Source organism: Cololabis saira, chromosome 23 (genome assembly GCF_033807715.1).
Source record: "Cololabis saira isolate AMF1-May2022 chromosome 23, fColSai1.1, whole genome shotgun sequence".
NCBI classification, from domain to species: Eukaryota; Metazoa; Chordata; class Actinopteri; order Beloniformes; family Belonidae; genus Cololabis; species Cololabis saira.
The window spans coordinates 31,603,850-31,721,563 of NC_084609.1; the positions used below are offsets into that span (position 1 = coordinate 31,603,850).

At 44.4% G+C, this 117,714-nt stretch overlaps 5 protein-coding genes and 2 long non-coding RNA genes across 8 annotated transcripts in view; 3 read left to right on the plus strand and 4 right to left on the minus strand.

Annotated features, from left to right (window-relative positions):
• Nucleotides 1–3,002, minus strand: part of LOC133424178 (class I histocompatibility antigen, F10 alpha chain-like) — a 12,662-nt gene extending 9,660 nt beyond the window's left edge. Inside the window, exons 1-2 of the mRNA XM_061714626.1 lie at nucleotides 2,951–3,002; nucleotides 225–485 (exon numbers count right to left, since the gene is read on the minus strand). Of these exons, the coding sequence (XP_061570610.1) occupies nucleotides 225–485; nucleotides 2,951–3,002 (313 nt within the window). The remainder of the gene's footprint in view (nucleotides 1–224; nucleotides 486–2,950) is intronic.
• A 4,983-nt stretch (nucleotides 3,003–7,985) lies between these two features.
• On the minus strand, nucleotides 7,986–11,251 carry LOC133424077 (toll-like receptor 1). Its single transcript, XM_061714474.1, has one exon. It carries the CDS (start codon nucleotides 11,222–11,224, stop codon nucleotides 8,789–8,791), a length of 2,436 nt encoding a protein of 811 aa, XP_061570458.1. The 5' UTR covers nucleotides 11,225–11,251; the 3' UTR covers nucleotides 7,986–8,788.
• Nucleotides 11,252–34,556: 23,305 nt separating this feature from the next.
• mkrn1 (makorin, ring finger protein, 1) lies at nucleotides 34,557–66,889 on the plus strand. Its single transcript, XM_061714714.1, has 8 exons — nucleotides 34,557–34,700; nucleotides 38,349–38,480; nucleotides 49,506–49,687; nucleotides 55,851–56,074; nucleotides 59,875–60,089; nucleotides 61,912–62,022; nucleotides 63,202–63,346; nucleotides 66,152–66,889. Exons 1-8 carry the CDS (start codon nucleotides 34,624–34,626, stop codon nucleotides 66,362–66,364), a joined length of 1,299 nt encoding a protein of 432 aa, XP_061570698.1. The 5' UTR covers nucleotides 34,557–34,623; the 3' UTR covers nucleotides 66,365–66,889.
• Nucleotides 66,741–70,487, plus strand: tmem121b (transmembrane protein 121B). The gene is made up of 4 exons (XM_061714627.1): nucleotides 66,741–66,789; nucleotides 67,811–67,862; nucleotides 68,915–69,182; nucleotides 69,237–70,487. The coding sequence occupies exons 1-4, from the start codon at nucleotides 66,741–66,743 to the stop codon at nucleotides 70,485–70,487; spliced, it is 1,620 nt and encodes a 539-aa protein (XP_061570611.1).
• Nucleotides 70,488–86,193: 15,706 nt separating this feature from the next.
• il17ra1a (interleukin 17 receptor A1a) lies at nucleotides 86,194–115,217 on the minus strand. Its single transcript, XM_061714779.1, has 11 exons — nucleotides 115,021–115,217; nucleotides 105,721–105,745; nucleotides 94,354–94,500; nucleotides 94,148–94,269; nucleotides 91,921–92,047; nucleotides 91,784–91,831; nucleotides 91,572–91,711; nucleotides 88,664–88,744; nucleotides 88,461–88,545; nucleotides 88,079–88,183; nucleotides 86,194–87,998 (listed from the first exon to the last, which is right to left on the minus strand). Exons 1-11 carry the CDS (start codon nucleotides 115,117–115,119, stop codon nucleotides 86,629–86,631), a joined length of 2,349 nt encoding a protein of 782 aa, XP_061570763.1. The 5' UTR covers nucleotides 115,120–115,217; the 3' UTR covers nucleotides 86,194–86,628.
• On the plus strand, nucleotides 100,466–102,801 carry LOC133424072 (uncharacterized). Of its 2 annotated transcripts, XR_009770850.1 has the most exons (5): nucleotides 100,466–100,499; nucleotides 100,747–100,781; nucleotides 101,763–101,969; nucleotides 102,115–102,193; nucleotides 102,277–102,801. It is a non-coding gene; the product is annotated as an uncharacterized LOC133424072 (long non-coding RNA). The 2 variants fall into 2 exon arrangements; XR_009770851.1 differs by having other exon boundaries at nucleotides 102,115–102,801.
• Nucleotides 101,889–103,694, minus strand: LOC133424073 (uncharacterized). The gene is made up of 3 exons (XR_009770852.1): nucleotides 103,303–103,694; nucleotides 102,106–102,661; nucleotides 101,889–101,951 (listed from the first exon to the last, which is right to left on the minus strand). It is a non-coding gene; the product is annotated as an uncharacterized LOC133424073 (long non-coding RNA).
• Nucleotides 115,218–117,714: the final 2,497 nt, after the last annotated feature.

The following is a 117,714-nucleotide window of genomic DNA, read 5'->3' on the forward strand; positions in this document are numbered from 1 at the left end:
TCTTCTCGTTACACTGCCCCCTGTAGGTTTGGCTGCTCATAGCACCTTAACAGATATTTATACTGGTTTGTGGAAATTATGGTATTTTTCAAAACATGGATGGGGAAATATCCGTTTTTTTAAATACCCAGCTATGTGTAAACGTGGCCTAAGTGTGCATGATACTTCATAACACATGGTGATACAAAAACACATTTCCAATAAACCGAGAAACAGAAACTAACCTCCAATTTTGTTGAAGCGCTGCTTTGCAATTTCAATGTTGGCTTTGTGGGTCTGGTGGGCAATTGCAAGGCCCTCAGTCTGTCTCTCCCAGTACTGTGGATCTGCTGCTTCGTTCATCCAGTCCTGTTTAGGTTCTGCCTTCTTGGTGTTGCTGTCATAGCGAACCATCTGAACATCATCAACTAATCCAACAACCACAAACTCTGGGAAGTTTGGGAATCCCGAGGACGCAGTGTAGAAATACTTCAGAGAGTGAGTCACTGCAAGAAGAAACAAATGTTGACATTTTGGTTTTCAGGGTATCAGCCTCATAATTTCCTTTCAGGGGTGAATTAAATAGCTGATGTAGATTACAATAAAGACCTTTTTATCATTTAATTTTGAGTAATTTAATTTGATAATTTAAATTTAATCTGTCTTTAATCTTAGTCTGTCTAGAACTAACAGTAAATATAAAAATCCACTTACAGATTAAATACACACATGCACATATACATATACGGATATGTCTATTTGTACGTGTGTGTGTGTGTGTGTGAGTGTTAAAAGACTCAAATATCCAAAGTAGTTTCCAGCTAATATAAACACATTATTTATAAGATCTTTTGTTAATATATATGTTAGAACAACAATCTTCGTGTGAAAACATTTTATTGTCAAAGTTTAACAAATTTAAGAAAACTTTCGGAATTTGTTTTCAGTTGTTAAATAACATTTAATATTAATATTACTGACGTAGGTATATCGTAATAATGATTATCTATACTTTATTCAGATCTCTTTTTTTAATCTAGGTTAATTTGTATGTTTACAAAATACTATTAAAAAAAAAGAAGTTTATTTGTGACCAATTTGGTCCAGTTACATGAAACGTGTTGTGACTTTAGTGGGTATTGGATCCAGAAGTCCTAATTCAATAAATGATGGTAGTGGATGTTTTTAATAAAGTGGCTATATACGCATGATCCCTGTTTAATAAATTCAGTTTTTAGAGACTTTTACTGTAAACTATATTCATCACAAATCGAACCATCCGACCAATCCATCGATCAGTTTCTCAGAAAAATTAATCTGCCAAAGATCAGGAGCAGGTTACGAATTTAGATTCGCCACTCTCAGTAGGAGAACTTCATGAAGCTCTTCAACATATGCCTAATAATAAAGCTCCTGGCCCAGATGGTTTTCCAGCGAATTCTATAAGGAATTCTGGAGCATATTAGCACCAACATTTTATAAAAAATGATCCTAAATGTTAAGGAGAATAAAAGCTTACCCTTAAATATGAACTCTGCTAATATTAGTCTCTTATTAAAACCGGATAAGAATCCTTTGCTCCCATCGAGCTACCGCCCAATATCATTGATAAATGTGGACCTTAAAATAATCAGCAAAGCTCTTTCCAAACGTCTGAAAAGAGTCACCCCTTCTATTATACATCCGGATCAAACAGGTTTCAAATGGAGTCTAACTCGTTCTCACTGCCTTATGTATCGCAAAGAAAACCATTTTAATGAATTGGAAACAAAAGTCCAGTTTATGTATCAACCATTTTAGGAATCTTTTATCAGATCATATTAGTAGTGAGATAATGTCTGCCTCCACTGAACAACACTCGGCTGAATTGCACTCTCTCTGGTCCCCGATTATTGGCTTCGTTACCTAGTGGGGGCGGGGGGGTGGTGATCTCGTAGCCCTTGGGGTTGGGGGTCGGCTTGGGGGGTCTGGGGCGCGGGCCTCTGGTGGCCCCTGGTGGGGGGGGTGGGTGGGGCCCTGTCCCTGGCCGGTGGGGGCCTTGGGGGCCTATGGGGGGGGTACCTCATGTCAGTGGGGGGGCCCGGGTGGGGGGCCGTTGACCTGGATGGCCGGCGGGGGACTTTTCAGAGTATTCTAATAAAATATATGCTCATATTCTCACGAGGGGGGGTAAAAGGAGCTTGTGTTCCACTGTAAGACATTTAAGACATTTTGTAGCCCCACCTTTGTTCTACTGTCCTAATGCTGGAATACAATCTCTGTTAAATAAAATTGTTCTTCTGTAATGCCAAACATATTTTTCTGTAATTTAAGAGCTTTCATACATTGTCTTTTAATTATTTTACTTGTTCTGACAGACATACACTTGCTCTTATTGTCACATTCATCATTTAAATACATCAGACTGTATTTGTGTCTGATTCCTCCCAAGCAGATGCAGCATAAAACACACTGACCACAGACTGATAAACATCTGCAGCACCGTACTACAGATAAATAGATCTGGATCATAAAATATTTAACTGAAAACCATAATTTATCATTGTTCAACGTAAGGGAGTATTAATAAATTGCTTACATTAATCTCATGTAGCTACACAAGAGATACATTGCACCAGATTACAGTTCAATTGCTAATTTATCTGCAATCCAAGAAGCAAAGTTTTCCCTCCCCCCAAAAAACACAGAAAAGCTTGTCTAATTACGCTTTTAGTTGTGATCCAGCCATTCAATACACGTAACTGACATTGATGTATTCACAGTGATTCATTATCAGCTGTAAATGTACCTCTGTACGGTTTATTTTAATATTTACCGTTCAAAAACGACCCCACTGCTGTCTGTCCCATAGACTAATGACAGCAGCTTTGTTTTTGAACTTGCGGGGCCTCCATGAACCACATGACCGCCCTGGCGGCGAGAACAAAAGTTGTGGCCACTCTGTTTTATCCACTGTTCTGGTTTAACTCACCTGCCGTGACAGCTGGAAATCCGAAGAGAAGCAAAAACACAAGTTTCAGCATCGTGATCGCAGATTATTTCACTTTTTTGGAAATAAAAAGCAATGTTTTCAGCGTTGGGCAGTTGATGGCCTCTCTGTTGGAGAAGGAAAGAGGATCTGACAGAAATCAGGGAGGAGAGAGAGGAGGTAAAGCTGCCAGCTTCCTTCTGATCCAATGAGAACAAACTGAGCGTCGTCTTCACCTGTATCCAGGTTAAACTGAGACCTCCTTTCAGACAAAAGACAGTTTCGGCAGAACTTCCGCCTTCTTCAGAGTGACACATGATGGAATGCTACACTTCTTATCAGCTGTTGTTACTATGAGGGCAGGTCAGGTTTTTCAGGTCGGCCACGCCCTCCCCGTCCTCCCGCCGCTCCAAGATGCTGGTCCATGTGTGAGAGAGCATGTACGCTCCCTCATCCCTGTTCATAGTGTGTTGTCCTTGTTTCCTGATCTCTATGGCCTCCATGATCCAGCGCTGGTGTCTGTTATCTTCTGACAGGTTGGTCACGGCCTCATTGTAACAACAGCTGATAAGACGCATCACTGATAAGGCGGAAGTTCTGCCAAAACTGTAAGAAAAGTTTGAAGGTAAGACCTATGATCCTTGTCTGAACAAAAGAAAAACACAAAGATATCAACACGTGAAGACATAATGAACAAAATACAACAACAATTAAATCTGTTCGTTTTAACCGATTATACACAATGGGAACACAAAGGGGTTTCATTTTTCTGAAATTAGAAGCCAAAATAAATTGGATTGCTTGTCAAATTGAAAATATATGAATACAATTAAAACAATGAGCAAATAAATGTGACGAAAATTATGAAAATACAGCTTATTTCTCTTCAGAGAATAAAGTCATATGTTTAAGTGAAGACCTTAAAAAGGTGTCCCGAACCACTGATAAAACAACACTTTGTTTGTTTGGGTCTTTGTCCTGCAGCTGATGTAAGATTGAATATTTCAGGAAAGAAACAAAACAAATATACAGTGCGCCATCTAGTGGTTTAATGGTCCATGTGCGTGTGTGGAGAATAAAAGAAAACATTTACTTACATTTTTGAGTCAGAACTGTGTTCAGTAGTATTTAAAAAAAAATTTGATCAAAGTAAGGAGTAAATAAATATTTTAACTGTCTTCCCTGAAGAGCTTCTCAAACACAACTATAGTTTGACATTTCTAGAGCGTGTAGCGGCCATCAAACTTAAAGGGGACCTATTATGGAATCTAATACCTATTTTAAACAGGCCTTGAACGTCTTAAAAACAAGCTTTTGATTGTTTTTGCTAAATAAATTAGAAATTCAGCCTCTGATCCATGTCTTTATCTTCCCATTCTCTAACCTCATTATCTATGCAGGATTCTGAGTGGGCGGGGCTATGATAATGAGACTCTGTGCTGATTGGCTGCCTGAATGACGCGATACACCGCTACGGAAAAATTGGCGTGAGCTCCGGCCGGCAGAGTTTTGGGTGTGGTTTCACGCATCGAGGCCAACCGAAGAGACTCCGAGGCGTGAGCAATATTTTTGTTTTCCTCGTGAGATCATTTTTTTCTTCTGCAGCTACAAATAGAGTTAATATCTTTTCCTCAACAAACTAGTTTTATCTGAAGATTGGGGTTAATCGCAGCGCAGAGAGCTGGCCAGCAACTGCGTTTAGCTGGCGAAGTGGGGAATAAAACCCGTGTTTTGATCCGACCCGGTCTGTGTGAGTGTTTGTTTGTGGTTTACTGAGGAAGGTTATGTTTGGTCGTTACAGCCGCGATCCAACCGAGCTGACGACTCTTTGTTATCTCAGATACTTGGCCTCCGTGGTTCTGCCTCCGAGCAGGGAAGCGGTGAAAAGTTAAACCATTATTGATCTTTTCCCCACGTCTGTTGTGTGTGGAGCTGTTGCAGCTACAACACAGCAACGGGTTACCATGGTTACAGAATAACGGAAAGTAACGATTACAAGTACCGGTAGCCGGTAGGTTAAGACAAAACGAAGAGGGAGCACGTCTGTACACAGTGCAGTGGTCTGAAGAGCTGCTAAGGTAGCTTCCAAAATGGCGGCTCTGCCAGGTGATGACGTCAAGACGACCAAGCCCTATTGGAGTCGCCAGGTGGACAGAGCACGCCGACTGTGTATCAACCATTAGGTAGCATTTTTCGATAGGGTAGCAAAAATCGACAGATAGACGCTATCGGTTATCGGTAAAATCGACAGAATACAGATGTTCTGTCGATTTTTGCTGCTTCGTCGAAAAATGCTACCGCCGCATAAACCAATAGCGTCTATTTGTCGATTTTTATTACCCTATCGGAAAATGCTACCTAATGGTTTTCTACCTTTTGCAGAGCTACAATTTTACTGTTTTACTCCCTAGTCCACGTCCTTTCCCCCAAGTGGTCCTTGTCTCTTGCCAGGCCGTTATTGTAAATAAGAATGTTCTTAATGACCTGCCTGGTTAATTAAAGGCCAATGACTGAATGAATATCAAATAAAGCGATATAATTGTTTTTTTTTCTCTTTATCGTATAATGTTCACAAAGTGTAATACATTCATGTCATGGGTCGTGTATTTTGAAGGATCAAATACTCAACATCCCATATTATCCATTTTAAATCAATATTTCAGGGGTAGCATCATTTGATAGTCCAGTAACATCCTATCAAATAATGCTCCCGTCACTTAATGCATTCAGGTAAGATACTAATTAACTCACTGCCACTGCAGGATGAATGTCAGCATACTTACACCTCAATTTATTCATTTTAAATCAATATTTCAGGGGTAGCATAATGCTCCCATCACTTAATGCCTTCAGGGCACAGGAAGCATCTAAAATTATCTCTGCTGGCCTGATACTGCGCCGCGAAAAATCTAAAATGATCTAAAATGATCTAAATATCTTAAAATATCTTAGGGATTTTGAGGATGTTTCTCGCCGTTAACCGCAGCGTGGACTGAAGCATAAAATTATGGGCATGGCAATCAAACTTTGAAAATCGACTGTGCACAGAACCACAAAGTAGCAGATCTGGACGTGTAGCAGGGATCGACAGAACACCGGCTGATGATTTATTATTTGATTTGATTAGCATCACTTGACTGCTACTCATAATTCAGCTTAATCAAACTCAAGAATACTTTACTAATCACTGAAGGTGACTGATATTTGCATCTGTGAATGAGCGTGATCTTTGGGATCATCTTGTAGCTTTGACTTCCAGACAGTAGATGGAGACATTTTCTCAAATGTAAAAGTCTGACCAAACACATGCAGAACTAAGGATTCCTGTAAGTCTTAAAAAAGGTATTCAGTACTTCAGATTTTTGATACTCTTGAAATATTAAGGTTTCAGTTTGTATTTTATTTACAAATTGCATTTACACATATTTTACTTATGTACTGTAACAATTCAACAAATTTTCATCAATCAGCTTTTTTCCATAAATGTTCCCCAGTAAACCATACACATACATGTAACATCGATTAGTTGTTTGCTTAAACAAGTGAAAATGATCCATTTCTTCATCTGAACCTTCTCCGGTTGGGCATGAGGTCCAGGAGGCATCGGTACCTAGGGGTGAAACGATACACTAATCTCACGATACGGTACGATACACGATATTGAGGTCACGATAACGATACGATACTATAGCAGTATTTTTTAACAACCTCGAATGAGGAACATGTGACTGGAAAAAAATGTCTTTTATTTGAAAGACACAAAATACAAAACAATGCTGTGCGTTTGACCTATTGTTACAGTTTGTAATGCTTTATAACTGTTTAAGTTAAGAGAAAGCCAGGCCAACCATTTTCCACAAACTGAACTAAAAGTCAATGTCAGGTTTGCATTATACAAGTAAAAATATTTTGCCACAAACTGAATAGTTTCTCTCATGTATGACTTGACTTTTTTCTTTTCCAGAAATTTAACAACTAAAATTGAATAAATAAGTGAAAGTAAATAAATAAACTATGAAAAGTCCCAAACTCCAAATGCAACATGACTGTTATTGATCTTGTGCCAGAGCTCAGAGCTTCACCTGCTCCAGCCTGAGGCCGTAAGGTGAACCCTGTTATTGTTTCATCCTCCCACCTTTGGGGACGATACAATCTTTACATCATAAAAAACATTGATTCATGCTCACCTTAGAAGTAAAAGTTCAGAGTTCAAAACCCTGTAAGAGTCCCGTGATCGGGACCAAAACGGTACTAGTTTCTTCTGAGCGTAGTCAGATTTTGGTCCGTGGGTCGAGGTCGTCAGGTGATCCCGCTGCACCAATAGGATGTTACTAGTAAACACAATATATAATATATTTTTTTTTTTTAACAATTTTTTATTAATTTTATGTCAACTTTTAAAAAAAGGGCAGACAGTCACAGGAACAGCTCTATACATTTTGTTGTAGCAGCATGTCCACTATACATTTGAAAAGAACAAACGCAAAAAACAGGGGCAAAAATGTATTACAACAGTTAGAACAAAACAAAAACATTTCATATGCTGTACATATTTACGCTTGTCTGTCTCCTCCTTGACCCACATACATGCTCTCACACAGACACACATTCACATCCACACGCACACCATCGCATACATGTCCCAATACTAGCAATTAATCAACAAAAACAAAAAGAAAAACCCTCCCACCCCAGTGAGTGGTCTGCACCATCCTCTCCCCCTTTATCCCCCTTTTTTTTACCCCCTTTATAGACAAGACTTCACAGCTCTGATGCTTCTGACCAGGATTTTAAAGTCTTTTCTTTTGCTCCATGAGACCGTGCAACAGAGAGCTCAAGGGTTAAAATATCCATCAGAAGATAATAATAATAATAATAATAATACCTTTATTTATAAAGCGCTTTTCAAAAACAAGTCACAAAGTGCTTTACATGCAATTAAAAACAGGAAACAAACAATTACGGTAGTACAATATTAAGATAAGAGAGAATTGAGAGATAATAAAAACACAAATAATACAGTCAGTTAAACGCAAGTCTAAAATAGTGAGTTTTTAAAAGTGACTTAAAAGAAGACAATGTGTTAGCTACCATGATCTCCTCCGGCAGGTCGTTCCATAAGCGAGGGGCTAAAACAGAAAAGGCCCGGTCACCCTTGGTCTTTGATGCCACCAGTGATCCAGTGATAGAGTATGTGGTGGTTTCCACCGTACTACCAATATGTTTTTAGCAGCAGTTAGGCCGGAAAGCCAAATTCTCATGTCATGTATTGACATCGAGAATGGAGAATTATCATTCAGCAAACAAAGTACGGGGCAGCATGCAACCTCCTTATTTAAGATTTTAGACAAAGATTCGATGACTTGTAACCAAAACAACTGTACTCCAGGGCATTCCCAAAACATATAAAAAGTAAGCAACATTGTGTACGTAATTGGCAGAAGGGAGATGAATCCAGCTTCATTGAATGTCTAAGTCTGGGAGTAAAGTAAGCTCTGTGAACTTGAACTATTTAGGTGTATAGTTTGATGGTTAAGATTTTTTGAAGCTTGAATGATATTATTCCACACTACTTTCCATGTTATTTCAGAAGCAATAGAATAAAATTCACTTTGCCAATACGTTTGAATTGACATTAGTTTATAAGATGCCTGCAGTATTTGTACATACAGAACTGATACTGTTCCCCTGGTATTGGTGGTATTGTACAGTTGTTTTGCCAGTTCATGTTTAGGAAGCTCAGAGTTCCATGGAACACTGTAGGTCTTAGCGGAGCAGAGCTGAAAATAAATATAGCGAGAAAGATGATCTATACCTGACAAACTCTTGTCTTTGACATTGTCACACTTGGTCAGTAACCAGAGGCAGTAAATCTGAGATGTCTTCCGCTACATCCTTAAGAACAGATTTGTCCGCCGTGTGCAGCACGGACCTCAGACTGGCCCAGAAGAGCCGCTGCTTCTGTTCGCCCTTCGGCCACTCCAGGTACGTCTGCTGCCTCAGCAAACTCCTGAGCCTCAGGAACCTCTTGGGAAGAGAGTCTAATGGGATTGGCTCCAGCAATATGAAGACCAGCGAGTCCCGCTGGACGTCGACAGCCCTGTGTTGAGCAAAGAAGAGCTCGTAGTTGCACCATTCGCTCTGCACAAAGTGCTTGGAGAGCACGAACAGCGTCTTGTAGCTGGACTCCACGCAGTTGATGATGTTGCCTATTATCCACTCACCGGGGACAAAGTCTCGTTCGTGGACGCAGAGTGAAAAGCCGGCACCTTCCAGAGAAGGGACCAGCTGGTCGTCCACCCAGCCGGAGTCCTGGTGGCTGTACGAGATGAACGCGTGATACGAGAAGGATGCATTGTTCAGCATGTTGGAGCGTTTGTTGCCTCTCCGCTTCATCCTGATCCAGGTCCACAGCATCTTTGTGTACCAGACTCCATCACATTTATAGAAAACCAGAGCCGTGGCTGCAGATACGACTATCACCACAGGCAAAGCAATGGCGGCCTGAAGCCACGTCTCACAGGACAGCTCGCTGGGTTTGTACTCTGAAAGCGGCAGGCCTGAAAGGGACGGCGGCGTGTTGCACGTATAATCTAAAGGCCAGTCCACAAGCAAAGACTTGTTGAAAACAGTCACAAACCAGTAGGAGTCACATGAACAGAAAAAGGGATTGTTTCCAGCTTTGAGGCTCTGAAGCCTGGGCAGCTGCGCCAACACCTCCTTGGATATGGACGTGAGGGCATTCTGGTCCACGTGGAGGCTGACCAGGGTGGAGAAGGTCAGAGTTCCTGGGAGGACCTGGATGCTGTTGGAGCTGAGGATGAGATGCGTCAGGTCTGGAAAGCGGGACAGATCGTCTTGCGTTATGGCTGTTATCCCCGTCTTTGACAAGTCAATCTTCTGAAAGTGTGGTGACAGATATCTAAAGACGTTGTTTCCCAGGTTGTTGTTGTTTCCCAGGTTGAGCTGGACTATATGAACAGGCCAAGAACAGTCCTCGTCCAAGGAGATGAAGTTGAAGCTGAGATCTAGTGATTCTAATGCCTTCATGTGATGCACTCTCTGAGAGATGAAGGACAGACTGACGAAGCGGTTCTGGCTCAATGAAAGTGTCTGTAGTTTGGGGAAAGCAGAGGTGTATGAGCACTGAGGCCACCAGAAGCCTGTTTCTGATAGAAGGTTGTCAGACAGATCCAGCGTATTCAGGGACGGAAGGGCGGATATTACTTTGCAGGGTAAAATGTTCATTCCAGTCCCAGAAAACTTGAGATACGTCAGGTTGGAGACGGCATCAAAGCTCATGTTGAAAGTGGGGTATTTGTACTGATAGTGATGAATCCCCTTGAAGGTAACAGAGTTGATGTTGATTGTATGATTGATGGTGCGAAACTGAAATCCATCAGGGGTATCTTCGTTGTAGGTGATGTTAACGAACGATAGGTCGTAAAGCGGGGAGAGCCACACGTTCTTCAGTAACGACTCCATAAACGAGCTGTTGATCCAAGTGTTCTCTATGGTGAGATTCCTTACAAACCGCATTGTTCTCAGGTTTTGGAAGGGGTTGCCCCTCACAACGCAATTGTCTGGGAACACAGAGATGAATCGCAGATATTTAACTTGCGTTCTATTCAGGTCCATGAGAAGGTTTTCAAACATGGTGAAGTTCTCACAGAAAGATGCACGAAGGGAAAGTTTTTGGAGATGCTTGAGCTTCACCAGAGAACCAGAATCGTACTTTTGCCACTGAAAGCCTGCTCCCAAAACTAGGTGTCGCAGAGACACATTCATGAATGGATCAAAGTCATTGAGGTGGATTGCCTTGGCAGCTGTGCTACCCAGCGACAGCAGATCCAGACTCGTTAAATCCTGAAAGGATTCCGGTATCCGGTAGCTGGGGTACAGATTGCTATCCAGATCAAGAATTTTCAGCTGTTTCAGTGGAAGTTCTGGAATGAAGGATAAGTCATTGTGAGATATGTTGAGAACCTTGAGAGCTGGTGTGTGATTGAACACACCGGGTGAAATCTCCCTCAGGCCACAGTGGGTCACCTTCAGGCAACAGAGCTGAGATAATCCAAAAAACGGAGCTGCGTTAAGTTTGCGGATGAAGTTGTAGGAAATATCCAGGTACTGCGTGTCGCTGGAGAGATTGTTGGGAACATCCGTCAGGTTTTGGTCGGAGTAGTCCTTCATCCCTCGCCTCACGGTGACGCACATTTTAAAGCCCTTGTCATTTTCCACTGGAGCTGTGCAGTCAGCTGCCATGAGGGACACCATAACAATGATCCCAACTAACAAAGCTCCACTGGTCCTGAAACACCAGAATGAAGAAAAGTCAGCCATTAAATACATACATGATAACATTTGAAACATGAACTGTGTAAATACATCTACTGATGCCTATCTGGACGCATCCTGACGTCATAGGGCGTTTTGGGTCTTTCGAAATCCATCTAGCTGGAATTTGATTTCTAGATTTCTGAAATGTAGACTGGTATGACTTGTATGAAGACTTGATGCAACGAAGATACTGACGACACACTGTCATTTATCTACATGCTAAAAATAAGAAGGAAGCTGCAGAGGAACTATCAGCCTCAATGATCAATATCTCTAATTGGTTGACAAATTCTTGTTTACTCCTCAACATTGATAAAACTGTATGTATGTTTTTTTCAAAGTCTGCAAATAGAGATCAGATCTGGATGTTTTTGTAGCAGGGAAAATACTATCAGTAGCCCATGAGATTAAGTATTTAGGCATAGTAATAGATTCACAACTCACATTTAAAACACAAGTTAAAAAAGTTGTGAATAGAATTAAATTTAATCAGGCAAATTTTAAACACATTAGGAATAATCTAACAACTGAGGCTGCAAAATTATACATCAACGCTATGATTCTCTCGCACATGAACTACTGTCTTACCAGCTGGTCCAGACAGGTAGGACCGCATTACAATCAATGGAAAAACTCTATAGGCAGGCTTTGAAAACATTGGATAAAAAGTCAAATTTATATAATCATTGTAATATTCTAACTAAATATGATTTCTTAAACTGGGGAAATATGATCAGGTTTGCAGACATTTTACTTGTATATAAAATCCTTCATGGTCTGGCCCCCCCTCCACTCAATGAGTTTATTAAACTAAATCAAAACTCATCTACCAGAGCTGCCACCAGAGGGGATTGTAAAACAGCACATAGAAAAAGTGCCTTTGGGCCGTCAGCCTTTTCCTATTGAGCAGCTCATACCTGGAAACACTAAACCCATACAACTAAGGAACATCTCTTTATTCCTTCTCTAAAAACACAAAACAGTGGTTACTTGATAATCAAACATGCAACCTAATCTGGTATAGGGCTCAGGTTATTGTTTTTACTACCTGTTTGTGCTTATGTGCTTTTGTGTGAGCTAATGTGTTTGTGTGCTCTTGTTCTTCATTTACAGGACTGTCTCAGAAAATTAGAATATTGTGATGGAGTTCTTTATTTTCTGTAATGCAATTAAAAAAAACAAAAATGTCATACATTCTGGATTCATTACAAATCAACTGAAATATTGCAAGCCTTTATTATTTTAATATTGCTAGGTGTAGCAGTGTGAGTGCCACGGGGGCCCGACCGACAGGATGGAGAGACACAGAGTTTCGTGCAGACCCTTTATTCAAACACAAAACACCCAGGACACGTGCAGAAGCACCTTCACACCCAGCATCTCAGAGGACCGCTTGCTGCTGTGCAGCTATGCCTTATGAAGGCTGACAGGGTGGAGAGGCTGATTGGGCCCACCTGTGCCCTAATCAGCCTAAGTGGCTGCAGCTCCTCCACCCTGCCACATACCCCCAACGCCAAACTCGCGCCGGGGTCCGTCCGGCCGAGCCTACTCCCCCCCCGTCCATCTCGGAGCGGGAGAGGAAGCCCGGAACCGCCGTCTGCGCCCCCGGGCCCTCCCTGGTCGGACGGACGTCGAGACCGGTCTGGAGGCCGCCCTCGGCGTCGGGCTGACCAGCGGCAACTGTCGGGAGGCCGCCCTCGGCGTCGGGCCGACTGCTGAGAAAGCTGCTTTCGGGACCGGGCCCATGGTGGCCTCGGGCCAGACGGCATCCGCGGCCGTGGCCGGGGTGTGTCCAGGACCACCTCCTCCATCACGCTGCCCTGCTGGTCCGTCCCCGGGACCGCCTCCTCCACGGCGCAGCCCTTCTCTGGAGCTGGTGTGTCCAGGACCGCGTCCTCCGTCACGCCAACCTGCTGGTCCGCCTCCACCTCTGCAGCCGACTCCGCCTCCGACTCCACCTCCGACTCCGTCCCAGGAGCCGTCGCCTGGCAGCCTGCAGCGACTGCCTCACGGCCGGTCGGCTGCAGCGCCGCCAGCGCTGCCGCGGCGAACCTCAGGCTTGGAGCCGGGGTGGGCCGCTCCGTTGGCCCCGCCGTCTCGGGAGCCGTCGCTTGGCGGCCCGCAGCTTCTGCCTCCCGGCCTCTCAGCTGCGGCGCCGCCAGCTCCTCCCACGCTGCTGCGGCAACCCTCCGGCGTGGCGCAGGGATTGGTCGCTCCGCGGGCATCAAAGCCGCCAGCACAGCGAGCTGATGCCCGCCCTGGTCCCGGCGCAGGGCGGCCAGGTCCGCTATGGCCTGGGCGAGCGCGTCCAGGGCCCGCTCCATGCCTCTCCTCCCATCTGGCCCCACGTTGGGCGCCAGTGTAGCAGGGTGGATGCTACGGGGGCCCGCCCGAAGGATGGAGAGACACGGAGTTTCGTGCAGAACCCTGTTTTATTCCAGTTCACCAACACCACACACAGTGCCGAAGCACACACAGCTCCTCAGCAGCAGCTCCATCGGCCCCTTTGCTGCTGTCCAGCTCTGCCTTATGAAGGCTGGCCGGGTGGAGAGGCTGATTGGGCTCACCTGTGCCCTAATCAGCCTGAGTGGCTGCAGCTCCTCCACCCGGCCACACACCCCCAACGCCAAACTCGTGCCGGGGTCTGTCCGGCCGAGCCTACTCCCCCCCCGCCCCCCTCGGAGCGGGAGAGGAAGCCCGGAACCCTCTGGGCCTTCCTGGTCGGGGGGTCGTCCCCGGCGTCGGCCTGACCAGCGGAACGGTCGCGGGGGTCGGCCCCGGCGTCGGCCCGCCCGCCGCGGAAGACGCTCTCGGGGCCGGGCCCATGGTGGCCTCGGGCCAGACAGCATCCGCGGCCGTGGCCGTGGTGCGTCCAGGACCACCTCCTCCATCACGCCGCCCTGCTGGTCCGTCCCCGGGACCGCCTCCTCCACGGCGCAGCCCTTCTCTGGAGCTGGTGTGTCCAGGACCGCGTCCTCCGTCACGCCAACCTGCTGGTCCGCCTCCACCTCTGCAGCCGACTCCGCCTCCGACTCCACCTCCGACTCCGTCCCAGGAGCCGTCGCCTGGCAGCCTGCAGCGACTGCCTCACGGCCGGTCGGCTGCAGCGCCGCCAGCGCTGCCGCGGCGAACCTCAGGCTTGGAGCCGGGGTGGGCCGCTCCGTTGGCCCCGCCGTCTCGGGAGCCGTCGCTTGGCGGCCCGCAGCTTCTGCCTCCCGGCCTCTCAGCTGCGGCGCCGCCAGCTCCTCCCACGCTGCTGCGGCAACCCTCCGGCGTGGCGCAGGGATTGGTCGCTCCGCGGGCATCAAAGCCGCCAGCACAGCGAGCTGATGCCCGCCCTGGTCCCGGCGCAGGGCGGCCAGGTCCGCTATGGCCTGGGCGAGCGCGTCCAGGGCCCGCTCCATGCCTCTCCTCCCATCTGGCCCCACGTTGGGCGCCAGTGTAGCAGGGTGGATGCTACGGGGGCCCGCCCGAAGGATGGAGAGACACGGAGTTTCGTGCAGAACCCTGTTTTATTCCAGTTCACCAACACCACACACAGTGCCGAAGCACACACAGCTCCTCAGCAGCAGCTCCATCGGCCCCTTTGCTGCTGTCCAGCTCTGCCTTATGAAGGCTGGCCGGGTGGAGAGGCTGATTGGGCTCACCTGTGCCCTAATCAGCCTGAGTGGCTGCAGCTCCTCCACCCGGCCACACTAGGTGAATGGATGAATGAATGGGATGCCTGGGTCTGGGCGGGTGTCGCCTTGTTGGGGGGTTCCCTCTCTCCGGGCCCGTCTCCGGTCCCCCCCGCTGCCTCTACGGCGGGGCGCCCCGCTGGTCTTGGAGGGCCACTATCGTGGGGGACGGGTGCGCCTGCCCGCGTCGGCGGCCGGGGAGGCTCTGTCTCTCCGGGCAGGCTGGCCCCCTGCCGGGTGGGGGTCGTTGGCCTGAAGGGTGAGGGCCTCCTGGCCGCGTTTCCGGCCCGGACCGGGTGGCGGGGGATTGCCTGGGTCGCGGTCCGCCGCCGCGGGATCCCTGGCTGCTTCTTTCCGCGCCGTGGGGGCCCCGCCCGCGGGCCCCCTCGGCCGCCGCCGGGTGGGGGGGGGGCCTCGCAGGCGGTGGGTTGCCTCCCTCCTACTTCTCTCCTCTGTGGGGTTGCCGGTGGCCTGGGTTCCGGGATCTTCCTTGTCGGCCTCTGGTCTCGCGGGTGGCGGGGTTGCTCCCCCTCCTCCCCCACTATAGATACACTTCAGGTGGAGCTTTGTTTGGTTTATTACACACACACACACACACACACACACACACACACACACACACACACACACACACACACACACACACACATACACACACATACACACATATAGTCATTTAGTCACATGCATACACACACACACACACACACACACACACACACACACGCATGATCATATACATACACACACACACACACATAGACATACACACTGGCTTGTTCACCTGCATGCTGGCTCTCTAGTTTTTGGGTTTAGGTAGCGGTAGCGATAGCTTAGCTCAGACTGCGATCAGATCTCAAGATTTAGGTCGATTGCTGTTCGTGTTTTGGTTGGCTCCGTGCCGGTTTCGTGCTTTGTTTGTGGTTTTTTGTTGCAGATTTCCAGTGCTTGACGTGTGTCTCCGTGTGTTCCTGCTTCCTGGATTGGCAGTAGATGTCGTCACCCCCCCCCCCCCACCCCCTCCCCCCCCCCCAAAAAAACAAAAAAAACAAAAAAAAAAAAAACACTGGGTTTGTATGTGTATATTTATGTATGTGTACGCATATGTGTGCGTATATATATGTATATATTAAATATAGTAATAATGCACATATATACACTTGTGGTTTCTACCGTCATGGTATCAATCAATAATATGTGTGCAGACAAGGTAAAAAAAATAAAATAAAAAAAAAATAAAAATAATATTGCTGATTATGGCTTACAGTTTAAGATTAAGATTCCCAGAATATTCAAATTTTTTTTTTGAGATAGGCTATTTGAGTTTTCTTAAACTATAAGCCATGATCAGCAATATTAAAATAATAAAAGGCTTGCAATATTTCAGTTGATTTGTAATGCATCCAGAATGTATGACATTTTTGATTTTGTAATTGCATTACAGAAAATCACAATATTCTAATTTTCTGAGACAGTCCTGCATGTTGTTTGTCATTGTTATGTACAGTTATGTCATGGTTTTACTAATTGTTTGTACTCTGTGCTCTAGTGTTTTAGTGTGTTCTCTTTCAATGTTTCTTATATATGCCATCAACCTGCCAGGGACTGCAGATGTAAATTAGCCTGTATGGCTAAATCTGGCACATTTACATGATGGACTCAAGTGCTCATGTTAATTAATGTGCGTTGTCCCTTTCTAAGTAAATAAATGAAATGAAAACATGTGTACGTTTTAGCCCTCTATTGGCAAAATATCATGTATAGTCCAAACTTGTTGTCTTACTAATTGCCAGAACCACGCTTCAGTTATTTGGGACTAGTAAACGACAGTAACACGCACGGTTGGCGTGTAACCTGTCCAACCAAGGTCTTTAAACAACTTCCATCAGCACGGTCAGCAGAAGAAGTATCCATTACTTCATAAAGATTGGTTAATGGCTTCATCAGTAAATTTTTACTAGAGTATTACTTCCAGATTTATTTTTATATAATGGCGTAAAAGTCTGAAATTGACTGATTTTCGGTTCTGGATTTTTGATCTAGACTAATCAGTTCTCAAGATCCATCCATCCATTTTCTATACCCGCTTTATCCTTTGCAGGGTCACGGAGGTCTGCTGGAACCTGTCCCAGGTCTTAACAGGCAAGAGGCAGGTCCAGTTCTCAAGATATGAGCCAAAATGGAAATCTCCTTATCATCATAATAATAAAAACAACTAGATCGTAGGGTTGCTTTGTTGGGTTCTGCAGCTGCACAGAGACAGAGAGGACGGACCGTGGAGTCCCCAGTCCCCTCATGAAGGGTGGGGAGTCACAAGAACAGACGGAAGATGAGTTTGTTCCAGGGCGGTGGACGGACCGCTACACACACAACAGAGGTGTATAGTAACGAAGTAGATGTACTTCGTTACACTACTTAAGTAGTTTTTTTGAGGATTTTTACTTTACTTGCTTTTTTTTTTAATCAGGACTTTTACTTTCACTACATTTAAAAGTTAAAAAATATACTTTTACTTCGTTACTTTGACATTTGCCACCTTGTTACAAATGAAAATAATCAAAGAATTAAATTTTGCAAGAAAGACAGTTTAATTTTGGTGTTGTATTCTATACCACATTTCATTCACCTGAAAGTGAAATAAAAAAAAAACAAGGGAAGGATCATTTTGCTGCGTTGCTTCTTCACAAGATACTTTTGATACTCAAGTGCATTTAATGTGAGCTACTTTAAGACTTTTACTCAAGTCATTTTCTTATGGGTACACTTTAACTTTTACCAAAGTCTTTTTCAGTTACGGTATTTCTACTTTTACTTTACTTTTTTCAAGTACTTTACACACCTCTGACACACAACAACCCCTCCAAACACACATCACTTCACCTGCTTTGCTCCTAAAACTCTTCACTCTTCACCATTTCAACTGCATATCCATCCATCCATCCATTATCTATACCGGCTTTATCCTCTGCAGGGTCACGGGGGTCTGCTGGAGTCTATCCCAGCTCATTACAGGCGAGAGGCAGGGTTACACCCTGGACAGGTCACCAGTCCATCGCAGGGCCAGATATATACACACAACCAGACATACCCACACTCACACCTACGGGAAATTTAGAATCATCAATTAACCTAATACACATGTTTTTTGGACTGTGGAAGGAAACCGGAGTAACCGTAGGAAACCCACGCAAGCGTGAGGCAACAGTGCTAAACACCAAGCCACCAGTGCTGCCCTCAACTGCATATTTATTTACCTATTTGCGATTTGGTAAATATGCCAAATAAATGTTTAATTTTTCACAATAATAAAAACAGAAGAAGAAGAAGAAATGATAGAGAGATAAGAAGAAGAAGAAAATGTAGTTTACCTTTGAGTAGGCATGGCGGCACACGCTGAGGAGAGCTCAGGTGTGAGCTGTGCGCTCTGAGGGTTGACGTTTCTGCCCAGTGATCCGAAAAGCAATCTGTCAAAAAGCTGAAGGCAACTTCCTCTTTTTCCTCGGATGAATTTCTCTATTCTCTCATTTGCCTTCCTTTCACATGATGGGAAATGATTAAAGGGGAAGTTGTGATGGATGGTTGTGGTTTGAGGAAAAACACAGACTGAGATTCAGACACTTTTGGAAGCACCTGTACCGAGTTGAGACGGTGCATAAGAGTATTAGGGCCAGGCAGGAGAAAAAATATATAAATATTTTTTTTTTATTGTGCGCTTCGAGAAAAAAGTCGAAATATCGAGAAAAAAGTCGAAATTTCGAGATTAATGTTGACCCAGACATTTTAGTTAATTATCAGTTTTCTTTGGACATATTGGACGAATATATATTGACAAGGATTTGCAAGTCATTACATACAGTAATTACATTACAGTACAAAATCTATCTATCTATCTATCTATCTATCTATCTATCTATCTATCTATCTATCTATCTATCTATCTATCTATCTATCTATCTATCTATCTATCTATCTATCTATCTATCTATCTATCTATCTATCTATCTATCTATCTTTTTTTTGTTTCTGTTGTTGTTTTTTACATAACACCCCATGTGGAGTTCCCATGTGGACGGATGTTGGCAGTGCCCCACTTTCAGTTTCAAATTCACTTCCTTCTTTTTAACAAATAAACAACAGTTTTTCAGCATAAAGATTTTGGGGGATTTTCTCAAAATAATTGTTTATCATGATATGAAATCTCCATTAAAATGTTTTTATTCAACCTATTTAGAAATTTAAAAAACAACAACAAACAAATCTATTCGATCATAAATGATTTAGATTACAATCTTGTGATTATATTGTTCATTTTCCAAACACCATCCGTCCGTCCGTCCGTCCGTCCGTCCGTCCGTCCGTCCGTCCGTCCGTCCATCCATCGATCCATCCATCCATCCATCCTGGGACGCTCCACAGAGGCCCACATTTGCAGCGTGAGGAAGACGTTCCGGAGGCTGGACAAAGGCAAGGCTGCAGGTCCGGACAACATCTTGTCTGCCTCCCTGTGTCACTGCTCTGACCAACTGGCACCGGTCTACACGGGCATCTACAACTCCTCACTCGAACAACTGAAGATCCCAGCACAGTACAAAAAAGCCATCATTATTCCCATACCTAAGCAAGGCAAAACATCCAGCCTAAATGATGATAGACCTGTGGCCTTGACAGCAGTAGACATGAAGGTTCTGGAGCGTATTGCACTGTCTCATCTCAAAACAATCACATCCCCTCTGATGGACCCTCTACAATTCGCCTATCGTTCAAACCGATCTACAGATGATGCAGTCATTCTGGCACTGCACTTCACCCTTGAACACCTCGAGTCAAAAAACACAAGGATAGTTTTCATTGATTTTAGCTGTGCTTTCAACACCATCAATCCCCTCAAACTGTTCCATTTCCTGACCAACATGAACATTGGCCCCTCCCTCTGTTTCTGGCTGCTGGACACACTGAAGGGTCGCACTCAGGTAGTCCGCTACAATGACCACACCTCTCTCCCTCTGACCACCAGCATCGGGGTGCCACAGGGGTGTGTCTTATCCCCGTGGCTCTTCTCCCTCTACACCAATGACCTCCGATCAGCCTCCCCTTTTGTCAAGCTGCTGAAATATGCAGATGACACCACCATCGTGGGGCTGATCAAAGACGGCAGGGAGGACGACTACAGGTCAGAGGTGGAGAGAACAGTGAAACAAGTGCAGGGACTACGACCTCATCCTCAATGAAGCTAAAACTGTTGAACTGGTCATTGACTTCCGTAAAGACACTCCCATCAAGGCTCCCATCATCATCAACAACCAACCCATCTCTGCCACAGACTCATTCAAATTCCTTGGCACACACATCAACACTAAACTGAACTGGGACCCCCACACCACTCATCTTCTCAAAACAGCAAACCAGAGACTATTTCACCTCAGACAACTAAGAAAATACAGAATCAGGAAGAAATTAATGGTCCAATTCTACACTGCCATAATCCAAAACATTCTGTGTTTATCAATCACCATATGGTACGGCAATACATCCAAACATACACTACACAGACTGGACAGGCTCATTACATGTAAAAGGGCTTCCAAAATCACTAAACATGAACTCCCCACCACTGGACTCCCTTTACAAACACCACACCATCACACGGGCAACTAAAATAATTGAGGACCCCTCACACCCTGCTAACTATCTGTTTAAGCGCCTCCGCTCCCAGAGGAGGATTATTTATAAGTCACTGGGTAAAAGGAACAAGAGATACAATGACTCTTTCTTTCCCTCGGCCGTACGACTACTAAGTGCTTAACTCCTTGTCCTATTTCGGTGGTCCTGTCTGATATGTGCTGTTGTGTGCCTTGTCCAGTTTTGTCTGCAGTGTTATGTCTCTGTTTTTTTCCTCTGGAAAATGTTCTGTCTTTTGTATTGCTGTGGTGTTTTGTTGCAGCTACCACCTGCACTGTGAAACTAATTCCATCGTCCTAGCCGTGTGGCAAAATAAAAGGAACTTGACTTTACTTGACAGTTCCCAGGTGAGGGTTCGTGACCACAGATGAACTTTGGAACATAGATCAACTGGTAAACTGAAAGCTCCCTGTTCCTCCCCCAACCGTGAACCCTGAGATACCAGACCTGTTCTACTGGATGCAGCAACTCGTTTCCAACTCTGGTCATGAGAGTTTATCGATCTCATGACCAAATCCTCAACTCCCAGCCTGAGGCTCTGGTTCAAAGATGGATAAAACCACCCAACCAGCCCCACGGGCTGGGAGTCCATGATTTGTTTCTCAGATCCCCGCTCCAGGAAAGGAAAAGAACTGCATCAAGTAGAAGCTAACCAAACTGGAAACCCTCAACCCCATGGTGATGCACAGGCATTATGTTCACAAAGGTTATGAACAGAATCATACCTGCAGAAGTCCAACACCCAGCAGAAATGGGTCTAACTTTCAATTTAATTCAATTTTATTTGTATAGCGTCTAATACAACAAAAGTTGACTCACTGCTGCCAATCTGAGCCAAGCTCTCACTGCAGCTTGACAAGAACCAAGTGGTCTGTAACAACACGTTTAAAGCATTCAACAAATTACTACCAAGTAATATACAAGATTTTTTCACAATTCGGGAGAGAACTCATGATTTGAGAGGATATGGAGATTTTAAAATACCTAAAGTTCGAACCACTGGTAAACGTTTTTGTGTGTCTGTATGTGGTGTGAGACTTTGGAAGATTCTGGATATCCAATACAAGCAATGGCAAAATATCCACAGATTTAAATTGCTATATAAACATATGGTCTGGTCAAAGTATAAAGAGAGTGGGTTGTAACACTGTGTTAAATCAACTTCGGTCTTGAAATGTTGATGTGTACTTGTTCCTCATTAAGTTGGTATGTATTGTCCATTACCTTCTGGTATTGTTGTCCTTAACATTGCTGGTATGTATTATAAATGTAAGTTCACTAGCAAGGACCACGCCATCAACAGGATACGTTTAAATGATTTATTGATACGAAGATGATGACGATGACGATGGTGATGATGATGGCGATGATGATGATCTATGGATCGGTCGATGCGTTGTGGGGAAGCTGGTAGGGAATCCGCCGCAGCGCCCGGGCAACGACGAACCCCCTAGGAATCTATGAGGTAGAGAAAGAGAGGGAAGAAGGAGAAGAGAAAAGGGGTGGGGGGGAGGGGTGCAGAGACGAGAGCGAAGATGATCTGAGGGTTAGGCTGGTATTTGAAGGTTTGCCGGAAGAGGCGTGGTGCCGGAGGAGGCGTGGTTGAGGCGTGGTCCTGCTCCCGAAATTCGCTTGTTAAGCTCCAATTCACTAGCAAGGACCACGCCATCAACAGGATACGTTTAAATGATTTATTGATACGAAGATGATGACGATGACGATGGTGATGATGATGGCGATGATGATGATCTATGGATCGGTCGATGCGTTGTGGGGAAGCTGGTAGGGAATCCGCCGCAGCGCCCGGGCAACGACGAACCCCCAAAACCGTGGATTATTTAAGGAGATGAGACTGAGCGGATCTGAGGTCGCTAAGATCTGAGCGAATGTAGCGATGATAGTTGGGAGGACCATCGGCCCACGGCTGTATGAGGTGCTTTGGGATACGTAGCGGGAGGCTGAAGTGGCGGCTCCGATCCTAAGGAGTGACCGGAGTAGTGCGTTGGGGAGATGCCAGATAAGGAGAGTATATGGCGGAAGCGATGGTGAAACCAGAATAGTGGAGCAGATTAAGGCCAAAAATAGCAAGGATCGTTCAGTTGCGGATACAAGCATGAAAATTGGTACACATACTCTTCGAACCCCACTCTATTCAAAAGTACCGCGTGCCACGCAAAATTCAAAGGGGACGGCCTCCAAAATCCAAGATGTCCGCCCAGAAATGTGGTTTTTCCTTTATAACTCGAAATGCATCGATTTTAAGCCCCATAAATATATTGAGTGCGACTATAAATATGGGCATTGCGGACATTTTGGTACCAAATACATGTCTGTATCTACTACGGTTCTCGTAATACAGCATATAGCATATAGGTACTTTTACAGACTCGCGGGAGAAATAGACATTTGAACATTGATTGTTGTTCAGTGAATATTGTAGGCTAATATGAAAATGTTTTTTTCCTAACCTTTTTAAGTAGGGTTATTAAAGTTGGGTTTTAAGTAGGATTATAAAATTCTAAGTCCAGTGTTCAAGATGGCTGCCATGAACTTGAAATAATCATTTTAGCAACTACGAAACATTTTTTTGGCATGCATGTTTTTGTTCTTTGCATCCAATGGGGCCATTGCAGAATTTAAAGTGAATGTCAGCACACAACCAGGGCACACTGGTGGCATCACTGCTGTGTAACTCAGCATGGGGTTCAGTGTCAGCTAATCTAGATATACTAATGCATTATTATCCTTGTTTATGTAGTATAGTTATAGTTTAGTGTCCCAAATGCTGTCTGACAGCCCCATATCCATTAACTAGAAAACTGTAGTTGTTAGTTAGTAGATATAATTAGATAGCCGCACCTGAATTGACAGGGTGTGCCAGCGCGGGAGAGCCGAGCCAAGGGTAACGGGGCTTCAGTTACCCGGATGGTGTACAGATCACACGGGACTTAAATGGCACTGGATGAATGATCGGGCTAGGTGTAGGTTGAATGAAAACTGAACCTAGTTGTATCCCATACAGGAATGTGTGACTTTCTTTTGGTTAATTTGGTGGTAAAAGGATAACCCCTCGGCCTTAATCAAAACCCAAAATGGCAGATTCAAACCCCATGGTTGTAAAAATAAAAACTGACTGGTCTAAATGTTGTCTTTGTCAGAAAGACAGAAAAGACACAGTCCTAATATCACCTCGAACTAGTTACAATGTTGAACATGATGGCTATGCTATGATGGCTACCAACATACCGTTGTTTCATGAAATCAAGCAAATGCCATTGATCCTGGACCCAGAAAGGCTGGATGAAAGTGATGGTATTAATGCTACTTTAAGAAAAAATCAGGCTAAATACCACCACAGCTGCCGCGTGATGTTTAACAACACCAAATTGGATCGGGCGAGGAAAAGCCAGTCTGCTGGTCCCAGCAATGAGCCTGAGGATGTTTATCCAAAGCAGAGACGAAAAAGTGTGATGTTCAAGCATGCATTTTATGTGAGGAAATAGAACCTGCATCTGATATCAGGAGGGTTGAAACGATACAGGTGCACCAGAGGTTGCACGAGTGTGCAAAGACACTTAACGATGGTAAGCTCCTAGACAGACAAGACAGACAAGACAAAAAACATAAAAAAGTAAAAAAAGAAAAAAAAGAAAAAAAAAGTAAAAAAAAGTAAAAAAACAAACAAACAAAAAAAAAGATTAATGCAGCCTCAACAGGGCAGGCGTCCTATTTGTGCCGGTCCCAAGCCCGGGTAAATGCAGAGGGTAGTGTCAGATAGGGCATCCAACATATAAAACCAATAAGAAATATAAAATATGGATATAAGATGAAATGATGACAGCATAGAGCATCTTTTTCTATGCATTTTGGGGACTTGGGGACCTAGTCAGCCAGGCTAAATGCGGCCCTGCTCCCGAGTCTGTAAAAGTACCTATATGCTATATGCTGTATTACAAGAACCGTAATAGATACAGACATGTACTTGGTACCAATATTTCCGCAATGCCCACATTTATAATCACATTCAATATATTTATGGGGCTTAAAATCGATGGATCTCGAGTTATAAAGGAAAAACCACATTTATGGGCGGACATCTTGGATTTTAGGGGCCGTCCCCTTAAAATTTTGCGTGGCACGCGGTACTTTTGAATAGAGTGGGGTTTGACGAGTATGTGTACCAATTTTCATGCTTGTATCCGCAACTGAACGATCCGGGTCATAATCTGCTCCACTAGAACTGGTGACGACTGTCCTGACTCGGATGCAAGGATCTGTCGAAGATGTGCTCTGTGTTTCCCAGGAAGACAAGTAGTTGGCCAGGGTCTTGAAGTATTCAGGGGCGTCTTCGGGGATGAGAAACGAGAAAGAGAGTCGGTGATGGTGGTGGAGTGACCGGGGACATGTGCTGCATGGAGGATAAATAGATGTATGGCTGAGTGCCAGACTAGACGGCGCATGAACGGCATGATGGATGTGGAGTTGGAGCGTCCTTTATTAATTATGTCGATACTTATTGATATGAAGATGATGGCGATGATGGTGGTGAAGAGATGACGATGATGATGATGGCGATGAATGATGATGGCGATGATGATGGCGATGATGATAGCGATGACGATGATGACGATGATGATGATGATGAAGGCGATGACGAAGGCGAAGACGAAGGCGATAACGATGACGATGACGATGACGATGACGAAGGCGATGACGATGGCGATGACGAAGGCGATAACGATGACGATGGCGAAGATGATGGCGAAGATGATGATGGCGATGACGAAGGCGATGACGAAGGCGATGACGATGACGAAAGCGATAACGATGAAGATGGCGATGACGAAGGCGATGACGAAAGCGATACGATGACGATGAAGATGGCGATAACGATGACGATGCCAATGATGGCAAAGATGATGGCGATGACGAAGGCGATGAAGATGATGGCGATGACGAAGGCGATGAAGATGATGGCGATGACGAAGGCGATGACGAAGGCGATAACGATGACGATAACGATGATGATGCCAATGACGATGCAAATGACGATGGCAATGACGATGGCAATGACGATGATGATCTATGGTTCGGTCGATACGTTGTGGTATTCGTTTGCATGCTCTGAGGGCCATCCTGCTGCGAACCATCTGCCATCGTAAGCCCCCAAAACCGATTGAAGGAGCAGCATCAGTGTATGGATTGATGTCGTGGGGGTGAGCCAGTTGGTCATCATGAAGAAAGTGATCCCCTTCCAGGTGGCAAGGAGGTTGAGCCACAACGAAGCTCGGCACGGCTCGAGTTGTCTGGGGAGATGGGAGACAGAGATGGAACAGCGGAAGCGATGGATGGCAAGTGGGAGGTGAAGGCCCGCCCTTGGGGAATAATGCGCATGGCAAAATTGAGGTGGCCCGGGAGGGAGAGGAGTTGGCGTTTGGTGCAGCCTGGGGCTAAGAGGAAATAAGAAGACCGATAAATAAGAAGACCGATTCGGTTGAGCTTTTCGGTTGGAAGAGAAGCCTGAAACAGATCCGTATCGAGAGTGATACCAAGGAATTTGAGGTAGGTGGAGGGGCCCGCCGTTTTCTCAGCGGACAATGGAACCCCGAGTTCGGAGAAAACGGAAGTTAGGGTGACCAGGCCAGAAGCGGGTGGCGATGAGAGAGGGGTAACGATGAGGAATCATTCAAGAGATGGACGAGGAAGGAATGCCGTGGTTGTTGGAGAGGATCCAGCAGAGGGCCTCTGAAGGTGTCAAAAAGTTAGGGGCTGCTCTTGTGGCCGAAGGTGAGCCTGACTGCAAGTAGTATGCACTTCGCCAGTGAACGCTGAAGTACACCAGCCCGGAAGCGGGTGGCGATGAGAGAGGGTGCCAGAAACCCTGGCCGGATCTAGCGGCTGTAGTTGGTGGAGGTGGGCTGGGGGGGGCAGTGGCATCCCGGTGCCAGTAACCCCGGCTGAAGTTAGCTGTTGTAGGTGCTGGAGGTGGATTAGGTGCTGGAGGTGGGCTGAGGGGGGCAGTGGCATCCCGGTGCCAGAACCCCGGCCTGATCTAGCTGCTGTAGTTGGTGGAGGTGGGCTGAGGGGGGCAGTGGCATCCCGGTGCCAGAAACCCCAGCCGGATCTAGCTGCTGTAGTGGCATCCCGGTGCCAGAAACCCCAGCCGGATCTAGCTGCTGTAGTGGCATCCCGGTGCCAGAAACCCCAGCCGGATCTAGCTGCTGTAGTGGCATCCCGGTGCCAGAAACCCCAGCCGGATCTAGCTGCTGTAGTGGCATCCCGGTGCCAAGGACCTTGGGGAGGGAGGGAGGAGATTGCTGGTGTGGGTGGAAATCCGACCTGCGACGACGGCTATGGGCTGATCCGGATTGTCCGCGTCCTCTTCCCTCCGATGGCGGAGGTGTGCTGGAAAGGCTGGAAGACGGTGAGCTGCAGTGATGCCGGATGTTCAGAAACCCCGGCTGAAGTTAGCTGTTGTAGGTGCTGGAGGTGGATTAGGTGCTGGAGGTGGGCTGAGGGGGGCAGTGGCATCCCGGTGCCAGAACCCCGGCCTGATCTAGCTGCTGTAGTTGGTGGAGGTGGGCTGAGGGGGGCAGTGGCATCCCGGTGCCAGAAACCCCAGCCGGATTTAGCTGCTGTAGTGGCATCCCGGTGCCAGAAACCCCAGCCGGATCTAGCTGCTGTAGTGGCATCCCGGTGCCAGAAACCCCAGCCGGATCTAGCTGCTGTAGTGGCATCCCGGTGCCAAGGACCTTGGGGAGGGAGGGAGGAGATTGCTGGTGTGGGTGGAAATCCGACCTGCGACGACGGCTATGGGCTGATCCGGATTGTCCGCGTCCTCTTCCCTCCGATGGCGGAGGTGGGCTGGAAAGGCTGGAAGACGGTGAGCTGCAGTGATGCCGGATGTTCAGAAGGGATGAACCGGTTGGAATGTGGACGACTGAAGAGACAGAAGTTTCTGGGCGGCTGTCGGGCTCGGGAGAGCGGTGTTTCGGGCACGGCGGCGGCTGAGGCCCCGGCTGAGTTAGCTGTTGTAGGTGCTGGGGGTGGGCTGGGGGGGGCTAGCAACCCGGTGCTAGTTACCCCGGCCCCGAAGTTAACTGTTGTAGGTTTGTTTGCGCAGGTTTGGCCGGAACCAGAGAAGTGCGGGAAGCGAAAGCGTTGGGATGACGGGTGGCGGGACCAGCCGCGGACAGGGCGAAACGAGCAGCTGCCCGCGGGGCTGGAACGAGTCGAGGAAGAAAACCGGGCCGAAATGCGGTGGGAGGGAGGCCAGGCACGGGCCGGAACTGGGGAACGGCGGGAAGCGAAAGCGTTGGGATGACGGACGGCGGGATTAGCTGTGGACGGGGTGAAATGAGTAGTTGCCTGCGGGGCCGGAACGGGTTGAGGAAGGAAACTGGGTTGAAATGCGGTGGGAGGGATGCCGGGTACCGACGTCGCGATGCCGGTGGCCCCCAACCGAGGTAACCTGTTGGGACTGATGGAGCTGGGAAGCAGAGGATCCTGGCAACCCGGTGCCAAGAGCCCCTTCTAGCGCTGGCGGTTGAGGCTGCTGAATGAGCATAGCGGGGGTTTCTAGCATCCCGGTGCTAATAACCCCGGCTGAGTTAGCTTTTGTAGGTGCCGGGGGTGGACTGGGGGGGGGGGGGGGGCTAGCATCCCGGTGCTAGCAACCCCGGCCGGATCGCTGCTGTACTTGCTGGAGGTGGGCGCTAGCAACCCGGTGCTAGCAACCCCGGCCGGATCGCTGCTGTACTTGCTGGAGGTGGGCTGAGGTGGGAGCTAGCAACCCTGTGCTAGCAACCCCGGCCGAAGTTAGCTGTTGTACTTGCTGGGGGTGGGCTGAGGTGGGAGATAGCAACCCCGGCCGAAGTTAGCTGTTGTACTTGCTGGGTGTGGGCTGAGGTGGGAGCTAGCAACCCGGTGCTAGCAACCCCGGCCGAAGTTTGCTGTTGTACTTGCTGGAGGTGGGCAGTGTAACGATGGAATCGTTTATGTTTCCACGCGGACGGCTTAAGGTGAAAGACCGCTCATGTGTAGGTGAGGTTCCTGCAATGAGGCAACGTTGTTCGGAGATTATGTTTAACGAAAATGTTAATGAAAGACCTTGTGAGTAAAGGTAATGCTCAATGTCCAGTTTGTACGATCACTTCTCTTTTACTATTGCGGTCTATGGGAAAAGCTTTCGGGGCCCCATGGGATGAATTTTTTTATTTTTTATTTTTTTGCGCGTGCAGTACCGCGGCTGGCCACTGGAAATCTTCTGAGTGCGAGACCTGGGGGTCGACGTCACGGCGCGCCGTCGGAGTTGGCGTGATGACGTCATCCGGAAGAGAGCAGGTGTCGGCGGGGCTGATGGCGTGGCAGGCTGATGAGATGGTTGAGAAGAACAGGCGGTGGCCCTATGGAGGGTGGCGACAGTCCAGCCCGAAACACCTGTAGAAGGCGGGCCGTCGGGGCCCCCGCCGGGCGTGGCGAGACCGCGGGCGGATTGCGCAGCCTGCGCTGTTGGATCAACGGCGAGGGATTATCCGCGGCGCGTCCCCTTCCCGCCGAGGACCGAGGCGGGCCAGGAGACAGGGAGGACGCCATGGCGGGCTGCCGCAATACCGGATGAGAGATGGATCGGACGGGATGGACAGCTCGTTTCTGAGTGTGTGTCGCTGGAGCCGCGTTAACCGCGGGCTCCGCGCGAGGCTGAGAGAGAGAGAAAAAAAGGGTTAGAGAAACACGTGCACGGCGGAAGAATAAACCGCCGCCAGCGCGGCAGTCGACGGCGCAACCTGCGCTCTCGGGTTGGCGGCGAGGAGACACAGGAGATGAGTCGGGGAATCCACGGCGACGATCCGGATGTTGAGGAGAGATGGAGCGGACCCGGACCGCTGAGGAGACGGGGCTGGGCCGGCCCCGCGGCCGCCGGGGAGAGCGGCGCTTCGGGCGACGGCTGAAAGTTTTTCTCCTCGGGATCTCGATCAGCTTGTGTTTGCTGGTGATCCCGTGCAAGCTGATCGTTGTCCGATGGTGATCGACACGAGATCCATGCCGGCCGTCGGACCCCGCCGGAGCGTGGCGACGCCGGGGTCGGTGGATTGCGCACCTGCGGCGCTTCCGGCATGGCTGAAAGTTTTTTCTCCTCCGGATCTGGATCAGCTGGTGTTTGCTGATGATCCCCTGCAAACAAGTCGTCATCGATGGCGATAATGACACGAGACCCATGCCTGAACGGGTGAGTAACGATCTGAGATACGAGCTGTAGTAGTGTTGTCATGCTTGCGGTTCTGGTTCGGAGAACGAGAGCGAACGTGCTGCAGAGACGAGAGCGAAGATGATCTGAGGGTTAGGCTGGTATTTGAAGGTTTGCCGGAAGAGGCGTGGTGCCGGAGGAGGCGTGGTTGAGGCGTGGTCCTGCTCCCGAAATTCGCTTGTTAAGCTCCAATTAACAGTTAACTGAAAATATACATTGTTCCTAATTTTACACACATTAAGGTTATGAAATGCAAATACTTAATTTTATTATAATTTGATATAGGTCTTTTGTTAATTGTTCTGGTTTAAATGTTAAGACAAGAGGAAGCCTTAAAAAGTTATTGATGAGAAACAGGGGTAGGATTAAATACGTTTTCTTCTTCCCACTCCCTTTCGAGTGTTAATTAATTAATTTGAATATTGAACCTGCACATCTACTGTTAAAGGTATTTGCTTAATTTTCTGTTGTAACGCTCGAAATAAATATGAACTGAACTGAACACGTCTGACAACCCACACTGCAAAAACTCAAAATCTTAACAAGAATATTTGTCTTATTTCTAGTTAAAATGTCTCATAGTCAAAAAATCTCATTACACTTAAAACAAGAGACATCACCGGAAAAATAACTTGTTATTTGACAATTTTCACCTGTTTCAAGTAGATTTTCACTTAAAATAAGTAGAAAAATCTGCCAGTGGAACAAGATTTATTTTGGTTGTAATAAGAAGATAAATCTTGTCCCACTGGCAGATTTTTCTACTTATTTCAAAATTTACTTGAAACAGGTGAACATTGTCTGGTAATGAGTCTTGTTTTAAGTGTAATGAGATTTTTTGACTAAAAATGAAACATTTAAACTAGAAATAAGACAAATATTCTTGTTAAGATCTTGAGTTTTTGCAGTGCATGCTCCTGCAACACCATCAAGATCTTCACATCCACAGATCATAAGACAGGTGTCGCTCCCCCCCACACACCATCCAGGATCCATGTGTGGGTAAACACCTGCCAGCGTGTAAACACCTGCCGGCGTGTAAACACCTGCAGGCGTGTAAACACCTGCAGGCGTGTAAACACCTGCAGGCGTTCCACCACAACACCAAAGCCATTGGTTCATGGTCAGAGCAAACTGAGTAGAAGAGAAACGTTTTGATCTCTCAGCCCAAAACCCAGCTAGCGTTGATGACAGCCAGATGAAGGCTTTGCGCATGTGTCCATCTTACTGTAGGGAAGCACAGAGCAACAGCCCAGCATTGCATCAGGGAGATGTTTCTCACGGTGTTGGACAACACGCTGGAAACTCCCTCACCATGCTGCGGTTGCATAACCTCGCAGATTAAAGTTTCACCAGTTTTACACTGAATGTTTCCGACCGCAGCTGATGGGGAAATAACCCAGCCAGCATTCATGTGTGCTAAAATAATAATAATAATAAGTAATAATAATACATTTCATTTGTTAGGCGCCTTTCATGACACTCAATGTCGCCGTACAACAATCAAAATACAAAAACACAATTTAAACAATAGAGAACAGCAGAGTTTGCAGCAGAACATAAAATACCATGTATATTGTAAGTGTACTTAGTTGATTAAAATCTCATTTGGGAAACAAACTTCACCAGTAAAGTCAAACATTACACAGACATGTAATGACAACCAAAAATATTTGTGAGTGGGGCTGGATTCTGAATGGCTGAAGCTAGAATAATATGGTAGTTTCATATTTCTTTGATGACAAAAGCAAATTTATCACCAATGTCACACTGCATAGACTTTACAACAACATACAGGACTGTCTCAGAAAATTAGAATATTGTGATAAAGTCCTTTATTTTCTGTAATGCAAAAATGTCATACATTCTGGATTCATTACAAATCAACTGAAATATTGCAAGCCTTTTATTATTTTAATATTGCTGATCATGGCTTACAGCTTAAGAAAACTCAAATATCCTATCTCAAACAATTAGAATATTCTGGGAATCTTAATCTTAAACTGTCACTTAATCTTACACAGGTTTCTTAACGCCAGAACAAACTCTATGGATAGAATCTCCCAGCTGCTTGAGATCACAGTCCGTGTAATAATAAAAATGTGATGTATTTTCCTGGGCAGAACTGAAATGTTGCTGGTGGAGCGGCGTGGGAACCAGAGCATCCATTTCTGTGGCCTCAGTTAAACTCTGTCTGTGTTTAGTTCCAGCCCAAGAGGATCTGAAACTGAAACTCTTCTTTAAAGCTGGAATTTCTCTGTGTGGAAAGTTTAGAAATTAGACAACCGTCTCCTGGACCACATCATGGATGAGATAGATAGATAGATAGATAGATAGATAGATAGATAGATAGATAGATAGATAGATAGATGGATGGATGGATGGATGGATGGATGGATGGATGGATGGATGGATGGATGGACGGACGGACGGACGGACGGACGGACGGACGGACGGACGGACGGACGGACGGACGGACATATACTGTATATATATACTGTATATATATATACAGTATATGTATATACACACATACATACACATACACAAATGTTATATGAAGACCAAAATATAATTTTACTGGAAACGGCCTTTAGATGTCACTGTGGGGTTAGTGTGATGTCGGATTGGAAGAGGTTTATGAACAATGTTATTTTTTTTTGTTATTTTTTTTTTAAACTTTATTTAACATTCCAATTTATAAAATTCCTTTGAGGAAACATTAGCTGCATCTGAAACATTACAAGCTCTCAACACATAAGCAAATATGTAAACCTATACATTTGTCTTCTACGTGTAGATACATTGTATACATCTTAACAACAGTATTTGTAATTGGTAACAAGACAAGAAAACAGGATAAAAAAAAGATTAAATAAAATAAAAATAAAATAATCATAGGGGTTGACCTTTCAACAAAAGTGCTTAACATATAAATATATAAATATATAAAAACATAAGATTGTAACTTAAAGAGCAAGAGACTCTGACATGGTTTCATATAAATCATGTATAGACTGATTTTCTTCTGATAGTACCTTTATGGATGTTATATCATTTTATATTTCATTTTTAAAACAGACTAGGGAGGGTTTGCTGTTTTTCCATTTATTTTTATGTATATGATATTTTCCCATAATGAGAATTATGTTCACCCTCTTGGATACCTTCTTTGACAGACCATCCATATAAATTATGACCTGAAACTTGTTAAACAAAGAGTTGTTGATCCCAATATTTAACCAGAGATAAACATCTTGCCAAAAAAGCAAAAGCACCGAACAAGAAAAGAATAAGTGTTAAATTTTTTCGTGTTCTTCTGTCATACAAAATACACAAGGATTTACTTCGAAATTGAACCTTCTGCTTAGGGTTTCAGCAGCTTTATGAACAATGTTATGCACATGGTGGCTTTTCCTCCGCCGTCGACCGCTGGCCGCCTTGCCCCTCCCAAGATTTTTTTTTTTTTCATCTTTGAAGTAACTTTTTTTTTTTTTATTTAACATTTGCAAAAAGTACAATTATTACAAATCTTCACATTATGCAATTTTAAGTTGAATTATAACATATAAAGAGTATAAATCAAATAAAAAACAAAACAAAAAGCACAACACATTATACATTTTAACAGAAAGCCAAAACATACTGATTGAATTACAAACTGAAAATTAAAAAAAATGTTTTTTTTTTGTGTAAGAATTTGGATTTGTGGATGTGGAATTTTGCAAGGATAATCAACAAATTAATAATAAATGTTTCTTTTGGTTTTGTTCTAATGGTTACATGGTCAAAAACACCAAACAACACATCCTTCCAAAACAATTAGAAATCAGTTTCAATGCTTTCAGACGCAAAATTACACATATCACTCCAAAAACTTTGAACAATGGGGCACAGCCAGAATAGGTGAGTCATTGTTTCCGAATTTGCAGAACAAAAAATTCAGGGGGGATGGTGGATTTGATCATATGGGGACAGATAATTTGTGCTGATTACAAATAATATAATATATTACAAATAATAGCAGTGACCAAAACACCTGCAGAAATACTGCATGAATGACATAGCAGCAGTTAAATGCAGCCTTCTGTAAGCTTTAAATATCCACTGGACTTACATCAAATACATCAAAACACAACAATAAAAAACACTTTTCTGAACTTATCAATATGACTCTGTCCTTCACAGGATAAGTAGAATGGATCACTGTAAAAACTCAAAATATGAACAAGACTATTTGTCTTATTTCTAGTTAAAATGTCTCATTTTAGTAAAAAAAAATCTCATTACACTTAAAACAAGACTCATCACTAGAAAACAATTTTCACCGTCATCCCCCCTCAACTCCAGTACTGTATATATGTATATATACACATACACATACTACATATACACAAATGTTATATGAAGACCAAAATATCATTTTACTGGAAATGGCCTTTAGATGTCACTGTGGGGTTAGTGTGATGTCGGATTGTAAGAGGTTTATGAACAATGTTAGGCACATGGTGGCTTTTCCTCCTTGCCCCTCCCAAGATGGCGGCCTGGTGCGCTTTCAGGGTGACGTGTGGGTCACGTGGGTGGGGGTGGGCGGGGCTACATTGCTTACGTTTTCTCGGTTTGAATCGCCCTGCTCCGGAAAAAGCCGAGTCGTGCCGAAGCCGTCCGGAACCTCCCGGAACCGTCCGGAACCGCCCGGAACATCCGGCTGTAGCTGCTCAACATAAACAGAAATGGCGGAGGCAGCAGCAGCAGCGTCTACGGCGCCCACAGCAGGATCAGGAGGCTGGACCAAACACGTAACCTGCCGGTAAGACAGCTCGGTCGAGCGGTGACCGCGTCGACGACGGTTTACACGGTGGTTCTACTTTGTCCTGACGATGTCACACCGCCGATTCCGATCAGAAACACGCTGTACTTTCACTTTAAGAAACGATCGAACAATAAAAACAGCGACTTTTCTCACTTTCAAGCTCAAAATGTCATGTTAGTGTCACAAACCGCTGATTCCCCCCCTGACCACGGTGGTGTCGGTCACACAGTCCGTGTGTCCATTCAGAGATGTTATGTTGGGGCCTTAAGGCTGATTTATGCTTCTGCGTTACACCGACGCAGATCCTACGGCGTAAGGTACGCGGCGACGCGTACCTTACGCCGTAAGATCTGCGTCGGTGTAACGCAGAACCATAAATCAGGCTGTAATGGTTCACACGGAGGCGTACCTGAACTCAACAAACCCACGACGTTTGTTTGGAACTCCCATTTCTCTGACATTCACTGGAAATGAAAACAGCGTGCCTCCTTTCCTATAAATTGGCAATCTCAAACAAATTAAAAGAAGTCCAGTATAAAATTTTACATCATATTTACCCCACCAACCAATTTATATCCAAATTTGTAAACATTGATAGCAGATTTGTTTTATGAATGTGAACATACTTTAAGTTTCTGGAAAAAAATTGAAGAATTTTTTGACATACAAACTAAACATGTAATTAAATTAGAGGCTAAAGATACCTTACTATATTACGAAAACCATAAGTATTACTGCTATTTCAACATTTAGAGTCATCGCCAGAAAAATAATACCAGAAAAATAACTTATTTGACAAATTTCACCTGTTTCAAGTAATATTTTCACTTGAAATAAGGAGGAAAATCTGCCAGTGGCAAGCAAAAAAAATCTTGTTCCACTGGCAGATTTTTAGATTATCATACATTTGTTTTATGAATGTGAACATACTTTAAGTTTCTGGAAAAAAATTGAAGAATCTTTTGACATACAAACTAAAAATGTAATTGAATTAGAGGCTAAAGATACCTTACTATATTACGAAAACCAAAATAAAAAAATTCAACAATTGGTCAACTTAATGATTCTTATTGCTAAGTTTCACATTCATAAGGTAAAATTCTCCAAATCCTGTCCATCCTTAGTTCCCTTTTAAAGTTGATTTCAAAATGTATTTTGAGACGATACAATTGATTAATAACAAGAAATGTAATACCACTGTCAACCTCATAAAATAAATGTTTACTGATATTTGAATGTATTGCCTTCCTATTATGTTTAGTGTAAGAGAATAATTTTATATTTTTTGGACTATGATGATGCCTGTGTATGTTTGGGTTTTTTATATTATTGAATGATGTCTGCCATTTAATTTAATGTTATTGTATTTTCTGAAATTGAAATAGTTTCATACAACAAACCCACAACGTTACTTTATCTGGAATAATAGAACACATTATTTAAAAAAAGATCTGTCCTGGTCCAAAACTATAATGCTGGTTTAAAAGCCATCGATTTTGACTGTTTGAATGGAACCATAAAGTTGAAATGGCTCAAATCATATTTAAAACACCCTGATAGTTTATAGCATATTTTTCCAGATAAGATATTTACCGTATTTTATGGACTATAAGCCGCTACTTTTTTCATAGGTTTTCAACCATGCAGTTTATACAAAGGTGCAGCTTTTCTGTGGATTTTTCTTCCACCGCTCGGGGCGCTCTAACCGGAATTAGAATCAACACTAAGACAAAATAAATGCAAAGAAGAATACGCTACTACTTCTTTAGCAGATAGAAGTAGGTAGAAGCAGATTTCAAATAGATAAATAGATAAATAAATAGCGGTTATTTTCTCTTGGTTCTGTCCCGTTTTAATCAGCAAAGTTGCTGCCATGTTAAAAGACACTGTTAGGAAAGATCTATTTAGGTACAAACATGTACATCATTTACAGTTCAGAATCCTTCTGTACATGTAGTAAATATCTAATCTAACAACATAAATATCTGCGGCTGAAAGATCTTTTTTTTTTTTTTTTTAAATAGAGCGGATGTGGCTTGTATGCAGGTGCAGTTTATAGTCCAGAAAATACGTTAATTCTGTTGGAGGTAGGGCTGCACGATTCTGGACAAAATGAGAATCACGATTTTTTTGCTTAGAATTGAGATCACGATTCTCTCACGATTTTTTTCCAATATAAAATGTATTGCACTTATTACTTTAACTTTGCAACAGCTGAACAAAAATATAATAACAATAAACATCTCTTGTCTTCTTCACACAAACCTTTGAATAATTTAAACAATAATAACAATTTTGAACAATATTTGTTCCTCCCTGAGTTGAACACCCTTTCAGAAAGGGGACTTGTAACAGATCCTGTAGTTCTGAGGCAACAAATTATTCCTCTGGCTGGGATGAACCCCCCATTGCCTTTTGCTGCTATTAAGAAGCTGCCGATACAAAAGGTAAACGTTACAAAAAATATGATGGTGCCTGATAAAAGACTGGCATCAACTTTGTAACAGCTGACATTGAACATAAAAACAATAAACATCTCTCTTGTCTTTAAATAATTTTAACAATAACAATTTTAACAATATTTATGTGCAATATGTGTCAGGTGATGAGAAAGGTAGAGGTTTCTCCAAATGTAATCCACAATCATTAACAAAATATAACAAACATGACAACATGATAGTTGACCATGACAGGACTACAACAACCTAGAACATAATCCTTTTTTTATGCAGCCATCTTTAGAAAAAAAAAAAAATTTTTTTTTTTTTTTTTTTAAATCGTCGTCATTTGGAAATGAGATCGCGTTCAAGCATGAATCGAGATCGCGATTTTTTTTAACGATTAATCGTGCAGCCCTAGTTGGAGGATTACATTTTCTTCTGAAATGTGATCATGACATTAAGAAGCTACCTATTAATCTATCCAGCTTTCACAAGCAAGTTCTGTTTTACTGGCGAATGCTTTACAAACACAACAAACAAAGAGTGGATGGATAGAAATATCTGGTCAGTGGTTGACATTCTACAGGACTGTCTCAGAAAATTAGAATATTGTGATAAAGTCCTTTATTTTCTGTAATGCAAAAATGTCATACATTCTGGATTCATTACAAATCAACTGAAATATTGCAAGCCTTTTATTATTTTAATATTGCTGATCATGGTTTACAGCTTAAGAAAACTCAAATATCCTATCTCAAAAAATTAGAATATTCTGGGAATCTTATATTAATATATTTAATCAACCTTCTCTTAATTATTTCTAAATATCATATTCACTGTACTAAATTTGCTAGCCCACATCTAAATATAATTGTTCTCAGAGCTATATTAATATCATATTCAGTCTTAAACAGAAATAAACCCCAAAGCGGTTAAAACGAGAAGCTTATGTGAAAAATATAATATTTCCTGAGCTTTTGTTTTTATTTATTTTTTCTTCCTTAAACCTCAACCCTTTCTATTTTATTTTGATATATAATTTACTGTCCTTAATTTGTAACTGCATTTTATCCGGAAGTTTTGTTCCTTTTCTGTATATATCTGTGAATTAGAGAAAAGAAAAAGAAACCCAGGACGTTCAGTTTCTGAGTGTGTCCTCCTCAGAGCAGAGATTAAGGACCGTTGTTTTCCTTATCGTTTCCAGATACTTCCTGCACGGTCTTTGCAAAGAAGGAGAGAACTGTCGGTATTCTCATGACCTGACCAGCAGCAACCCTGCAGGCATGATGTGCAAGTTCTTCCAGAAGGGCAACTGCGTGTTCGGGGACCGTTGCAGGTAAAACCGGGAACTACAAGAACTATATTTATCAGGGAGTCTGCAGTCCAGGTCTTTCTGTGATCAATGATGATATTTTTAGTAGGGCTGGGGTTCGATTCAAATGTCAAGAATCGTTTCCGATTCTTAAGATTCAGAATCGATTATCACGCTTTGATTCAATCCGGTTCGATTCCGATATTGATTTGGGTTAGTGTTATTAAAACTGTTTTTTTCGGCTGTTGCATGAATTATATGACTGTGTAGTTATGCAACATATGGATACTGGTATTACAGGACTGTCTCAGAAAATTAGAATATTGTGATAAAGTTCTTTATTTTCTGTAATGCAATTTATAAAAAAAAAAAAAAAATATATATATATATATATATATATATATATATAATGTCATACATTCTGGATTCATTACAAATCGACTGAAATATTGCAAGCCTTTTATTATTTTAATATTGCTGATTATGGTTTACAGTTTAAGATTAAGATTCCCAGAATATTCTAATTTTTTGAGATAGGATATTTGAGTTTTTCTTAAGCTGTAAGCCATGATCAGCAATATTAAAATAATAAAAGACTTGCAATATTTCAGTTGATTTGTAATGAATCCAGAATGTATGAGGTTTTTGTAATTGCATTACAGAAAATCACAATATTCCAATTTTCTGAGACAGTCCTGTAACTGCTTTCAGACACATCGTGTGGGTCAGAATTATCAAACAGATCCAGGGCAGCAAACAGAGACGGATGAAATCAGTTTTATTTTTCATTTTTCAGAGTGACTATTTGCACCAGGGTACAAATATCAGCCCCCACCAGCTGAGCTATTCACACCCTGTTGACATGTGAAAACAAATGCGTTGCATGTGCACCAACGTGTCTGCAACAGAATGTGCTTTTTCACTTGCCCATGCACATGTGCAGCACTCTGAAACTGGAACCATGTCAAACAACAGAGCCAGGCAAACGTCTGCTCTCACACTTTTGTAAGTTTTGTATGAACAATTTTTGCTCTTATGTCATTGTAAGATATTTTGAAGAGATTAAATGAAGTTTATCAAGTGGTGTGAATACCTGTCAATCACTGTTGAGCTGATGGATTTTTTTTTTGTATAAATAATTTAAAAAACATTTTTTTCTAATTATACATGGGTGCAATTGCATACATTGATATTGGTAGCCTACGCCTTTAGTTTTTCCAATTTATGAGAATTTGGTTTTTAGCATTTTATGCAAATGTAACCTCAAGGCAGTATATAAAGCAAAGGAATATAGACAATTTATGCAATTATAACTGAAAACTTTAATGTTTTCATACCTTTAAACATAAGTAAAGGCAAAACCATGGCACTAGTTATGCTCGTGTCCAACAAATCCTTCCTTTTTAGGGCATAAACACAAAAATACCCAAATTTGTAATGTAATGATGCGGGGAAAAAATCTATCTGTAGACATACAAATGGATTTTTAGGAATTAATATGAGAATCGATTTAGAATCGGAAAATCAGTCTTTTCAACACAGGCCTAGTTTTTAGGCCACGTGAAGCTGAAGGAGCTTACAATAAGATGTCAACACAATTTCTTGACTCAAATATATATTTATAAATAAAGCAAATTAGGGGGGGTGTTGTGTATAGCATAAAAAGCAGCATTTTTGTTTTTGTGGTCTGAATGATGCGTGAATAAAAACCGTTGTTACATAAAAACTAAATGGAGCGTTGACCGGCTGGAAATCAGAACCGGAGGATTTTTCTCTGACTGGTATCAGCCGGATTGTTTGTTGGCTGGTGTTTTTTTTCTATCAGTGCATGCATCATATACTCAGCCCTGACAGTGTTATTAATGAAGGAATTGATTGAGTTCAGTTGCCAGTCAGTGTATGAGCTCGTTTTGGAAGAGTGAGAAATCCAGATTTCCTCTCCTGTCTTTGAACGCATCACGATGAGTCACTGTGGAATGTTGTGGGTGTTTGTCACCAAGTGTAGAATAGTAAAGGAAGTCGTTGGTACAGCCTGTAAGGCAAAACAGAAGAGAGGACAATAAGCAGTGTTTAATGTAGATGTAACACAGCCCCACGCTACTGAGCATGCTCAGTGTCTGAAGCTAAAAACAAAGCCAGTAACACAACCAGATTCTCTGCTAACCGGGGCTGGGGATCCATTCAAATGTCAAGAATCCATTCAGAATCCTCCATTCAGAATCCATTCCTGGGCATTGATTGCAAACAGCAATGTTTCCTTCTCAGCCACTTTGAAATACTTCCACATTGCTGACATGTTTTTCCTGCATTTAACACTGCACGCACCTCACTACACGCTGTTCACTGTTTGATTGTGTCATCTAAACACGCCGTTATAAATTGTTAGTTTTTTTCCCCCCCACTTATTCCACCGAACACCGAAAGTGTTTTTTTTGCTATTTTCGTGTAATTGTAACCCCAAGACAATATATAAAGTAATAAAATATAGGCAATTTATGCAATTATTAGGGATGGGCAGTATGGACTAAAAAATGTATCACGATAATTTCTGGAATTTATCCCAATAACGATAAAAATGATGATAAATAAATACTTACTTTCTTTCTTTCTTTCAGGCTCATTTCTTTATTTCCTTCCTTCCTTCCTTCCTTCCTTCCTTCCTTCCTTCCTTCCCTTCCTTCCTTCCTTCCTTCCTTCCTTCCTTCCTTCCTTCCTTCCTTCCTTCCTTCCTTCCTTCAGGCTCCTTTCTTTCTTTCTTTCTTTCTTTCTTTCTTTCTTTCTTTCTTTCTTTCTTTCTTTCTTTCTTTCTTTCTTTCTTTCTTTCTTTCTTTCTTTCTTTCTTTCTTTCAGGCTCATTTCTTTCTTTCTTTCTTTCTTTCTTTCTTTCTTTCTTTCAGGCTCATTTCTTTCTTTCTTTCTTTCTTTCTTTCTTTCAGGCTCATTTCTTTCCTTCCTTCCTTCCTTCAGGCTCATTTCTTTCTTTCTTTCTTTCAGGCTCATTTCTTTCCTTCCTTCCTTCCTTCAGGCTCATTTCTTTCTTTCTTTCTTTCTTTCTTTCTTTCTTTCTTTCTTTCTTTCTTTCTTTCTTTCTTTCTTTCTTTCTTTCTTTCTTTCTTTCTTTCTTTCTTTCTTTCTTTCTTTCTTTCTTTCTTTCTTTCTTTCTTTCTTTCTTTCTTTCTGGCTCATTTCCTCAATTTATCATTTTTACCGTGAGATGATAAATTCTTACCGTGGGGAATATTTTTGACGGTTTATCGTGAACGGTAAAATATCACCCATTCCTAGCAATTGTAACTGAAAACTTTAATGTTTTCATACCTTTAAACATATTTAAAGGCAAAAACATGGCACCAGTTATTCTCGTGTCCAACAAATCCTTCCTTTTTTGGGCATAAACAATAAAATGCCAAAAGTAGTAATGTAATGATAGAAAAAAATATCGATCTTTAGACATATGAATTGATTTTTAGGAATTAATAGGCGAATAGGAGAATCGATTTTTTTTTTTTTTTCTTCTTCCTTCTCCTTCTTCCTCTCTCTTCTTCTTCTCTCAACACAGGCCTATGTGTGACAGCCTGTGGTGTTTTTGTGATGCTAAGCTGAGGAAAACGACCCCAGCTTTAATTCATCTAAAAAATATGTTCACCATAAATGAAGTTTGTGTTGTAGATTTGATGGGATGTTGTAGAAATGTCGGCCTTGAGAACTCTACATTTAGTCAGTCCTGAAAAGATCAGGCCTGTTCTCGTTATTAAGGTGTGCAGGTTTTCAGAAGGAGCTTTCATCAGTGTCTGTGAGGAAAGACACACCAGTCCTGCTGCTTTACTTTCCTCTGACACACACATCCACATTCCTTTGCTTAAATGAGGATTTTACGGTGATCACAAAGGGGAATATTTTAAACAGCATATCTCCATATCTGCTGGTAGGGATGGGAATTGATAAGATTTTTACTATTCCATTTTCAATACTGCTTAACAATTTGGTTCTTATCGATTCCCTTATCGAGTCTCATTTGGGGGAAAAAAAGGACAATAAAAGGTTGATTAGCATCACCAATATAAAATTATAATCATAATAAATTAAATATTCTTCTGTAGAAATTAAAAAAGTACAACATAAATTACTGCGGCAACTCCACCAGAAGGTCCAATATATTTTTAATAGAAATTCAAATTCCTCTTTTTTTAAACGGATATATGAACTGAGCACTCAAAAATAAAACTGTCAGCCTGTGACAAATACAATCAAGACGAAATACAATCAAACTGTGTATTTTTGCAAATCTGCAACCCAAAGCTTTGCTGAAATATCCACTTGACAAGTATTGCAAGTTGCCCTGTTGTCGTCTTTGTTGCTGAAATGGAACCAGACTTTCATGCGTCTGTATCGCTTGGGCGCTATGTTTACTATTGACTGCTGGCTTACGCACTTTGCGTATGCAACGTGAGTGTTGACGTCATTCGTGCCCCACTGGAATCGAAAAGGGAATCGTTTGCAAATTTTGAAAAACGATTTTGAGGAATTGAAACGTGGGGAACCGGTTCTGAACAAGAACCGGTTCTCGATTCCCATCTATGACTGCTGGTCATGTGACGTACCTGAGAAACAACCCTGTAACACGAGGTGGTAGAGGAGCCAAAACTTGTACTCAAGTAAAAAGTACTGTTACTTCAGAATAATATGACTCAAGTAGAAGTAAAAAGTAGTCATCCAAATAAATACTTGAGTAAAAGTAAAAAAGTACTTGGTGAAAAAAACTACTCAAGTACTGAGTAACTGTTGAGTAACGTCTGATTTATTTTTTTAACACAACCATTCAAACAGACAAAAGTACAAATATCATCTTCAGATGAATTAAATCAATAAAATAAATTAAAATTAATAAAAAAATAGCTTAAATTTAAATAATCTTAAAGTAAATTCAAGTACTTTAATAAATAAAATAATAACACAATAAAAAAAATAAATTTAGCACAAGTAGCACAAAATGTCAAGCATTTGTACTTTTGTTTTTTAACCAGGCAGAACTAGAACAAACATGAACTCATAGAAACTCTGAGTGTGTTTGAGTCTGTGTAAATGTGACAAAACATGCAAAAACTAACATTTTTCCCAAAGAATCACCCAGTGATGTCATGAGATTGACGCGTACGTGGATAAAAGGGATAAAAGAAAAGTAACAGCTCAACGTAGCCTAATGTAGCGGAGTAAGAGGAACAGTTTCTTCTTCACAAATCTACTCAAGTAAAAGTAAAAAGTATAGTGATTCAAAACTACTCCTAAAAGTACAACATTTCACAAAACGTACTCAAGTAAATGTAACGGAGTAAATGTAACTCGTTACTACCACCTCTGCCTGTAACATGAGAAAACAACCCTGTAACATGAGTAGCTACCCAGTCTTCTCACATCTCAATTTTATAGACATTTGGACTGAAACTGTCGTGCAAATGTGGCCACGATGGACTTTACTGATCCCAGACTGGGATTCCTGGTTGTATTACTGGCAAGGTTTGAGGAACAGCGTAGCAAACGTTTTGGAAGAAAGTACCTAAAGACACGGAAGGAAAAACAACCCATGTACACGCTGGCTGGCATATAGAGAGATGTCTCATATTAATATGAGCAACACTAAGACATGCAGTAAGTACAAAACTACACTGAGTGGTACAGTTTTTTTTTTTCTAATTCTGTTTATTGATTTTCTCTCAAATAACCAACATACAAAACATTCATAACAACAAGCACAAAAACAACCCCCCCCCCATCACTGGGCAGATTGTCCATAAAATGTAAAAATGGTGTCCACATGTCATTAAATTCATCAACTTTACCTCTTAGAATGTATGTTAGGTTTCCCAATACTAGGTGTGAAGACGTCTCTAACCAGAGTGGAATTAGGACTCTGAACATCCTTCCACTTCAAGGCTGTTACTCTTTTGACTCTTTTGAACTGTACCCCTTGCACTGAGTGGTATAGTTACTGTCAGTATGACGGTCATCCTGTTTCAATAATAGTCTGAAAAGTTTTAATCATCAAGCCCCATATCAGATAACACTGGATCTAGAATACATTTACTTTGGCGGGCATTTATATTTGTATCGGTTTTTCTTTTCCACCAGTACACCACTATTCCCTCCATCTTATTTTAACCTCCGATTCTTGAGATTCAGAATCGATTATCAGGATTTGATTCAATTCGATTCCGATATTGATTTGGGTTAGTGTTATTAAAACAGTTCTTTGAGCTGTTGCATGAATTATATGACTGTAGTTCTGCAACATATTAATACTAGTATTATATTGAGATTCAACAGCAAGTATTGCAGCTAATGATGCTGTAAGGACCAATCAGCTCCCAGAATGCTGATAGAACTGAAGAACAGAAACATGTGGGGCAGAATTACCAAACACATCCAGGGAGGAAACAGAGACGGATGAAATCGCTTTTAGTTTTTCCCACATTCCGTTTTTATTTGTTCCATTTTCGGTCTTTTTTGGTTTTTAATTATTGAGAAAACGGTTTTTAGCATTTTATGCAAATGTAACCCCAAGACAGTATATAAAGTAATGAAATATAGACAATTTATGCAATTGTAACTGAAAACTTTAATGTTTTCATACCTTTAAACATATTTAAAGGCAAAAACATGGCACCAGTTATTCTCGTGTCCAACAAAACATTCCTTTTTTGGGCATAAGCAAAAAAAAATACCAAAAGTTTTAATGTAATGATGAAAAAAAAATCGATCTTTAGAAGTACGAATCGATTTTTAGGAATTAATATGACAATCGATTTAGAATTCAGAAATTTTTTCCCCAACACAGACCTAGTTGAAATATTGATGCCGTGGTGTCTTTTTGGAGGCGGATTAGTCTGTTGCGGAGCTGGATTGACCCAGACGTTGAGACGTCTGGATGCCGGAGCATCCCCACGTCCAGCGGGCGCTCCCCCCCCAACAGATGGATGCTGGAGCTGCTCACATACTGGCTTGTTTTTCTCTCAGACTCAGCCTTTGTTGTGGCTGAATAAAGGATGTTAACATGTCTGTGTAGGGATGGAGCTGCAGGAACCCGGAGGTTTGTGCTGGGAGCTGTTTGGCTCCGCTGGGGGTTTCTATTGTGACGTCTCGGTCTCTGCAGCAGACAGCTTCACTGCAGCCTCATTGCAATTGCATAACCCCTTTCCTTTTTTTCCCTCGCTGCTTTCTTTGTCAAAGCAGCCCCCCCCCTCCTCTCCTGAGAGCTGTTGCAGGGTTTCTGGGTTCACGGAGTTCATTCTGCTGCAGCGCCCTCCTCCATCCCCTCCCCCTGCATTTACCCAGCATTCAGGACTCTCTGGGAGCCGACTGGTTAACAGTCTGACCATTCAGGGGGACGCTGGTGCACCTTGGTTGTGTCTGCCTCCTGTCTGGTGTGGGGGTTTGACGGGAACTGGCAGGGAAAACATTCAGAGCTTGATTTTCGCACGTCTGCTCTCACGGCTCCGAGACACCATCACAATTTAAAAAAAGAAAAGATTGGCTCTCCTCTGCAGGTGTGGAGTGTGCAGGGATGCTGTGAACCTGTGAGTCCACGGTAATTCTCCCACATAACTATCTGCTTTAAGGTAGTTTGACCAACCCCAACAGATGCAGAAAAGGCTGATTTAATAAAGCAATGATGGTACGTGGTTTTCTTAAACATTGGTAAAAAAAACGAAATACCTGGGACACATCATCAATGACTACGTTTACATGCAGTCAAAATAGGCGTTATTGCTAATATTCCGGTTACTGAAACATTGGGAATATTCCGTTTCCATGGTAATTAATCATTTGGGATATCTGGATCAAACCAGCGATGCGCGGAGAACGTGATGACGCAATTCCCGTCATTTCTGCTTCTTCTTCCTGTATCCAAATTCAAAACAAATGCTGCTTCGCGCAACTTTTCGCTCACCTTCTTGTAAATCTTCTATCCCGGTACTTTCTACCGTCTACAAATGCAGAAATGTTCATATCCTTCATTACATTTATGAAGTGATTAGTCTCCTCCTGGTCTTGTGTTTCTCCGTGTTTATAAGAACTTCCTGGACTCAAAAGACCAGGATTCCTTGTGAGCAGAGCATGTGCAGAAAACAAATTCCTGTTCCGTTTGATGGGGATATTCTGTTTGGCGTTTACATGACCCAATATTCAGGTTTTAAAGGAGTAACCCAGGGCTCATATTGGGGTTTTTAAAAACCTGAATATGAGCAAATTCTGGTTGGTGTTTACATGGCCGTGCAAATTTGGGTTATTCCCAATATTCAGGTTTTAAAAGGGTTATTGATGCTGGAAACGCAGTCACTGATGACATGACAGGTGATGAATATATGAATAAACAGCGTTGTATTTTATATATGCAGGCTAATTTGTTGACCAGAAGATTTTCCTGGTGTTCAGAGAGGGTGAAAGTGGGTCTTTTTAGGGCTTACTGTACCCCTTTTTATACTGCACCCTTATGGATTAAAGTTAAGAAGGCCAGCATCCATAAATTACAGGTTGCGTACAACGATTGTCTGTATTTTGCTTGGAAAAACCAAGATGGTCTAGTGCAAGTGAACTCTTTTGTAAAGTACAAGTTATCACTTTTCATGCTCTTTTGAGGCGATTGATGTTCAAATTCATATGTCGACTTAATAGCTCTTGTAATGCCATTATTATGATGTTTAACCAACCCAGTCCCCTTTTTGTCTTTTTTTTTTTTTTTTTTTTTTTTAAGATTTTTTTGGGCTCTAGTGGCCCTTTTATTGAAGATGCAGACTGGAAAGGGGAAGACACGCAGCAAAGGTGCGCAGGCCGGGATTGGAACCTGCAACCGCTGCAGGAGGAGGGCTGTAGCCTCAGTATATGAGCCGCTGCTTAACCCACTGCGCCACCGAGCGGCCCGTTTTTGTCTTTTTTTTAATGGACCTGAGTCTAAATAAAATGATAGATTTTTATTGAGCCTTTTTACACACAACTTCACATTTGTCTTGAAACAAAAATGACAAGATCAGAACATAGAAGTACGTAGACGGTACTCTGGAACAGCACACTAGAACCTGTAGATGAGCGGCGGCCAGCTCGCGAGCCGCATGCGGCTCTTGCGACTTTATTTGAAGGTGTAGTGAAAGACAGACGTGTAGGAAGTGGGGGCAAAATACGCCATGACTGGAATCAAACCTGCTTCGCTGTAGGGCTGCAACCATTCGTCTACGTTGTCGACAAAAATCGATAATCAAAATTGTCTACAATGAATTCCGTTGTGGACAATTGTTGCCAGACGTGGTTTTCCAATGGTGTGAGGTGTCTCACTTCAATACAATATCTGCAGAGAGTCGCGCATGCACAATAGTGTCTCAGCGCAGCTGCGGGAAATAAAACTTGAAGTTTGGGAGCATTTTAGCCTCGATACGGCGAATAAAAAGATGACTTGCGGATGTGGGCGGGAGCAGGATGAAGAAAACAGTCCCGCTATAGCAGGGCTCTAGTGTGCATCTTTCTTGTGTTTATTATCATTTGCCACATATAAAAGCAACCTCATACTAAATTAAAAAAAAAAAAAAAAAATACTAATTATCTGATTAGTCGACTAATCGTTTCAATACTCTGTGACTAGTTGACTATTAAAATAGTCGTTAGTTGCAGCCCTACTTCGCTGTACAGGGGAAGGTGTACATAAGTCGCCTGCTCAACCCATTGAACTATACGGTACTCGTGTTGAATTTTGCATTTGTGACACAAATAACTCCACTCTATAAATGGCAGGGGAAAAAATGCACGGCCAAACGAAAATATGAAGATGAACACAAGACGTTTTTAACAGAGTGGGAGTTTTTTTTTTTTTTTTTTTTTGAATGTAATGGCAAGCCATTCTGCCTGTCAGACATCATTAGTCACTCAGTACTTGAGTAGTTTTTTCACCAAGTACTTTTTTACTTTTACTCAAGTAATTATTTGGATGATTACTTTTTACTTCTACTTGAGTGATATTATTCTGAAGTAACAGTACTTTTACTTGAGTACAATTTCTGGCTACTCTACCACCTCTGGTCTCGGGTCAGAAGGCCGATGGGAATCCCTACAACACCGGCCCAGTCGTGGTGCTGGTTCACACAGCCCTCCCAAATCCCATTTTTAACATTAAAGGTATTGTGACATCATTTTTAACATGCTTTTAACACTATTAAAAGTCTTGGCCAACATCCCTCAAATGTGTCTAAAAGAGTGTAACAAGAAAAACTTCACTCTAGTACTCTTTTCCTGGCTTTTTATTACAGTGTTTTTTTGCGCCGTGAAAAATGCTTCCTTTCCCCCCTTTCCTGTCAATCATTGCTCCGCTCCTCCTCCAAACCTCCTCCTCCTCCAGCCATACGCTCACAGCGGCGTCGGAGAGTTAAGCCGGGAGCGACAGGCGAAGCACGGAAAAGCAGCAGGGAGAACCACAGCAAACAATCATAAAAATAAAGGCATGCAAGCAGCACTGTCCCCTTATCTTAAGTCCAGTCAGTGGCCGCGGGTCTTCTTAGCAGTTTTCCTCCGGTGATTAGAACAAAAGAGGCTCTAAACTTAAGCCTCATTTATGGTTCCGCGTTAATCGACGCAGAGCCTACGCCGTAGGGTTCAGCGTATGGTGCGCGTCGCCGCGTAACCCTACGCCGTAGGCTCTGCGTCGGTGTAACGCGGAACCATAAATGGAGAGGAGAGGAGACAGGGAGCTGGGTGGAGGGGGCAGTGATTTAGCGGATCGTTACGTAACGATCCGCCACCAAACCACATGCGCCGTTTTTGCATAGTTATGCGGAAAATCCCAGAAAGCACACAATACACTGAATGTTAAAAGTTTGTTGTTTTTTGGGTGTAATTGATGTCAAGACACCCAACAAAACACAAAAAATCAAGAAAAATTTGTTTTTCATGTCACAATCCCTTTAACTTTCTAGTTTGCAGGTAATCGGCTCCTCCTTGTTCCTGTTGGGACTTTGCTGTGTAAAGTCTGAGGGACCTTATGTTGTACTGACAGCTGTGTCTCTTCTTCAGGTATGAACACAGTAAACCCGTAAAGAAAGAAGAGCTGCCGAGCTCCCAGACGCTGCCACCGCCCTCCGCCTCCCTGGCCGGCCCGTCGGAGCCCGAGCCCAGCGGGCCACCGCCGGCCCAGGGGTCGCAGGACTGGGTCAACGCTGCAGAGTTCGTTCCAGGACAGCCATACTGTGGACGAGGTGAGCGAAACACGGAAACTAGCCAGGTTACCGTATTTCTGGACTATAAGCTGCACCTGCAAATAAACCGCATCCGCTCTATTTAAAAAAAAAAAAAAAGATACAGGACTGTCTCAAAAAATTAGAATATTGTGATAAAGTCCTTTTATTTTCTGTAATGCAAAAATGTCATACATTCTGGATTCATTACAAATCAACTGAAATATTGCAAGCCTTTTATTATTTTAATGTTGCTGATTAGGGCTGCAACGATTCGTCGGCATTGTCGACAAAAATCGATAATCAAAATTGTCGACAATGAATTCCATTGTCGACAATTGTCGCCAGATGTGTTTTTCCAACGGAGTGAGGCGTCTCACTTCAATACAATCTCTGCTGAGAGTCGCGCATGCGCGATAGCGTCTCTGCCAAGCGGTAGCGGGTAAACAGAATGACGGCGTCCCGTCCTGTAGCAGCTGCGCGTAACAAAACTTCTAAAGTTTCGGAGTGACGGGTTTCAACAATACACCAGTTTTAAATAGGACATTTTATTAACTTTTTGTATGAACAGCGTCAAAGTTGAATAAAATATCTACAGGACTGAAAATTAGAATATTGTGTTCTTTATTTCTTTATTTTCTGTAATGCAATTAAAACAACAAAAATGTCATACATTCTGGATTCATTACAAATCAACTGAAATATTGCAAGCCTTTTATTATTTTAATATCGCTGATCATGGCTTACAGTTTAAGATTAAGATTCCCAGAATATTTAAATTTTTTGAGATAGGATATGAGTTTTCTTAAGCTGTAAGCCATGATCAGCAATATTAAAATAATAAAAGGCTTGTAATATTTCAGTTGATTTGTAATGAATCCAGAATGTATGACATTTTTGCAAGACTATCACAATATTCAAATATTCTGAGACAGTCCTGTATTTTTCATTGAAGTACCCATCTTTCTCGTGTTTATTATCATTAGCAACATAATTAAAGCGACATACTAAATTTTAAAAAAAATTACTAATTATCCGATTAGTCGACTAATCGTTTCAATAGTCGGTGACTAGTCGACTATTAAAATAGTCGTTAGTTGCAGCCCTATTGCTGATCATGGCTTACAGTTTAAGAAAACTCAAATATCCTATCTCAAAAAATGAGAATATTCTGGGAATCTTAATCTTAAACTGTAAGCCATAATCAGCAATATTAAAATAATAAAAGGCTTGCAATATTTCAGTTGATTTGAATCCAGAATGTATGACATTTTTGTTTTTTTAATTGCATTACAGAAAATAAAGGACTTTATCACAATATTCAAATTTTCTGAGACAGTCCTGTAAGCTGCACCTGCATATAAGCCGCATCCGCTCTATTTAAAAAAAAAATAAATAAAAATAAAAAAAGATATACAAGCTGCACCTGCATACAAGCCACATCCGCTCTATTTAAAAAAAAAAAAAAAGATCTTTCAGCCGCAGATATTTCTGTTGTTAGATTAGATATCTACTACATGTACAGAAGGATTTAGAACTGTAAATAATGTACATGTTTGTACCTAAATAGATCATTTCCTAACAGTGTCTTTTAACACGGCAGCAACTTTGCTGATTAAAACGGGACAGAACCAAGAGAAAATAACCAGTATTTATTTATCTATTTATCTGTTTGAAATCTGCTTCTACTTCTATCTGCTAAAGTAGAAGTAGCGTATTCTTCTTTGCATTTATTTTGTCTTAGTTTTGATTCTAATTCCGGTTAGAGCGCCCCGAGCGGTGGAAGAACAATCCACAGAATAACCTTTTGTATAAGCTGCATGGTTGAAAACTTATGAAAAAAGTAGCGGCTTATAGTCCAGAAAATACGGTAACCTGGAGACAAGCAGCAACATCAGCTCTGGGTGTCAGGAGCAGTACGATGAGCAGTACGATGAAGAGCCGGCCTGGAAGTCGGCTCTTTGTTTGTTTATTTCGGTCATTTCCAAAGTAAGAATTCAAATACAGTAATCCCTGGCTATAACCTGGTTCACCTTCCACGTCTCGCTGCTTCACAGATTTGCATTGTGCATCGTGTTCTGCATTCTGATTGGCTAAACAGTCTCCCCGCTTCTTCACTTCCTGTGTCAATAACGTTGGTTGCTTAGCAACAAGCTGAGAACGACCAATGAGCTTCAGCAGCAGCTCAAGAACGGGAGCCTTTGATGAATCGTTCATTACAGTCTCAGATATAATCCATGTCGGTTTAGAAGAATCTTTTTGCCCAGAAGAAAAAAGAGCGACAACAACGACCCATAACTATGTTCTTCTCTGGAAAAAACACACCTGCACCGCCGCTTTAGAGCCGGCTTTACAGAGCGAGTCCGGATGCAGCGGCTCAGAAGAGCAGGGAAATACACACCGGTCACTATTTGTACTTATTGTATTTTTTTCATAATCATTTATCATTTTTCATTTTCTCCCATTCAAATCCAATTAATCAGGTCGCGGTGGGGCGGGGCTGATCTCTGCCATTTGAAGCCTTGTATAATAATTGTTAAAAAAAAACAACAAAAGGTTACTACCTCGCGGATTTCACTTATCACGGGTTCTTTTTGGAACGTAACCCCCGCCAAAAACCAGGGACTACTGTACAAAAGAAATGGAAGAAAACGTTAATGCTAACATTGGATTAAACCGGAATATATATAAACAAAACAAGACTGAAAAGGTGTAGGCTGAAACTTAGCTTATTACACGTTTATAATCAATGTCTGTCAGCTCCCACATTTACCGATACAGAGCAGTAAATCAATTAAAAGAAAAACATTTCAGATACTTTTGGTATATTGAAAACATTCAAATATTCTGTAGACCTATTTGTTTAAGTTCTGACACTTACATTAACACTCATACAATACGATCAGACTTAATGAGCATCTTGTTCTTCAATATATATTTTTTTTAATTTAGTATGTACTGCACTCTTTAATTTCCATTTCCAAAACATTCCAAACTGAAACACATCTATGTTTGACCTCCGTTCTGTTCTGTGTTTTAGTGAACATACAGCTTCCTCTAAGTTCGTATACACTTTGTCTTTGCTGAAACAGCTTCTTGAAATCAACAAGTTCATTAAATTTGAGCATCTGACAATTAATAAATAATTCATTGCTTCCAGATAATCAGCTCTGTTGATAAATCTTTTTTGGAGCAGAATAATTGGATTTATGATAGTTTTGTATGAATTCCCCCAAATCTCCACACAGTAAGTAATGTATGAGAGAATGATACAGTATTTGTAATGCATTTGTATTGAGATATTATTTAGCTTGATACAAAATAGCAATAGACTTAGATATTTTCTAAGCTTTAGCCGTGTTTATTTGTTGCCGTGCATGAGCGTTGGTATCGGAGAGCTTTAATGTTTCAGTAACTTTTCTTCAGCGATATTGACGGTGAATCTGGAGGCCAGAATTATGACTGTACGTTGAAAGGTTCAAGAGTTATGCCCTTTTATCCTAGGTAAGTGACCATGGTTATCCAAGTGTCCTGTTGGCGTCTCCAAATGTCCATTTTTGGAAACGCCTAGACACAATCTTACAAAAATATGTGTAAAATACAAATTTTTTGTGGTATCGTTACCAGATTTGAGCTTGCACTAGATAAGGCTTCATGCTGTGGTGCCATTGTGTTTTCCAGCTAATAAGGCCCAGTCCCAATACACCCCCTAGCCCTACTTTTCATCCCTACCCCTACATTTTGTGCGTTCCCGTGAGGGTAGTGGTGTCCCAATTCCTCTTTGCATGTAGGGCTAGTGGACATAACGAGGGCTAGTGTGTATCAATCTAGCTCTTCAGAGCGAGGGATTTCAGATACTGACTCACCGACCGAGGGCCAGAGAAAATTTCCCAGAATGCTTTACGTCATCATTTGCAGACTGAATCAAACAAAAAAACATGATGGACATTTTTAATTTTTTAGTGAATAAAATCAATATTTTGAGTTAGTTTCTGCATAAAAATGGATTTATGGTTCCACGTTACACCAACGCAGAGCCTACGGCGTAGGGTACGGCGTACGGCGTACAGCACGCGTCGCCGCGTAACCTACACCGTAGGCTCTGCGTCGATTTAACGCGGAACCATAAATCAGCCTTTATTCTGGCGCGATCTGAAAAAACTCTGCAACAACGAGCAAGCAAGTGATTATGTACATTCACTGAGTGAATATTATGAAAGTAAAATATATATTTCTCGCTAGAAATGTAATCAAAACGCATTTTTATGTAGAAACTAACTCAAATTATTGATTTTATTCACTAAAAAATGAGAAATGTCCGCCATAATGTGAAGCTGCAACGGTTTCAACCTGATCTCACAAAAATCCGTGAAATGCCCAGGACCGCTTACGTACCCGAACGTAAACCACGCAGTGACGTAGCAAGTGGTGTCCCGATCCCTAGGGGCTTCATTTTTAGGGCTAGTGGTAGTGAGTGAGGGCTAGTGGTAGAAAGTAGGGTGAACATTGGGATTGGCCCTAAGTCACAGCTACACTCGTCTGCAGACATCTGGTTACAAAACAAGGGACTGCAGATGCAAATTAGCCTAAGGCTAACTCTGGTGCAATGCATCAAATATTTACATTTTTTTTTTTTTTCTAATATTTTTATCCCGGTTTTTTTCCCATTTTTACCACCCCGTGCTCCTACCTAAGTGACAGTCCTGGGCATTGCCATCCTCTACCAACCCCGGGAGGGCCCTGCACTGAGCTCAGGTCTCCTTAACCTGAGGAGTGAGCAGGCCGCATCTTTTCACCAGACAGGGTGGGGTTTCTCCGGCCGAACGTAGCGCGTGGAAGGATCACGTTATTCCGGCCGGATCCTCCCCACCCCATCTGGCGCCCCGGTTGGCCAGAGGGGGCATGTGTAGCCCAGGACTGTGTGCATGTTTTTTTGTGAGGGTAGAGAACATTAGCTACCCAAGGGAACACGGGGAGAACATGCAAACTCCACACAGAAAGATCCTTTCGCCAACCCCACCCATGGTGTGGGCACTGAAGTCATGGGGGAACTAACACGCACTTCAGCACCCACAGCGTCCCCCGGCGGGAATCGAACCCAGGAGATAAAGGAGTGCAGCTGTGAGACCGCTGCACTACCTGCTGTGCCACCGTGCCCCCCAAATATTTACATTTATGTTTTTAATTGCACATGGTCCCTCTCAAATAAAATTTAAGTAGAAAGTAGAACAAATTTCCGGCTGAAATAAAACTATTTCATTGTGTTCAAACTGAGGCCACGTTTCCACATAGCAAAAACGGTGGTGTTTTCATGTGTTTTGGTCGTTCGTTTACACGAAAACGGAGCTCAAAGTCTCCAAAAACCATCATTTCTGAAAACTCCGGCCAAAGTGGACATTTGCAAAAACTCAGTTTGCTTGTAAACAGAGAGAAACGGAGATTTAGGCTTCGGAACGTCACATTATGCAACAGAAACGTCACCAGCGTCATGTGTGCCACCTGTGTTTACAATTTGTTTGGCCACCGTCAATATTTTCTTGTATTTTACTTGTTTTATATTCTAAAGTCACACTTAAAAGTAACTCCACTTCTCTGTCACTCCAAACCAAAGACTCTCGTTCATCTTGGAAGTAACTGGAAGTTACTCGTGTCATTAGTTGATGTTTTTTTCCAGGATTCTGATTGGCTAGCATGACTTTATCTTCTCGTTACACTGCCCCCTGTAGGTTTGGCTGCTCATAGCACCTTAACAGATATTTATGCGGGTTCCTGTAAATGATGGTATTTTTCAAAACGTAGATGGGGAAATATCCGTTTTTGTAAATACCCAGCTACGTGTAAACGTGGCCTTAGATTACTCAATTCTAGTAGCAGTTACAGTGATTCTGACAGTTGAGGGAGAAAAACTTCAGAGTGTTACCATTCAAAAGAGACCAAAACCATCCAAGTACTTCAAACGGTTCAAGAACAGCTTTCAATTTACTTTGGGAATGCCTTGGATAGGCGTTTTAGGCAAATTTGACAGGAATGGTAACAGGTTAAACAGCACGTCAGCGTGATCCATGGTTGGTGCAAACCATTTGAAGCTTTTGTGCCACCTGTCTCAGCTGAGATCGCCGTACCTGACGGGCGTTTTTCCAGGTCCGGCTTGTAAAGGTTCTGTGTTCTGGTGGCGTGTGTGCAGCTGAGCCAGCGAAGGCGGAGACCTCGGGCCCTCTCATCGAGGAGTTGGACAGCGACGCAGCCGGGGACGGCAAAGATCTGAGGAAGCAGCTCTGTCCATACGCCGCGTCGGGAGAGTGCCGCTACGGCATCAACTGTGCCTATCTCCATGGCGACGTGTGTGACATGTGCGGCCTCCAGGTCCTCCACCCCACCGACAACAGCCAGCGCTCAGAGCACACCAAGGTAACGGCGCTCCCAGGCTAAACTGGCAAAGATGGGAAAAACTAGGAAGATGACCCTTGAGTTTGTGAGGGATGTTGTAATGTAAATGTTGTGATTCACTTCTGTTTCCTGGGACGGGCCTTCATCTGGTAGGAATGTAGGTCGGCTGTCGGCAACCCGCGGCTCTAGAGCCACATGCAGCTCTTTAGCGCCGCCCTAGTGGCTCCTGGATCTTTTTCAAAAATGTTTGACCTTTTTTTTTTTTTTTTTTCCTGTTTTTCCTTCTTCTTTTTTCCTTTTTTTCTATTTCTTTTCTTCTTTTTTTCTTTTTTTTCTTCCCTTTTTTCTTGTTTTTGTTCACTTATTTTCTTTTTTTTTTTTAAATCTCGACATTTCGACTTTTCTCGAATTTTTTACTTTTTTCTCGAATTTTTTACTTTTTTCTCGAATTTTTTACTTTTTTCTCGACTTTTAGACCTTTCCTCGAAATTTTGACTTTTTTCTCGACATTTTGATTTTTTTTCTCGACATTTAGACTTTTTTCTCGAAATTTTGACTTTTTTTCTTAACTTTTTTTCTCGACATTTCAACTTTTTTCTCGAAATGTTGACTTTTTTTCTCGACATTTCACCTTTTTTCTCGAAATTTTGACTTTTTTCTCGACATTTCACCTTTTTTCTCGAAATTTTGACTTTTTTTCTTAACTTTTTTCTCGACATTTCAACTTTTTTCTCAATGTTGACTTTTTTCTCGACATTTCACCTTTTTTCTCGAAATTTTGACTTTTTTTCTCAACTTTTTTCTCGACATTTCAACTTTTTTCTCGACATTTAGACTTTTTTTCTCGAAATGTTGACTTTTTTCTCGACATTTCACCTTTTTTCTCGAAATTTTGGCTTTTTTTCTCAACTTTTTTCTCGACATTTCGACTTTTTTCTCGACATTTCGACTTTTTCGACATTTCGACTTTTTTCTCGAAGTGCAAATGAAAAAAAAAATCTTCCCCAGTTCTAACTAATATAGAAACATGCAGCATGTGTTTCCTTCATTCTAAGGCTGATACAAGACTTTTAATTTTTTGCGGCTCCAGACATATTTGTTTTTTGTGTTTTTGGTCCAATATGGCTCTTTCAACATTTTGGGTTGCCGACCCCTGATGTAGGTGATAGTGGTCTGCTGTGGGGAGGAGAAGGGGGTATTTAAATATTCCTTTTAATCCTCGATGTCAATCACTACGGAAGAGTATTACAGCCATGCAGGAGAAATAAGAGCTGGAGTTTGGAACTGCTGGGTGGAGACGAGTCCTGCTCCGGTCCTGGTCAGGACAGAACAGCAGGACACAGCCGGGGGGGGCTCTGGCTGACGTGCTCCACATGTCCTCATGGCCGCTGGACATGGCCAGTTTGACGGGAAAGACATGCTGCCTCGTCCAACAACTGTATGGAGACATGCTGAGACAAAAGCCCAAGAGTGGGCAGCACAGATAAAAGCATCATGCAGAACAAGCAGAGACCCGCTGGACATGCTGACCTGTACTGGACCAGAACTGGACCAGCACGGGGACGTCTCCTCGTGGACACCAGGACACCAGCCAGCATGAAGACACAGCTGGATTCCTGCTCAGGCAAGGACAGCAGCAGCTACCTGGAATCTGGCCATGCAGTCAGCGCATTGAAAGAAATACTGGTCTTTGATCTAAGAAATGACTTGCATCGCCTATAGGGGTGTAACCATACACTAATCTCACGATACGGTACGATACACGATATTGATGTCACGATAACGATACAATATTATAGCAGTATTTTTTTAACAACCTTGAATGAGGAACATATGACTGGAAAAAATTGTCTTTTATTTATTTGAAAGATACAAAACAATGCTGTGCGTTTTCCCTATTGTTACAGTTTGTAATGCTTTATAACTGTTTAAGTTTTAAAGAGAAAGCCAGGCCAACCATTTTCCACAAACTGAACTAAAAGTTAATGTCAGGTTTGCATTAAACATCTTCAGTTTCATACAAGTACAAATATTTTACCACAAACTGAATAGTTTCTCTCATGTATGATCTGACTTTTTTCTTTTCCAGAAATTTAAAAACTAAAATTAAATAAATAAATAAAAGTAGGTAAATACATACAATTTTACATCATAAAAAGATTGATTCATGCTCACCTTATAAGTGTAAGAGGAGATTTATTTTTGTTAAGAAGGTTATTTTGGTAATTCAGGGTTGATTATTTTATAAATCTATTCTTTATATTGTGATGTAAATCAGGGACTATAATGACACTAGTCAGTTTATCTGTAGTGATTAATCTGTTTTAGATTGGGCGGAGTGATACGCCACAGTACGGCACTAGGTGCTGTGTTGATGTTCTAAAATCCTACACTGTTGAGGGACATTAAAGTACACTGGAACTCAGCAGAAGTTGTCCCCGTGTTTATCCTACTCACCACCCCAAAAAGGTTTAATTTAATAAGGTAAGGCTTAACTCTACACCAGACTTACATCAGTAAAAGTTCAGAGCTCAAAACCCTGCAAGAGTCCCGTGATCGGGACCAAAACGGTACTAGTTTCTTCTGAGGAGGAAGATTTTGGTCCGCGGGTCGAGGCGTTACTAGTCAACACAATATATTAATATTAATAACCCAATATCGCAATACAGTTTGTCACCTCCACGACACGTATCGTGACGTTTTTGTATCGCGAAATTTCGTGGCACGATATATTGTTACACCCTTAATAGCCTAATATAAATGTATTATTAGAATCCAAAAGGTTATTTCAATAAAAAAAGCAAAGTAACCTACTGCTGATGTGTATAACTAGAATATTTCCAGTAATGTGCAAAGGAAACCATTCATAAAATGTGCTTTGACCTGGTCCCAGCGGGGGATGCAGCGACACCGATGGAAACCCCGATCTGCTCCCCCAGTGGGAAGAAGACTCCGCCCAGATCCACGTGAGGACAGATTCCCAGCGCTTTCAACACCAGCGAGGTGCGTTTTAGGTAAAACTTGCATCCAGTTCACCATCCAGAGGGAATGTAGTGTCTGTGGGTGATTTCAGAGGAGGGACGCAGCCCTGGAACCAGAACCTGCTCTTTCTGCACAGACACCTGAAGTGAACGGCTCCGGTCCAGCCGGCCGGCGGAGGCCTGCGCTCAGTCACGGTGTGTTCTGAGCCAGTGTACACGCACAGCAACTTCCATTTCTTCTCTTTTACGTGCCTCTGGGTTTGTGTACAAGCTCTTGTTCAGGTTCTATTATTATTAAACCTTTATTTCATCAGGCAAGCAGGTAAGAACGGTTCTTATTTACAAATGCGGCCTGCAGGTTTGATGTTGCCTTCTCCTCATCTCACCAGTTTGTTTCCTGTCTTGAAGGATACATACAGGACATGATCAGCAATATTAAAATAATAAAAGGCTTGCAATATTTCAGTTGATTTGTAATGAATCCAGAATGTATGACATTTTTGTTTCTGTAATTGCATTACAGAAAATCACAATATTCTAATTTTCTGAGACAGTCCTGTATTTACAGGTTGTTCGTCTTTTATACTTTACAGTTGATCACTTTACTTTACAAGCTTGCAGTCTTTTATTTTGGTCCATCACATGGTTCATTATAGGATCCACTACGACGACAAAGTGAATAATTCTGAAAAATATGGAGAACGCTGTCGCTGGGATCAGTGATACCTGAGGATCTGGTCCTCACTGGAACGCTGCTGGCTCATGCTTCTCTCACAACAGGATGAAACATGACTGCGTGGAGAAGAGCTCACATTGTGCTTTAACTGTTCCCTCTTCTAGGCGTGCATCGAAGCTCACGAGAAAGACATGGAGATTTCTTTTGCCATCCAGCGCAGCAAGGACATGATGTGCGGCGTGTGCATGGAGGTCGTGTTCGAGAAGACCAACCCCAGCGAGCGCCGCTTCGGCATCCTGTCCAACTGCAACCACTGTTACTGTCTCAAGTGCATCCGCAAGTGGAGGAGCGCCAAGCAGTTCGAGAGCAAAATTATCAAGTGAGTAGAGCCGCATGTGCTGCCGTTACATTCTTAATCTGAAGTTGATTGGAGGAATAAGATTTAATGCAGTTTACCTAGAACCAGAAACCGCAAACTAGGGCCCAGTCCCAATCCCCCCCCAGTCCTACTTTTCAGTCCTACCCCTAAATTTTGCGCGTTCCGGTGAGGGTAGTGGTGTCCCAATTCCTCTTTTCACCTAGGGGAAGTGGAGAAAACGAGTGTAGTGGCTATGAATCTGTCCCTACGGATCAAGTGTTTTCAGATGCTCACTAGCTGATCTAGGGCCAGAAGAATTTCCCAGAATGCTTTTCGTCGTCATTTGCAGACTGAATCAAAAAAAAAAAACATGGCGGACATTTCTTATTTTTTAGTGAATAAAATCAATATTTTGAGTTAGTTTCTGCATAAAAATGCGTTTTGATTACATTTCTAGTGAGAAATATATATTTTACTTTCATAATATTCACTCAGTAAATGTACATAATCACTCGTTTGCCCGTTGTTGCGAAGTCTTTTTCAAACCTCGCCAGAATAAAGGCTGATTTATGGTTCCGCATTACACCAACGCAGAACCTACGGCGTAGGTTACGCGGGGACGCGCGCCGTACGCCGTACACTACGCCGTAGGCTCTGCGTCGATTTAACGCGGAACTATAAATCAGCTCCCGAGCCGGCAGGCAGTAGCTACAACTGTTAGATTTCATCTATTAAACCAACATTTATCTTCCTAAATGATTTATTTCAGCCAGCAGTAATTCTCCACAGAGCTGCAGGTTTCTCCCCGGGACGACGGTGCAGGTTGACCCGGCCGTGAGCTGCTGCTGCTCCGAGCTCTTCTCATCGCCGAAAACATCAGATCAAATTTCTTAACAGGCGTTATTTGGATAAACTGAGCCCAGGTTGGGGATCTTAACGGTTACTTTTACACCTGAAAAAATATTAAAACTTAATAAAGTGGCATATTAACAGCGCGACAGCGGAAATGAAAACAGCTTTTGGCTCTCAGCTTCCTGATTTTTAGGGGTGGTGCTGGGAGTAGGGGGAGTATTGGGACAGGGCCGTGGGAAGATTTCAAGTGCCCTAAAATCTGTAAATCCGTAAATGTGACAAAACATGCAAAAACAAACAGTAGCCTAATGTAGTGGAGTAAGAGTAAGAGTTTCTTCTTAACAAATTAACTCAAGTAAATGTAACAGTTTCAGTTTCACCCTTTACTACCCACCTCTGGTCGGAGCATCGGGAAGGACTTCTGAGCTGGAGCGTTATCCCTCTTTCTGAACTTGTTCAGACGCACGGGTCGGCTGTGTGGCGTGAGACTGGAGAACCTCTCTGGGGTTCTGATCTGGGCGTGTGGAAGGGACCATGTAGCTGTTATGGCTCATTATTATGTGTGTGACCCGTAAAAACAGCAGCATTCTGAGCTTCAACCCTATCACAGTTGCCATAAATCTTTATTAATCCACAATACAAGTGCGTGAGACACAGCTGAGTGTCGCTCATCCATCAAACCTCCAAACCACTGCCTGCTGGTCACCAGTCTGGGCTCCTTTAGCTTTTCCTCCTGAACTGGGAACGTTTCACCTCCAAGCCTCAATAAATCTGTAACTCTTCAGATATCTGGGTGCAACAGGAGACACCTTTCAGGTCAAGTTATTTTTCAAGAAAGGTCCTTCTTATTTCAGCAAGACAATACCACACTGCATGTTTTGCTGAATCATTACCTGGAGTGTTAAAGCTGAGTCCAAATCTGCTCCCTGCTGAAAACATCTGGAGCGTCGTCATACAGCAGGCTCACAACTGTCTTGTTGTTTTTTGGCAGGTCTTGTCCAGAGTGTCGAATCACTTCCAACTTCGTCATCCCCAGCGAGTACTGGGTGGAGGATAAGGAGGACAAACAGAAGCTCATCCAGAAGTACAAGGATGGCATGAGGTACAGACGCTTTCCCAAACTTCCGCTGTTTTTAAGTGTTCCAAGAACGTTGAACTTCACCTGGAGGACCTGAACCTGACCTGAGCACAAATGTTTGAACGTCAGGGTTCTAAATGGACTCTACAGCTCGGCCTAATGCGAGGAGCTTCTAATCCAGCCTCGTCGCAGCAGCAGCGCCTCGTTGCAGCAGCAGCGCCTCGTTGTTACAGCAGCAGCGCCTCGTTGCAGCTCCTCACCGTGTTGCAGCTCCTCACCGTGTTGCAGCTCCTCGCCTCGTTGCAGCTCCTCGCCTCGTTGCAGCTCCTCGCCTCGTTGCAGCTCCTCGCCTCGTTGCAGCTCCTCGCCTCGTTGCAGCTCCTCGCCGTGTTGCAGCTCCTCGCCGTGTTGCAGCTCCTCGCCTCGTTGCAGCTCCTCGCCTCGTTGCAGCTCCTCGCCTCGTTGCAGCTCCTCGCCTCGTTGCAGCTCCTCGCCTCGTTGCAGCTCCTCGCCTCGTTGCAGCTCCTCGCCTCGTTGCAGCTCCTCGCCTCGTTGCAGCTCCTCGCCTCGTTGCAGCTCCTCGCCTCGTTGCAGCTCCTCGCCTCGTTGCAGCTCCTCGCCGTGTTGCAGCTCCTCGCCTCGTTGCAGCTCCTCGCCTCGTTGCAGCTCCTCGCCTCGTTGCAGCTCCTCGCCTCGTTGCAGCTCCTCGCCTCGTTGCAGCGGCTCCTCGTTGTCAAACATTTATCAAACCAAGGTTTGATAAATGTTTGATAAAAGTCCTGCTGAGGACCAGAGGGTCCAAACATTTACTCGTAAGCGTCATTGAGGTTTTTCAGATATCAAACCATAAAACTGGTTTTACTTTGTACCGATGTCAGCAAATATTAGTTCCCTGCAGATGGACCAGTTGGGGGTCAGGTCAGCTGACCTCTCCAGTAGGTTCCAGCGCCGTGTGGAGCGTCTGACCTGCAGGGATATGTTCAGGGTCAAGGTGACTGATCTGGATGATTGAAATCTCCTAAGCCAACGGCGGCGTTCATCGGCCCACTTATCCAGTCAGAGTGCAGAACGGGTCGTTTCCTCGGGGGTCGGCTCCGTTTGCCTTCTCCTGGGAACGACCTGAGATCAAAAAAGTTGTGACAGGATACGGGATCACATCAGTGAGACCTAACGCTCCTCCTTATCTCCTGGATGTGTCTCCAGGAACAAGCCGTGCCGGTACTTTGACGAGGGCCGTGGAACCTGCCCGTTCGGCTCCAACTGCTTCTACAAACACGCCTTTCCTGACGGACGCCTGGAGGAAGCTCAGCCTCAGCGCCGGCAGACCGGGTCCAACAGCAGGAACCGGGTAACGTCTCCAACCACCCACGCCAGTACAGGGCTGGGGATCCATTCAAATGTCAAGAATCCATACATATTCATATTCCCATTCTTAAGATTCAGAATCCATTATCAAGATTTGATTCGATTCCGATATTGATTAGGGTTAGTGTTATTAAAACTGTTTTTTGAGCTGTTGCATGAATTATATGACTGTAGTTCTGCAACATATTAATACTAGTATTATATTGAGATTCAACAGCAAGTATTGCAGCTAATGATGCTGTAAGGACCAATCAGCTCCCAGAATGCTGATAGAACTGCAAACAGAAACATCATGTGGGTCAGAATTACCAAACAGATCCAGGGAGGAAACAGAGACGGAGAAAATCACTTTTAGTTTTTCCCATTAATGAGAATTTGGTTTTTAGCATTTTATGCAATGTAACCCCAAAATAGTAATAATTTATGCAATTCAGGGGGTCATCTTCTCCCGCTTTATCCGTTACCGGGTCGCGGGTGCAGCAGCCTCAGCAGGGATGCCCAGACTTCCCTCACCCCAGACACTTCCTCCAGCTCTTCCGGGGGGAGTCCGAGGCGTTCCCAGGCCAGCCGAGAGACATAGTCTCTCCAGCGTGTCCTGGGTCTTCCCCGGGGTCTCCTCCCGGTGGGACATGCCTGGAACACCTCCCTAGGGAGGCGTCCAGGAGGCATCCGGTACAGATGCCCAAGCCACCTCAGCTGACTCCTCTCAATGTGAAGGAGCAGCGGCTCGACTCCGAGCTCCTCCCGGGTGACCGAACTCCTCACCCCATCTCTAAGGGAGGAAACTCATCTGTAAGGGAGGAAACTCATCTCTAAGGGAGCGTCCAGCCACCCTGCGGAGGAAACTCATCTCGGCCGCTTGTATCCGCGATCTTGTCCTTTCGGTCACTACCCAAAGTTCATGTCCATAGGTGAGGGTAGGGGCCGGTAAATCGAGAGCTTCGCCTTTCGACTCAGCTCCCTCTTCACCACGACGGTCCAGTACATCGACCGCATAACTGCGGACGCTGCACCGATCCGCCTGTCAATCTCCCGCTCCATTGTTCCCTCACTCGTGAACAAGATCCCGAGATACTTGAACTCCTCCACCTGAGGCAGGACTTCTCCACCCACCCGGAGAAGGCACGCCACCCTTTTCCGGTCGAGAACCATGGCCTCAGTCTTGGAGGTGCTGATTCTCATCCCTGCCGCTTCGCACTCGGCCGCAAACCGCCCCAGCACATTTATGCAATTATAACTGAAAACTTTAATGTTTTCATACTGTTAAACATATTTAAAGGCAAAAACATGGCACTAGTTATTCTTGTGTCCAACAAAACATTCCTTTTTTGGGCATAAACAAAAAAATACCCAAAGTTGTAATGTAATGATGAGAAAAAAAAATCGATTTATAGGAATTAATATGATAGTCGATTTAGAATCGGAAAATTGATCTTTTCAACACAGGCCTATACCAGTACGAGTAAATGTACCTGAAAATGAGAAGTCCACAGTGCCCCCTGGTGGACGTGTCCTGGTTAAAGGCTTGCAGATGTTGTTTGAACAAACTGAATAAAAAAAAATACCAGCATCCTAAATTGAGGAAAAAGTTGGGACAGTATGGAAAAATGTAAAAAAAAAAGTACTTTGTTTTATTTCTTAGCAAACTGTACGAGCCCAAGATGTGACGTCAACAATAACATCTGGGGTTTATAGTTTTATTTGGATCCCCATTAGCTCCAGCAAAACTGCAGCTATTCTTCCTGGGGTCCAACACATAATACACAGAACATTACAACAACAAATTACAAGCGAATAGTTTGCACCAATAACCATTTTTAATAAATATTCATTGTGTGTGTGTGTGTGTGTGTGTGTGTGTGTGTGTGTGTGTGTGTGTGTGTGTGTGTGTGTGTGTGTGTGTGTGTGTGTGTGTGTGTGTGTGTGTGTGTGTGTGTGTGTGTGTGTGTGTGTGTGTGTGTGTGTGTGTGTGTGTGTGTGTGTGTGTGTGTGTGTGTGTGTACATGTACACATATACTATCTACATTATATATTTATTTAATAATAATAAGTTCTATATGTATCTATTCAATAGATGTATACTTTTTGAGTATATACTGTTTATTATGGCATTTCGTCCTCGCCGTTTGTTTGGAAAACAAGCCCAGCACGGAATATAAGCGTCATGGAGACAGACGGGCGAGGGAACGAGCAGAAAGAAAGACCTGAATTAATTTAAAGAGGAATGAATGGATACAGGACTGTCTCAGAAAATTACAATATTGTGATAAAGTTCTTTATTTTCTGTAATGCAATTACAAAAATAAAAATGTCATACATTCTGGATTCATTACAAATCAACTGAAATATTGCAAGCCTTTTATTATTTTAATATTGCTGATCATGGCTTACAGCTTAAGAAAACTCAAATATCCTATCTCAAAACATTAGAATATTCTGGGAATCTTAATCTTAAACTGTAAACCATAATCAGCAATATTAAAATAATAAAAGGCTTGCAATATTTCAGTTGATTTGTAATGAATCCAGAATGTATGACATTTTAGTTTTTTTTAATTGCATTACAGAAAATAAAGAACTTTATCACAATATTCAAATTTTCTGAGACAGTCCTGTACATGATCGCAGAATTATTCTATTCGGATTTAAAATCAGAATAAACCAGCCACTTACTTCAGAATTAAGTCTAATTCAGAATGGCAATTTTAATTCGGAATTAGGTGTTTACATGGTCATTTTTACCCATTGTAAATCGTATTTACTGACTGTATCCCCGTTGCCTCCCCAGAACTCGCGGCGGACGCCCCTGTGGGACCTCCTGGACGAGCGGGAAAGCACGGACTCGTTTGACAACGAGGACGAGGAGATGGTGACGTTCGAGCTGAGCGAGATGCTGCTGATGCTGCTGGCCGCGGGGACCGACGACGACGTCACCGACTCGGAGGACGAGTGGGACTTGTTTCACGAGGAGCTGGACGATTTCTATGAGATTTACCTATAGCAGCCCCCCCCCCACGCCCCATCCCCCCCCGTATTTACTAGACACTAGAATGGACTGTCTTGTGTGAGTGGACAGTAGCTTCCCTGTATCGTGGCAGTGCCTTTAGGCAGGCCGGTAATAAATGAACTTATAAAGATTAAAAATCAATAAAAAAAAATCCAGTGCACTCGTGCTAAACATTTTATAGACATCTATCCTTGTGAGTCTTTCCTGTGCAGTTCTGTTCAAATGAAAAACTCAATATAAGATTTAACAAAATGGACTTTAAGATATTCTTAATAAACTTTGTGGAGTTTGTGTGTGGGTGTGGGTGTGGGTGTGACCCGGCTCCACCTGCCGGGGGTTTGTACTGCTGACTGGGTGGAGGTGGCCCCTGATGGCCCCTGATGGCCCCCGCCCCGGCCCCCCGGCCCCCACCCTCTACTGTAATCCTGACGGGACTCTCTGAAGGCCGGAACTTCTCTCCTCTTGTTTATGAAAGCTGCTGATTGCCAATATATTGTGCTGATGTTTAATAAAATGACAATAATCATTTCCATGCTGTGCTGAAGGGTGTGCTGCTTCCTGTCCCCCCCACCCCCCCCCGGTCCTCCAGGGTCTGGGATCGTACCGATCGATTGGTGATCGTACCGATCCATGGGTGATTGTACTGATCGATCGGTGATTGTACGGATCAGGGATTGTACCGATCTGTGATTGTACCGATCGATTGATGATTGTACCGATCAGGGATTGTACTGATCAATCGGTGATTGTACGGATCTGTGATTGTACCGATCGATCTCTGGTTGTCGATGCCTTGCTGGCAGTATGTTTCCTCCCGCCCTCTTCTCCCCTCTGTGGGGTGGCCTGGGTTCCGGGTTCTTCCTTGTCGGCCTCTGGTCTCGCGGGTGGCGGGGTTGCTCCCCTCCCCCCTCCCCCACTATAGATACACTTCAGGCTTCAGGTGGAGCTTTGATAGGATTTATACACGCATGCATGCATGCGTACATACATAGCCATGCATACATACACACACATAGCCATGCATACATACACACACACATAGCCATGCATACATACACACACACATAGCCACGCATACATGTACACACACACACATGCACATAGCCACACACACACACACACACACATAGACACACACACACACACATAGCCACACATACATGTACACACATATGTACACACATATACATACACACACACACACACACACTCAGACATGTACATACACACGCACGTATACATACACACACACACACACACACACATAGTCATAGACATAGACATTGGCTTGTTCACCTGCATGCTTGCTCTGTAGTTTTTGGGGTTAGTTAGCGGTAGCTTAGCTTAGACTGATCGGATCTCGAGATTTGGGTTAATTGCTGCTCGTGTTTTGGTTGGCTCTGTGTCGGTTTTGTGTTTTGTTTGTGGTTTTTGTTGCAGATTTCCAGTGCTTGACGTGTGGCTCCGTGTGCTTCCTGGATTGGCAGTGGATGTAAACCCCCCCCCCCCCCCCCCCCGGGTGGGTTGCGTATATATATGTATATATTTATATTAAATATAGTAACAATGCACATATATATGCCTTAGGTTTTTACCAGCATGGTATTAAATATACATACATACATACATACATACGACCCTGGTGGCACCCCTGGTCATTAAGAACATTCTTATTTACAATGATGACCTGGCAAGAGACAAGGACCACTTGGGGGGGGAAAGGAAGTGGTTTAGGGAGTAAAACACAGTAAAATTGTTGCTCTACAAAGGTAGAAAACCATTAGATAGCATTTTCTGATAGGGTAGCAAATATCGATAGACCGGTGTTCTGTCGATTTCTGCTGCTTCGTCGAAAAATGCTACCTAATGGTTTTCTACCTTTTGTAGAGCTAAAATTTTACTGTGTTTTACTCCCAAAACCACTTCCTTTCCCCCCAAGTGGTCCTTGTCTCTTGTCAGGCCGGTTAAATAAAAGGCGAATGACTGAATGAATATTAAAATAAAGCGATAGAATTGTTTTTTTCTCTCTTTATTGTATAATGTTCACAAAGTGTAATGCAATTCATGTCATGGGTCGTGTATTTTGAAGGATCAAATACTCAACATCCCATGTTATCAATTTTACATGGTGCAAGAAATGATGGGCGTGGGAATCAAACTTTGAAAATGTGCGCAGACAGAACCACAGAGTAGCAGATCTCGACGGGGGAGCAAGGATCGGCAACAGCGGAACCATCGCCGGACTCCGGTCCACATATGGAAGCATGTGGAAGCGTGGTCTGACGGGGTATTTCATCTGTCAAATCATCCTACCTGATATCTATGTGGAAGCACATAGATATCATCAGGTAGCATTGTTTTCCTCTTAAACAGCTGATCGGTAGAAAGATTCCGTGTTGTTTTAAGTCAAGGCGACACTGTGGACTCGTGCGCATGCGCAGTGTCGCAAAGTCGGACATCTCGCCGGGTAGGGTAATTTGGCAGAAACACCTGATCATCCCGGCTTCAGAACCGCACCCGGACCCCCTCTCGGACCGTTTCCAGGGACCTTTCCTGGCTCCAGAACCCCCGGACCCCCCAGGTCTCCATCCTCCATCCTCCAGTTCTGCAGGAAGGACGCAGAGAAATTGGGAGGAGCGGCGCAAGTGCGAGGGTCTCTGAATCAAGGAGGAGGAGGGAGGGACCCCGACCCCCCCGCAGGTCTCTGGACCCCACCAGAACCGCACCCGGACCCCCCCCCCGAACCCCCCAGCAGGTCTCCATCCTCCAGTTCTGCAGGAAGGACGCAGAGAAATTGGGAGGAGCGGCGCAAGTGCGAGGGTCTCTGAATCGGTGAGGGGGAGGGAAGGACTCCCCCCCCCTGCAGGTCTCTGGACCCCCCCGGCTGCAGACCCGCACCCGGACCCCCAGCATCCTCCCCCCGGACCCCCATCAGCCCACCCCCGGACCCCCATCAGCCCACCCCCGGACCCCCCAGTCTCCCCCGGACCCCTATCAGACCACCCCCAGCCTCCCCCCGGACCCCCATCAGCCCACTCCCGGACCCCCCAGCCTCCCCCGGACCCCTATCAGACCACCCCCAGCCTCCCCCCGGACCCCCCAGTCTCCCCCGGACCCCTATCAGCCCACCCCCGGACCCCCCGGCCCCCCCATGACCACCGCGGAGGCCGCGCAGAGCGCGCCGCTGCTGCTGCGCGGCTCAGTGCGCGGCTCCTGTTACCGCGGGCTGTGCTTCGTGCTGCTGGTGCTGCAGGGCGGGCTGCTGGACCTGGCCCTGGTCCTCAGCACTGACCTGTCCTGGTGCTGCTGGGCCGTCACCGACCTGGCCGTCATCGCCGGATGGGCCGTCTTCTTCCTCAAGAACGCGCGCAGCAAGCGGGAGCGCGCCTGCGGCTTTCGCCAGAGCAGCTCCGTGTTCGGGTGCGCGCTGGGCGAGTTCACGCACGCGTACCTGGCCTGGCTCGTGTACGTGATCGCGTACACGCCAAGGCTGCTGCTGATCGTGGAGACGCCCATCCTGCAGACGCTGGCCGCCCGCGTGCCCGGAGGGATGACCGCCTTCAAGGTGAACGCGCTTCTGTGCGCGCCGCTGCTGTTCTGCCTGGTCAACTCCGTGCTCGTGGACCTCAACGGGCCCACGCGCCTGCACGCGCACGGCTGCTTCGTGAGCACGTGCGTGGACGTGCTGGATAGCTTCACGCTGCTGGAGCCGCTGCTGGCCGGGGACGTGCACGCGGACGGGCCCGCGCTGCGCTACACGGTGCTGGGCGCGTATGTGGCCGCGCTGCTCGTGCCCGTGGCCTGGCTGCACGAGCTGACGGCATCTGAGCTGCGGTGCACGGGGCTGTGCGCGCGCTTCTGCGCGGGCGTGCTGGTGGACGCGCCCGCGCTGGCCGTGCGCGTCGTGCAGGTGTGGGTGCACGGCGCGCCCGTGTCCGCATTCCTGCTGAAGAACGTGTTCTTCCTGCTGGTCAGGGCCGTGGAGCTGCTGGAGCGGAGCGCGGTGCTGCGTGCAGCCCGCAGGCCGCCCGGGCCCGCGCACTTCTCCCGGGGGGTGTCCGAGAACGACATGTGCCCGCACGGATACGTCAACACGCTGGCCGTGGCGCAGGCCTAGACCCCTGGGGGCCAGGGACCCCCCAGGGCTGCGGGGGGGGCTGCGGGACCCGGGCCAGGGGTGCCCTGCAGAGACGTGTCCAGCCTGAGGACTCCTGCCCCCCCCCCCCCTTGCTCTGGACCGTGTCCCCCAGATACCGGGTCTTCAGTGTGACTGGTGTTGGAGGACTGTTGGGGGGGGGGGTGGATCATGAACTAGAACAGCCATCAAACAAACTGTGTCTGACTAAAGGCTGAGTTATGGTTCTGCGTCAAAACAAGCCGTGCCTACGCCGTAGAGTACGCGTCGACGCAGACCACACGCCGTCACTGACGTGCACCTCCCAAAAATTGTAACTACGCGTGGAGGCGACGCAGACCAAACGCAGACGAGAGGGCTGTGATTGGTTCGCTTGGTAGCAACGCATTTCCGGTTTGAAACAGTAGTGAACTTTCAGCGCTCTTTTCAACCTGATATCACAAAAATCCACCTGATCTCACAAAAATCCGTGAAATGCCCACGACCTCTCACCACTATTTTCCGTGGTATATACACGGAAAATGGTATAATTCCGTGTGCGCACCAATGATATTGTACCATGCAAAGTCAATGGGATAGGTTGTCGTGATATATACATGGATTATGACATTATTATTATTTATATATTATTCTTTGTTATAGTGGCTAAATTATGAGTTTTTGTCGCGCAAGGTACTGTTTGTTACTGTCAGTTTGTAAAAGCATGTTTTTAATGCTGTTTTAGCAGTGTTTTATTGTTTTAATGGGAGCACCACGGATATAGTACTATGCGAAGTCAATGGGATCCGTGGTCATGATATATACACAGATTATGACATTTTGTATTATTATTTATATATTATTCTTTATTATAGTGGCTAAATTATGAGTTTTTGTCGCGCAAGGTACTGTTTGTTAAAAGTTTGTAAAAGCATGTTTTTAACACTGTTTTAGCAGTGTTTTATTGGGGTTTTATAGGGAAGAATTCAACGTAAAATGCCTGATCTTGTCCATTAAAAACAATACTTTTTGGAACATAGTGTAACGACCACAGATAGATAAGGCCTTGCCCGCCTGGGCAACACATCAACATTTGGCCGACTGGTTATTGCAGTTGACTGTGGTCTGGGAGACTGTGGTTCGAGACATGCTCTGGGCACGACTTGTTCGCCACAGTATTTTCCTCATTGTGTTATGTTTTTATTTTAATATCTTTAACATTTCTAAACACAAAAACACGAAGGTGTCCTTGATAATTCAATAATACAATAGGTTCATGTTAAGGACATCCATTTTAATTGGTTCTCCTTCGGTTATGACATGTTATTAATGCTCAGTAGGCACAGGAGGTTTGTTATGTATTGTTATAAGTTTGCCTATGAGGCCTATTTCGTGTCTATTTTTGCACAGTTCACTAACGCTTTGAGCTAGGAGGCTGAAATTCTAGACTGTGTATCAGGAGGTGACTCTCATCCACTGTGCCGAGTTTCAGATCTGTGTGACCTTCGGAAGTGTCAAAGGTCACCGCGTGTGTTGCTTTTTGGGCCTGCAAAGCCTATTTCGTGTCTTTTTTTGCATAGTTCACTAACGCTTTGAGCTAGGAGGCTGAAATTCTAGACTCTGTATCAAGAGGTGACTCTCATCCACTGTGCCGAGGTCATCCGCCCGTGCGACCTTCGGCAGTGCTAAAGGTCACCGTGTGTGGTGCCTTTTTCGGGCCTTTTTTGTGTGTTTTTTGAATAATTTACGCTTATTAATTAACGCTTTGAGCTGGGAGGCTGATTTTTGACTATATTGCAATGCAGAAGGCCCTTTGCTAGGATGCTAGGATCTTTTGGTCCCGTGGCTGTACGACTTCCACAGAGCTAGTTGGCGTTGCAGAGGGTTCACAGAGTTGAGACTTGGCAAGCCCAATCTAGGCCCGATATTGAGGCCACAGGTCAAGTTTTACTTGGTTTGGTCAAATGTTGTGTCAACGGCGTCTGTTCGAATGTTGGAAAAGGTGAAGTTTCAAAGCCCCACCCATCGAAAAGTACAGGTCCGATCTGCACCAAACTAACGTCTGTCTGTTCAGGGGATGTCCCCAAACAACATATATAAAAAAATTCAGACTTCTATGACTTCTGCAACAGTGTTTCCTCCAAAACGTCCTGGCTGGTTAGGAGGGTGTAGAAACGTATAGGTCTCAGAGCCTCCTGACTAATGGAATGGGGCCTATTTTGTGTCTTTTTTTGCATAGTTCACTAACTCTTTTAGCTAGGAGTCTGAATTTTTTATGGTAGAGTAGTTAGAGTAGGGCCCTACTGGCCCATATCTATGGGATGATTGTTATCGTTTTGTCCTTCATTCAATGGTATGACAGCAGTCAAATCGGGTGACGGATCCCATTGACTTCGCATAGTACTATATCCGTGGTGCTCCCATTAAAACCTCAATAAAACACTGCTAAAACAGCGTTAAAAACATGCTTTTACAAACTGACAGTAACAAACAGTACCTTGCGCGACAAAAACTCATAATTTAGCCAAAATAACAAAGAATAATATGTAAATAATAATAATGTAATAATCAGTGTATATATCACAACCACGGATCCCATTGACTATATCTGTGGTGCTCCCATTAAAACCTCAATAAAACAATGCTAAAGCAGCGTTAAAAACATGCTTTTACAAGCATGTTGTATGTATATCACGACAACGGATCTCATTGACTTTGCATAGTACTATATCCGTGGTGCTCACTCGAAGTGAAGTTTCCGGTTTCATCGTCTCCAAGATTCATCCAGGTTTCATACAGGTGTCTCAGGAGCAGGGGACACTCCTCCTCCCCAGAGCCCGTCCAACAGGACCAGGTTCAGCCACGTCTCTGCAGCTGTGTCCACAGCAGCTGGCTGCAGGGGCGGAGTCAGCTGTAGGGGGCGGAGTCAGCTGTAGGGGCGGAGTCAGCTGTAGGGTCAGAGTCAGCTGTAGAGGGCGGAGTCAGCTGCATCCCTGACCAGAGCTTTAGCAAGCTGTGGGTGGAGCTACGGGTGGGAAGGTGGGAGGCACATGATGCGGCTCCGCCTCTTTTTGGACATTGGACTTGCAGCTTTGGGTTGGGCCTTTGATGTCATGCTATCCTGCAAATCTCAACAACTGCTGAATGACTGTTTCAGATTCTGGTTTGTCTGCGTTGTGGCGCTGGGGCACCACCAGCACCGAGTGACGGTCCTGTGGTTCTCGTGTGCCCTTCACCTGCCGGCATTGGTTGCCGTGGTGACGTCTGGAAACGGGACGCGTTGTTGGACGATAAGATCAGCTCTTGTAAATGGTGTTTGTGGACGCTTTGGACCAGGACTGGTGGTTCGGGTCACCGACCAGGCTGGTCCTGATGTCCGACCGCATCGCCATCTACGGAACCGGAGCGACGGTGGTGCCGGACCCCCTGATACAGGACTGCAAACGCTCAGTGTGGATCCCGCGCCGAGCACCGGGACCCTCGGGGACCCCGGCCTGGGACCGGGGTTTCTGAACTGGTGTTGCAGCCGTCCACCTGGACCCGTCTCAGGCAGGACACGAGGACGTTACAGCTTCCCTCAGCTCTGTTTGGTGCTCATCTTATCTTACGTTTATATTGTGCCAATGATGTTTTCAAAATGTGGGTTGAACCAACGTAGCGTTGAATTCCGGTGTTCTGGGCCTTGAACCTGCAGCAGCGAGCGGCTGCAGCCGCCTGGACAGGTGTCTGAAGGCACCGAGGTCCAGACGATCTCCCACTCTTCCTTCAGACGCGTCTCCAGGGACTTCGCTGCTCACGGCGTTTAGCGGTTCTGTAACGTTGTGCTGCGTATCTGTGCTGATGTAATCGATGTAATCGATGTACGAGTGTGAAATAAATCTGAGGAAAACACTGAAAATCATCCTTTTATTCCAGATTTTCTTTTATGACAAATGGGACTCAACAACCCTGAAACAGACAAAGACATATGGCGCTTTTCCACTAGTACCTACTTAGCCGACTCGCCTCACCTCCGCTCGGTTTGGTTCTTTTCCACCAGGGGTCTAACGTGCCAAGTAGATACTTTTCTGTAACTATTATGCCGAGGTTCTAATGTCAGATACAGCCGAATCAGCAGCTTAGAACCTCGGCAGAATAGATAGAGAAAAGTATCTACTCGGGACGCCTCGGCCCGCCTCGGCCCGTAGTGGAGAAGCGCAAGACGGGGGCGTGACGAGTAGAGGCGCGCTGAGTAGGTACTAGTGGAAAAGTGACATAAGCAGCTGAGTCGGCTGTATCTGATATCATCACACTACAGGCCACTGATTGGTTGGGGGGTTGGAGTCAGACGTCTGAGTCAGGAGGAGGAAATCAGAGAAAGAGCGACTCACTGCTTTTTTCGAAGAACAATGGCAGCACAGAAATCTGTTCCGTGGTCAAATTCTGAGGTGGAGACCTCCTTAAACCTGGTGGAGGAGAATATCCAGAGAGAGCTAGATGGGGCCACGAGGAATGAAAAAATCTACCACGAGCTTTCTCAGTTCATGTCTGCTCAAGGCTACAAACGTCACCGCAGCTTCGCTCCAACCTCCTACTTCTGATCTGGGTATTGAAAAGGGCGAGTCGAGTCGGGCTGAGTAGGTACTAGTGGAAAAGACCAGCCCGGGATTACATGAGGGCCTCCCCGGGCCCACTGGGCTGTTTGACTGGAAACAAGACAAACGTGTAAAAACCACATTTGTCTGCAGACCCACAGTCCTGTCGGTTCTGCTCAGGCCCGTTTACAAAGATGGACCTGAACATCTGGGGGGGCTACTGAGGTTTGTCGGCTCTGTGCAGCGGCGATGTCACATCATAAATGTGAGGATAACAGCTGCTCAGCCTCTCTTCAGAACAGTCCGCAAGTTTCCGACCTCCGCGTCTGGTCACTTGTGGTCAGCTGGTATCGGACCGGGACCAGCACCACTGAATACTGTATATACCACTGTACCACCTGTATATGCACCTTCATTTGACTTGTCGACAGGCACGTTCTCCTCAAAGACACCAGCTGACCACAAGTGACCAGACGCGGAGGTCGGAAACTTGCAGACTGTTCTGAAGAGAAGCTGAGCAGCTGTTATCCTCACATTTAGGATGTGACATTGCCGCTGCACAGAGACAAACATGTCAAAACCGCGGGCGGCAGATCTACACAGTCCTGGTGCAAATAGAGTCGTGCTCGTGCGAAGATGCAGCGGTGATGATGCTTGTAGCACCCTATAATGTAGTAATTTCCTGAAAATGTAAAAACGCCTGAAAATGTAATAAAATTTGCACTTAACTCATTCGAAAATGTTATAAAACCCAATAATGTAATAACTTCACCAATAATGTAATAAAATATCCTGACTGATATTGTAATAACATTTTTACCGATTATTACATTATTGGGAATTTATTACATTTTTAGGTGGGTCTTTTTTTTAGCTTATAATGTAATACTCGACAGATAATGTAATTATTTATATATATATATATATATATATATATATATATATATATATATATATGTATATGTGTATATATATGTGTATATGTGTATATATTTACATTTTCAGTAAATTATTACATTATAGGGTTCTACAATGCTGGTGGGCTGTTTTGTCCACCGATCAATCGTCTGAGCTGGATTCGGAAGTTCTTCAGTCATTGCTCGACCGACATCGACTTTGCTCCAGATATTTCAGTAAATCAATCTCCTGACGACATGCTGCTCCATCTGGCTGCTGCAGCTCGTCCCCGGCCAGAAGACTGAACTCACCAACTATTAAACTAATACACCCCGATCAGACTGGGTTCATACCAAACAGGCATTCCTACTTAAATTTACAACGCCTTTTCAATGTAATTTACTCCCAGAGAGAGAGAACATCTCTTGACGCTGAGAAGGTTTTTGACCAATTGGAGTGGCCTCTTCCCAACCCTGAGACGATATGATCTCGGCGAACAATCCTCTACCATCGACCTTGTGGTAGAATTGTCACTAATAAGATACTCTCTCCCATATTTCAATTACACAGGAGCACCAGACAGGGCTGTTCTTTATGCCCGTTGCTTTTTGTCTTGGCCCTAGAGCCGCTCGCCCAAGTAATTCGATCCAATCCTCTTACACATTTTGTTTGGTGACACCGTGACGGCTGACTTTGGTGCTTTGTCTGGATCTTTTAGTCCCAAAGTTAGGAACCTGGGAGTTATTTTTGATAGCTTTTTAAAATTTGACCGACAAGTGGACAACGTTGTGAAGACAAGTTTTTATCAGTTGTGTCTTTTAGCCAAAGTAAAAACATTTTTGAGCCGCTATCCACGCTCTAGTCAGCTCCAGATTGGACTATTGTAATGCACTTTATGTTGGCATATCACCCCGGTCCTCTATTCCCTTCACTGGCTGCCTGTTCGTTTTAGAGTTGATTTTAAACTTTTAACGTTTGTTTTTAAAGCTCTGAACGGCCTTGCCCTTCCTTATTTATCAGAGATTTTAACGGTGCGTAAGCCTGGCAGAGCTCTGAGATCCTCCAACCAACGTTTGTTGGAAGTGCCCAGGTCAAAGCAGAAGCTCTGGGGTGACCGAGCCTTTTCAGTTGCCCCGGGCTCTGGAATCAGCTCCCCTGTGAGTTACGCACCATCTCTGACCTGGGCCTTTTTAAATCTAAAATTAAAACTTATTTATTCAGGGTGGCTTTTAATACCCAGTAGTGTGGCGACACTTTTTTTATACTTGATGTTTTTTATATGTTCATATGTTTTATTCTTGTTTTATTTTGTTGTATGTTATGTAAGGCACTTTGGTTCACCTTCAGGTTGATGTAAGGTGCTATATAAATAAAGTACATTTACATTTACACACGGATACAGTACTAAAGAAACAATAAGTCAAATTTCGCGATACACGGATGATATCCTGTTGTTTATGACCAATCCTCAATGTACTATTCCAGGCATCTTAGACACCATCTCTCACTTCGCTACGTTTTAAGGTTATAGGATTAGTTGGTCTAAGAGTGAACTAATGCCAATTCAACTCTGTGACCCCTCAATATTGCAAAACATTCCTTTTAAAATTACACACAATAAATTAACTTACCTAGGAATAGAAGTGACCAAAGATTTCCAGTCACTTTACGGAGCTACCCCCCGTCCCCCTTGTGGGGAAGTTGCAAAATAACATCCAGTTTTGAAGGTCCTTTCCTATTTCCCTGGCGGGGAGAGTCAATGCAATAAAAATGTTTTTTTCTCTCTCAAATTCTTTATTTATTTCAAAACATTCCAATTTTTCTTCCTAAGAAATGTTTTAAGAAGCTTGACTCTATAAATCTTCCATTTCTATGGGATTATAAAGCTCACCAAATTAGTAAAGGTCACCTCTGTAAAGCGAAATTAGCTGGTGGATTGGCCCTCCCTCATGTTTTTATTACTATTGCTCTCCACACTATTACAATGTGGTTAGATCATTTTACACATCCCACCTGGATCAAAATGGAAAGGGAAGAATGTACTCCTTATGAGATTGGTGCTCTGATTTTATCACCCATTAATATAGATATATCAACATATATTAACATTATCCACAGCACTATACGTATTTGGAAACAGATAAAATCTCAGTTACAAATCAAGTCCATATCCACACTCCTACCAATATGAAGGAATCGAAAGTTACGCCTGTAACTACGGTTCTATGAGTCCCGGATGACCGCCAGGCGGTGCTGTAAGCACTGGATATCTCCCCTCGCGCATGCGCATGTCGAGTACAATACCAACAATGTCACGTCACCCGTGACCCCTGCATGACCCCCGGAAGGGGTATATCTTCCGGGGTCAAGCATGGGATCGGCTCCTAGAATCTTCTCGCGAGCACGAGGATTCGGAGTGACCGGCAGGCCTGGCGGTCATCCGGGACTCATAGAACCGTAGTTACAGGCGTAACTTTCGTTCTATTTCGTCCCTACTGACCGCCAGGCGGTGCTGTAAGCACTGGATGACGAATACCAACAATGTCACATAGAATCCCGGTCACATACCTCACTGATCAGGGGCAGAAGGACCCGGGAGTAGAACCACGCCCAATGGTTGGGGAGTGGCGACATTGATCCGGTAAAACCTGGAGAACGTGTCCGGCGACGTCCACGAAGCTGCTGCGCAGATGTCCTCCAGAGGCACCCCCTTCAGGGCAGCCCAAGAAGCTGCGACGCTTCTGGTCGAGTGGCACCTCACCCCCACTGGTAAGGGGCGGCCACTGGCCCTGTAGGCGTGCTCGATGGTGTCCACCACCCAGTGGGACAGGCGCTGTCTAGAAATAGCGCGCCCCCTGTTAGGGCCACCATGACAGATAAAAAGCTGCTCCGACCGTCGCACAGGCGCGGTGGCAGCAACATAAGCAGTAAGGGCCCGTACGGGGCACAAAGGGCTTGGCCCACCCTCCGCAGGCCCGGGGTCGAACCGGGCAAGCTGGATAGGCCGATTAGCATGATCGCGTGGCAGGACCTTGGGCAGGAACGCCACGTTCGGCCACAACGTAGCCCCTGAGCCATCCGGGTTCCACCTCAGGCAGTACCCGCTGACTGACAGGGCATGTAACTCACTGACTCGCTTTGCTGACGTCATAGCGAGGAGAAAAGCCGTCTTCATAGAAAGACACTTCAGGTCCACCTGGGCCAAGGGCTCAAAAGGTGGAGAAGAGAGGGCACCTAGTACCATAGACAGGTCCCACACCGGGGCGCTTGGGGTCCTCGGGGGGCGCAGCCTCAGAGCCCCCCTAAGAAAGAGAGAAACCAGCCGGTGGCACCCCACGGTGGCATTCTCGACCAGGGCATGTCGTGATGAAATGGCCGCCACGTACACCCGTAAGGTGGACTGAGCACGGCCATCATCCAGGAGGGACTGAAGGAACTCCAGGATCGTGGCCACAGGGCAAAGCATAGGGTCCTCTGCCCTGTCCGCACACCAGGCAGAGAATCTCCTCCACTTGCACTCATACTGGAGGCGGGTGGAGGGCGCACGAGCGTTCAAGATGGTAGCCCTGACGGGCTCAGTGCAGCTTGACACTAACGGGTCGGGCCCTGCAGTGGCCAGACCCAGAGTTGAAGGCGACGGGGGTCGGGATGCCAAATCCGACCCCCCAGCTGGGACAGAAGGTCCCTCCGGTCGGGTAGGCGCCATGGCGTGCCGCAGCAGAGCCTCCGGAGTAGTGGGAACCACGGTCTCCCCGGCCAGAAGGGGGCCACCAAGAGGAGCCTGTGACCTCTCTGGAGGACCCTCTGCAACGTCGGCAGGATTAAAGGTAGTGGGGGGAACGCGTACAGGAGCCCGTCGGGCCACTCGTGCCCTAGGGCATCCTGACCCAGAGGACTGGTCTCCTCTGTCCAGGAGAACCAGAGGGGGCAGTGAGCCGAGACGCCCGAGGCGAAGAGGTCCACCACCGCTCTGCCGAAGAGGACCCAAATCATCCCCACTACCTCCGGATGAAGCCGCCACTCTCCTGGGGGAGGCTTGTGTCGGGACAGGAAGTCTGCCACCTGATTCCTGACCCCTGGCAGGTATATCGCCCGCAGGCTGAGGAGGCGAGGAGCGGCCCACGTCAGAAGGCCCCGGGACACCTGCAGCAGCTGTGCAGACCCGGTGCCCCCCTGGTGGTTGATCTGGGAGACAGTGGACACATTGTCCGACCGGACCAGTACGTGCCTCCCCCATAGGTGAGGTAAAAAGTGCTCGAGTGCTCGGTGTACAGCACGGAGCTCCAGCACATTGATGTGGTGTGTGCGGTCCCGCGCAGACCACTGCCCTTGGGCAGGCCTGCTGCGCCAAACAGCACCCCACCCCGAGAGGGAGGCATCTGCGGTGACAGTCTCCCGGAAGGAGGTGATAGTGCCCAAGGGCACACCCCCCAGCAGGAATGCCCCATCTTTCCAGGGTGCCAGGGCATGGACACACACCCGCGACACCCTGACTAGCCTGTGCCTGTGCCTTTCGGCATCCAGGCGAAGGCTGTTCAGCCACATCTGCAGGGGGCGTAGCCTCAGCAGGCCCAAAGGCACAACAGCCGAGGCGGCTGTTAATCTGCCCAAAAGCTGCAGGAACTGGAGGTAAGGCAGCCGTCTGCCCCTCCTGAATCGGGGGAGGAGCCGCAGGATGTCGCTCACACGCCGCGGTGAGAGACAGGCCCTCATGGTCACCGAGTCGAGTACCAATCCTAAGTAGGCGACTCGCTGGGAGGGAGCCAGACAGCTCTTCCCTCTGTTCACTGTGAGCCCTAGTTTGGCCACATGTGACAAAAGGAGGGCCGTGTCTGCCACCACTTGTTCTCGGGACGGCGCGCATATCAGCCAGTCGTCCAGGTACGGCAGAACCTTCATACCCTGTGCCTGCAGGGGAGCGAGGGCTGCCGCCACGCACCTGGTGAAAACTCTTGGGGACAGGGAGAGCCCGAACGGGAGCACCCTGAACTGGTAATGGCGGTCCTGATAGGCGAACCTCAGGAACCGCTGGTGCTGTGCCGCAATCGGCACGTGAAAGTAAGCGTCCTGTAGATCTACCGTCGTAAACCACTCCCCCTGACCGACCGCACGCAGAACATCTGCTGTGGTCAGCATCCGGAAGGGCAGGGCCTTCATGTACCCGTTGAGGCCTCTCAGGTCCAAGATGGGACGAAGGCCGCCGTCTTTCTTGCTGACGAGAAAGTAGGTTGAGTAGAACCCCTGGGGCTGCAGCAGGGGGTCTACCGGCACAATGGCGCCCTTGGCCAGCAGGACGGACAACTCCTGAGTCAGAGCCAGAATGTTCGCCGGGTCTCTGATGACGGTCATCTTGACCCGGCCGGAGGTAGGGGGCCGGTGTCGGAACTGCAGTACGTACCCGTGGGTTAAGGTGGAAATTACCCAGGGGTCCGACGAGCAGGCAGCCCAGTGACTGAGCTGCTGCCGGGAAAAGCAGCCGACGACCGGCCCCGTGGCCCTAGCGCCGTCTCCCCCGGCCTCTGGACGTGCCGGGGGGGCGATGGTCGAGGCCAACACCCCGACGCTGCTGGGGCGGTCCGCGCACAGGGGGGCGAAACCCCCCGGCAGGCTGTCCAACGGGCCGTTGGGAGCTGCGCTGGCTCCTGCGGGCAGGAGGCTGGGGGCGACGTCCAGGGGCGGACGAAGGGCCCCTCGGTGTACTGGAAGCGGGCGCCCTCCTGTGAAGGTGCACCAGTCGCTGCCTGGTCTCATCGGCCAGGGCAGTGCGGTTCAGAGCTTCCAGGGCAGTTGCCCCAAACAGCTCCCCCGGTTCTGCCGGTGCCTGACGAAGAACCCTACGAGCAGTCTCTGTCAGGGGTGACTGCGCCAGCCAGACATGACGGCGCGTGTGCACCAGGGTGGACATCAGCCGCCCCAGTTCCCTCGTCTGGGAGGCAAAAGCCTGTAGGGACACATCACACAAGTCCCGTGTGGAATCATCCACCTGTGCATCCTGCAGGGAGGTGGAGAGGGCCAGTAGCAGATGAGAAAGGGTGTTCCCCAGCCGGCCGATGCGCGCCGCTGTTTCATAAGCCCTACAAATATGCCCATCAGTAACCCTACACTGGGTAGAGGGGCACTTGGGATCTGGCTTCAAAGCCTCATCAGGAGCCACTATCAGTGCTGCAATGGAGGGCTCGATGGGGGGCATGTGGTGGAGACCAGCCACTGCAGCGTCCTCCATCGCCGTCAGAGCACGGTCATCAGCTGTTAGCCTGGAGAGGGCTGTGACATCTCTCCAGCATGAGTGCAGCTCCCTCAAAAAATCCGACGAAGGCGGAATGGTGAATTCCACCGGAGAAGGATTGCGCCTGTGGAAGGCGCTAGAGGCCACCTCCGCACGCGGTGCATCCAGCTGCAAGTGTGCCAGGGCAGTGCGGATAATGCTCTGCACGGAGGAACAAACCGTCCCCTCCCGAGAGCTCTGGGCAGATGAGTGCGAGGAGAACCCCGAGCGCTGTGAGGCCGGGTCCCCTGATGACACGTTGAACTGGCTCGCCGAGGCTGCAATGGAGATTGCGTCCTCTGGCAGCGGCGGTGGCGACCCCAGAGCAAACTCTGGCACGGCAGGTTCCACCTGGCCAGTACCAGGTTGCAGATTGAGGAGGAGCGCCTTCATCTGCTCCATGTCGGCAGCCAAGCGATCTACCTTCGAGGAGAGCTGGCTCGTCATCCGCCGTCGTTTGGGGGCCCCCACCACTCTCTTCGCCGATCGCTTCAGCGAAGACCCCGGCTGGGATGAGGGGAGGCTGGCCGACGGCCCCGGCTGCTCAGGGCCCAGGCATGACACGCAGAGGTCCTGGTCAACCGCAGGATCCAGGGAGGCCATGCACCCTGGGCATGAACGCTCCATCACAGGGACCGGTGGGAGAGGGAGCAGACACGCTGCCGTCACCACGGATGTGCTGGCAGGAGAGAGGAGCGGACACGCTGCCGTCCACACGAATGTGTCGGTGGGAGCGGTCACGCTGCCGTCCCACGGATGTGCCGGTGGGAGAGGGGAGCGGACGCGCTGCAGTCACCACGTAGGTGTCGGTGGGAGAGGGGAGCGGAAACGCTGCCGTCACCACAGCGAGCACGCTGCCGTCACCACCAATATGAAGGCGGGAGAGGGGAGGGCCACGCTACCGTCAGCACGGATGTGTCAGTGGGAGAGGGGAGCGGAAACGCTGCCGTCACCACAGCGAGCACGCTGCCGTCACCACCGATATGCAGGTGGGAGAGGGGAGCAGCCACGCTACTGTCAATATGGGTGTGTCAGTGGGAGAGGGGAGCGGAAACGCTGCCGTCACCACAGCGAGCACGCTGCCGTCACCGCCAATATGCCGGCGGGAGAGGGGAGGGCCACGCTGCCGTCACCACGGCTATGAGAAAAGGCAAAAAAGGCGTCTTTACTCAAAAAGAAGAGAACAATCCTCTCTTGTTTCTTTTCCTTTTTTTTTTTTTTTTTTAAGAAAAAAATAAAAAATAACTGCAAGGAAAAATAACAATATCACATCGGTAAGTGGGAGAGGGAGCAAATGCTGCCGTCACCCTGAACGAGCCGGTGGGAGAGGGAGCGGAAACGCTGCCGTCACCACGGCCGCAAAACAGGCAAAAAGGCGCTGTTCTTTTCCTTTCTTATATTATTTATTATTTTTTTTTTTTTTAAAGAAAAAATAATCTGCAAGGAAAAAAATAATGTTGTCACTTTAATAAAGTGGGAGAGGGAGCGAAACGCTGCCGTCACCACAAGTGTGCCGGTGGGAGAGGGGCGTGGCCTTCACCACGGCTGTAAGAAGGACAAAAAAAAGGTGTTTTTTTTTTTTTTTTGAAAAAAAAAAAATAAATAATCCCTTTCTGTCTTTTTTTTTTTTTTTTTTTTGCAGAAAAAAATAACTGCACAGAATATTCAGGTGTCGGGCGCAGCCAACAGCTTACCTTCTGCCAGCTGGCCCAGGGGGGCGGGGCGGGGAGACGCCGCCGCCGCCGCAACGAACACCAATAAATACCGCGTGGCCACAGCCTCTTGGAGGACGACAGAGATCGTTACTCCTACCTTACGGCACGAAGCTGCACAGAGGCCGGCGGTTTTAGGGAGGAAAGAAAGAAGCTTTTAACCAGCCTTCTATTTCCGTCCTGTACTTCAGCGCGATGCGAGAAGAATGAGGAGCCGATCCCATGCTTGACCCCGGAAGATATACCCCTTCCGGGGGTCATGCAGGGGTCACGGGTGACGTGACATTGTTGGTATTGTACTCGACATGCGCATGCGCGAGGGGAGATATCCAGTGCTTACAGCACCGCCTGGCGGTCAGTAGGGACGAAATAGAACCGTCATTTGTCCCTTGTACTTTGGATTCAGGTTTTACACGGTGGAGAGATTTTGGTATCCGGGCTATCGGAGACCTGTTGGTAGAAGGGAATTTTGCCTCCTTCACTCAACTTCAGGTCAAATATGTACGGAAGAGTATTAGGGCCATGCAGAAGAAAATATATTTGAGTGGGGAAGAGTTTTTTTATAGTGCACTTTGAGAAAAAAGTCGAAATGTCAAGATTAATGTTGAAATACAATTTCAAGAAAAAAGTCGAAATGTCGAGAATAATGTTGAAATACAATTTCAGGAATAAAGTCGAAAATATATTTAAAAAAAAAAGAATAAAGTCGAAATGTCAAGATTAATGTTGAAATACAATTTAAAGAAAAAAGTCGAAATGTCGAGAATAATGTTGAAATACAATTTCAAGAATAAAGTCGAAAATATATTTAAAAAAAAGAATAAAGTCGAAATTTCATGAATAAAGTTGAAATTTTGCCTTTTTTTCCTCAACATTTCGACTTTATTCATAAAATTTTGACTTTTTTCTCGACATTTCGACTTTTTTCCTCAGCATTTCGACTTTTTTCTCAACATTTTGACTTTTTTCTCAAAATTCGACTTCAACATTAATCCCGACATTTCAACTTTTTTCATGACATTTCGACTTTTTTCTCGACATTTCAACTTTTTTCTCGAAGTGCACAATGAAAAAAAATCTTCCTCCTCTAAAATATTATTTTTTATTTTTCTCCTGCCTGGCCCTAATACTCTTCCATAAATATGGTCTCCATAAGCACAACCACTTTAGATGCCTGCAGATCAGGACATATGTTAAAAAGCACATGCACACCTTAGAAAACATAAAGCCAGCTAAGTTTGATGGACTCTTAAGGGAGGGACACCTGATATCTCAGCTTTATAACTCACTATTGTCCAGAACCTCATCCTCTGTGCATAAAGGGCATACAGACAGGCTGGGAGCAGGAGCTGGGTATGGAGATAGATGATGAAGTGCTCTGCTAACTCTAGGCACCAGCTTATTCAATTTAAGATCATCCACAGACTTCACCAAGCTAAATCAAAGTTACACAACATTTTTTCAAGTATATCCCCACTATGTGACAAAGGCCTTACTGAAGAAGCCACTCTTCTCCACTGTTATGCTCTGGGTTCTAAGTTAATTCCATTTTGGTCTTGCATATTTAAAACCATGTCAGATATGTTGCAAACAGAGTTGAAACTGGATCCACTTTTGATCGTGATTGGAGTCACTAATCAGTTTTCTCAACCTAATAAATATCAACAACAACTGTTGTCTTATGCTTTTATTATAGCAATGAAACTTGTGTTGATGTTTTGGAAAAAAGCAGAAATCCTTATGTACCTTGTGTTTGTTTTTGTATATCTTCTATTTAGGAGGACAAAACTGTGATGTTGGACATTTTTTTCTATGACTGATTCCTCAATAAAAAAGTTATGTTCATGTTTGATCAGGAAAAGTTACATAAAGTTAAAACATAATTCACATCTCAGGTTTATTTACAGCTGTGAGGCTGGAGTTCTGAGCTGTGACGACGACCCAACATTTCTTGGTCTCATTTGAAAGATAACATGTTCTTGTGCTTCTAAACTGGAATAAAAGACCAGATCCGTGGTCCGGATCGTGGTTCGGAACATCGTCCGGATCATCGTCCGTATCATCGTCCGGAACATCGTCCGGATCATCGTCCGGATCATCGTCCGTATCATCGTCCGGATCATCGTCCGTATCATCGTCTGGATCGTGGTCCGTTCCTGTATTTTCTTGTGTTGGCCCCCTTTTTTTTTCTCTTTTGTGCATGTTTGCAGGCCGGAGCTTCAGGAGCTGCGTGCTGGCCTGCGTCCCGCCCACCACCCCTCTCGGGTCATCCCGCTGCTGCTTCCACCTGCCTGCGTGGATGTCTGCTGTGTGCTGCTGACGTCCCCGACCCCCCCAGTCCAGCCTTCGGCAGGAGGGTCCCCCCTTATGATCCAGGTCCTGGTCCTGGCTTAAGGCTTTTCTCCCACTAGGGGAGTTTTTACCTGCCATTGTTTATGTAATAATTGCTCAGGGGTTCATGTTCTGGGTCTCTGAAAAGCATCTAGAGACAACATCTGTTGTAATAGATGCTATACAAATAAAATTGAATTGAATTGAAATTGAATTGAATTGTGGTCCGGATCGAGACAGATGGATTCCCAGCCCACATTGGCAGCTCAGGGTTTGTCGCCACATTCAAGTGCTCAGGAAGGTCAAAGGCGGCCGCAGGTCATGACGGAAGGTGTTCCTGGAAGATGAGCGGTTTCACCCCCTTCCTAGACCAGGTCAGAGGCTCCGAGCGTTCGCTGAAACAGCTCCTCCTGCATTCTCGCTAACGCTGCCAAAGGACCCTCTTTGAAAGCGGCGTCATGCTGGGAAGATTCTTCTGAAATATATCCTTGATCAGACCCGCTGCTCGGCCCCTTCGGACTGGACTCCAGAATCTCCTCCTCGTCCATCTCCACGGGCTCTGACAGACTGAGTTCAGATGGAGGTTCTGGAGGTCTGGAGTCCAGAGAGTTCAGTAGAGGGTAGCGGGCCACAGGCTGGCCGGAGGGGAGAAGGGGAGCACTTTCATCCTCCTCCGTGGGCTGCTGGTTCTGCCTGGGAGGAGGTTGGTTGTTAAGAACGGGTTCAGCAATGAAGACGGAGCCTGGACTGGGCCCGCGAGGATACACCAGGTGGCCTGCCAACACCTGAACTGAGTTTGATGGATGGCTGTGTGCTGGGTGCAGGACTGGCAGATGCTCTGCCACTGACGACAGCTCTGGGTTCAGCTGGGGGGTCAGAACATGGACGCTGTTGCAGTTCTCGTTGACCTCCACCTCATGAACGTAGACCGGGGGTCCCTCTCGAATGGGCAGCACACACTCCAGGACCGGGGGGATCTGCATCTGCTCAATGAGCTGTTCAGCTTCACTGCCGACGTCCTCGTCGCTGACCACGCACTCCTTCTCAAACCAGTCTGGATGCTCCAGCTGATGGGCCCTGAAGGCCTCGATGGCGTTCCTCAGGGCTAAGCCTGAGGCGCAGTGGAAGTACTCCTCCCCGCTGATTCCCTCGATGTGCAGGACGTGACCTGGCTCGTACTTCTCAACATCCAGCAGGCGGAAGAACAGTTCCTCAAAGTGCTTCATCAGGCTGAATTTGACTGCAATGTCAAAAACGGACGGTACATCCGTCTCGCTGCTGATGTCATCAAAATACGCCACCATGTATTTGCCGAGCCTCGCCGCCTGGTGCAGCTCCGGTAGGAAGAGATTCAGGAAGGGGGTGAGCATATCATCCGTGGGAGAGAGGACGTCCTCCTTCAGCATCACCTTCCCCTGCCCACACATGGCCCTCCACTTGGCCTGCACGCCCCGCGAGCACAGCACCAGGATTTTGTCTGAGGGGTTCTTCAGTTGTTGCCGTTGCCACTCGAGCCAGCGGACCCGACCCACCATGCCGACCGAGGTGGAGTCCAGCAGGTCTACCAGAACCTTGGTGCCACACTTGGCCTGGAGGAAGGCGCAGAGCTTGAGCACCACGTCCCTGTAGAGGTGGTGGTCCTGGGAGTAGATGACCAGAACCTTGGGAGGCTGCTGCAGCGGCTGCTTTCTCTTCACGGCCAGATCCTTCTCACTCGGGGGATACGAGACTTGGGCTTAAAGCAGGAGAGAGTTGGGTGAGAGACACGTCCCAGACACAAAACCTGGAAGGTGAGGTTCAAACTGGGCTGCTTACCTTTGCGTCTGCACAGGAAGTACATGGACACCGCCATCACTGCACAGGTGAACACCAGGCCCACGCCTGCGAAGATGCACACGCTCTCCACATATGGAGCTGCATCTAAAAACAGGAAAGATTATTGATCAGCAATATGTCCCCTACAGGTATCCAACCAGGTCTGCTTTCAGGTGGTCCAGCCAGACCAGCACAAGTTCACTTTATCTGCTGTCATTAAAGCCCTGGAGCGTCTGAAGTTAGTCAGCCTGAAAGTAAAATATGCTGGTCTGAGGTCTGAGTTTAGTTCCTCTGAGTATATATGCAAGAGAGATGGATGGATGGATGGATGGATGGATGGAGGTGGAGGGGTGTGATCACTCCTCCACCTGACCTCCCTCACCTGGTAACAGCGTTGACCCACAAATATCAAAGGTTGCTCGTCGTCGGGGACAGTCGCTGTTGCATTGTTGAAAGAAAGGTTTGATCTGCAGAAGAAAACCATCTCAAGGTCACATCTGGGTGGAGTTGCTGGTGAACGCAGGCAGAGCAGAACGGACCCGCCGTCCACCAACACCAGGCACCAGAACCAATGGAAACATTTACCTCGGCATCAAACTGGCAGCTGGATCTCGGCCACTTGGCGAGGCTGAACGTTGCATTCAGGGTCGTCTGGTTGTCCTGGAACTGAGGTTTCTGGAAAACAGGTTTTAGTACACATTTCGGAATATAATTTCAAATGGGACGATGAAAGAAACGAACAAGGCTAGGAGCCCAAGTGGAGCGGTAGCAATGCCAGGTGGAACGGTAGCAAGGCCAAGTGAAAAAGTAGCAAGGCCAAGTGAAATGGTAGCAAGGCCAGGTGGAATGGTAGCAAGGCCAGGTGAAAAGGTAGCAAGGCCAAGTGAAATGGTAGCAAGGCCAGGTGGAATGGTAGCAAGGCCAGGTGGAAAGGTAGCAAGGCCAGGTGGAACGGTAGCAAGGCCAAGTAGAACGGTAGCAAGAACGGGTGGAACGGTAGCAAGGCCAGGAGCCCAGGTGGAACGGTAGCAAGGCCAGGAGGCCAGGTGGAAAGGTAGCAAGGCCAGGTGGAAAGGTAGCAAGGCCAGGTGGAAAGGTAGCAAGGCCAGGTGGAAAGGTAGCAAGGCCAGGTGGAACGGTAGCAAGGCCAGGTGGAAAGGGAGCAAGGCCAGGTGGAACGGTAGCAAGGCCAGGTGGAACGGTAGCAAGGCCAGGTGGAACGGTAGCAAGGCCAGGTGGAACGGTAGCAAGGCCAGGTGGAACAGTAGCAAGGCCAGGAGGCCAGGTGGAACGGTAGCAAGGCCAGGTGGAACGGTAGCAAGGCCAGGTGGAACGGTAGCAAGGCCAGGTGGAAAGGGAGCAAGGCCAGGTGGAACGGTAGCATGGCCAGGTGAAACGGTAGCAAGGCCAGGAGGCCAGGTGGAACAGTAGCATGGCCAGGTGGAACGGTAGCAAGGCCAGGAGGCCAGGTGGAACGGTAGCAAGGCCAGGTGGAATGGTAGCAAGGCCAGGAGGCCAGGTGGAACGGCTCTGTTGTCTTAAGTCCATACAAGTTGAGCGCCGATGATCAAACTTAACGGAGGAGTGAGCTCTGATTCTAACACCTGCAAGTACAGATCCGGTTCTACTGAACACCAATAGGCACCCCACTGTGCTGACATTAATGGTCATTTTGTTGTAACACAAACCTGTACCGTCACTCCACCTACAGCACCTCCTACAGTACCTGACAGCAAGGCTTGGCTGATCTTCAGTTTCCCTGCAAGTATTTCACATCGACAACCAGCAGCCGCTCTGTGATCAGTGGAAACTCTGCTGAGCAGCACTCAAGTGTTTCCTGTGCAGGAAATAAGAACTGGGCCGAAGCCAGATGAAACGGAAGACGCTCTCATCCGCCCACGACGCAGCTCCCTTGTCTTATCAGATGACACGCCAGCGTGCAGGAAGGTGACTGATGTTTCACCTCTGATGCTCAATGCCGTCATGCTCGCCGGTGTTTTCTCCACCCTCAGAAAAGCCCCCACCAGCTCACCGTGTGACGTCTGACTGATAAACGGCGTTTAGCTCTTCTCACTTTGACCAATGGTTTACTTATGGCGCTTTTACACTAGTATCTACTCAGCCCGGCTTGACTCGCCTTGCCCTCTTTTCTTTTCAATACCCAGATCAGAAGTAAGAGGGTTGGGGCGAAGCTTCTGTGACACTTGTAGCCTTGAGCAGACATGGACTGCTCCTGGCTCCTGGTAGATTTTTTCATTCCTCGTGGCCCCATCTAGCTCTCTCTGGATATTTTCCTCAGCCACCAGGTTTAAGGTCTCCACCTCGGAATTTGACCACGGAACAGATTTCTCTTTGAAAAAAATTAAAAAGAAGCCACAAGTCGCTCTTGAAATGATCTGATTGGGCCAACCCCCCGACCAATCGGTGGCATGTAGTGTTATGACGTCAGATGCAGCCCGACTCAGCCGCTTAGAACCTCTGCAGAATAGATACAGAAAAAGTAATTATTCGGCATGGGTAGACCCCTGGTCGGAAAACACCAAACCGAGTGGAGGCGAGTAGAGCTGGGTATCTTCCCTGACCTCCCGATACGATACGATTCCGATACACTAGGTCCCAAGTCGATACGATTTCCGATATGATACGATTCAATATCGATATTCTAGTTACAATACCAAATTTGCTTTGGCCATGGAAAGGATTCTCAAAAAAAAAAATAGGTAAAAAAAATCGAGGGGCACGGTGGCGCAGCTGGTAGTGCAGCCGTCTCACAGCAAGAAGGTCCTGGGTTCAATTCCTGCCGGGGACGCTGTGGGCGCTGAAGTGCGTGTAAGTTCCCCCATGACTCCAGCACCCTCACCCTGGGTGGGGTTGGTGAAAGGGCCTTTCTGTGTGGAGTTTGCATGTTCTCCCCGTGTTCCCTTGGGTAGCTAATGTAAGCTACCCTCACAAAAAACATACACACAGTCCTGGGCTGTACATGCCCCCTCTGGCCAACCGGGGAACAGATGGGGTGGGGAGGATCCGGCCGGAATAACGTGATCCTTCCACGCGCTACGTCCGGCCAGAGAAGCCCCACCCTGCCTGGTGAAAAGAAGCGGCCTGCTCACTCCTCAGGTTAAGGAGGAGACCTGAGCTCAGTGCAGGAACTCCCACGGTTGGTAGAGGATGGCAACGCCCTAGACTGTTACTTAGGTACGAGCACTGGGTGATAAAATAGGGAAAAAATTGGGATGAAAAAAAAAGAAGATCGATTTTGTATCAATGATATATTGATATTTTTAACACACCCCTAGAGGCGAGTCGAGTCAAGCTGAGTAGGTACTAGTGGAAAAACGCCATTAGGCTTCAGGGAGGCTTCCTCCCCTCTGAAAGGAGCTCCACAGGGTCCATGCTCAGACACCCTGCTGTTTGGATGACCTGGACCTGGTTCTGGTGAACCAGCTCAGTCAGCAACAGCCAGAGGAGCTTGTCCTCCGGCTGATGGTCTTACCTGACTCACATGGACGTGTTGTTGGTCGGCGGAACCACGAACCAGAACCAGGTACTCGTCACACAGCTGGTCGGGCCTGAAGCTGATGGTCAGGGATCTGCCTGTGGTCGTCATGGTGATGTTGGGCTCCCACAGGCTTCCTGAAGCGACGACGCATCACGTTTAGGACTCGCCCACGCCCACCGGGTTCAACACACTCGTCTGTGACTCACCTCTCTCCACGCAAAACTGGGTCAGCTGCATGCTGGGATGGCGGCAGTCTGAGTAAACCAGAATCAGAGGTTTCAGCAGTGGAAGGCAACAATCAGAACTTCGTCCTTTCAGGACGGGTCCAACCACTTCAACTCACTGGGAACATCGACCCGCGTGCTGACGTCGTACTGGCTGTGGCCCACCTCAGGTTTGGGGATGTTGAAGACGGAGACGCGGTACGTGCTACCTGGGTCCAGCACCAGGGCCTCCGAAGAGAACGACCACTGGAAAAGTAGAAGAGCTCCAGCAGTTAGGAACAGAACCTTTCAAAGTCTCCACCTCCTGAATGGTGATGGTGCCCTCAAAGGTCTGGTGACCACCAACATCTGCCTTAATGATCACAAACACAAACCCCGCCTGTGGGACGGGTCAGGGAGCAGATCACCCGACCAAAGCCCAAGGGAACCTGTTTCGGGGTGACCTCTGAACTAGGGCTGGGGAACGATTCAAATGTCAAGAATCGATTTGATTTCAATTCTTAAGATTCAAAATCGATTATCAAGATTTGATCCGATTCGATATTGATTTGCGTTGTGTTGGGACTGTAGTTATGCAACATATTCATTGATGAGGCATTGTGACACCGTGGCTGACGTGAAACTCCAGCTTCCTAGCCGCTGCAGGGCCGACACCTTTGAACAGACTTGAACCACGGGAATGCCATATGACCAAGTTCCTGACTGACTGATATGTTAATACCAACTAATTTGGCCACAGACTTGAATAACGAGAACACCCTATGGGGTAGTTTCCAACTGAATGATATTCATGCCGAATGCCCGAGGACGGCATTTGGCCACAGATCACATCTGACTGTAAATACCCTTTAATTGCTTTTTGTCTTTCACCTTTGGCTTGTTGATTCTTGCCTTTTGTGCTTTGAACTTACTGTATAAAGAGTCATGATTTCAACCATTCGTGGTCGGCACACCAACTCAGACCCGATCTGTGTCGGTCTGCTCACCGCCGGCTTACTGAATAAAACTCTACACTACAGCGGACTTCTGAACTGGATTTTATATTATTCTTCGACATAATACTAGTATTATATTGCGATTCAACAGCAAGTATTGGCAGCTAATGGTGCTGTAAGGACCAATCACCTCCCAGAATGCTAATATAACGAAATATAGTGAAATGAATATAGACAATTTATGCAATTATTTATGCAATTATAACTGAAAACTTTAATGTTTTCATACCTTTAAACATATTTAAAGGCCAAGAAATGGCACCAGTTATTCTTGTGTCCAACAAAATATTCCTTTTTTGGGCATAAAGAAAAGAAATACCAAAAGTTGTAATGTAATGATGAAAAAAAAAATCCATCTTTAGACATACGAATCGATTTTTAGGAATTAATATGAGAATCAATTGAAAATCGGAAAATCGATTTTTTCAACACAGGCCTAGTCTGAATCTTGTTGGGAGAAAGGAGCCCTCCGTCAGTCTGCTCCAGTCCCACAGGACACAGACCTGCGGGCAGGAAGTCAGAATGGTTCTGAGAACCATTTGTCCATCGTTCCTGTAGTTTCTTGTGCCGGCCCCCCTTTTTTCTCTTTTGTGTATGTTTGCAGGCCGGAGCCTCGGGAGCTGCGTTCTGGCCTGTGTTCCCGGCCCTCCCCCCCCTCTGGTCATCCCATTGCTTCTTCCACCTGCCTACGTGGATGTCTGCTGTTGCTGCTTCCGCTTGCCTGCACCCCCCCCCCCCTTTGGTCATCCCGCTGCTGCTCCACATGACTGTTGTGTGCTGCTGATGCGCCCCCCCCCCCCCCCCCCCCGGTCATCCCGCTGCTGCTTCCACATGACTGTTGTGTGCTGCTGACGCCCCCCCCACCTCTGGTCATCCCGCTGCTGCTTCCACCTGCCTGCTGTGTGCTGTCGACGTCCCTGACTCCCCCAGTCTGGCCTTCGGCAGGAGGGTCCCCCCTTATGAGCCTGGTCCTGCTCAAGGTTTCTTCCCTCCTAAAGGGGAGTTTTTCCTTGCCACTGTTTGGCTTAAGGCTTTTCTCCCACTATGGGAGTTTTTACCTGCCATTGTTTATATAATAATTGCTCGGGGGTTTATGTTTATGTTCATGTTTATGTTCTGGATCTCTGGAAAGCGTCTAGAGACAACATCTGTTGTATTAGACGCTATATAAATAAAATTGAATTGAATTGAATTGAACCCGGTGAATCCTCAGTCCCCTAGCGGGCTGGGACTTGTACTTCCCCCCACTTCCTGGGGGCTGAGTGTTATTTTGCAGTTTTTTGTGTTCTCCAGTATTTTTCTACGATGTGAAAATGTGTCCAAACCTGTGGTGTGATCCAACGCCACCTACCTTCTGGTCTGACTGGTCTCTTGGGAGAAGAGTCTCTTTGAAAGAATATCTGATGCACAAGTTCTGATTGGTGGACCTCATGAGAACATGGAGCTCAGTGCCCTTCAGGTAACGGATACTTCCTGTCAACAAACACAGCAGGGGTTTACTCGCCGAGCCACCGGAGTCACCGGAGCCACGGTCACTCGGACGGCTGTCCGACTCACCGTCGTCCCTGAGGCCCCAGCTGGCCAGCAGCACCGGCTGCAGGAGTCCAGCGTCGTCCCGCCTGGTTTCCACCCGGACCTGCAGGTCCTCCGGGGCTGCTGGAGTGTAGGTGTTGACCTTCAGCCACCCAGGATCCATGCAGTTACCTGCACACGCACGCACACACACACACACACACACACACACACACACACACACACACACACACACACACACACACACACACACACACACACACACACACACACACACACACACGCACACAAGAGTTCACAAAATGACTGTTGTGAAACCACCTTACAGATATCCAGACCTGCAGTTCCCCTACTGACCACTAGGGTCGGAATCCAGACCACTCTACCGACCAGAAAAGTTTCAGAACTTTATGATCGTACTTTAGACTAGGGGTCGGCAAACCTGGTCCTAGAGGGCCATAGCCCTGCATGTTTTAGACGTCTCCCTGCATCACCACACCTGATTCTAATGGCGCTTTTACACTAGTACCTACTCAGCGCGACTCAACCCGCCACGCCCCAGTTTTACGCTTTTCCACTAGGGGTGGAGGCAGGTGGAGGCGTGCCGAGTAGATACTTCTTCTCTATCTATTCTGCCAAGGTTCTAAAGCCTGATTTAAGGTTCTGCGTTAAACCAACGCAGAGCCAATGCCGTTGCCATGACGCCATCGTGAACCCTTCGGACTTCTCCGTCACTCCATTTCTCCGCGGTGCAGTACCCCCCCAGAGTGCTTTGTTTAGCTTCCGGTTTTTCCGGTCAGAGTGAATCAAAGAGTTAAGGACAACTATTGTGCAAAAAAAAAAAAAAAATCACACACTGAAGTGCTGAAAGTTCACGACTGCTTCACGAACTGGAAATGCATTGCTACCAAGTGAACCAATCACAGCCCTCTCGGTCTGCGTTGGGTCTGCGTCGCCTCGACGCGTAGTTCCATTTTTTGGGAGGTGCAGGTCAGGCTGCGGTGTAGGCTACGGAGAGACTCCCGCGTAGCCGCCTACCCTACGGAGTAGGTTTAACGCAGAACCATAATTCAGGCTAAAGCGTGCTGAGTTGGCTGCATCTGACATCATCACACTACAGGCCACCGATTGGTCGGGGGGTTGGAGTCAGACGTCTGAGTCAGGAGGAGGAAATCAGAGAAAGAGACTCTGACGGATTCTTGTTCATTTTATTCAATCAGCAATGGCAGCAAAAGTCTGTTTCATGATCCAACTCTGAGGGTCAGATGTTCATAAACCTGGTGCTGAGGAGAGAATTAAAAAGATCTAGACGGAGATAAGGAACAACCAGATCCACCAGGAGCTCTGTCTCTTCATAGCTGCTCACGGCTCCAGCTGACTTTTCAGCAGCGCCGAGACAAACTAGCAAAAAATTTAAAAGCATTGCCCCTTGAAGCTTCTTTCCCCTCTCATTTTTTAACTTGATATGGAACAGCCACAGACCCAGCAGCCCATTTATCATCTCCTCCAGGTTCTACATCTTTAGTGTTGTTGTCTTCTCTGTTTAGATCACACAATCAAATACGTCACAGCAGCTTCAACCTCCTACTTCTGATCTGGGTGTCTCAAAACAAACGAGGGCAAGGTGAGTCGAGCTGAGTAGGTACTAGTATAAAAGCGCCATAACAGTCCTCATCAGTTTCTCATCCAGGTCTGCACAAGTCTCTTAATGACACAGTCCTTTGTATCAGGGTATGATGAAGCAGAGAAACATCTAACACCGTATCCTAACTGCATGCGATGCGAGTGAGCATCAGCGACAAAATCAATTCCATTGCTTTATTTTCTATTGGACTGTCCTAACTGGCCGCAGCGACGCAACGCGACGCAGTGCGACGCAGCGCCGTTTTGAGCTGAACATTTGTCGGACGCCCTGCTCATATTTTCTTCCTGTCGCCTGCTCGCGTTGAAAGCCGGTTGAAAGCGTTGTAGGAAACAGTCATGGATGAGGAACGGCTGGTCCAGTTAGTTGAAATGAGAAGTTATCTCTATGATTCCTCCTCATTTCACTACAAAAAACTTCAATAAAGTGGCAGCTGCTGGAGGGAGATGGACAGAGAGCTGGAAGTTTCACAACGTACTATCTAAAGCTTGTGTATTTTTCATTTACCTTAATGTGATAGCCAGTCTCTGCTTAGCGAGAGTCTGACCAATGGGAGTCGCGCTCGCTTTGTCTCGTCCGTTGACCTCGCTGAGCTACGCGGATTCCAGCCAGTCGCGAGGTGCTGCTACTTTAGGAGCGCACGGGCGGGTAGTGCAGTGAGTAAAAGGGGAGTTTCAGCTGTCAATCAAAATAACGTGGGGGCCCATAACGCTTTCAGTGTGGACAGAGAGCGTCTGATGTCAAGCAGTGCGACGCGATAGTCGCACGCTCGCATGCAGTTATGACAAGGTGTAAAACATGCAGGACTGCAACTTTAGACTCATATTTGAGACGAGATGTCCAGATGAAAGATAAAAAAAAAAAAATAATGAAAGCTGCAAGCAGCGATGAACGGGCCACCACTTTCTATACCAAACCATTCAAAAGTTATTGCAGAAAATCGGAAATATCACATATCGACCAATCAGAAGAAGGGGCGGGGCTAATTCAGGCCAATGAAGGTCAAGGACTCAATACCGAGTCCGATGACACCACCCACATGTCTTTATCACAACCCGTTCAAAAGTTATGGCAGAGAAAAGTTTTCTAGGGGGCGCTGTTGAGCCATCTTGCACATTAATGCAAACCATGAAATATCAAATTTATCACCAGGCCTGCCTTGCATGCAAAATTTGGTGACTTTTGGGGAACTATCAAATATGGACCAATCAGATGAAGGGGGGGTGCGCTTTTTGGTGTCTAGCGTCGCCACGGTAACGCTTTTGACTGAGAAAAGTAATGCGCGTCGCCGCAGGATGGAGACACATATTTTGATGTATAACACACCTGGGTGCACGTTACGGTTCGGGCCGTATTAACTGCCGAAGAAATGGCATAAATTGCGCCAAAATGACACAATTAATTCAAAATGGCCGACTTCCTGTTCGGCTTCGGCCATGGCGCCACGAGACCTTTCTTTGAAGAGCATATTGCAGGTTAGGGTTTTTTCAAAAATTATACCTGACCTTATGTGAAAATGACTATGTGAGAAGTTAATGTAGGATTTAATATGTTTTACAAGACATAAGGGCACGTATTCAGAGGAAAAAGTGGATGATTTTAGCAAAGCTTCTAAAAACGCTTTTTTTTTTCGAACACCCCGTCATATGACGTAGCAGCAGGGAGACGTCTCCACAGCTGCCCCATCTTACTGTGCAGACCCCGTCCACATGTAGCCGGGTATCTGCTAAACCGAAGATATTTTCCTACGTTTGGACCTGTCATCCACATGAAAACGCAAATAAACGTATGTTTAAAAAAACTCCGGGCAAAGTGAAGATTTTTGAAAACTCCGTTTATGTAGATGCGTGTAGACAGAGACAACCGGAGTTTTGCGTTTTCGAACGTCACATTATGCTCCAAAACAACAACAAATCTGCTCTGATTCTGACGTCTAAACGTGCGATCTTTGTTTACTACAGAACTACAGATGATCCACCATCTGTTCTCCAAGCTATTTATTAAATAAATGGTCTCTGCTCTTGACCACCGTTTACTGCGTTACACCGACGCAGAGCCTACGCCGTAGGGTACGCGGCGACGCGCAGCCCTACGCCGTACCCTACGGCGTAGGGCTGCGTCGATTAACGCGGCAGCTCCGTGGCGGGACACGGGGGGACTCGAGCTCGTTACCCGAGAAGGATACGCCGCTCCCGGGGAAGCTGCGCCGCAGAGGCGGCCCAGAGGCCGGAAGACCAGATGATCTACAGGTTTGGAATGCTTATGAATGTGGTCGAAAACACATATCTTCGGTTATGTGTGGAAAGTTTTTTTTTTTAACAACGATGTAATGTGGATACAAATTATTTTATAAACGAAGGGGGGGAAATATTCGGTTTTAAAAATACCCGGCTATTTAGGATGCATTTAATCAGAAAAAAGAGAAGATAATAAGCTTGTTTTCTGTTTAGAAAGTACAAACGTAGACAGATTACAAGTACTCACTCATCTTCTAGGAGTTATTTTCGGAGTTTCTTTCAGGAGCGCACGGGCGGGTGCTGCAGTGAATAAAGGCTGATTTATGGTTCCGCGTAAAATCCCACGGCGTAGGTTACGCGGCGCACGCAGCGTTCGGTGCGTCGCCGCGTACCCCACGCCGTAGGGTCTGCGTTGGTGTAAAGCCGGGCATACACTGTGCGATTATCGGCTCGTTTTGAGCCGATTTTCCAGTCGTGCGACTTTTTTTTGATCGGGCCCGATTTCTACCCAATCGTTGCTCGTGCCTCGTGCAGAGTACGTGGGGTAACGACGAGAGATTAACACCTCACGACGAGCTCCCGATCACAAATCGTGAGGTCGCAAGAAAATCCAGCATGTTTGAAATTCTCGTGAGGTACCGCACAGTTGAAGCAGTGCTGCGACCCGATTTGCCTCATCCTTTTGCAGAGAGCATGCACAATCTCTGATGTCACGTCAAAAACTATTATTTGTAGTTTAGGGCCAAATCCACAAAAGGATTGCGCGGCTTTTGCGGCCGCTAAACCGGTGCAAATGAGACAAAAAGAGAGCGTCTAATTCACAAAGCACCCGCAAAGGGGGAATTGCTCCACAAACTGCGCTGCCAAGCAAATAGTGGCAGTCTGCGCCTGTGCCATTTGCATGCATGCAAATTAGGTAATATTCATACATTCGGCGCAAAATTGCCCCCTTTCAATGCAAATAAGCCTCATTGCAAAAAGCGCCTAATTCATAAAGGCCATGGCTATTTGCCACACGCAAAAATAGTGGAGCAAATACCGTTTTTCAGAAGCGTGTATTAAACTGCGCGCAAACTCCTCATTCCCCGTCTGTCTCTGTTTCTCTCTCTCTCAATGTCATTCAAGCCTGTGTGATACTGAATGATATTAAGGGTGAAATCTATAGTCAGACATGACTGTACACAGTCAGATCAAGTGGGGTTGTGGACTTATCTCGGATTTAAAAATAAAAATAACAGGAGCTCAGGATTCATCCATGTACAGTAAGGGGCTGCTTTATTACAAACAATTCCACCATATAAACATATAAATCTAGAATGTGTGTGTTTAACAGCTTAATAATGTCATCACATATCACAACATATATCGGACTTATAATAAAATAGCGCTGATCGTGTCCCTGTGAAGCTCAGCATCAGTCAGGACTCTCAGCTGCTGCTGGAGATGCAGCAGCTGGACGGGTGGGCTGCCAACCGTCCCTTGAAATACGGAATTGTTACGTAATTGGGAATTAGAATTCATATAAAACAGTTTATTCCGTATTTCACAATCGTCCCATGCGCGTCTGTCACATACGCACACACTAGTTAAGCCTAATTATGCTTAAATAATGGTCCGCGTTAAATCAACGCAGAGACTACGCCGTGTGGTACGCGGCGACGCGCACTGTACGGTGCGCCAGCCCGTACAGTGCTCTGCGTCGATTTAACGCGGAACCATAAATCATCCTTGAGCAGCACGGAGGGAGGAGGGAGGAGGGGGAGCGGGGCTCTTCGCAGTGTCCTGATGATTTGTAATACAGGCTGAGCCTACCGTTAGTTCTTAAACTGTAAAAAAGCTGGGGGGGGGGACTAAAACATGAGTTTGAAAAGTGGGGGGGCATGTCCCCTCTGTTCCCAGTGGAAATTGCGCCCTTGCGCCTCACGGCGTTTTATTTTCACTCGCTTTATTTTTTATTTCTGCAGTTTTCATTGTGGACCAATGTGTGTGCAGAAATATGGAGAACACTTGAAACAGCTCCGCTCACAGACAAGGGCCGTTTCTCAATATGCGTTCTTGTCCGTTCTTGTGTTCTCGTGTCCTTGTGAAACGTCATCAGTCGCCGCCCAAGTACTGTCCCAATACACAAGTTCGCATTTCACCAAGAACGGATAAAATTCCCGGAAGTGTTCTTGACACGCCCCTTTTACCGAGGATGCATCGCTCGGTAACTTGTGTGAACTTCTCAACACAAGTATCCCAGCATGCATTTCGGCAGTCGGCGAACAGCGGGGAACCAGCGGACAAAAGCTGTAAGTTGTTTACAATTTTCGTATGCTATTTCATTACTAAATTCAATTCTGAATTCACTTTACAACTGTGTAGATTTCAAATATCGGCAGTTTTACGAAAATTGATGGCGATTCAGACATTTGCTCCTACATTTTGGGAGATGAGAAGCTCCATAAAGGGGCTCTCCTGCAGGCAGCGCCTGCGGGACAAGCTCGCTCTCCAGTCGGCCAGTCTAATGCTCACACACCCGTCTGCTTTTCCCCACAGTTACATGATGGCAGAAGGCAGGCAGACCCACAACTGTAAGATATTTTTTTATTACTATTTGTAACACTGTTATTCTGTCATTACATTGATTTCTGAGAGTAACTTTAAGTAACGTTAGTTGCAGTACTCCAGTCGTAAAAAAAAAATCAGGAGGGATGGTGGATTTTATCATACGGGGACAGATAATTAGTGCTGATTACAAATAATATAATATATTACAAATAATAGCAGTGACAAAAACACCTGCAGAAATACTGCAGGAATGACATAGCAGCAGTTAAATGCAGCCTTCTGTAAGCTAGAGAACAAGATTTTTTTGCTTGTAATGAGAAGATAAATCTTGTCCCACTAGCAGATTTTTCTACTTATTTCAAGGGGAAATTTACTTAAAACAGGTTAAAATTGTCAAATAAGTTATTTTTCAGGTGTTATTTTTCTGGTGATGATTCTGAAAGTCGAAATAGCAGTAATACCACATTCATTGATGAAATGACAAGGAAAGGGGGGATGATTTTGACCGTTTTTATTTCAGGGGGGGATGCCATCCCCCCTCATCACTCATCTCGAGTACTGGTTAGTTGTACTCGGCCTAGGGTTATAGTTAACTTCAGGTGAGGCGTCAAAGCTTATAATGGTGGTCAGAGCAAAGAATTCTTCTGAAAATGACATCTGTTACATAGAACACTTTTTGACTTAACTTGGAGACAGACATTCAATTTGGCATGATTCTTTATAACTAAAATAGCTGGTGATTAATAGAGGCATTTTTTCAATTTTCATTGCCATTGTATGAGATATGTAAAAAATAAATAAAAGTTAGTAGCCATATAATAATAATTTTTCATTAATCAACAAAACAAATTGATAACTTTTCATCATAGATAATTCAGCTAATATAATGATTATAATAATGATTGTAATAACTAATTTAACAGTGTTCATTGGACATTTAACTATATGCACAATATTTTTGAATTAGTCAACAAAACAATATTTATAACAATTTAACATCACAGATCCTGGATGTGTCCTGTCAGCAGACAGAGATTGTGCAGCAAGCAGCAATCACTTTGGGGGCAAATAGAGGCTGGATCTCCAAAGCCCAGAGGAAGATGGCTCTCCAGCGGGTTTTGAGCACCCGAAGGTTCCGCTCAATCACGTTCCTGGCCTTGGCAGGGTGCCTGTTGAATCTGCTTCAACTTGGCCTGTTGATTAAAATACAGGTAACATAAAATACATGTAGTGTTTCAAATGGATAGATAGAAACTTCAGTGATCCCGAGGGAAATCCAGGAATGCAAATGCAAAGTAACAACTGTAATAAATAATATTGTGATATTTATTCTGTGTTTTTTCTTACTTGCTACAGGATGGTGGTATGGGGTCATGAGGGTCACAGGATGCTGCAGGCAAGGGTAGCCCCGTCTCCAAGGAGGAAGCAGCAGCTGGTGGGTAGAGGGACTCCTTCTACAACTCCTTCACACCGAAGGGAAGAGCTTGCGGTTCAAATAGCACTTCTTTTGTGGTTCAGCAGGTGGGAGGATTCTGACATGGCACCATCTATGCCACCAGCCGCACAGTGGAGCCCCCACCTCCTCCATCTCTCCTGGCTTGGGGAAATGGATGGCCATCATCTCCTCCACTACACTGTGGACTATCCTGCCAACTGTGGCTCTGGGTATGGTGAAGAGTCTGCTGACACTCTGTAGGAGGTGCCTTCATGCCAGCCAGCACAGAGACACAGCCACCTCCATGTCATGGCTCCATCCATGAGGCTGTTGCCGAGGCAACATCTGGAGCAGCACGTTGATGGATCTCTGGAGTCTAAAAGCTGGTTTCAGGTCGGCCTCATAGAAGAACGTGCAGAGGATCGGCACATGGTTGTTTATTTGCACGTACCTCCGAGGATTTTGATCCTGTTTAAAAAAAAAAAAAAGAAATGTATATATTTAATATCTATTCCACTTATTTATTAATTATCAATTAACATCCCAATATTCATTTATTTATTCGTCTTTAACTGTTTACTGTGTTTGTTCATGATTATTTCACCTACAGTAGATGTATTTAATATTATGTAATGTAAATGTCTCATTAAACGTTATGTATCATGTATTCCTATTGCTTCTATTATAAAACTTCCAACTTCTCTGGTTATTTATATTTCATTTAAAATATGTACAGATGTATAAAGACAAATATTTTAGTCCAGACACATTTGCAGATAAAACCAATCTGATATCTTAAGTTATCTTTATAAGATAATAACTTACATAGCCAGAGACGAAGGCTAATATTGCACGATTTCACCATAAGGTGGTGCTGGGGCATCAACACTATCACATATCAAATGTCAGATGTCAAGTTGGATTGAAGGTTGGAAATGTATGAATGAAAGGGGTGGATCTAAAGCATCACTATTACACAGTTCGGGGAGGATCCCGTTAATCATGTTTCATACCTTCATATTTCTAAACTGTATCATAATCATTTCGTTAACTTTAATAATCATGGAAAACAAAGTGCTGCTTTAGGGAAACTTTGTGAGATAACTTACAAAGCCAGAGACGCTGGGATAGCGCGACGTCTTTCCAGCCTCCTCCTCCAGACTTCTCAGCTCAGCAGCCTCCTTCTGCTCCCAGTGAAGCTGCCGACGGCCACGATAGCTGATATGGTTGCCGGTCCATATTTGCCAACAATGCAATTCAATATGCTCTCTTAAATACTATTAAATAACGCGATCCACAAACAATAACCTTTACCGGGTTTTTTCCCCCCGCCGTTGCGTCGTGATGTGCAGAAAATTCTTGGCTCGTGAGACTTAAAAGCACTTAAACTAAACAAATTAGAATAAATAACATGTACTATGAAAGGATATTGTTGCTGCTTTATTAAAAATAGGCATTACATTGTTAGTATACACTTGTGGCAGCCTACATCAGCGCATCAGAGTATTGTATATTGACTGTTTTATTTATTTATATATATATATATATATATATATATATATATATATATATATATATATATATATATATATATATATATATATATATATATATATATATATATATACGTGTGTGTGTGTGTGTGTGTGTATGTGTGTGTGTGTGTGTGTGTGTACATATCGCAAAACCAACCATTATTTTGGATGATAAAGCCCAGCTAGGAGGCTGCCTCGGGTATTGCGCAATACCAGCAAGAACGCATCGTCTCAAACTGTTCGTGTGCTCGTGTTCTTGCGAGTTCATTCTTCCAAGAACGACTAGCAAGAACGTACTCTCCAAGAACACAAGTCTATACTTGTGTTCTTGGACATTGAGAAAGGCCCAAGGGCAAATTGCACTCAGCCGCAAAACGTTATGGGCGTGTTTGCTCCGGTATATCATTAGAGCAAAATCTTTTGTGAATAGGACCTTAAAGCGGGGCAAATTGCGGGCGCTAATGCAGCGCAATTCACAGCGCTATTTGCGGGCGCAATCTGTTCTTTGTGGATTTACCCCTAAGTGTTGCAAATTCACCTTACAAATCATGTTTTAATAGCAAAAAAATACCGCATTTCCACGTAAGGTGCGGGTCGCCGCGTACCCTGCGCCGTAGGCTCTGCGTTGGTGTAACGCGGAACCATAAATCAGCCTTCAGTGTGTGCGCTGTCTGCTGTTGGGAAAACCTCTTTTTTCTCTTCTCACTTTGCTGGGATGCCGGTCCCTCCGCCGAGACACAACTTTTGCGGTTTGCGTTCTTTGTTGTGTCTAAAAATGATGCGCAGTGCCCACCCAATCAGAAACGGTACAGATATTTTGGGATTGTTTTAATATATATATAAAAAATTTTAATTATAAAAAACTAAAGGATCCCCATAACCTTTGATCAGGTGGGCAGCCAGGACGCACGTTTGGGTGGGAACAGCCCACCCCTGCCCCAGAACCAGCCTCGAGTTCCAGTACACAGAGGTCCGACGGGAGGATTATGAACGTATAGTGTGAGCAGACGGGTCGCATCAGAGCATCGGGTCGTACAGTGTGAGAACATAAATCGTGGGTTCTGAACTTTTGAACTCCGCGATCTAGTCGTGCAGTGTGAGATGGGGCAGTCTCATACGATTCAAAATATCGCACAGTGTATTCCCGGCTTAACGCGGAACCATAAATCAGCCTTTTAAAAAGCGAGTTTCAGCTGTCAATCAAAAGAATGTGGGGGCCCTAACGGGTTCGTAATTATAAGGCTGTGGCCTGTCATATTGGTGTGAATACACATTCACAACCTCTTCAGTGTCACAACTAACATTAAGATCCATTATTTTTCCTATTGTTGAAATTCACCGCACTCCCTGCCGCTACGTCAGTTCCGGTTCAGCTTTTTCAGATGCGGAAGTAAAATACTCTCACAAAAACAACTCCGGAGGTCACTGTAGTATATATTTATGCGTATTTCAATGAAAATTCAGTTCCTACATTATTGTCCTACACATTGATTCACAGGGGTCTCCAACCTGCAATATGCTCTTTAAGTTGTGACATGATACAGGTGTGTACCGATTTTCGTGCATGTACGTCAAACCGTATTGTGGGGCTTGAGGCACAAAGTTTTCTAGGGGGCGCTGTTGAGTCATTTTACCACGCCCATTAATGCAAAATTTGGTGACTTTTGGGGCACGTTTAGGGGGGCAAAAAGGCCCTCCTTTCGTCGAAAGAAAAAGAAAGAAAGAAAGGAAGGAAGGAAGGAAGGAAGGAAGGAAGGAAGGAAGGAAGGAAGGAAGGAAGGAAGGAAGGAAGGAAGGAAGGAAGGAAGGAAGGAAGGAAGGAAGGAAGGAAGTATGGATGGATGGATGGATGGATGGATGGATGGATGGATCCTACAGATATCCTACAGATACAGATACAATAGGGCCTTCGCACTGTAAGTGCTCGGGCCCTAAAAACCAGATCCAAGAGAATGTCCTTCAGGGGAAGTCAGGAAACAAAGCTGGACTCACTGTGGCTGGCGGTGCAGTTCAGATCCTGAGGAGAGAAGAACGTTACATCAGTGACCCGTCGCTGATGTCGTTACCTATGGAAGCATATGAGGGACTATATTCAAATTAAAATGCATTTGCGGAAATGCTTTTTCATTTTAAGAATGTGCCCGCATTATTTGAGTCAAAAATGAAATTGATAATATATAATCCGATTTGCATTTTAATTTTCGTATTCAACACTGCTTATTCTTGTACTTAATTCAAATTAAAAAGAAAAAGACGTTTGAGATTTAATTTTCAAATCATGCCTCAACAAATAGTTCACAATATTCAATTTTAAATCTAAAATTTGAAAATTAAAATGCATTTGCAGAAATGCTTTTTCATTTTAAGAATGTAGCTGCATTATTTGAGTCAAAAATAAAATTGATAATATATAATCCGAATTGCATTTTAATTTTCGTATTCAACACTGCTCATTCTTGTACTTAATTCAAATTAAAAAGAAAAGGACGTTTGAGATTTAATTTTCAAATCATGCCTCAGCAAATAGTTCACAATATTCAATTTTAAATCTAAAATTTGAAAATTAAAATGCATTTGCAGAAATGCTTTTTCATTTTAAGAATGTAGCTGCATTATTTGAGTCAAAACTAAAATTGATAATATATAATCCGAATTGCATTTTAATTTTCGTATTCAACACTGCTCATTCTTGTACTTAATTCAAATTAAAAAGAAAAAGACATTTGAGATTTAATTTTCAAATCATGCCTCAGCAAATAGTTCACAATATTCAATTTTAAATCTAAAATTTGAAAATTAAAATGCATTTGCAGAAATGCTTTTTCATTTTAAGAATGTAGCTGCATTATTTGAGTCAAAAATAAAATTGATAATATATAATCCGAATTGCATTTTAATTTTATTCTTTACGCTGCACATTTTATGTCATAATCAAAAAGAAAACAAAGAAGACATTGCTTTTTCTTTTTCATGCTCTGCCCGCAAAAAAGTGTACAATATTCAAAATGAATTCGCAATCCCAGCGGCGCAGGAGAGTGACGTCACGGCTTCTCCTGTTCTCCAGCTGCAGCCCAGAAACCCTGGAAAATGCTCACGTTTTTTAAGGTGACATCGTATTTTGCCGATTTCCCAAAGTCTGTTAGAAAAGGTCTGATTTCCTACAACTCTAACAGAGTTCTAGATGTCAACATGAGACACAGACAGCAGCGTTTCTCTACACGGAGTGCTGGTGCCGGGCTGACTCCTCCTATTCAGACACGTGTGTTTGTTTACAACCTATGGAGCACGAAATGCAAAGAGGAGCAACGTCGACCGACAAGGTACAGTAATATTACCGGATTTTGCCACAAAAATGACTTTACTAGCATTTTCGCTTGTTTTTAGCATAATGTTTGCATGTTGAGCATGTTATTTTATAAAGAAATGTTGGCTTGATGTGTGCAGATCACATCTAACTTACATCACTGCATTTACAATCGAGAGGGTAATTTATTACTTGCAGGTAGACGTGTTTCTAAGGGTCAAAAAATAAGGTTTGGCTGTGGAAAGACAATTACAAAGGCAACTCTCTGGCGTAACATTTATTTATTTGTTAGCTGGGTTAGATAACTCATGTCATCCAGGAAATCTCGTAATGCAATCTCGTACAATAACATAAAATATCAAATAAATGCTTTATGTGTAGGATAACCTCACAGCCCTGACTCCACCACAGATGAAAACCTTTCTGGGGCAGGTCGTGACCAAGCTGCCAGGCCTGGTGTTTGATGTGATGGCGTTACTTGAGCGTCCAAGTCCAGGTGGTCCAGATGAACCCCAGCTGCACTGGTGCATCTGCACAAACTGCAGGGACATGCCCACAGACCTGGAGAAGCTCTGCATAAGTAATCATATGGCACACATGCAGTATTTTATATTAGAAGATGGGGTTTTGTGGCCGGCCCGGGCTGCCTGGAACAACATCTTCGCCACGATGACCACCAGAAGCCTGGAGTGGAGCTGAGAGTTGCGGCATGCGGAAGGAAATCAGGTTGTCATCCCAAGCTGTGTAGTTTGGGTCAGGAAACCTATCTGTAATCTTCCAAACAACCAGTACACCGGATTTCTTTTGCACTGGCTGGCGTGAATAACAGTGTTTAGCTGGGTTACACTTTCAATGTAAATAGTTTTTATTTTTATACATTTTATTATGTACAAGTCAGAAATGTTGAGTTCTGTCCTTGTTTACAGAATAAAAAATATATATATCTTTCCGATTCCGAATTATATTCATTGTGAAAAACACCAAATGCAGAGAATCTCCCAGAGATTTTGATTCAAGTGAGAAGTTATGAGAAAATAGGTTATGATAATCAGATCATTTGCAATTACAGCAACATTTATTTAGGGATTGTGACAAGACATGAACAAGAAATTATGTCAGTGAATTATTTTACTCTGTCCTGAAATCCTGGAGCTTTGCTCCCGAGTATTGAGACAGATATAACAACAGGCAATCAAAGTTTTAGCTGTCATCACGAGGACCTGCATCTCCACGTGACACCTTAGTTTTTACCAGTCCATGTGTAGGAGGTGGCTGTGATATGGCAGCAGACCCAGGGGCCTTGGATCTCCAGGCCTCAGACTCTGTCTCCTGGGAAGGCCCTTTCCACTCTGAAGCCTCTTTGAAAGAGTGGCCTTCTGTAGTTCAGGGATGTACAGTAGCCATAGTCCTTGTTCTCTTTCTTTCAGGGTATACACACTTCAGCTCTTCATGTTTTTATTGTAGAACCATCGGTAACTTGGGAAAAAACAACAACATAATTTAAAACAATTTCACAACGAGATATGGTAACAGTGCTAAGAATCTATTCAGGTGTCAGACAACTATGATATAAAAAACCCCAACAACTTACATCTTGTGTCCCATCACGGTTTCGTGCAGGGAGGCGGTGGTTGTAACCAAGTGTTACAAGCAATGTCTGAGCTGTGTATACAGGTGGGCTAAAGCCAAAATGCTTTCCTGCAAACATCAGGATGTGATTTTGGAAGTTCTCGAAGTCTGAAGTTGTCCTGTTAGTTGAGAAAAAAACAACAGCTCTGTTACTGTCACATTACTCACTTTTATATCATATAGTGTTAATAGTATTTTATCATTTCAAATAAAATCTGTACTATACATATTACAGTATATGTATATGATATGTATATATCATAATACATATGTACTTTTATACATTTTCTAAATACTTGATATACAACCGATAAGTAAAGCATACCATAAACAAAGGTGAGGAATATATTCCTCATCAGAGCCGTCTCCTTTTCCTGAACCTCTGACCAGGATCATCGATGAGCATACATAAACACATAAGAATGGAATTACATACCAGTAAAATAAATAGGAGACAATGCACTCAACTGTGTGCTGAATTCCTAATAAAGTATAGCTCAAAAGGATAAAAGGAACAGCAATTCCAAGTGTAAAAATATATTTATCTTGCTATGTTGGCAGCCAGGAAATGTATAACCTTAAATTGGAAAGAATCTAAACCCCCAGTTTTAGCCCATTGGTGGAACGAACTCTCACGCTCCTTACACTTGATGATATTTACTACAAGAGGAAAGGCAAATCCTCAGACTTTTTAAAAATATGGCAATCTCATACAGAATTTGATTTTAAGAAATCCGTAGGTAATTGTAAGGCATAGTGACAATGATAAGACCTGAGTGCAATGGTTTGTATTGTTTTGTTGTCGTGTTTGTTTTAAGTGGGGTTTTCCCACCGTTTATGTCTGTTTTGTTTTGTTAGGTTTTTTTGGTTTTGTTTTCGTTGTGTTTTGAGGGTATATATTTGGATATCATTTTGGTTCTTTAACGGACCAGCCCCAACTTAGGATAAGAAAGTAATGACATTAAGTGTTTCCTACTTTTTTTTTTTTTTTTTTTTTTTTTTTTATAAGTCCCCTTCATCAAGAAGTAGGTAGGAATATTATTTAACTATTTAATTATTATTTCAGAGTCATTGATAGAACAGATAGGGTAGTACTATCTGGTATTCTCAATTAGTGCATTGAGTAGAATTTTTGGTTAGTATATTTGGCATGATTATAGCACTATGAAATATGTTTTGGTATGTATGGACTTTGACTTTTTTTTTTTTGGAAATTGAGTTGTGGGGGTTTGTGTTCTATGTATTTAAGGTATACCCCTCTTTTTGTGGCTGAAAATATAAAAATACAATAAAAAAAAAATAAATAAAAAAAAAAAATATATATATATATATATATATATATATATATATATTTATCGTCACACGTTTTCGTATCCCCCTTCTTCAGTGTGTTTCTGGCAAACAATTCAAGGCATTCGCAGGTACATTTAATTTTGAATCAACCACAAAATGAAGCGTACCTGAAATCTAGGCTCAAAACTAGAGGTGACCGAGCTTTTGCGGTGGCCGGCCCTAAGCTGTGGAATAGTTTGCCACTAAATGTTAGATCTGCCCAGACCCTAGTGGTTTTTAAGTCTTCTTTGAAAACTTATTTATTTTCTTTGGCTTTTAGTGTGTGACAACTTAGTTCCCCACATCTGTGTGAAGTGATTGTGCACTGTATGTGTACTGTTATGTTTTTTATTAATATTTTATTGATCATTTTAGTATGTTAGTGATTTTATTGTTTCTACACTGTGTACTGTGTTTTTCTTTTGGTATTGTTTTATTTTCTTGTATGCTGTACAGCACTTTGGTCGACCTCGGTCGTTTTTAAATGTGCTTTATAAATAAAATTGACATTGACATTGACATTGCAAGTGCCTTGAATACTTTGCCAATTACACACGAGTAAAACAAAACAAGACAAAAAGACTCACAAACATTCACTTACATTGTTTTTCTCAAATAATTGATCTCCTCCTCATCTGGAGACTCATGCTGCTCCTCAGCAGTCATTTTCAGGAAATGCATGCTATAACCAGGACCAAAACATACAATTTAGATTAGAGTAAATATTTAGCCATAAAAATGTACCTGGACTCTAAAACATTTTCTGGCTCCTCAGTCAGTGGTATGCCTGTATGCCAAACTCTGCTCTCCAAATTCAGAAAACAATATTAATCACATCTGACCATGCAATGAAGTGTACTTTTGAGAAGTGACAACTTTACTGTATGAAAAAATACCGTTGACGGTCAGACTGTCACGCTGGACAACGACAGGGGTAGAATTTCTGCGTGTCCCTTGCCTGGACTTGATGCAACTCGTCTATGTACAAAGCTGGAATAAATAAATAACATGCTCAACATGCAAACATTATGCTAAAAACAAGCAAAAATGCTAGTAAAGTCATTTTTGTGGCAAAATCCGGTAATATTACTGTACCTTGTCGGTCGACGTTGCTCCTCTTTGCATTTCGTGCTCCATAGGTTGTAAACAAACACACGTGTCTGAATAGGAGGAGTCAGCCCGGCACCAACGCTCCGTGTAGAGAAACGCTGCTGTCTGTGTCTCATGTTGACATCTAGAACTCTGTTAGAGTTGTAGGAAATCAGACCTTTTCTAACAGACTTTGGGAAATCGGCAAAATACGATGTCACCTTAAAAAACGTGAGCATTTTCCAGGGTTTCTGGGCTGCAGCTGGACAACAGGAGAAGCCGTGACGTCACTCTCCTGCGCCGCTGGGATTGCGAATTCATTTTGAATATTGTACACTTTTTTGCGGGCAAAGCATGAAAAAGAAAAAGCAATGTCTTCTTTGCTAACCCAAATAATGCAGCTACATTCTTAAAATGAAAAAGCATTTCTGCAAATGCATTTTAATTTTCAAATTTTAGATTTAAAATTGAATATTGTGAACTATTTGCTGAGGCATGATTTGAAAATTAAATCTCAAATGTCTTTTTCTTTTTAATTTGAATTAAGTACAAGAATGAGCAGTGTTGAATACGAAAATTAAAATGCAATTCGGATTATATATTATCAATTTTAGTTTTGACTCAAATAATGCAGCTACATTCTTAAAATGAAAAAGCATTTCTGCAAATGCATTTTAATTTTCAAATTTTAGATTTAAAATTGAATATTGTGAACTATTTGCTGAGGCATGATTTGAAAATTAAATCTCAAACGTCCTTTTCTTTTTAATTTGAATTAAGTACAAGAATGAGCAGTGTTGAATACGAAAATTAAAATGCAATTCGGATTATATATTATCAATTTTATTTTTGACTCAAATAATGCAGCTACATTCTTAAAATGAAAAAGCATTTCTGCAAATGCATTTTAATTTTCAAATTTTAGATTTAAAATTGAATATTGTGAACTATTTGCTGAGGCATGATTTGAAAATTAAATCTCAAACGTCTTTTTCTTTTTAATTTGAATTAAGTACAAGAATAAGCAGTGTTGAATACGAAAATTAAAATGCAAATCGGATTATATATTATCAATTTCATTTTTGACTCAAATAATGCGGGCACATTCTTAAAATGAAAAAGCATTTCCGCAAATGCATTTTAATTTGAATATAGTCCCTCATATGCTTCCATAGTTACCCACAACGCATCTTTCCTTTTTTGTTTCAGAATCATCAACAGACGAGAGTTTAGGAATTCATGATATGTATCTATAAAGCTAAAAGCTATAGATGTCCCAGGTATGCTCCCTGTGGAACTGACGCCCAACAACCATTGGTTCACCTGTGTTTGAGGGGCGGGGCTTAAGAAAAAAGTTAAATTAGGACATTGATGTGAAATGCTAAATAAAAAGAAAATGTACAAATCTCATAAAGTCTTATTTTATTCCCCACTGGAGTCAAGAGAACACAAAGTGAACTGAAGAAAAATTAAATGTTGACTTAGATGACAGAAACATGTAAAACAAGTCGGACAGGAGGAACAACTCATGCTTGACAGCAGTTTTCTATGATCTCTTGTTGAATAAAATATAGTTTTACGAGATTTACAAGTCATGTTGTCCTCAAACAGCCGTAATGTTTGTTTTATAGTGTTAAACTGTAACTGATTGGTCAAATAACTTTTTAAAATAACAATTATTTACAAACAACAAACTTTGTGAGGGTTCGGTCCATCGATTGGAACAGAAAGAGGAGGTTTAATTTAAGGGCTACTCAACATTTTAGGAACTTGCAGAACACGAACAACAATGAAAAGATTTTCTAAATCAGTCAGTGGAGTTAAACTATGGAACAGAATGGATTCAGAATGAAAACAATGTCCAAACATTAACCAGTTTAAAAACAAATAGAAAAACTTGATTTTCACAAGGTACAAAGAGCAAAGGGTTTAGCGGCTTTTAGGGGCCTGATATAACACTATTGGGTGATGGGTAGATCTGTTTATATTTATTTACAGAAATGGGCAGATAATTATATGTGTATGTATGCATGTGTGTGTATATATATATATATATATATATACTGTATATATATATATATATATATATATATATATATATATATATATATACAATGTGTATGAATGTGAATATGTGTGGGTGTGAATACGTGTGTAAGTAGATATGAACATAGATATAGAGCAGATGGAGTAGAGATAGTATGGTGTAAATAAGTATATTAACATAAATATATATATGGGCATGTGTGTACAAATATATAGAAATATTCAACTATGTGTATGTATGTATACACTGCAAAAACTCAAAATCTTAACAACAATATTTGTCTTATTTCTAGTTAAAATGTCTAATTTTTAGTCAAAAAAATCTCATTACACTTAAAACAAAACTCATCACTGGAAAAAACAACAATTTTCAGCTGTTTCAAGTAGATTTTCACTTAAAATAAGTAGAACAATCTGCATGTGGAACAAGATTTTTTTAGCTTGTAATAAGAAGATAAATCTTGTCCCACTGGCAGATTTTTCCACTTATTTCAAGTGAAAATTTACTTGAAACAGGTAAAAACTGTGAAATAAGTTATTTTTCTGGTGTTGTTTTTCTGGTGATGACTCTAAATGTTGAAATAGCAGTAAAACCACATTCATTGATGAAATGACATAAGGGATGGAAAGGAGGGATGGCAGTTTTACAGGGGGATGATTTGAACTGTTTTTATTTCAGGGGCCAATGCCATCCCCCCTCATCCCTCCTCATCCCTCCTCATCCCCCCTCATCCCCCCTCATCCCCCCTCATCCCCCCTCATCCCCCCTCAACTCCAGTACTGCTTGTTCTTATATTGGAGTGTATTTTGTTTTAAATCAGCCAAAAACATACTAGTGTGCGCGTGTGGGCAAGGCCACGGTTACATGACTGACTCCTGGCCGGAAAAGTTTCCCAGTCCGGCCCTGGTTATTATCAGAGGTGGTAGTAACGAGTTACATTTACTCAGTTACATTTACTTGAGTAAGTTTTGGGACATTTTGTACTTTTAGGAATAGTTTTGAATCACTATACTTTTTACTTTTACTTGAGTAGATTTGTGAAGAAGAAACTGTTCCTCTTACTCCGCTACATTAGGCTACGTTGAGCTGTTACTTTTCTTTTATCCCTTTTATCCACGTACGCGTCAATCTCATGACATCACTGGGTGATTCTTTGGGAAAAATGTTTGTTTTTGCATGTTTTGTCACATTTACACAGACTCAAACACACACAGAGTTTCTATGAGTTCATGTTTGTTCTAGTTCTGCTGGTTAAAAAAGAAAAGTACGAAGGCTGGAAATTGTGTGCTACTTGTGCTTAATTTGTTTTCTTATTTTTATTTATTTTATTATTTATTAAAGTACTTGAATTTGCTTTAAGCTTATTTTAATTTAAGCTATTTTTTATTAATTTTAATTTATTTTATTGATTTAATTTGCCTGAAGATGATTATTTTGTACTTTTGTCTGTTTGAATGGTTGTGTTAAAAAAATAAATCAGACGTTACTCAACAGTTACTCAGTACTTGAGTAGTTTTTTTTTTCACTTTTTTACTTTTACTCAAGTAATTATTTGGATGACTACTTTTTACTTCTGCTTGAGTCATATTATTCTGAAGTAACAGTACTTTTACTTGAGTACTATTTTTGGCTACTTTACCCAGCTCTGGTTAGTCATTATAAATACGTGTTAATAAATGATTAGTGAACGGGGGTAGGATTAAATAAGTTTACACTTCTTCCTACTCCTTTTTGCATATGTAATTAATATATTAAGTGTTAAAGTATGAAATTCTTTGTTTTGTTTTCTTATCTTCTCTTTTATTGTTGTTTTTACATGTACAAAATCAAATAAAATCAAGAATCAGAGTGGGTGTTTGAGCCCCAGGTAACACCCAGGTAACTAACTCACCTGTCTCCGGCAACGCAGCGCGCTCGGGGAGAGAATCCTCATGGCTGCCGTGGCAGAGACGAGCCAGAACACCGGCCACAAGGTGAAGAAGAGCCGCATGTTTGTTCCAAAGTTCTCCTGGACTCAGAAACTCTCGGACGGTTGTTCCTCCATCTGTGACAAAAACCCCGTCCCAGACGCGCAGGTGACGAACACGAACTTCCTGCTGCATAAAGTCCCTTCTCGCCCCCGCTGCACTTACCGTAAAACCTGATTTATGGTTCCGCATTAAATCGACGCAGGGCCTACGGCGTAGGGTACGGCTACGGCTCGCTCCGTACGGCGCGCGTGCTGCGTATCCTACGCCGTAGATTTTTGCGTCGATTTAACGCGGGACCATAAATCAGCCTTAACTCCGGCGTGCTGCATTCAGGTGTCTTCGGAAAAATAACATATATATATATAATTTTCTGACAGTCCTGTATGTGTGTGTGTGTGTGTGTGTGTGTGTGTGTGTGTGTGTGTGTGTGTGTGTGTGTGTGTGTGTGTGTGTGTGTGTGTATATATATATATATATATATATATATATATATATATATATATATATATATATATATATGTATATATATATATATATATATATTGTTGTCTTGTCTTGTCTTATATTGTCTTGTTTTAAGTGTAAGAGATTTTTTTTTACTAAATTGAGACATTTTAACTAGAAATAAGACAAATATTCTTGTTAAGATTGTGAGTTTTTGCAGTGATCCATTCTACTTATCCTGTGAAGGACAGAGTCATATTGATAAGTTCAGAAAAGTGTTTTTTATTGTTGTTTTGATGTATTTGATGTAAGTCCAGTGGATATTTAAAGCTTACAGAAGGCTGCATTTAACTGCTGCTATGTCATTCCTGCAGTATTTCTGCAGGTGTTTTGGTCACTGCTATTATTTGTAATATATTATATTATTTGTAATCAGCACAAATGATCTGTCCCCATATGATCAAATCCTCCATCCCCCCTGATTTTTTTTTACAACTCGAGTACTGGATGTAAACAGCTGCTGACCCAGAACCATGAACGTCTGCTGCAGCTACATGTACATACAAGTACACTGTATACACTAGATATCCAGATGCTCTTTGTTTTGGTTTATGCCTCATTCTGCTCCTGTTATCATATTTTTTATGATGACTATTTTAACTATTATTTAAACATCTTGTTTTTTATTTTCTAAAGTATTTCTTGTTTTACTGTCTGAAGTGTATCATAGAGGGGAGGCCACTCGATAAGACGTCAGGTTTCTGACCTCTCCAGCACATTTTCTTTTATGTTGTGTTTTTTTTTTTTTTATTTTTCTTATTTTTTTCTAAATGCATTTCATTGTATTTCCTTCTTTTCTTCTTTCAAAAATGTGCAAATAAATAAATCAAATCTATCTATCTATCTATCTATCTATCTATCTATCTATCTATCTATCTATCTATCTATCTATCTATCTATCTATCTATCTATCTATCTATCTATCTATCTATCTATCTATCTATCTATCTATCTATCTATCTATCTATCTATCTATATACACACAGCCATATTGGGGGTTTACTGGTACTAATACCTTAACAATGACACTCGCAATCGATAAGTTAAGGATAATTTAATAGCATTTAATAGAGCGTTGTAATAACGTATAAATAATAAAAATCAAAAAATAGTCTGATAGACTGTTTAATATACAACACATGACTTATTTTGGAATCCAAAGAACCAACTTGACTATGACTATGCTATGTAAAATGTGAATTAACTTTTACTAGTAACTTTGGTAAGTTTAAGATTTCAATTCATAAATAACATCGATGGAGGGGGGCCCAAAAATCACAGTCTGCCTAGTGTAGTCCATTTATTTAATCCGGCTCTGCACACAGCCCAGGTTCAAATCCCGTCCTGTTGCCCTTTGCTGCATGTCGTCCCCATTGTCTCTCTCTACCCCTTTCCTGTCTAAACTTTACCTACAGGCCACTAGAACCACTAAACCTTTATAAGAAAAAAGTACTAAATAAAACTCCTCTTTAGATGAACTACTGAGGATGAAAAGGAAGCATAAAAAGAAGTACAAGTCCCAACCAGGAAATGACTGAATTTTCAGTTTTCCCACACGTCCATGAATGCATCTTCTCTTCCTTGTTGCGTTAGTTCCTGCAAACTGTCACTTGCAGGAAGTGTCCGCTGGGGGGCGCCACCAGAGCAGGAGTTAATGTTCATACTATTACCAGAATCCACACAGCGCTTCCTCTTCAACCTCAACAGTTTCACTTTTCCAACCGTGTGTTTGTGCTCATGTGGAGAGCAGAGAGCCGCATCGATGAGCAGCGAGTTGGAGAAGTACATTTTATTACCAGCATTTCTACTTTTGCATCAAAGTTCATGTTTACTTCCTGGTGAGCTTCTAATGCAGTGGTTCTCAAACTTTTTTCGTTATTCCCCACTTTGAATAAGTGGGGATTTTCAAGACCCACTTGCCTCCATCGCCCCAACAAAAATTTTGACGAATTACTGAAAAATTATTTTAAATGTATTGAAATTACTAGCACCAAGTATATCAGTCATATTTGATACTGAATCAAAATCAAAAAACAACAAATAACACAAAGTTCAAAAAGAGAAAATAAAAGTGCAGTTGTGCTATCATAACTTAATTTGCAAAAACATAA

Bases quoted from the DNA above. Each gene is read 5' to 3' on its own strand.
- LOC133424077 (XM_061714474.1), bottom strand. From the start codon at position 11,224: ATGGTGTCCCTCATGGCAGCTGACTGCACAGCTCCAGTGGAAAATGAC.
- mkrn1 (XM_061714714.1), top strand. From the start codon at position 34,624: ATGGCGGAGGCAGCAGCAGCAGCGTCTACGGCGCCCACAGCAGGATCA. The intron at 56,075-59,874 runs GTAACGGCGCTC...TCCCTCTTCTAG, and splicing joins AGCGCTCAGAGCACACCAAG to GCGTGCATCGAAGCTCACGA. The intron at 60,090-61,911 runs GTGAGTAGAGCC...GTTTTTTGGCAG, and splicing joins TTCGAGAGCAAAATTATCAA to GTCTTGTCCAGAGTGTCGAA.
- tmem121b (XM_061714627.1), top strand. From the start codon at position 66,741: ATGGCCCCTGATGGCCCCCGCCCCGGCCCCCCGGCCCCCACCCTCTAC. The intron at 66,790-67,810 runs GTAATCCTGACG...TTTTTGTTGCAG, and splicing joins CCCGGCCCCCACCCTCTACT to ATTTCCAGTGCTTGACGTGT. The intron at 69,183-69,236 runs GTGCGAGGGTCT...CCCCCCCTGCAG, and splicing joins AATTGGGAGGAGCGGCGCAA to GTCTCTGGACCCCCCCGGCT.
- il17ra1a (XM_061714779.1), bottom strand. From the start codon at position 115,119: ATGCGGCTCTTCTTCACCTTGTGGCCGGTGTTCTGGCTCGTCTCTGCC. The intron at 105,746-115,020 runs GTGAGTTAGTTA...TTCTCTCCTCAG, and splicing joins CGCTGCGTTGCCGGAGACAG to GATCTGAACTGCACCGCCAG. The intron at 91,712-91,783 runs GTGAGTCACAGA...TCGTCGCTTCAG, and splicing joins CCAGTTTTGCGTGGAGAGAG to GAAGCCTGTGGGAGCCCAAC.